We start from the raw sequence: 113,531 nt of genomic DNA on the forward strand, positions 1-113,531 counted from the left end.
TTTTTCTATTCTTTTGAGTGAGGTTGGATGGCTATGTATTTCCCCCTTAGGACTGCCTTTGCAGTATCCCAAAAGTGNCCCATAGGTTTTGGACCGTTGTGTATTCATTCTCGTTGGTCTCCATAAATTGTTTAATTTGTTTTTTGATTTCCTGGTTTATCGAGTCATTCTTGAGCAGGATGGTTCTTAGCCTCCAAGTGTTTGAGTTTCTTCCAGGTTTTTCCTTGTGGTTGAGTTCCAATTTCAGAGCGTTGTGGTCTGAGAATATGCAGGGGATAATTTCAATCTTTTGGTATTGGCTGAGACCTGTTTTGTGTCCCAGAGCATGATCTATTCTTGAGAATGTTCCATGGGCATTTGAATAGAATGAGTATTCTTTGGTTCTGGGGTGTAGTGTTCTATATATATCTATGAGGTCCAACTCGTCGAGTATGGCATTCAAAGCCTTTGTTCTTTTACTGAGTTTTTGCCAGGGTGTTCTGTCTATTTCTGATAGTGGGGTGTTGAGGTCCCCTACTATTACTGTGTTCTTATCTATATGTCTCTTTATTCTGGTGAAGAGTTGGCTTGTGTATCTTGCTGCTCCCCTGTTGGGGGTATATATATTTAAAATTGTCATATCCACTTGTTGGATACATCCTTTAAAAATAATACNTAGTGCCCTTCTGTATCTCTAACTATAGTCTCTAGTTTAAAATCCAATCTATCTGATATAAGAATTGCTACCCCAGCTTTCTTTTGAGGTCCATTTGAGTGAACNGGTGTTGAGGTCCCCTACTATTACTGTGTTCTTATCTATATGTCTCTTTATTTTGGTTAAGAGTTGGCTTGTGTATCTTGCTGCTCCCCTGTTGGGGGCATATATATTAATAATTGTCATATCCACTTGTTGAATACTTCCTTTAAGAATAATATAGTGCCCTTCTGTATCTCTCTCTATGGCCTCTAGTTTAAAATCCAGTCTATCTGATATGAGAATTGCTACTCCAGCTTTCTTTTGAGGTCCATTTGCGTGGAAGATGGTATTCCATCCCTTTACTTTCAGTCTGAATGTATCTTTGGGTTCAAAATGAGTCTCTTGCAGACAGCAAATGGAGGGGTCATTTCTTTTTATCCAATCTGCAACCCTGTGGCATTTTATGGGAGAGTTTAAGCCATTTAGATTGATAGAGATTATTGACAGATATGATTTTAATGATGCCATTTCTCTTTAAAGTCTTTGTATCGGTTGTGACTTGCTGCTCTGTATCACTCTTGGGGCCTTTTTACCTTTATAGAGCCCCCCTTAATATCTCCTGTAGGGCTGGTTTCGTGGTTACGAAATTGGTTAATGATTGGCGATTTTGGAACGTCTCTTTATTTCTCCATCAATTCTGAATGACAGCCTTGCTGGATAAAGGATCGTTGGCTGCATGTTTTTCTCTACGAGCTTTAAAAATGCCCCCCCAAGCCTTTCTCTCATTCCAGGTCTCTGTAGACAGGTCTGACGTAATCCTGATACCTTTGCCTTGGTACGTGAGAAATTTCTTTGCCCTGGCCGCTTTCAATACTGTATCCTTGGATCTAATATTTGCGAATTGCACTATGACATGCCGTGGCGTAGGTTTGTCCTGGTTGAGCTTGGATGGGGTCCTCTCTGCCTCTTGGACACGAATGCTTGTTTCCCTTGCTAGATTAGGGAAGTTTTCAGCTACAATTTGTTCAAATATCTCTTCTAGACCTCTGTTTTTCTCCACCCCCTCAGGGATGCCGATGATTCTGACATTGGAGTGTTTCATTGAGTCAGTGATCTCCCGTAACCTACATTCGTGGGCGTGGATTTTTTTAAGTCCAGATTCTATTTTTGCTTTTTCTCCTAACCCATCCTCCAATTCGCTAATGCGTTCTTCTGCCTCAGTGATCCTGGCTGTCAGAGCCTCTAGTTTTGACTTCATTTGGCTCATGGAATTTTTAATTTCTGTCAGATTCGCTCTCATTTCTGCCCTTAGGGATTCTATNGACAGAGATAGAGACAGCCAGCGAGAGAGGGAACACAAGCAGGGGGAGTGGGAGAGGAAGAAGCAGGCTCATAGCAGAGGAGCCTGATGTGGGGCTCGATCCCATAACACCGGGATCACGCCCTGAGCCAAAGGCAGATGCCTAACCGCTATGCCACCCAGGCGGCCCTCATAGAATTTTTAATTTCTGCCAGATTTGCTCTCATTTCTNAAGAGAGATTGCAGGGTTGTCCAGAGCCCAAGTGTTGACTGGGACCCAGGCCGTGCGCCCTTGTTTTATAGAGATCTTAGGGATGTGGGCTTCTTCCTTAAAGAGTTTATTTATTTATTTGAGAGAGAGAGAGACAGTCAGCAAGAAAGGGAACCCAAGCAGAGGAGTGGGAGAGGAAGAAGCAGGTTCCCGGTGGAGAAGCCCGATGAAGGACTCCTTACGGAGCGTTGTGATCACACCCTAATCCGAAGACAGGTGCTTGGTGACTGCGCCACTCAGGCGCTTAGGGATGTGGGCTTCTTGATTTTTCAGCCTGCCTTCTGGGGGAGGGGCCTGCCGCGCCGATACTCAGGCGACCCCGTTTGGGTAGAGTCTCTGTGTCCCCTGCGAGGGGGGATGGGGATGGGCACACCANGGCACCCTGTGAGCCGGTATTTCCGGGCTTTTGTTCTCTGGCGGCTTTCCCTGGCGGTTTGCTATGCCTCTTCTGAGAGAGCAGCAGCGGCTGAAATTCAGCCTCTGTCTCAGAACAGAGGGATCGCGGATCGTTCTCCACTGATGTTCTGGCCACTTTAACTCTGTTTCTGTTGGTGCTGCTCAACCCTGCAGCATCCCGGGCTGTGCGCCCCACACCCGGCGTCCCAGCCCTCACTTCCATGGCCGGCGCGTCTCTGTCCTTTGTGTTTCTAACACCGCCAGCCGCCCCCGCGCGCTCCCGGACCTCCCGGTCTCAGTCTGGTTCCAGTGAGCGCACCGGACCTCCGATTTTCAGTCTGATGGCGCGCACTCCCCACTTACGGTCCCAGTCTGTTCTGTTGCGGTGCTGGTCCGCGAGGCCGGCCGCTCCCTGTGCAGGTGGCTACCGCTTCCCGGCGCCCGAACGCGGTGGCTCCCTCCCCCTTCCGTCTATCTTCCGATATCTGTGCGCGGTTTCACGGCTCCCCGCTTCGTACCTCGATACTCAGCGCTGGAGATGTTCATTTGTAGAGATCCAGATGTATCTTCCTGCGTCTCAGGCTGATTCCGTGGATATTCCTGCTGGTCTGGTACCTATCCAGCTCAACTCAGGGGACCGGCTGAAAAAGGGGTCCCCTACTCCTCCGCCATCTCCCTATCCTATCTCTTCAGATTTTTCTATTCATGGTTCAGTTTTGGTAAGTTGTAAGTTTATAGGAATTTATCCATTTCTCTTAGGTTGTCCAGTTTGTTGGGGTATAATTGCTCATAATAATACTTGTGTGGAATCAGTTGTAATGTCTCGTCTTTCATTTATACTTTTATTTGAGTCCTCTTTTTTTTTTTTCCCTTGGTTAATCTAGCCAAAGGTTTTATCTTTTTCAAAAAACTCAGCTATTGGTTCCATTGATCTTTTCTACTGTCTTTTTAGTCTCTAGTTCATTTATTTCTGCTCTGATCTTTGTATTTCCTTCCTTCTGCTAGTTTTAGGCTTAGTTTTTCTTTTTGCAGTCCTTGAGATGTAAAGGTAGGTTTTGTATTTGAGCTCTTCCTTGTTTCTTAATGTAGGCATTTACTGCTATAAACTCCCTCTTAGAAGAGCATTTACTGCATCCCAGAAGTGTTGGTATGTTATGTTTCTCTTTTCGTTTGTCTCAAGATGTTTTTTTATTTCTCTTTCTTTGACCGATTTGTTGGTCAAGAACATGTTGTTTAATTACTATGTGTATTTTCCAGCTTTATTCTTACAATTGGTTTCTAGTTTTACACCATTACGGTTGACATGATTTCAGACTTCTTAAATTTCTTGACTTGTTTTGTGGCCTAACGTATGATGTGTCCTGGAGAATGTTCTGTGTATGCTTGAGAAGAATGTATATTCTGCTCCTGTTTGATGTGTGAAAATTAATAAAGGGAAATTTTACTTAGGATGGAGTTGGGAAGCCCTGTAGGGGGGAGTTCTCCCACACATGAATTTTCCATTGGAGCTTACTTCATTCCTATGCCAGAAAAAGTTCACTTTATTGCTCCAGCAGGAGGAAGGAAGAGTTTCTAGCTCAGCTACAGCCTACCCAATGAGAAACTGCAGCAGTTCAGCCAGTAAGTAACCATGACCACCCTAAATTCTTGTTTTTCTCCAATAGACTTTCATTCAAAGCAGCCCCTCCAACTTCCTCCTTTTTCTCTATAAAGTAATGTTCCTTTCTGTTGTGCACCCTTTGCCCTAGCTTGCATGTTCTGACTTGCCATTCCTCTGCTATTCCTGAATAAACTCATTTTGCCAGTAAAATAACTTGCTATTTTATTTTTAAAGTTCACATTACTTGGTGATCAGAAGTAGGATCTGGGGAGGAGGTTAAGATGGCGGAGGAGTAGGGGACCCCTTTTTCAGCCGGTCCCCTGAGTTGAGCTGGATAGGTACCAGACCAGCAGGAATATCCACGGAATCAGCCTGAGACGCAGGAAGATACATCTGGATCTCTACAAATGAACATCTCCAGCGCTGAGTATCGAGGTACGAAGCGGGGAGCCGTGAAACCGCGCACAGATATCGGAAGCTAAACAGAAGGGGGAGGGAGCCGCCGTGTCAGGGCGCCGGGAAGCGGTAGCCACCTACAAGGGGGAGCGGACAGACCGCGGACCCGCACACTTGAGACAGCAGGCTGAGAAGGGAGCTCCGGGAGCGCACGCGGGACGGCTGGCGGTTGGCGGGCCACCTGCACGGGGGAGCAGGCGGACTCGCGGACAGCACCCGTGAGACACCAGACTGAGACGGGGAGCTCCGGGAGCCCGCGCGGGGCGGCTGGCGGCGGGCGGGGTTGGAAACACAAAGGACAGAGACGTGCCGGCCCTGGAAGTGAGGGCTGGGACGCCGGGTGTGGGGCGCACAGCCCGGGATGCTGCAGGGTTGAGCAGCACCAACAGAAACAGAGTTAAAGTGGCCAGAACATCAGTGGAGAACGATCCGCGATCCCTCTGTTCTGAGACAGAGGCTGAATTTCAGCCGCTGCTGCTCTCTCAGAAGAGGCATAGCAAACCGCCAGGGAAAGCCGCCAGAGAACAAAAGCCCGGAAATACCGGCTCACAGGGTGCCCATCCCCATCCCCCCTCGCAAGGGACACAGAGACTCTACCCAAACAGGGTTTTCTGAGTACCTGCAGGCAGGCCCCTCCCCCAGAAGGCAGGCTGAAAAATCAAGAAGCCCACAACCCGGAGCGCCTGAGTGGCGCAGTCACCAAGCACCTGTCTTCGGATTAGGGTGTGATCACAACGCTCCGTAAGGAGTCCTTCATCGGGCTTCTCCACCGGGAACCTGCTTCTTCCTCTCCCACTCCTCTGCTTGGGTTCCCTTTCTTGCTGACTGTCTCTCTCTCTCTCAAATAAATAAATAAACTCTTTAAGGAAGAAGCCCACATCCCTAAGATCTCTATAAAACAAGGGCGCACGGCCTGGGTCCCAGTCAACACTTGGGCTCTGGACAACCCTGCAATCTCTCTTCATCAGAATGACGAGAAGGAGAAGTCCCCCCCAGCAAAGAAAAGATAATGAGTCTGTGGCCTCTGCCACAGAATTGGCCTCGGCCACAGAATTAATACATATGGATGTATCCCAATTATCAGAAATGGAATTCAGAGCAACAATGGTCAAGATGATGAGTAAACTTGAAAAAAGCATCAGAGAAAGCGTTGCTGAGAATATAGAATCCCTAAGGGCAGAAATGAGAGCGAATCTGACAGAAATTAAAAATTCTATGAGCCAAATGCAGTCAAAACTAGAGGCTCTGACGGCCAGGGTCACCGAGGCAGAGGAACGCGTTAGCGAATTGGAGGATGGGTTAGTAGAAGAAAAAACGAAAATAGAAGCTGGTCTTAAAAAAATCCACGCCCACGAATGTAGATTACGGGAGATTACTGACTCTATGAAACGATCCAATGTCAGAATCATCGGCATCCCTGAAGGGGTGGAGAAAAACAGAGGTCTAGAAGAGATATTTGAACAAATTGTAGCTGAAAACTTCCCTAATCTAGCAAGGGAAACAAGCATTCGTGTCCAAGAGGCAGAGAGGACCCCATCCAAGCTCAACCAGGACAAACCTACGCCACGGCATGTCATAGTGCAATTCGCAAATATTAGATCCAAGGATACAGTATTGAAAGCGGCCAGGGCAAAGAAATTTCTCACGTACCAAGGCAAAGGTATCAGGATTACGTCAGACCTGTCTACAGAGACCTGGAATGAGAGAAAGGCTTGGGGGGGCATTTTTAAAGCTCTTTCAGAGAAAAACATGCAGCCAAGGATCCTTTATCCAGCAAAGCTGTCATTCAGAATTGATGGAGAAATAAAGACGTTCCAAAATCGCCAATCATTAACCAATTTCGTAACCACGAAACCAGCCCTACAGGAGATATTAAGGGGGGCTCTATAAAGGTAAAAAGGCCCCAAGAGTGATACAGAGCAGCAAGTCACAACCGATACAAAGACTTTAAAGAGAAATGGCATCATTAAAATCATATCTGTCAATAATCTCTATCAATCTAAATGGCTTAAACTCTCCCATAAAACGCCACAGGGTTGCAGATTGGATAAAAAGACATGACCCATCCATTTGCTGTCTACAAGAGACTCATTTTGAACCCAAAGATGCATTCAGACTTAGAGTAAGGGGATGGAGTACCATCTTCCACGCAAATGGACCTCAAAAGAAAGCTGGAGTAGCAATTCTCATATCAGATAGACTGGATTTTAAACTAGAGGCCATAGAGAGAGATACAGAAGGGCACTATATTATTCTTAAAGGAAGTATTCAACAAGTGGATATGACAATTATTAATATATATGCCCCCAACAGGGGAGCAGCAAGATACACAAGCCAACTCTTAACCAAAATAAAGAGACATATAGATAAGAACACAGTAATAGTAGGGGACCTCAACACCCCACTATCAGAAATAGACAGAACACCCTGGCAAAAACTAAGCAAAGAATCAAAGGCTTTGAATGCCATACTCGACGAGTTGGACCTCATAGATATATATAGAACACTACACCCCAGAACCAAAGAATACTCATTCTATTCAAATGCCCATGGAACATTCTCAAGAATAGATCATGCTCTGGGACACAAAACAGGTCTCAGCCAATACCAAAAGATTGAAATTATCCCCTGCATATTCTCAGACCACAACGCTCTGAAATTGGAACTCAACCACAAGGAAAAACCTGGAAGAAACTCAAACACTTGGAGGCTAAGAACCATCCTGCTCAAGAATGACTCGATAAACCAGGAAATCAAAAAACAAATTAAACAATTTATGGAGACCAACGAGAATGAATACACAACGGTCCAAAACCTATGGGATACTGCAAAGGCAGTCCTAAGGGGGAAATACATAGCCATCCAAGCCTCACTCAAAAGAATAGAAAAATCTAAAATGCAGTTTCTATATTCTCACCTCAAGAAACTGGAACAGCAACAGAGGGACAGGCCTAACCCACTGACAAGGAAGGAGTTGACCAAGATTAGAGCAGAAATCAATGAATTAGAGACCAGAACCACAGTAGAGCAGATCAACAGGACTAGAAGCTGGTTCTTTGAGAGAATCCATAAAATTGATAGACCACTGGCAAAACTTGTCCAAAAACAAAGAGAAAGGACTGAGATTATTAAAATTATGACTGAAAAGGGAGAGGTCACGACCAGCACCATTGAAATTGCAAGGATTATTAGAAACTTTTATCAACAGCTATATGCCAAAAAACTAAACAATCTGGAAGAGATGGAGGCCTTCCTGGAAACCTATAAACTACCAAGACTGAAACAGGAAGAAATAGATTTCTTAAATAGGCCAATTAACTATGAAGAAATTGAGTCAGTGATAAACAACCTTCCAAATAATAAAACTCCAGGCCCAGACGGTTTTCCTGGGGAATTCTACCAAACATTCAAAGAAGAAATAATACCTATTCTCCTAAAGCTATTTCAAAAAATAGAAACAGAAGGAAAGCTACCAAACTCATTCTATGAGGCTAATATTACCTTGATCCCCAAACCAGGCAAAGACCCCCTCAAAAAGGAGAATTACAGACCGATTTCTCTAATGAATATGGATGCCAAAATCCTCAACAAGATCCTTGCTAATAGAATCCAACAGTACATTAAAAGGATTATCCATCATGACCAAGTGGGATTCATACCTGGGATGCAAGCATGGTTCAACACTCGCAAATCAATCAATGTGATACATCATATCAACAAGAAAAGACTCAAGAACCATATGATCCTCTCAATTGATGCAGAAAAAGCATTTGACAAAATACAGCATCCTTTCCTGATTAAAACCCTTCAGAGTGTAGGAATAGAGGGTACATTTCTCAATCTCATAAAAGCCATCTATGAAAAGCCTACTGCAAGCATTATTCTCAATGGGGAAAAGCTGGAAGCCTTTCCCTTAAGATCAGGAACACGACAAGGATGCCCACTCTCGCCACTATTATTCAACATAGTACTAGAAGTCCTTGCAACAGCAATCAGAAGACAAAAAGGGATCAAAGGTATCCAAATCGGCAAAGAAGAAGTCAAACTGTCTCTCTTTGCAGATGACATGATACTCTATATGGAAAACCCAAAGGAATCCACTCCCAAACTATTAGAAGTTATAGAACAATTCAGTAAGGTGGCAGGATACAAAATCAATGCCCAGAAATCAGTTGCATTTCTATACACGAATAACGAGACTGAAGAAAGAGAAATTAGGGAATCCATCCCATTTACAATAACACCAAAAACCATGCGTTACCTTGGAATTAACTTAACCAGAGACGTAAAGGACCTATATGCTAGAAACTATAGATCACTTTTGAAAGATATTGAGGAAGACATAAAAAGATGGAAAAATATTCCATGCTCATGGATTGGAAGAATTAACATAGTTAAAATGTCCATACTACCCAGAGCAATCTACACTTTCAATGCTATCCCGATCAAAATACCGAGGACATTTTTCAAAGAACTGGAACAAATAGTCCTTAAATTTGTATGGAACCAGAAAAGGCCCCGAATCTCCAAGGAACTGTTGAAAAGGAAAAACAAAGCTGGGGGCATCACAATGCCGGATTTCGAGCTGTACTACAAAGCTGTGATCACAAAGACAGCATGGTACTGGCACAAAAACAGACACATCGACCAATGGAACAGAATAGAGAACCCAGAAATGGACCCTCGGCTCTTTGGGCAACTAATCTTTGATAAAGCAGGAAAAAACATCCGGTGGAAAAAAGACAGTCTCTTCAATAAATGGTGCTGGGAAAATTGGACAGCTACATGCAAAAGAATGAAACTTGACCACTCTCTCACACCATACACAAAAATAAACTCCAAATGGATGAAAGACCTCAATGTGAGACAGGAATCCATCAAAATTCTAGAGGAGAACATAGGCAACAACTTCTATGACATCGGCCAGAGCAACCTTTTTCACGACACATCTCCAAAGGCAAGAGAAATAAAAGATAAAATGAACTTATGGGACTTTATCAGGATAAAGAGCTTCTGCACAGCCAAGGAAACAGTCAAAAAAACTAAGAGACAGCCCACGGAATGGGAGAATATATTTGCAAAGGACACCACAGATAAAGGACTGGTATCCAAGATCTACAAAGAACTTCTCAAACTCAATACACGAGAAACAAATAAACAAATCATAAAATGGGCAGAAGATATGAACAGACACTTTTCCAATGAAGACATACAAATGGCTAACAGACACATGAAAAAATGTTCAAAATCATTAGCCATCAGGGAAATTCAAATCAAAACCACACTGAGATACCACCTTACGCCAGTTAGAATGGCAAAGATAGACAAGGCAAGAAACAACAATTGTTGGAGAGGATGTGGAGAAAGGGGATCCCTCCTACATTGTTGGTGGGAATGCAAGTTGGTACAGCCACTCTGGAAAACAGTGTGGAGGTCCCTTAAAAAGTTAAAAATTGAACTACCCTATGACCCAGCCATTGCACTACTGGGTGTTTACCCCAAAGATACAGACGTAGTAAAGAGAAGGGCCATATGCACCCCAATGTTCATAGCTGCATTGTCCACAATAGCCAAATCATGGAAGGAGCCGAGATGCCCTTCAACAGATGACTGGATTAAGAAGCTGTGGTCCATATATACAATGGAATATTACTCAGCTATCAGAAAGAACGAATTCTCAACATTTGCTGCAACATGGACGGCACTGGAGGAGATAATGCTAAGTGAAATAAGTCAAGCAGAGAAAGACAATTATCATATGATTTCTCTCATCTATGGAACATAAGAACTAGGAGGATCGGTAGGGGAAGAAAGGGATAAAGAAAAGGGGGGTAATCAGAGGGGGGAATGAAACATGAGAGACTATGGACTGTGAGAGGCAAACTGAGGACTTCAGAGGGGAGGGGGTGGGGGAAGGGGATAGCCTGGTGATGGGTAGTAGGGAGGGCACGTATTGCATGGTGCACTGGGTGTTATACGCAACTAATGAAGCGTCAAACTTTACATCGGAATCTGGTGATGTACTGTATGGTGATTAACACAATATAATAAAATAAAATTAAAAAAAAAAAAAAGAAGTAGGATCTGAAGGAGATGAACCCCTGAGGAACTAACAACCCTCAGAACTGTGTGTGGTACCCACTTGAGCCGTTTGTGCTCTCCACTTCCCCGACTCGTCTCTTTTCTTTCAGTTGGGTAGATCTCCTCTCAGATTCTAGCTCCCTCCCTTGGTTGAGCTCTCTGACTTGATTCGGTATCTGTTTTGGTTTTTATGAAGGCACCACCCTACCTGGTGAGCACTCTTTGGTTTTTGTTTGTCCTGTTCGTTTGCTGCACCTTCTTGGTAAGTAACCTATCCTGTTCAAACGGGGGAAACACATGATTCCCAGTGTTTCTGAACAACTGTTAGAAAACAGGGTCCCTTGTAGTTAAGACACTTTAGGGAATCTAAAGGCAAGATGGGTTTGCCCTAGTCTTTGGACCAGGCTCTTGGCCTTTGTGGAAAATAGGCAGACTTTTGGATAATTTGGAATTGTAATGGCCATTCTGGGGAAACTCTGACTTACATAAATCCACCTTAAGCGGCACCCTTAAAAAGAGAGGTTCCCAACCCTCTCAGAGACAATGGAGTGCATTCTTTGGTATGCAGAAGCTTCTAAAAGACAAAATGATTTAAAAAACAGCTCTATAAAGGATCCTTAACAGCATGCAAATAACAATCTTCCATGAAAAAACAAAACAAAGGTTGGCCTTCTGAGTGGGTAACTTTAACTTAATCTGTCTTCCAGAAACATAGTTTGGATCCAGCTGTTCTTTGAGTTTTGTACTTGAGACATGGCTAAGGTTTTTTGTTATTTTAATTTATTTATTTGACAGAGCACAAGCAGGGGGAGCAGGAGAGGAAGAAGCAGACTCCCTGCTGAGCGGGGAGCCCAATGTGGGGCTTGATCCCGGGACCCTGGGATCATGACCTGAGCCAAAGGCAGAAGCCCAACCGACTGAGCTACCCAGGTGCCCCTGTTTTGTTTTGTTTTGTTGTTTAAACAGAAGCTCTTAAGAGCTCTGTGTTTGTCTGTTTACGTATGTCTACATTTTTCTACTTACAGATAGTATTGCCAAAGTTAATTTGTAAATAGCTCTATTTAATTGGCTTAAAGAAAAATAAGTGCATATATAAATTAAGTAAACTAACCCAGATGTTTTTTGGGTTCACGTGTTCCAGGATAATCAGTAAATAGAAGCTAGTTTATTAGTTTAATTAAGACAGATATGTCTTAGATTATCAATATTGACTATAATGCAAACATACAACTTTTATTCTACCTGGGTTTATTAGTCAGTAAAGTTAATGCTATCTCTACTGCAAAATCTGTCAGCAATAAAATTTGGTTAAGACGATGGCTGGCATTGTCTAATGTCTCATGAAGTTTTTGTGAGTGATCTAAACATAATTGGTGGGAATAGCATGACTAGATAAACGAAAATGGGGTAAGAGTTTTTAGGTGCAGTAATTATGTTTTTATGGCATGTGTGGTTAAAAATAGCTTCCCCAGATCTTTTTTGGTAACTCTAAACTTGAGAGTTTTGCTGAGTTAAATTAAATGATGGAATTTCATTGAATATCTGGATAATTTTTTAAACAAGGTAAAATACTAAAACATTACTGAACATACATTTATCCACTTTTGGCTTCTTATTACAGAGAAACTAAAGGTGTTTGGGTCTACTAGTGAACACACTTCATGCCATGCTGAGAAAATGTTCTATGATAAAAGCACATGGTTCTAGAAATGATAAAATGTATTTATAAATTTGCCAGTCCACAATTGCTTACATTTTAGTTTTTGCTGGGAATTAAGGATTCTAAGGGTTAAGAATTCTAAATACATGTAAAAATACAACTGCTAGAAACAATGCATGAAAGAAAACAGCTATAAATGAAAAGTGTGCAAAGAAAGTAGAATGTGTGTTTTTGGTATAAGAAGGTGTGAGAAACGGACGTGTATTTTGTCGAGCAAAATGAAAGTGATTTTATCCTAAAGGAAAGCTGGCTGTTTCGGAAAGGGAAAGAACAAAGGGCAAACTGAAGTGGACAAAAAAGTTGTAGGAGGTTTGTGGAAAAGGGATCTTGGGAAAGGTATTTTATATGCAATCAAGCTGGCTAAGATTAAAATGAATTCATTTAAAACTGAGTTTTAATAAATCAAAAGTATCATGGGGTGTCCCGGTGGCTCGGTCAGTTAAGCGTCCGACTCTTGGTTTTGGTTGGGTACTGATCTCTTGGCTCGTGAGATGGAGCCCCACGTTAGGCTCCATGCTCAGCAGGAGTCTGCTTGAATATTCTCTCCCTCTGCCCCTTGCCTTGCTCAGTCTTTCTCTCTCTCGGTCTCTAGCTCTCTCTCTCAAATAAATAAATACATCTTTAAAAGAAATTAAGTATCCTGGTACAAAATTAAAATTTGTGGTTTTTTGTCTCTGTTTAAAGGAAAAGGTTTCTTACATTATTGGTCTGCTTTTCTTTTTTAATTCAAGTTAGGTAACATATAGGATAGTATTGGTTTCAGGAATAGAATTTAGTGATTCATCTCTTACATATAACACCCAGGAATCGTCCCAACCAGTGCCCTCCTTAATGCCCATCACCCATTTAGCCCATCCCCCTACCCACCTCCCCTCTAGCAACCCTCAGTTTGTTCTCTACAGTTAAGAATCTCCTACAGTTTGCCTCCTTCTCTGTTTTTTATCTTCCTTTTCCTTCCCTTCCCCTATGTTCATCTGTTTTGTTTCTTAAATTCCACATATGATTGTATGGTATTTGTCTTTGACTGACTTATTTCACTTAGCATAACACACTCTAGTTCCATCCGTGCTGTTGCAAATGGCAAGATTTCATTCTTTTTGATGGCTAAGTAATATTCCATTGTATATACATACCACAGTTTATTTTTTAAGATAGAGGGGGGGCGGGCGAGGGACTCTTAAGCAGGTCCCATACCCAGCATGGAGCCCAACACAGGGCTCCATCTCTTGACCCTGAGATCATGACCTGAGCTGAAATCAAGAGTCGGACACTTAACCAACTGAGCCACCCTGGTGCCCCCATATACCACATCTTTTTTGTCCATTCATTGGTTGATGGACATCTGGGCCCTTTCCATAATTTGGCTATTGTTGATAGTGGTGTTATAAACATTGGGGTGCATGTGCCCTTCTGAATCAGCATTTTTGAATCCTTTGGATGAATACCTTGTAGTGCAGTTGCTGAGTCATAGGGTAGCTCTGTTTTTAACTTTTTGAGGACACTCCATACTGTTTTCTAGAGTGGCTGCACCAGTTTGCATTCCCACCAACAGCGCAAAAGTGTTCTGCATCCTCGCCATCATCTGTTTCCTGAGTTCTTAATTACAGCCATTCTGACAGGTGTGAGGTGCTATCTCATTGTGGTTTCGATTTGCATTTCCCTGATGCTGAGTGATGTTGAGCATCTTTTCATGTGTCTGTTGACCATCTGTGTGTCGTTTTTGGACAAATGTCTGTTCGTATCTTCTGTCCATTTTTTATTTGGATTATTTGTTTTTCGGGTGTTGAGTTGTATCAGTTCTTTGTATATTCTGCATACTAACATTTTTTTAAAGATTTTATTTATTTATTTGACAGAGACAGCCAGCGAGAGAGGGAACACAAGCAGGGGGAGTGGGAGAGGAAGAAGCAGGCTCATAGTGGAGAGCCTGACGTGGGGCGCGACCCCACAATGCAGGGATCACGCCCTGAGCCGAAGGCAGACGCCCAACCGCTGTGCCACCCAGGCGCCCCTCTGCATACTAACATTTTATCACATATGTCATTTGCAAATATCTTCTCCCATTCTGTCAGTTGCCTTTTAGTGTTGTTGATTGTTTCCTTCACCATGCAGCAGCTTTTTATCTTGGTGAGGTCCCAACAGTTCATTTTTGCTTTTGTTTCCCTTGCCTCCAGAGATGTGTCTAGTAAGAAGGTGCTACAGCTGAGGTCAAAGAGGTTGCTGCCTGTTTTCTCCTCTAGGATTTTGATGGTTTCCTGTCTCACATTTAGGACTTTCTGAATTTATTTTTGTGTGGTGTAAGAAAGTGGTCCAGTTTCATTCTTCTGCATGTAGCTATCCAATTTTCCCAACACCATTTGTTGAAGAGACTGTCTTTTTTCCACTGGATATTCTTTCCTTCTTTGTCGAAGATTAGTTGACCATGTAGTTCTGGGTCCATTTCTGGGTTCTCTATTCTGTTCCATGGAGCCATGTGTCTGCCTTTGTGCCAGTACCATACTGTCTTGATGATCACAGCTTTGCAATAGAGCTTGAAGTCTGGGATCATGATGCCTCCTGCTTTGTTTTGTTTTTTCAACATTAGTTGGCTATTCAGGGTCTATTCTGGTTCCATATAAATTTTAGGATTGTTTGTTATAGGTCTGTGAAAAACGCTGGTGTAATTTTGATCAGAATTGCTTTGAATGTGTAGATTGCTTTGGGTAGTATAGACATTTTAACAAAATTTGTTCTTCCAATCCATGAGCATGGAATGCTTTTCATCTGTTTGTATCACCTTCAATTTCTTTCATCAGTGGTCTATAGTTTTCAGTGTACAGATCTTTCACCTCTTTGGTTAGGTTTATTCCTAGGTATCTTATAGTTTTTGGTGCGATTGTACATGGGATCGCTTCCTTGATTTGTCTTTCTGCTGCTTCATTATTGGTGTACAGAAATGCAACAGATTTCTGCACATGGATTTTATATCCTGTGACTTTGCTGAATTCATATATGAGTACTAGCAATTTTTTGGTGGAGTCTTTGGGGTTTTCTACATAGAATGTGATGTCATCTGTGAAGAATAAAGGCTTGACTTCTTCCTTGACCATTTGGATGCCTTTTGTTTCTTTTTGTTGTCTGATTGCTGAGACTAGGACTTCTAGGGCTATGTTGAATAACAGTGGTACATTATTGGTCTGTTCTTAAAAAGAAATTGGAAACAAAGTTTCTTTACTTTAAATGTAATCTGCTTGGGAAACAAAGATTCTGTGTTTTATCTTTTTCTTTGTGGAAGTCACTTTTTATTTTTTATTATTTTTTTCATCATTTTTCCCCCAAATTTTTATTTAAATTCTAGTTAGTTAACATATAGTGTGATATTGGTTTCAGGAGTAGAATTCAGTGATTCATCACTTAATATATTCACACCCCGTACTCATCATCACAAGTGCCCCATTTAGTCCATCCCTCACCCTCTGTTTTATCTTGATCAGATCTTTGATTACTTAGAAAAGCTGAGTGTTGTCTCTTCAAAAAGAGTTACAGCTTTTGAACCTGTGTGATCTATATTTATACTTGGAATCTTTTTGTCAGTCTAGGTAAGTAGATAATTAAGTATTGTTTTATAATTTTCTGTAACCCTGTTACCCAAGTGTCCAAACCTTTTGATATATTTTTTTCAAACCTTTTGATATTCTTGACAAACTTCTCAAAATTAAAGTTTTAAATGAAATTTTTTTGGCCTCAAACTCAATTTCTAGTGGATCCCTGGAACATCTCAAAATATTCTCTCTTTATAAAAACAGAGATGTTACACTAATTTGATATGATAGGCTCATTTGATATGTTAAATTACATGGGAAGCATTGTCCAATTAGGAATACTAAGCCTTCCTTATTTTGTGTTTGTATAGGTGTGTGTTAATGTGTGTGTTCCAAAAATTACATGAAACTTTTAAAAATTCTGATATGTCCTGCTACAGTGTTATCAATCATAATTTTAAAATGTATGTCACAGATAAAGAAGATGTAGTGTGTATATATATAGACGAACACACAGTGGAATATTAGTCATCAAAAAATGAAATCTTGCCGTTTACAAGGACATGGGTGGAACTAGAAGGTATTATGCTAAGCAAAATAAGTCAATCAGAGAAAGACAATTATACGATTTCACTGATATGTGGAATTTAAGAAACAAAACAGAGGAGCATAGAGGAAGGGAGGGAAAAATAAAATAAGGCATGGTCAGAGAAGGGAGACAAACCATAAGAGACTCTTAACCATAGGAAACAAACTGAGGGCTGCTGGAGGGGAGAGGGTCAGGAAGATGGGGTAACAGGAGGATGGGCATTAAGAAGGACACTTGATGGAATGAGCACTGGGTGTTCTATACAACTGTGACGAATCACTGAACTCTACCTCTGAAACTAATACCCTGTATGTTAATTAATTGAATTTTTGAAAAATAGTAACTAATTTGTCAAATGCATTAGTAACTAGTTAAAATAAATAAAATGTATGTAACAGAATGAACCATATTGACTTGTCAGTTGTATCACTGGTCTTTTAGGTATGTGTATGTGAGTGAACTCTTACCAGATCTTTACTTGTGGCCATTTTTAAGTCTTTGGTCATTTACAGTTATTGTTTTACTCTGATGCTTTTATGACAAATGTTTCTACAGAAGTGTTTCATCTTCAAAGAGATTCATGAAGAAGGAATTTGACAGGTGCTCTAGAATACAGGTTTTCAATTACTTTAAGATCATAACATTGAACTGGGTAAGAATTTCTAAAACTCTACTGGAAAACTGCTTTAATGTTTTGTTTTCCAGATTTGAAGGACCCTCCCCCCTTTTCCCCTTCTCTTAAGCTGTCTGTAACTTAAAATAATTTGGTACCAATGATTGAAGCATTTATCTTTTTTTCCTTACCTGATCCCTCCAGAATTCTGAAACTCATATTAAATAGTCTTCTTTTCCGTGACAATATATTTGCATAAGTTCAGTGAGAATCTGTTCTTTTTGTATCAGGGTGTCCAGTACACCCAGCCCCCTGTGTCCTTTGATCCACAGTTGCCTCAGTTTTGCAAAAGCCCAATCAAGTCCGCAGGGAATAATCCCACTTCGGTAGGACAGGCTTGCACAGCGCACTGTTGGGAGATGAAAGCATCGTCATAATCTGCAGCCCAGAGATTTTGTCACTGGGAAAGACACCTCCAGAAAGACACTTCAGCCCCATGGAGAGGCCCTGTCAGGGACTGTTAACCACCGCTTGTGCTGCCAGCCATCAAGGAATATACTCTGGATCCAGGTATCACGACTAAGCAAGTCCCAGACCCTGACTGGACACACACTGTCTGGTGACCTGAAAGTAAAGATTCCGGAAGTTGAAACAGATGGAGCTAAAGGAGACTGCTTTCCCACAGTGACCAACCAGGCCTGTATGCCTTTTTCTTGCTGTTGCTGCTTATTTAATTTCTTCCTCTCTTGTTCAGGAGGACAACGTTCTGATCCATGTTTCCCAATCTGTTGCAAAAACGGGAAACCTGTCTGACTGTCGAATCCGTCCAGAAACAGATAGGTTCATTATGTCAGAGATCCCTTGGTCTTATGTGTCGCCAGTTGTCTTAGTCCCAAATACCACTGTTGATTACACCCGCAAGTCTGTGGGTGTTAGCTATCGGATTAGGCTATTTACAGCCAGGTGTTCTCACACCTTGTTTCAAACTTCCTCTAACCGTAACTGTACTAGTCCAGCCCAACACTTGCACCTTTGCCAATCGAATGACATTTGCACCCCCCACATTCTTTTCCCTATCTAAATACGATCCATTCCCCTGCAAGGGAGATGCGGATGGGCTAATTCCTCTTTGCAAGGCTTTCAGAAAAGACCCTTTCAGGATGGGATGGTACCTCACAGAACGTCGTGCCAATTCCTCTGATTCCTGCCTTGAAAAAGTCAATCGGGGGGCGCCTGGGTGGCTTAGTCGGTGAAGTGTCTGCCTTCAGCTCTGGTCATGATCCCAGGGTCCTGGAATCGAGCCCCACGTCAGGCTCCCTGCTCAGTGGGGAGTCTGCTTCTCCCTCTCCCTCTGCCTCTCCCCCCATGGCTCATGCTCTCTCTCTCTTTCTTTCTTTCTTTTTCTGTCTCGGAGAACTCTGTACCCCACCTGGTTTCATTTTTGTCTGTAGTGGATGGCATTTCCCATGGGCAGTGTTTAGATAGCTGGAGAGTTGGAGGTCAGCCCTTATTGGGACGTTTAACTGTCCCTGTCGACATCCATAATAAGTCAGAAGCCTCCCCCGTTAGCCCACCCCACTAAACCTCCATAGCCCCCTGAAACGGGACCTTCCAGGAGCCGTACATGGCTGCCACGGGTGGGCCTCTGTTGGGAGAGCTAACCTGCCCCACCACCAAAGCAGCAGCCCTCCAGCAATGATCCCTTGACTCGTTGGGTGATGTAGTTCTGGACACATAGCCCTGGATTCCCTACTTGATACACAAGGAGGTAATTGTGCAATCGCAGATACTCCCTGTTGCACATGGGGAGATGCTCTGGATCGGTAGAAATCCAATTATACAGAGTCAGGGAGCAAGCGCGGTGGTTGTAGCAAGTTTTACCTGATTCTCCATGGTCCTTTGATCTGTTCAGTTGGCTACCTTCAGGCCTAGGGTCCTAGTTCAGAGCCATAATATAATTTGGAATTGTCATGCTACTTTTTTTTTTTTAAGATTTCTATTAGAGAGCGAGTGCGAGCAGGGGGAGGGACAGAGGGAGAGGGAGAGAGAGAATCTCAAGAAGACTCTGTGCTGAACATGGACCCCAATGCTGGGCTTAATCTCATGACCCTGAGATCGTGAGCTGAGCTGAAGTCAAGAGTTGGACACTTAACTGACCGAGCCACCCAGGCGCCCCTGTCCTGCTACTTTTAATTCTACTCTGTTAAGTTTTGTACCTGTGGCCTGCCAAACCTTTGTAGAAATGATGTACCCAACAAGGTGACGCTGGCTCAGTGCCTTGAGCTGATCTCACGTGTACAACCTTGACAAGATACAGCTTGTGGATGGGAAATGCCCGGGAGTTCTCCCTCCTAACCTTCTTGTTACTCAAATGGGGTCTTAAATGGTTTGTAACTGCTCTGTATTTTCCCTCTGATGTGGGACATGATAACCGGGAAAAAACAGTTAATACAGAGAACTCAACTCTTGATCAGTTATGCTTTTGGAGAAAGATCTTGATCAAAAGGGGGAAATGTGGAAATAAGGGAAACTTGATTTAGAATGGAGTCCGAAAGCCCTGGAGGGGAAGCTGTCACACACACAAACTTTCTATCACAGCTTACTTCGTATTCCCAGGCAGGAAGAAGTTCACTTGGCTGCCTCAGCAGAAGGAAGGTTTTCTCCTTGCCCGGCAATTGCCACCCTGAACTCGGGCTTTCCTCCAAGAGACTGTTCAGAGCAGTCCCTCCTTTCTTCCTCCTTTTTCCTCTGTAAGGTTCCTCTCCTTTGTTCTCTAGACTCTGCCTATGGTTTGCTATAGCTTGCATGGCTCAAAGTGCAGTTCCTCTGCTATTCCTGAATAAACTCATTTTACTGGTAAAATAACTGGCTGTTTTATTTTTAAGGTGAACAGATGGAATGTTCTGTAAATGTCGATTCAGTCCATCTGGTCCAATGTGTTGTTGAAGTCCAGTGTTTCCTTATTGATTGATTTTCTGTCTGGATGATCTCAATTGTTGAAAAGGGGGTATTAAAATCCCCTGTTGTGATCATATTGCTAATTCTCCCTTGAGGTCTCTTAATACTTGCTTTATATGTTTGTGTGCTCTGATGTTGGGTGCATCGGTATTTACAAATGCTCTCTTTTGGATGAATTTACCCTTTTATTCTGTGATGAACTTCTTTTGTCTCTCGTATTTGGCTTAAAGTCTATTTTGTCTGATGTATATATAGCTACCCCTACTTTGTTTTGGCTACTTGCGTAGAATCTCTTTTTCTATCCCTTCACTTTCAGTCTGGCGTGTCCTTAAAGCTAAAGTGAGTGTTTTGTGAGCAGCATATTTATGGATCTTGGTTTTTTATCCATTCAGCCACTTTGTCTTTTGATTGGGGGAATTGAGTCCATTTATATTTAAAGTAATTATTGATAGGTACAAAATTACTATCACCATATTGTTGTTTTCTGGTTGTTTTGCGATTCCTTTGTTTCTTTCTCTTCCTTTGTATTTTGATGATTTTCAGTAGTGGTATGCTTGGGCTCTCGTTTTTGTTTTTTTTGTTTTTGTTTTTTAAGATTTTATTTATTGGACAGAGAGTACAAGCAGCAGGGGGAGCAGCAGGCAGAGGGAGAAGGAGAAGCAGGCTCCCCACTGAGCAGAGAACCGGACATGGGGCTCAATCCCAGGACCCTGGGATCATGACCGGAGCTAGAGGCAGACTTCTAATCAACTGAGCTGCCCAGGCTCCCGTGGGTTTCATCTTTTGTGTATCTACTACAGGTTTTTGCTTTGTGGTTACCATGGAGCTTACATATAAGGTATGTATAACAGTCTATTTTTTTAAAGATATATTTATTTATTTGAGAGAGAGTGGGCAAGCAGGGGGGCAGGCAGAGGGAGAGGGAGGGAATCTCAAGCAGACTCCCTGCTGACCGCGGAGCCCAGTGCAGGGTTCAATCCCACGACCCTGAGATCATGACCTGAGCCGAAATAAAGAGTCAGACGCTTAACTGACTGAGCCACCCATGTGCCCCTATAATAGTCTATTTTAGGCTCATAACAACTTATCTTTGAACATACACAAAAGCTCTGCATTTATATACTGCCTCCACATTTTTTGATACTCATTAGCAAATTATTATATATTTTTAGTGCTTTTGTCTTAGTCTTCACACTAGAGTTGTGATTTACCCAACACCGTTACAACATTATTCTGAATTTAACTGTATGTTTACCTTTATGAGTGAGCTTTATACTTTGATAGGTTTTCCTGTTGCTAATTAGTATTTTTTCAGCTTTAGGAACTCCCTTTAACAGGCTGGTCTAGTGGTGATGAACTCCTTTAGCTCTTGCTTGTCTGGTAAGCGCTATCTCTCCTTCAGTTCTGAAGAACAATTTGTGGGGATGGTATTCCTGGTTGGCAGTTTTTTCTTACCAGACTATACCACTCCCTCTGGCCCTTCGGGCCTGCAAAGGTTTTGCTGACAAATCTGTTGGTAGTCCTGTGGCGTTTTCTTTGTATGTTACAAGGTTTTCTTTTCTTTTCTCTTCTTTTTTTTAAGATTTTATTTATTTGAGGGAGACAGAGAGAGAGAGAGAGAGCACAAGCCAGGGGGAAAGGCAGAGGGAGAAGCAGACTCCCCGCTGAGCAAGGAGCCTGATGCAGGACTTGATCCCAGGACCCCGGGATCATGACCTGAGCCAAAGGCAGATGCTTCACCGACTGAGCCACCCAGACGCCCCTCTTTTCCTGCTTTAAGATTCTTTAACTTTGGACACTTCAATTATACTGTGTCTCTGTGTGCATTTCTTTAGATTGATACTTTTTGGAACTCTTCAGGCTTCCTGGCTCTGACAGGATGAATTCCACTGGCCTGTTTTCCAAGTTTGCTGATCCTTTCTTCTGTTTGATCTAGTCTGCCGTTGATCCCTCTACTGAATTTCTCAGTTGTTACTGTGTTCGTCAGCTGTATGATTTGATACTTATTTTCTCTTTGTTGGAATTTTCAGTTCATGTGTTGTTCTGACCTCCGTGAGCATCTGTATAACTGTTAATTTGAACTCTTAGGCAAGTCACCTATTTCTATTTCATTAAGGTCTTTTTCTGCAGTGTTACTCTTTTGTTTAGAACACGCCCCACCGTCTCTTATTTTGCTTCATTCTGTGTGTTGTTTTCTACCCCTTAAACAGCCACCTGTCCCAGGCAAGAGTGGTCTTGTGTAGGAAATGAACTTGCTCAGTTTGGCTGGCCCAAGCGCTTGGTTGCTTCTTAAATTTTTGTGATTGTCTAAGATAACTTTTTGTTCTTGGCGCTTCCTACTAGTTGAGTGTCAGGACTGCTTAGTGTTCCAGTGGGTAAGATCACGGCACATAGATGCAGTTTAATTAGAAGCCAGACTCTCAGCAGCTGGGAAACTATGTTAAGTTACGCCTCTTTTTGGGATAAACTGTGTGATGGGTGTTTTTCCCATCTTCCCTAGGCCGAGTTCCTCTGCACTTGGTCGAGGTATTTAGCCATGGCCAGGGAGGTGGGGGAGTTGGGGGTGTGTTTCTCCTGTGCCCATTAAAAACTGCCTTTTCTTTCTTTTCTTTTTTTTGCTGCGGTCCCCTGGAACTCCTGAAAGCAAGCAGCACTGGCTGTCAGTGCCTGGTGCTCGGGGGCTATGCTGGGTGGCAGCTACTACAGCTGAGACACGATGTGTAGACCCCCTTGGGAGACAGGGTGCTTTGGGGCAGGCTGGAGGGGCATGGACAGGGGAGGCACCCACTGGCTTCCCTGTTCTCTGGTGGCAAGAGCAGGCAGCCCCTAGAGGTGTGCTAAATGTAGAAGCTGGATTCCGAGACAACAGGTTTTAACATATGCAAACAGACCCTTTCTGGGGAAAGCTCAGGAGCTAGATAGTCCTCTAGGGCTGCTCACGCGCCATTTCTTTGTTAGTCTCCTGCGTCTGGTCTCATGGATACAAGCCCTGTTGGCTCTAAGAGTTAGGTGTTTTAGGGGCCCATCTCTCAGTCCTAAAAGTTGAGGTGCTAAACGTGGGGTCCAAACTGTTTTTCAAGGAGAACCTTGGAGTTGGCAGCTTCTAGCTGCCTGTGTGGCATCATGTTGGGCTTGGGGTTTATGGTGAGGGCTTGGCTCAGCTTTTCCTGCCCATTTCAGTGTAAGAGTAGCTCAGCTAGTTGGATTTTTTTCAGAAAAAAAATCATCTGGGTGTACTGGCACATTTGTCGTGTCCTGGGGAGGAGTTCGGGGCCTCCTGTGTCACCATTTTGGACCAGAAAGAACCCTCAGCGAACTTAACACTTTTTGATGTGACTCAGTTTATCCTCACTTTGTATTTTCAAAGATCTTGTCTAAGTAACTCATTGCAAACCCCATAGGTTGGGGTTTGATAGTTTCATTTTTCAGTCAACTTAAATTCTAAGCAGCATTCTTAATATTCCACATCAGGACAGATCCCATTTAAAGACATTTCTTATATACCTTTTCAGATGGCTACACCCTCTAGAAGGGATATGGATGNCCCCCCCCCCCGNCGCCCGCTTCCACGTGGACAAGACCTCCTGAATACATCTCTGTTCACATCTTCCCCAGGTGGGTCAAGTTCTAATAGCAAAACAAACAGTGAGGAAGGCTGGGGGGCAGGTTGGAAAAAGGATGTTCTTGGCCAAACCTGACTTAACTCTATTTGTATTTTTGTTTCCTCAAAACTTTCTGTAGTTTTATTCATCCTAATACTCATTTTTGAAATTTTGCACAAACATCTGAGAACAGATGTGCCCTGTACTGGCTAGAGAAAGAGGTCCTGCTTTAGGAGAAGAAACTACCAAAGGGAGGGTGTAAGTCTTCTAATAGTAGGACTATCCTAGCATTAAAAAGCCTTGAGAGGATTTTTTTTCAAGGTTTTTATTGTGGAATCTTGAGTTGTCGTTTTTAAATGGACTTAAATTGTGACTTTATTTTCATCTCTTTACCAATTAAAAAAAAGTCAGGTTTCACAAGGCAGAGTTAGAGAAACGGGAAATTGCTACTCTGCCCTCTAGAGGTTCCTGTGCTCTGTGGCCGGGTCACTGTCAATTATTACGAGACAGCATGTGATCTCATCGAGACAGGATTTCCACAGTTTATTACACAGCTTAAGAAACAACTGCACAAAATGCTGCAAAAACAGAAGGTATTAGGTAGTATGACAGCATACTCGTTGGGGTCCTGATTGTTCTCCTGCCGCACGTGAAGGGCGAGGATCCGAGGTGGCACCTCTTTTAGAAACGACCGTGTCTCAGTAAGTGACACAGCTGGTCCTTAGGAAGTTCCGATGACGAACATCCAAGTGCATAATCACGCTCACGGGTAAGGAAGCTGACTGACCGTGAAACCGAATCCTAAGTCACAGACTTGGCTCTGCTGCTGCTATAGAGAGTACCTGTTACGTCTAGAGCGCCTTTTCGTTTGGTTTTTGTTAAGATCTACATCTTTTCTACCTTGTTATTGTAAAGGAGCCAGTGGGACATGGGCCCTTAGGAAGGCTCAACATTGTTTTTACTTTCCCCGCTAATTAAGCTTTGTGTTAATCCCATATGTATAATTGCTTTCATTTGTGGACGCTAGTCAGAAAATTTCTATACTCACACAGCTGTAGGGATGGTGGTGGCACCCTCCTGTAAACACGATTTCCACACACCTGTGAGATCTCGGTAATGCGTACTAAAAATGACACCATACTGCAGACAGAGAAAGATAGTATTTATGTATGGTAAAAAGGCAAGTGAGTGAAGCTATACGTTTATTGCATTACTCTTAGTACATCCACAACTATGTCCACCTAAATAGATCTTTAAAATAAGCATACACAAGTATCGACTATTATCTACAAATATTTATTGTAACACTTGAATAGAACTACAGGAAGCCCTTGGCACTGATAGAAAATATTGATTCACTGTTAGGTTACAAAAATTTATACATAGCAAAATTTAATGCTCTTTACATAAAAAATATTAGACTACTTAAACAAAACTTTCAAAAATTCCTGGTAATAGCTACCAGAATTAGAAAAGTAAAATTAGGCTTGAGACACTGCCTGTTCTAGAACACTGGACTCTAACAGCACCTCCACTGCTGGAAAAAAGTATTTAAGTCTGTCATGCAAAAGGAAAACAAAACAAGCTATTCTGGAACAACTGTTCTACACAGAAGACAGCGTCTCCCAATTAAAAAAAAAAAAAAAAGTCAAGATCCAAATAGGCATTTTTAGGCATTAACAACAACAACAAAAAGAATTCAAATGAAATATTATACTTGTTCAATTTTAATAGCATTTTGATAAAGGTATGCTTCCTTTCATTTTAATACATTTCTGCACATGTATATGTTTTAAAATCCAGGAAACAGCCAAACCACAAGTTAATTCTTAACATGAATATACATAGTTAACCCTATATTATGCAGCCCCTTTTAAAAAGCACTGATGCACCCAACAGTTATATGTATCATTTCATAAAGAACAACACAAAGTTTACCATCACTAATACCCAATACCTACAGTCGCTTAATGTTCTGGAACACAATGAATTAGAAGGCAAGTTTCTTTTGAAAATGGCTTAAACTCAAGCAGGTGTTTTTTTTGTTTGTTTGTTTGTTTTTTGTTTTTTCTGCTGAACCTCGAACTTTTATTATTCCAGGAAAGATTTAAAAAATGAAATAAATACCAACCCTAATTTAAATTACTTAAGTAAGTATTCAAGTCTATAAAAGGAGGAGGAGGTCTGTGGTCTATTTGTAATTAGGTTTTAGATAGTTGGTATGAAACTGTAAACTTGCTATTCAGACCACATAAAAATGGTTTAGAATGGTGGTCATTTTAATAAGGTAACACTTCTTAGTTAAGAAAACCATTGGTGGAACCAAAGTCTATGAAGGATTTGGGGTCTCCTGTGTAAAATAAGTTCTTAGAAATTTAAAACAAATACTCATTAAGGCAGAGCTGACATTTATTTCCCAGGAAGAAGAATGACAACTGGGCCATTTTATTAAAGGAAATCTATTATAAAATTGATTTTGGAAAGCTTGTCAAGGAGCCAGAACCCAGCTTCTTCAGTGGCAGGCGTAGCAGAATTATAGTAGCTCCTTTTAGCATTACTGAAAAATAGATTTCTGATTGGATCCGGAGATTAATGTGGCCTGGACTTAAGGGTTAGGGAAGGCAGCTAATTTAAAAAAAGTCAATTGTTACGACTCACGTTATCTTTGAGCCCAAGTTATAATAAATGTCAGCTGTCAGAAATGGAACTCCCCCTTCCCCCCAATTCCATTTTATTCCCTATACAGGTAAAGTGACTGGAGGACAGATGGCGTATGTGAATTGATGGTCACGTTCCTTGATGTCGGCACAGCCTTGGTCCCTCTCAAGGAATAGGCCATATTCCCATCGCCTCTCCTGGTGGGATCACTCTACCGATAAAACTGAACATGCCACCAATTTCAGAAAGATCAACCGTCATTTTGTCAAAGTGTTGCCTTTTAAAATGGCTAACATGAAACCTCCAATATCTGCTCTAAAGAAAAGGATTGACCTGCTGGGAGGTGTTGCAACACCTCCCAGCAGCTGGAGATGACAGTGAAGTGTTTGGGTTGTTTGCTGGGGACACATCTGCACTGCAGAGCAGCCGTCTCATGAGTGGGCAGAGCTGTCACTTCGTCGGCCGTAACACTCTGGCAAACATTTATGTGTAAGAATTGAGTTGTTCTTTTGACCGAGACTGGATATCTTGCAGTTCCTGTTCTTCCTTTGCTTTGATATCCTGGTAAGCCTGCATTTTGCTTGCATCCTTTAAGTAAGCCCAGTTAGAAGACAGTATCATGAGGAAGTGGATCTGGAAAAGAAGGGTGAGCATGATGGCTAGTGAGCATGTCAGAAGGCAAAGCAAGCTGCTAGGCAGACTACACGGTCTTTGCTGTCAAAAGGGAGAGGGTTATTCTGTTATTATAGTCCTTCTGCTGTCAGAGCCATCAGATTCTGGAAGCAGCTCTACTAGTATGCTTAAGAGTAGAAGGCTGAAGAAGTTAGTATACAGACACAGTGAACTGAAAAAAATGGCCAAAGTTACTGTTAAGAAAAAGCAAACATGAAATAGGAGAAGGTGTTGTTTTTCTTTTTTTACCATCCTGGGAGTAATTTTAACAAGGGATGCAGACGTTCGGAAACACCTCGTGTGCTTAAAGTCAGTGCGGCACGCAAAGATCTTGCCTCTCTGTGGCTAAAAATCCATTCCCCAAAGGCCTACGAGCGCACGATACTTATTTTGAGTAACTCATAAACTACACAGTTAACACGGGAAGGTTAAGTGAATGTCAGGAGCAAACTGAAGACGTCTAAGCAAAGCCTGCAGTGTGTGAGCGTGTTAGTGCGGGTCACAGAGGTGCAAATCCTTCTTCTGTACAGTGGGGGTGGCCAACACTTCTTGCCCGCTCCTTTTCCTCATCTTTCCTGCAAAGTCTATGTCTCCGGTTCCTCATATTTCCTTTTCAACATATTTGAGACTTTCGGATCCAGGAACAATTTCTCTTCCCCTCAGAATCTGACCTGCGGTGTGAGACCTGGCTCTGAGGAATCGGGGACTCCGCACCAAAACGCAACAATGCAAGGTCACTGAGGATGCGGAGAGAACACACCCCCCACGTACAGATCCTGGTCTCACAGAAAATAACGGGGTGCCCTCTATTTTTCTTCACACTGTCCTCTAGCTGGTGGGCTAATTGGAGGGGCTTGTATTTGGTAGTGAGCCATGTAATCAGAAAAAAACTTCTAGTCAAATTTAAAATATGTTTGGCTTTTTTCCAGAGTCTAAGAAAACAAAAAATCCAGATGAAAACGCATCTGTCTGCCATCTCCTCTCCAGCACTGGTATTGGTTATCAAGCAAGTGACAATAACGGACAAGGCGGGTATTACAAAGTTTTAACACTTCATTTAGAGATACTGCTCAGAGTTCAAGAGAATTATTGTTTAACGGATGCTGACCCAGGTCAGTACGCAACTGAATCCTTTTGACAACGTGGAAGTAGCCAGATCGCATTTTGTAATGCACTCAGGGTAAGTCAGCTTATTAATCTACGATGCAAAATGAGCGGACTAGAGCTATTTACAAATTACTGTCACCAAACTGCAGCAACCTAGACTCGGCTTTAGTCTGGGGCGTCAGGGAGATTTCAGGCTGCGGAGGAGCGCTCCCTACAGCTCCTTGTTGGCCTTAAGCAATTTAGAATTTAGTGCAGCAATCTTCCCGACTCTTAAACTTCAAGACGGCATAGTTATAGGTAGTAGCCATCATGTAGATCAGCTGGGGGAAGAGAACAGAACACGACAGTAAGACACAGGCAGTCAGGGCTGGTGCCCGCTCAGGACCCACGCGGTGGCATCTTTCCCATCGCCCAGAAGGGTCTCCTACGTCGCACACAAACTTCCTCTCGCTTCACATACACACAGCTAGTTGGAGCCTCTGCCCTCAGGCCATTTATTAAGAAGAGTTGGAGGTGTTGAAAGAATAAGAGTGCTGGGGCAGCCTGAGCCTCGAAGCTTGAGGCCCTGTGTCCCCCGGTCTTCCCCAGCCTGCCTCCTCAGCAGCACTCAGTCCTCTGCCTGCCCGTCGCTCAGCACAGGTCGCTGCCGGGATGGAGCAGGCCCTCCTTTGCAGGGGCTAGAAAGGAAGGACTCCTTTCCCAGCACATGCCATTTCCTGCTGGGTCTACCAATCCTAGGTTTCTGGAAACCCCAAACCGAGCCCTCCCGACTTGCCGCTGTACGTGCGGGAGGCACACCTACAGGACCCTGGGGCTGTTTACGGTTGTTTCTCATTCACCCGTTCCCCTCCATCCACGCGTCACGGTCACGGTCATGGTCACTGGTGGACACGCAGAGTGAGGCCAAGCTGCGGTCTCCCAGCTGCGGTCGACCAAGGCATCACGCTGCTTGCTTGTCTCAGACTGTAACCAAGCAGCCTTGTTGCGGTCTAGTTTGTGCTGTGGTTTTTGCAGTTTTGTGATTTTGCTCTTTACATGTCCTAACCATAGTGCTGAATGAAAAGCTCTCGCCAGTCTGTGGAGAGCAAGAAGGCTCAGAGGGGCCACGGAGCCTCATTCAGGTACGAGCTGTTCGATGTTAATATAGCCGTGGTCTATACGAAATAAGATGTCTTTTAATAGAACCACATTTGACAAAAATGTTGTGACTAGGAGCTGGCAGGAAATGAACCCTGTGTTTCCCCTGAGAAACAGTGGCTCAGTGTTTGAGGAGACTTTACAGAACAAGGTCAACCGTACAGGTATGTACGTGGATACATACCTATTTCCAGTTGGAAATTAAGATTCTTGGCAAAGAAATGGGTAATGAGTCACATGAATATCTGTGACCAAAGAAGTCCTGCAAGTCAGGGCTAAATTGGCACCCCTGCGCCAGGGCAGGCCTGGGTAGCAGGCAGCCCGGCTTTTGCTACCCTCTCTCCTTCCAACAACATCCAGATTCCACTACCCATACTCTGGGCTCAGACAGGCAACAAGGACTGCCCGCACTCCAGCCCTGGGCCAAGTTTCCACCGGCGAAGTGGAACCAAGGCTGCGTCCCGGAGGTGTGTTGCTGGAAGGCCAATTGGGCATCAGAGCCTGGAGGGTGGGGAGCCGCGCTAGGCCGGGCCTGGGGCCGCTGTTACTCACCAGCGCAATCACGGTGGCGCCAGCTCCGGCACAGGCCACGATGAACAGGTGATAGGACATGTAGAACTAGGAGAGAACAGGGCACCAGGTGAGCACTGGAGGTGGAAGGACCGGGCCTCCACCTGTTCTTTCTCAAGAGCTGCTTCCTGCCAGGCTGTGTGCCAGTGCACACTCCCTGGCTGCCCAGTGCCATCACCTGATTGGGGGGGGGTTTCTAAGGCTTTCTGATCCCTGGGGTGTACCCTAGACCAATTACATCTCAGGAGCTGGGGGCTGGGCCTCCGCCGTGAGTATAATTCGATCACTGTGTGTGCCGCTACCGTTGGGAGCCCCTGCTTGGAACCGGGCCCTCCCTGATATGGATATCCACACCGGCTAACGATGGAGGCAGGGGACTGATTATTTCAGTAACTCACTGCTTTCCCAAAGCATGCTAGGATTCTCTTAAGCATGCAAGCTCCCACTGGTGCACTTATGACTGTTCGTAAAAGAACATTCTTAAACAAATGCCGAAAAAATATTCAAAGGTCTGATTTTAAACTATACTGCCAGTTATAAGTGAATGAGAAATAGTGACTAGTTGTAGAGAAATTGGGCTTCAAATTCAAGGGGATCTTTTCTATGAAAATTAATTTGTGTTTGTTCTGTGATAAATGTCCTACTTTGAAAAACTTTGTGAAGGTGGAAGAGAAGAATCTACATGTATTTTCAGGTGGATGAGATTAGGATCACTCTCAAATTACTGCCCAAAGAGAAAGCTCTGTGAGTCCTAAGGATCCTCACTGAACTGGCTTGGCCATGTGAAAGGGGCATTTTCTAGGTAAAAAATGGGCGAATTAGGGGTGAAGACAGACCATTCGATCTTAAAAAGTCTGCAAAGAAAAGCTTTCCTTACTAGCATTTATACCATCTCCTGCTCTTTCTACCTACGAGGGCCCTTTCCTCAGGCTGCTTGGCCAAGGGACGGAGTCCAGGCCCTGACAGAAGAAGGGTTTACCTCATTGGTGTTGCAGATGTTCTCGAGGGCAGAACCACAGATTTTCCCAGGGAAAGCATTCCAAGGAATGATACCTGTGAAATGAATCCCAACAGAATGTTAATTATTAGTTAGCCCCCCCCCCCCCGGCAGTGCCCCGTGCTCTCGCTCGTCCTCATCAACACTTGACAGCTCTGCCCTCTGTGGACCAGGCTGTTTAGAGTCAATAAGAAGTCCTCCTTGAACAGCAGGGCAAGAGCAAAGTCAACTAGTCCATAAGAACCTTAAAACCTGAATTGTTTTCCCTACTAGTTGTGTTTGCTTTAGTTGACCTCATATTTATAAAAACTGATTTTCAAACTGGTTAAACAGTTGTAGGACAAACCCCCTCATACAGCATTTCCTGGGTCCATGGACTTCCTACTAAAGTCCCGAAATTGGGAGTCTATACTCAAAGTTTATGTATTTTGGATTTTGTAGGTTTTTTATGTTCATTTTCATTGAGATTGTAAATCCAATTGGAAATTTTAAAAAGGGAAACACTGTGGAGCCCACCCCCCCCCACCCTGTGTCTCCCACTGGAACCCTGACTCCTCGCTGCCACGCCACGGCCCACCAGGTTGCTGTTCCCTGTGCCACCGTGTGGTAGGTGTGTTTTCAAATATTAAACCCAGCTCAAGTTATTCTTCTCCCAGGAGGTAGGGAAGGATTTCTTTAAAAAGTCCCTTATCCCTTCCATCCTTGCCCTGGGCCAAGAGATGCTTTAGGAGAATGGGAAATGACAAGGCCCCACACTGTCAGTGATTTCAAATATAGAAGACTTAAAAATAAGATCACTGATGGCCAGAAGTGTTTAGTGAAAATATTTAAGGAAATGATATACATCTAGACATTTACAGATACTTTAAAAATCATCTTTACGCTCTGTTTTCAAACCATCAAGACGACCAGAGTGGCTGAACCTTGGTCATTCTGAGAAGACAGTACTCCAACGGGCAGTTCTGGGCAAGTTTCTCATTATGTTGAAGCCGAGCCCCATGGGAAAAACAAGCAGCACAAATGAAACAATCCTCTCTCCTGAGAAATCTTGTCTTTAATTTTAATGAAAAGTTCTTTTTCCCCTCCTGCCTCGCTGTTTCTGCCAGGAACAGGATTCCCTAGCATCTTGGCGAGAAGCACTCATTAAACTCCTTACTTAGGAGGCTGCCTCTCAATTTAATTGACAGGAGGAGCAATGGCCCCTTCGGGGGCTTGTCAAAATGACCTAGCCTTAACTGCCTATGGCGAGTATCCCATTCATTAGAAAACAGGCTTGAACGGGTTTCCTAACAGCCGGCTTTTATAGAGTTCAGTCTGATGACTTTAAAATATGTCTGGATTTTGTTGTGTTTTCCAGGACAGATGAAGTTCAAGCAGTTGATCATTTTAAAAGACCGGATTTGAAGATTGGGACGTGGAAATTAATTGGACTACAGTGTATACACAATATTTTGGATAAAGAGTTGAATGGTACAAAACTGAAAGGAAGTTGAAAAAAAAAAAAAAGGTCTGTAATCTTTTGATGTCCAGAAGTCTGATTATAATGCACTACTTATTAATACAGTTCAAAAAGTTTCCTTTACTACATACTTGAAAATACAACAAAAATTTGCATTACAACTGAGAGCCTAAGTGATGCTTCCCTCCAGAACACAGAGCATATATTAAGAGTATGCGCTATTCTAACAGAAGAATGTATGACACCGATCACGATGATTAAAAAAGCCACCCGTGTAATCACTAAGGTCCAGACACCTGCACAAGAGATTAGAGGTTCGTTGGGGAAACGAAAGGAGACGGTACCGTATTGTCGGATATCCACGCAGATCTGCTCCACAGCGGCTGTGCCGTTGGTCTGGGGTGACTTGATGACCTCACAAGTTGACCAGATGTTGTAGAACATAAACACGGGCACGGCGGAGAAACCAAACACGCCCAGCCAGGCCACTCCCAGCACGTAGGTGAGGAACACGAACTGAGCCGAAAAGGAGGAGAAGAAAGAAGCATCATGGAGGGGGGCAGTGTGCATCACCTGGGGAGGAGATGCTGACATAGCTCTGGCTGGATACCGAACCTGCGGGTGCATTCCCAGCACCGCCTGGGCCACCGGAGCGACAGGCAGAGTGACAAGGTCTCCTGAGAGGAGAAGCGAGGGCTGGGCCAGGGCAGTCGTGCTCTCCAGAGCTAGACGATGGAGAATGCGACTGCCCAAAGCCACTTCAGGGACTTTGTGCGGGTCCCTCTCTCAATGAACAAGGCCACGAGCCGGTTCCCCAAGCAGTGATCTCCTTCGTCCAAGGTTGCAGAGCGAATTCGTCATGGCTGCCTACCTGCCGCTCTTTCCCATACTTACCGTGCGAGAGCGTCAGGCTGTTTTCACAGGCCCCTGAACTCTAAATTCCTAGCAGTTTCTCACAAATTGCCTTTATTTTATACAGCATGGGGGGAGTATGGTTACAAGTGCTCCAGGAAGCTCTTTCTCAAAAGGAACTTCCCTAGTTTCACAATCCTGTGAAATCACTAAAAGTATCAGGTAGTAGTGTAAAATGGCCCTGAACACATGCTGAAGGCACAGTGTCAGATAAAAATTCCCTCTTCCCTCTCGTTTCTTTCATCTAGAAGATTCACAGCAGCTCTACACGCACAGATGTTCATGCTGTTCCCTCACACGTCGCCATGGACAGTTTCAGGAAAAATACAATCCTATGACTTCGCTTTACTTCTAACCTGCCTTGACTATCAGTTTTCAGAGAATGTTGAAAGGCTGTTCCAAAAACATCACATCACGGTATTCATATTTTCAGAACGTGCACCCACAGAGCTTGTGGGCGATGCTTTGGAATTCTAATTTGGCTTTTATTTTTTTCAGGCGATGCCGGAGAATGTCTCCGTCTCACTTTCCATTCTCACTTAACATACTGCAAGAACGAGCTGGAGGATCTCAGGTCAGCCTTCGGGACAGGCTCACACAGGCCACCTCCTGCTGGTCCCCAGCGCCCACCCCCCCAAACTGCAGAAGTAAGTTGCTTTTGCTTTTATTCAAGGCCATTTAGACTTAACAGAAGCATTTGCATTTCTAAAGATACTCAAAGAAGTGGATTTCAGCTGTTTCACACTCCCTGTTGCCCCTGTGTTCGTGGATGGGCTACTCCAGACTAGGCTTCTTTTTCTGGCCCACCCTTCAAAAGAATCCTTTCTTTTTAATACCACCACAACTTGAAAGTTGCCTTCCAGCGGTCGGTCGTCAGGGCTCCACTGGGCAGGTCAGGACCCCGTGGAGAGCGCCCCCTGCAGACCATTCCTGTCCTGGCAGCGTTAGGCCTTCACATGCGCTTCCTGAGGGCCCTCCCCCGCAGCAGCTTTGCTCTTCAGGGTGGGCAGAGCTCATGGAGCTTTCTGTCGGGAGCATGTCTGCCCCAGCTGTCATCAGGCCTCCTGGTCACCTCCAACTTCCTAACATGCTCCAAGGCAGGTCTGTTCAATGATCCCCTTGAAGGTACAGTCATACCTCCGAGATACTGCAGTTTGGTTCCAGACCCTCACAATAGAGTGAGTCGAATTAATTTTGGGGTTTCCCAGTGCAAAGTTCTATTTATACTGCAGTCTGTTAGGTGTGCAATAGCATTAGGTCTGGAAAAGACAAGGTACCGACCTTAAAGAAAGTATACTTTATTGCTAAAAAATGCTAACCCTCATCTGAGCTTTGAGTGAGTCAGTCTTCTTGCTGGTGGAAGGCCTTTGATGTTGGCTGCTGGCTGATCAACAATGAAGTTTGTTGCATCGGATGACTCCTCTGTTCACTCAGGATTTCTCTGCAGCATGCCGTGCTGTTCCATAGCATTTTACCCACAGAACGGCTTTCAGAATTGGACTTACTCCGCTCCAGTGCTGCTGCTTTATCACTAAGCCCTTTTAGTCATCGGCTGCTAGCAAGATAGCCTGCCCTTTGAAACTTTGCAGCCAGACATTGACTTCTCCTCTCCAGCTATGAAAGTCCTAGGGGGCATCTTCTTCCAGTAGAAGGCTGTTTCACCTATGTGCAAAATCTGTTGTCTGCCATCGTCACCTGAGCCGGATCTTCTGGGTCACGTGCTGCAGGTTTTCCATCAGCCGTGCTGCTTCGCCTCGCTCTCTGATGTTACGGAGTCGGCTTCTTTCCTTAAACCCCATGAACCAACCTCTGTTAGCTTCAGACATTCCTTCTGCAGCTTCCTCACCGCCCTCAGCCTTTACGGAACTGAAGAGAGTTAGGGCCTTGCTCTGCCTTAGGCTTTGACTTAAAGGAATGTTCCAGCTGGTTTGCCCTTCTGTCCAGAGCACTACAACTGTCTCTTATCACTTGTGTGTTTACCGGACTAACACCTTTCATTTCCTTTAAGAACTTTCCTTTGCATTCATTCCTTGGCTGTCGGGCACAAGACGCCTAGCTTTTGGCCTCTCTGGCCTCTCGACCTACCTTCCTCACGAAGCTTGGTCATTTCTAGCTTTTGGTTGAAAGTGAGAGATGTGTGACTCTTCTTTCCCTTTGAACACTGAGAGGCCATTGTAGGGTTAGTAATTGGCCTGATTTCAATACTTTTGTGTCTCAGGGACTAGGGAGGCCCGAGGCAGAAAGACGGGGGAATGGCCAGTCCGTGGAGCAGAAGGAACAGAAGCAACACGTGTTAGTTAAGTGCCATCTCATACGTGCACAGTTTGGGGCACCCCAAAGCACTGCCACTAGCAGCTCAAAGATCACCACGACAAACAGAATACCGAGAAAGTTTGAAATAGTGTAAGAATTACCAAAACGTGACAGACGCGAAACGGGCAAATACTTCGGGAAGAATGGCGCTGACAGACCTGCCGGGCCCAGGGTCGCCGCAGCCCTTCCGTGTGCCGATAGCACACCAGCCGTGAAGTCCAGTAAAGCGAGGGAGGCCTGTATGAAGCCAACCGTGTTCAAGGTACCCAGGGTGGCTTTTCAACTTTTTTGGAAGAGCTTTTTTTCAATAAAATTGAACATGTAAAAGAGGTAAAAGTGAGCTGTGCTGGTTGGCGGGGGGGGGGGCGGCGGGATTCGAGCCGGACCTGTTGGGCCAGAAGCCCCTGTGCACACTCGCGCCGCGTCCACAAGAACCGCTCCGAGCACAGGCCCAGGTGCTCCCCCTCCCAGCCACCCAGCCCAAGCTCCTGGCACTCTCCACTGTCCCCCTATTTAACACCTGCTACGAGGTAAACTGAGGCACATTACAATTTTTCATGAACCGTGAAGGTGGATTTGGCACACATCCATTTCAGTGCGGCAGCACCAGTGTGAAAGTAGGTCGAGTGGCCCCGGCGCCACGAGCTCGGGGAGAGGTGTTGCTAGAGCGGACGCGGAAGCCAAGCTCAGACCCTATGGAACAGGCTGTAACTGCAGCCACTGTCTGGGGAAAGCCCGCGGGGCTGCTGAGGATCGCTTTTCTGGGATTCTAGCGCCTTGACGCTGGCTTCAGTTTCGGTTTGCTTGCACAGGCTGTGAAGGGATTCGGGCCACCTCAGTCCCTCGGCTGCCTAGTTTAGTGACTTCACGAAGGCTCCGTTCCCAAAATGTTCAACACCAGGCAGATGGCCCTGGGTCTGGGACGAACTGGACCCCTTGAGGGGGGAAGTGGCCTGAGGTCCCCCCACACACCTACTTGCGGCTGCTCTTTCCCCTAGGCTCCTTTTTTTTCCTCCTACAGTTGCTTCCTCCCCCAAAGGAATCACTCCCCCAAGTTGTAGTCACATCTTCTTTTTTTCTAAATTACAGCTTGATCGAGATAAAGCTTGCCCTATGAGTTCTAAACTCACTTACTCCCTTGTTCTGTGGATTTCACCTGAAAAAGCCAAATCGAAATGACAATCCAATAGGGGCTGTGGAATTGGAGGGGTTCCCATCACCCAAGAACTGAACGGTTTAACAAGGGAGTGGGGGGCCTCCCTGCCGTAGGTAGTTTTAGGAGCACAGTGTCTGTCCCGCCAGTGCCACTCAGGGGAGGACGTGCCCGGGGGCGTACTGTGTGCACTCTTACGTGCATGGACGGGGACGCACGCACGTTTTCCTTCCAGCATGTAAGCGCACATGAGGCACACAGGCCCTACAGGGGCCCTGCCGAGGCCAAAACCCGACCGCAGCATTCTGAAGTCCCACTCAGGGGAGCTCACACGGTGCCGCCCGGCCCCACACCGCTCTGTGCATGGATGCCTACCGGGGGGCGCCGTCTCCCCGGGCTGATGCCGACCAGGACTGCGACAGAGCAGTGCCCGGCCACGGTGCAAGACCTCGCTGATGTGAAAGAGTCCCAGGGCACAGAGAGGCCCCGGAGCAGAGAGGGCGGGGGGAGCAGGGTCCGGGGGGTGCATCCAGGCGCCTGGCCCCCCGCAGGAGCCGTGTCTGCACGGGCATCACGGCTGGCAGCCCTGGCGTCAGGAGGACTGTCACAGTTAGAGGCTGGTTGCAGTCGTGCCGTGGCCCAGCCCCTGATGGAGTACAGATGAGCAGCCTGGTAGCCTGCTGGAGGGCGGAGCCCGGGCAGAACCAGAGGGGCTGCCAGAGAAATTTCCCGAGCTCACCGGGTCAGAGATGCCAGCCCCAGAGTTGCCACTTGCCGTCACCTGGGGGTTCAGATGGCTGGGAGGTGGGCATTCATATCAAGAGTGACACGCAGATAGGACCCAAGGCTATATCAAGTTATTTGCACCCTTGGGGGGGGGGTCACGTCCTCGGCCCCTTCCTTGAAGCCCATGACAGTCCTTACATCTGTGGCTATTGCTCCTTAGTTCCCCCATGAAGGCTCGTTTTCTCGGGTCTTCCTGGTAGACGGTGCTGTGTGCCAGGGCTCTTCGTTCCACAAACCTCTGTGTCACCTTGTTCGTGCCCACCACGTGAACCGGGCTGTCATTTACAGCCTGGGTGTTCCCAGAAACCCCAGCCCAGGTTTCTCGGTGACGCGCTGCCTATCTCCCCCGACGGCCACCCGTGACGGGGTAACACTGAAAGCACACACAGCCGCCTCGACACACGGCCCAGCTGGAGACTGGCTGCTCATCCCGTCCTCTTGGGCTTATTAGCATTAGTCCCAAGGCCCAGCCCTAGCGGCCAGCTCGCCCCCACTCGGACCGTGGTCCCTGATCTCCACCCTGCTGCGGGCCTGGCTGCGATCTCCACTGTGCGCCACAGCCCTGCACCCGCACCCCTCGGGCTGCCCTTCCTTCACACCTGCCCTCCGTGCCACTCGGAGACCTCGCTCTCCTTCGGGTGGTGTGGGATGCTAGGACTCCCTGTTCATCGTTGGCGCTTAGACTCCTAGGTTGGCACTCAAGGCCTTTCCTGATCTGGTCTCTATCCCCCTCCCAAGCAGCGTCGCTTCCATCCTGCTTCGCTAGACCTTTCTGTTCCAGCTGGGGCACACCGCTGGCTCGCGGGACACCTCCCCTTTTTGGGGCCTCCGCCCTGGTTTTGCTGGTTCCTCTTCTACCCGAGGCTGCCACAAAGCCCTCTCCTAGCATGCATGCGGCATCGGTGCCTCTCCGCCCGGGCCCCACTGCGCTTGGCAGCCGTCTGCATTCTGTTCTCAGGCTTAGCCAAACATTCTGAAACTTAGCAGGAGCCAAGGACCAGACAGGGAAGCAGCGGGGACAGGGCACGTCAGCAGTTTCCTTCGGACCAAGGGTCCCGCCCAGGATGAGCAGCTGCCACAGACACATCCCCCCGGGACTAAGACAGTGCTGACCTTGAGCACCCTGCCGGGCGCTGTGTCCCAGGGCGCACGCCTGGTCACACACACAGTGCAAGCTGCGCGCCTTAAGCCAGACTGTACATCCTTCCCCCAGCGGGAGCAGAGAGCTCCGTCCGGGCCCAGCACGCCCGGAGCCCGCGGCCCTGCGCTGAGGGCGTCAAGTCCCCGCAAGAGAGGGCCCAGAGCCTCCACCGGCCCCCCGGGGCTGTCCTCCCCTCACTGCTGGTGCTGCACCCTCGACTCGCCGGCGGTCTTCTTCACACCCGACTACTCTGTCCAGTGCCAGACCCACGCCGCCAGCCGCTGGGGAGACATCAGCGATGTGACAGCGCCGTTCTGAACGCCAGTGCGATGCGCCCCACACCAGACTCCAGCCGCTCAACCCACCCCCGAGTCTCCTTCTGTGACGCGGCCCTCGGGAAGCCCGTCTTTTCAAGGTCAGCACGTGTCTGCCAAGGGCCAGACAGGGAAGAGCGCAGTCCCTGCAGGCCACGTGCCGCGCCTCAGCTCACGGTGGGGCTGCCTGCCCAGAAAGCTGTGGCCGCCCAGACGCGCCGTTCATTCCGTTCCGTGTATAACCTTCCCCAATAAGTTAGGGACATGAAACCGTTCTCGGCTCGTGGGCCACACGGAAACAGATGGCAGGCCAGGCTCGGCCCAACGGCTGGAGTCGGCTGTGAGCTTCTTGAGGACAAGAGCCTGCGTTTTCATCTTCGCACACCCCCAGTGACTAGCAAAATCCCCAGCCGGGTGCTTAGCAGAAAAAGCGCTTGGTACTTCCAGAAGGATGGCGACAATTTATCACAGTACATAGTCTTTAGGGCCACAATCCACATTCAAAGACAAGTACAAGGAGGTGCAGAGACAATACGGAAGTTACCTCCTTTCACAGAGACAACTTCCTATTTGAAAACCCTTCGGGGCCCTTATCGCCTGTATATTAAGGGAAATGCCTAGTACTCCAGCCAGATGTTTTAATTTATTATCAATAAAAAGCAGGAGGTTTTTTTCATACTCCCAGCTCTAACACTCTGTGACAACATTGGTGTCATGGACCCTCCATCCATGCTCGACGATCTCCTAGCTTTTACCGTGGCATCGGTTACATGTCAGACGCTCGGGTTCATACTCACCATCCCACTGATGCATCGGCCACAGGCAGTGGTTTTAAACTCGCCGTGCAGCTCCTTCACTGCGCTCGTGGTATAGAAGCCTTCTGCCAGCAGAATGATCCCATACAAGAAGAAGAAGGACGCGATCCCGTAGATGACATACTGCATCAGCTGTATTCTGTGCGGAGGAGGGCGAGATCCAGAAAAGTGACATTCACCATGTGGCGAAGACAAGACATTTTTGGCCTCTGGAGGGAGGGCGTGGGGCCGAGCCACGTCCCGTGACCCCTCCCAGGCCGCGGATGGCTGCGGTGGGCTCATGGGGCATTCCGGGCAGGCACCCCTGCCCGCCCTACAGCAACCTGGGCCTTTCTTCTGAGATCGAGACGGACCACGTTCTCGGGCCGGGGTGAAGTCTGCTCGGTCAGGGGCAGAGGCCCGCTTGTCATCTTTCCACACCCACCCGCGTCCGGTGCCGTGAGCAGCAGCCAGAGGCACGCAGAAGCGGAGTTCCCCGCCCAGGGCATGCGGTCGGGGCAGAGCCAGCATGGGAGCCCTGGCCGAAGTGGCCTCCCTCCCAAGCAGGCCTGGCGGTGACTGTTGCTCTGACGGAACCCCTCCGTAAGCACTCGGGGCTGCCTGACGGAGCTAAGTTCTGCACGGGAAGCATGGGCACGGGGATCTTGTTAAGCTGCCTGTTCGTGGAAGTCATCAAGACCCTAGCTAGCGAGATCGGGGAACCCTGCCCAGGTTCAGTCGTGGTAGCTATCTCTTGGCCTTCCTTGCACAGTCGGCACTCAGTGAGGCCCTCGTCGTGGCCGATCCGCCTTAGAACCTCCCCCATCCCTGCGCAGTTCTTGGGGTGCCATTGCGAACAGATAAAAGAAGAATAAAACCCCCAAGGACTTCCATCATCATTCCATTATTGTGCAAATAAAAATTCATTCAGGCCTTTATCAGTCTGGGAGAGAAGTTTCTTACCAGCACTAGAAACCTACATACTGTGAAACTCGGGGAGTCAGGGGAAGAGGGACAGCCCTGGAAGAAACGGAGGAAAGGGGACTGACTACTGGAAGGAAATGAATGCATTGCTGCTGAGCCTCTGCTGAGAATTCCAGAATGAGAAGGCAGAGATTCAGGGGTAAAGGCCTGAAATTTCCCCTTTTCTGCGTTGGAGGCCGCCCTGGGACTTGTTCTGCAGGAGTAAGAGTACTGCTCGTGCAGACTTAGAGTTGGGGCAAGTCCCACGCAGGGTCCCCGTCACTCCAGGACCGGGCCTTCCCTGTGAGGACCCTGGGGGGCATCTGCTGCCTGGGAGCTCTGCACACTCGCCCCGCTGTAATCATGGGAAGCGTCTGTCCGTCGCCTTGCCACAGCCCCCACGTGCACGGCTACTGCGTGTGGTGTCCTACTGGCGCACCTCGCCCTCCCCAGGGGAGACCGTGCCTTGGGCCCCAGACGCCCCCGGGGCCAAACACTCACTGCTTTCTCGGCCCTTTCCTTTCTCCTCTCTTGGGCTTTTTTCTACCTGCATCCAAGTAAGCTTGAACGAAAAGCAACCCTTTCCTGCCAGGAGAGCTCGCTCGTCTTTCTGCAAACATCACGGGATAGTCGCATTTCCAATACATTTCCGCAGGGCAGCGGGTACTTACACCTCACTCAGCAGGGCGTGGTCACTGGTGTTGGTGGAGAAGTGTTGCTCAAGAATCGCCACCGTGCCCGCCAGGGCCACATGCCCGCAGCCACAGAACAGGGCGACCCCGGAGAAGCAGAGGATGGTGGCCACCAGGGAGGCGTAGGGGACCCCTCCCAGACACTTGATGCAGCATTCAAAGCAGCCTGGACCCAAAGGAGAGAAAACGCAGCGGTTACGGGCAAGACGTCTCTGTCTGCGTCAACAGCACACCTTTGCAGAGAGGGCCGTCCCTTGCCATCTCCCCTCGCACGCTCTGTGGTTAACAGCTCAGCATGCCAAGGGCCAGTGGGGTGGCTGTCCTCGGCTCACATTCTGGGGGGAGGGCCCCGGGGCTCCAAGAGGGGAACGTAGCTGAATTTACTCGGGGTGAGTAGCAGCACAACCAGCAGACAAATAGTTAGGGAGTAAGTCACAATTCTAGGGCTTCCTCATGGGCCTGGGCTGGCGGGGGGCGGGGGAGCTGCTCGAGTGACAGTGAGGAGCGATCGTTTGACTAATGAAGTCAACAGAGAGGACAGCAGTGAAGCTGCGTTTCCACACGTAAATAGCGACCCCCCAACCTCAACCTTGGGGGGTGTCAAGTACCTCTATTTCTGTAGCAGCCAAGGGCTTTCTCCCAGCCTTTGACCTCCTGGGCAACCAGAAGAAGCAGACACAGTAATTACACTGTTGCTGGGTTCAGAAAAATAGCCACACGGTCACTTTGGAAAGGTGGTGGGTATTTTTGGTCCCTACAAGTACAAAGTCACCAACATCCACTCAAGTGGGTTCACTTGAGTTTCATTCAGGTCAACATCAAATCCCCTCATCTTTTTAATAAAAATGTCTCCCCAGCCCAGGCAACACCAGCAGTGCAAGATCCCTCCTCCTCCTCCCCCCACACTTCCACCTGCCTCCTTCCCTCGATATGTGTTCAGAGTAAGAATCCAGAACTGGTGGGTGACATTTAAGTACTTGAAGGAAAAGGAACAAAAGAAAAAAAAAAAGAAAACAGATAAAGACAAAATGAGCGTCCATGAAGTGAAATGAAGAAAGAGCCACAATTCACTGTTCATCTTAAGGAGATTTTTTTTTTTCATTTTTAAGATAAACTTTTACTGGAGAGGTCCATAAAGCTCTCCCCAAGGGACAGAACCAGGTGACATTTTCAGTTTGGAGCATTTGTGTTTCATCTAAAGCAGTGGTGGCCTCGGGGTAATGTCGGTACCTCTCCTGACCTCCCATCCCTATTTATATCATCCAGGCCTTTAAGTAAATGGCTTGTCAGGGAAATCGAACCTGAATGCATTATGACATTGAATGGCAATCGAGAGCAGCTCATTACTTCAAGGCAAGCACATTAAGCCAGCTGATTTTTCCCCCAAATGCTCTTTACAGTAGACAGGGGATGACTGCCCAGCGTAAAGCCCTGGAGATGGGCTTCGCCGTTTTGAGGAACCTCCCACGGAAAAGCAGCATCTGTCCAAACCCACAAGAGAGGACTATAAACTCTCATCACCGCATTTCTCTTCAGTTCGCTGGAAAATAAAAAAGGTCAGGGCTTCATAAGAAAGTGTGCTTTCTTTCATATCAAAAGGTGGCTGGCTGTCATCATGAAGACCAACCTCTGTGAAATGGATTTAGGAAACCACGTACGACGGGAACAGTTTACTTTCACTGCAAGTCGGTACCTTCAAGAGCTCTGGATACTTGAGATTGGGGAGCAAGGGTGATGGCGTTCCATCTTATTCTGTCATACAGAACACATTTCTGGGGAATGAGGAGAGGGGAGAAGCGGTCCACTGAAAGTCCAAGTCCCCTCCAGACTCCCAGAGCAACAGAAACCACAACCCTCAGCCTCGCGTCCCACCACGGAAAGAGCAGGTAGACCCGCGTACGTGGCGTTGTTTACCCCTCCCCGTTCTCGGCCTGTAGGACGGTGTGAAGAACAAGACGAATGCCTGCTTCCCTGGCTGACGAAGTCACAGCTGGTCCCCACTGGACAGATGTGTGGCCCTGGGACTGTGCTGTCCAACAGAGTAGCCAATAAAAAAGAAAAAATCGCTTCCTCAGCTGTACTAGCTGTATTTCACACGCTCAACAGCCACACGCGCTGGGGGCTACCGTACGGGACAGGAAACACGGAACATTCTGTTCTCACAGAACATGCTTCAGAAGATGCATTTTTGACTTGCCACCTCTTCTATTTTCCGAAAAGTGAGCTGCGTTCTTTGGAATTTTACTTCGGATTTCCCGAATCCGGTACTTTTAGAAGCCCTACGGGGTGCTAAGCACTGTGCTTGGCACGGGGGATGCAAATACAAAATAAGACGTCTTCTTTGCTGCCTAGGAGATCACTCGAAGCTGTGGGCAGACAAGTAACATCACTACTGTGGCACAGTGTGACGAGGGCCAAGCTCTAGACTGCTGGAGAGCCAGATGGAAGGGGAGAGCGGAGGACAGGAGGGAATACATTCCTATTCGAGAGGAGTCGGGAAAGGCCTGCAGAAAGACCTAGTATGCAGGCCACATACACAGCTGACATGCTGGCACGGACGCTTGAGCTGATCAAACATTCCCGACTTCGTTCCCGACTTCCTGCACACACGTTTTCGTAAAGCCCACATCCTTCCTCGTGGCGGCGCGCCGCGCCTGCCCTGCGACGACAGAGCCCAGCCTTCCAAACCCACAGCTGCCACTTCAAAACAGTCTTTCATCCAAAGGGTTAGAGCATTCTGCTTCTTTCAAAGGAAAGATCACAGCTGCTCCCGGGCTCAGAAAGACAAGTGGGGTCAGAAGAACGATGCCATTCAGTCCCAGATTTGCCACCAGAGGGAGGCTCCAGTTTCCCTCCGATCTCTCTCTCTCAAGGACTCCAGATAACCCCATGCTGAGGGTCGAGTTTTGTAACAGCAGGGAAAACCAGAGACTGGACAATCTGGGGGATCACGTCAATGAGTCATACTCTCAGCACACCCCGCTGCTCCTACGTTTGCAGCAAATGATTTTATCTGGGGCTGCAGGAACTGGTTCCCACATACAACAGAAATCACCACATTGGTCATTGTTGTCCCACACACACGCACGCATGCGCGCACACAAACTTTTTTTTAAAGATTGTANGCTGCAGGAACTGGTTCCCACATACAACAGAAATCACCACATTGGTCATTGTTGTCCCACACACACGCACGCGTGCGCACACACAAACTTTTTTTAAAGATTGTGTTTGTTTGACACAGAGAGAGTGCGTGCACAAGCAGGGGGAGCGGCAGGCAGAGGGAGAGGGAGAAGCAGGCTCCCGCTGAGCAGGGAGCCCGATGTGGGGCTCGATCCCAGGACCCCGGGATCATGACCTGAGCCGACGGCAGACGCTTCATCGACTGAGCCACCCAGGTGCCCCCGGAAGACAAAACTCTTATGGACCCTGCCAGCCAATGTGAGTAGAAGCTTCTGGAACACAGCACAGGAAGACTATGTAGGAAATAATATAGCTGGATGCAGAGGGTACTCTACCTTGGCTGGTCAGTGATCTGCAGGGCTACAGTTGTGTGGAGCCCACCTGACCTTCCGTGAATGGATCACCCCCACTGGACCTTCTATGTCAGTCTAGAAGGTCTAGCCAAGCGGGTAAGGTATCTTTAAACACTGGGCAGTTTGGGCCTATGCCACACACGTATCCCAGAGAAACCCAAACGGACCAGAATCAGTTTTCTAACCACAGATANAGAAGGTCTAGCCAAGCGGGTAAGGTATCTTTAAACACTGAGCAGTTTGGGCCTATGCCACACACGTATCCCAGAGAAACCCAAACGGACCAGTATCAGTTTTCTAACCACAGATGTCAATACTGTTAGTGTTCTCACATGAACAGCATTTCTCGTTGGAAATACAGGCAGGAAGGTATGCGGCAGACGTGGCGGTGGAGGCCATGACGGTGACGTGTGCTCAGGCCAGCCTCCCAGGCGTGCGACCTGTGCTCTCACGGGGCTGCGTGCTTGGCTGCCTGCTCTGTCACTGCTCTGTCACTGTCACTTGACATTCTCCATCATTGTGAGCAGGGGTGTCTGCACTTTCCTTTTGCACGGGGCCTGCAACTCCTGGAGGCGGTTTTGAGTATATGCATATGGGAGGAGGCAAGAGGGGTTCTTTTTACTTGATACGCCCACAGTGGCATTGTGTTTCATTTCACAGTGTTGGCAATACGGGTGAGAAAGGCAGACATCGCCTTGCCTGCCGCGTCATCCTGAGCGCAGTGACCCGGCTCTGTAAAGACACTAGCCGTGGCCCAGAAAGAAGGACTGCTCTCTTCACTCTNAGGCAAGAGGGGTTCTTTTTACTTGATACGCCCACAGTGGCATTGTGTTTCATTTCACAGTGTTGGCAATACAGGTGAGAAAGGCAGACATCGCCTTGCCTGCCGTGTCATCCTGAGTACAGTGCCCCGGCTCTGTAAAGACACTAGCCGTGGCCCAGAAAGAAGGACTGCTCTCTTCACTCTGGGAAGGGAGGAACAAACTCCCTCTCTCAGAACCCTCAGAGTCAAGGCCCAAAGTTCTCCTAAGCCAGGGGCTGGCAAACTACAGCCTGCGTGTTTGTAAATAAAGCTTTATTGGAACATGGTGGTACCTATTCGTTTATAAGTTGTGGCTACTTGCGCCCTGCAGTGGCATGTGGAGTAGCCAGGACAGAGAGAGCACAGGGCGTGTAAAGCTGGAAACGTTCACCATTCACAGGGAAGGGCTCCCGAACCATGCTGGGAAGCCGTGGCGCTCAAGAGTGTGGTCCCAGGCCCGGGAGCACCTCTGCACGTACTCAAGATGCCTCCCAGCCTGGCGCAACCGCATCAGAAAGCCTGGGACGGACCCAGTCATCTGTGTCGCACAAGCCTCGGTGGGGGGGGCCGTCTCGTGTGGGAGCACCACGACCAGAATCACACCAGCTCTTTACTGTGCCAGCTCCACCTGCTCCCTTTTATTAGCAGCCAAACTCCAGCACGATCAAAATCGAACTTCACAAAATGATTCCTGGCTTACGGCCAAGACGGAATAATAATAATGAAGAACCGTCCATGGCTTCTGAGTCAGTTATTAAAACGAACGCTCAACAGAACCAAAGACTCCACCTTTGATGACCCAAAATGCACTGCGCGGCAGCAGTGAGCACCGGTCCATGTGAAGGCCCTGCTTGGTGCTCACTCAGACGAGAAACTTCCCCACAACCCCGCTCCCATCATCATCTCCATTACTGGGGTGTCTTGAAGGCCTGGTCTCATTGAAGCTGTCGGTTAAGTGGAGTCACAGATATGGGTGTGGATGACAGCGTTGGGAGGGAGGGAGCAGCTGCCCATTCTTTTATTCCACTTCATTCCATTAGTGCATGTTCAGTGCTCACCCAGTGTCTCCGAGGTCCCAAGCACTGTGCTGGGTGCTGACGACTCCGTGGCGGGCTAAGGCACGATCCACGTTCTAATGGAGTTTAGTCTATGGTGGGGGCAGGAAGGGACATCAATCAAATGGTTTACTGCCAAAGTGCTAGCAGAGCAAACAATGGCGGTTTATGGAGGCTTGGGGTGGGGTGCAGGGATGGCTTCTGGAACTTACATATGAAGGATGGATTTGAATTCATTTGGTAAAGGGAGAGAAAGATGGGTGAGGGAGGGTTTTCCAGGAAGCGGGAAGAGCACGAACGCAAGTTCTGGGGTGGAAAGGAGCAGGGCGCTTTCCCAGGCATGAGAGAAGCCAGAACACAGAGCGGCGTGAGGGCAGGGCAAGGAAGGCACGAGGGGGTCTACTGGAGCTGGACCACTGAGGGCTTCGAGGCTGCATTAAGGATTCTGGACTTTATCCTCAGAACCAAGTGACCCCACGGAGCATTTTTATCCCCAGGGAACAGACTGGGGTCGTAAAAGGTCAGTCTGGCTGCTGTGACAGGAACAGAGTGGATGTGGAGGGGACTGGGAGCCCAGTGTAATAACTCAGGTGAAAGATGACAGGAGCACGCACCGGGCAAAGGCAGAGGGAGTAGAAGAGACGGATGGGTCTGAGAGAGGTCGAAGATGTCAAATTCGCACAGCTGGGTATGGGTCTGCTGGCGACGCTGGCGACGGATTGGTGAGTACCGAGGAAGACTCTTAAATGTCCGGCATGTGTAACTGGATGGGTGTTGGGATGACCCTTGAGCTAGGGTTGACCAGAAGAGAGCTAGGCTTGGAGAACAAAGACGATGAGTTCAGTTTTAGACATGTTGAGTCTGAGGAGATTGGATGTCATCTCAAGGGGAGCTTTCCGGTGGGCAATTGGCTTCCTAGGTCTGTAGCTGCTGTTGGACGGCAACGAGAACTTTCAGAGGTCAAGAAAAGATATGAGTGGACCATTGCTCAGTTGAAAGTGATTTAGACCCTTGGCTTCACAAAGCACGGCCCCTGGATGAGCAATAGCAACTCCATCCGGGAGCTGCGGAGAAACGCAGACTCCTGGGCTCCGCCCTGGATCCGCTGAATCGAAGTTGGCATTTTCACAAGCCCCTAGGTGATGTGCACGCAAGAGAGTTTGAGAAGCCCATTTCTAGTCAACAGTCCCATCTCCCATCTTCCCGGTCCTGGGCGGGGGTGGGGGGGTGCACCCTGACTCCATCTGAAGGGCCTGCTTTTGTGCTAAACCCGTGTTTGGGGTTTCTCCCTAAGAGGCAGCCCACTGGGCTTGGCCAGAACATTCTAGCCACTTGCCAATCAAATGCATGGCAAGTTCCAGGGTCTGCAGTGAAGAAAAACAAAATGTTCCGAGTTGTTCAGCTGTCTTGAAAGGAGTGCAACTGGAGTGCTTTCTCCGAGCCAAGCGAGTACCGCTCAGCTCAGAAGTCTGGCCGAGAGGCGCTGGCGGCACACCGGAGCAGGGCCTGAGAAAGCCCGCCTCACAGTCCCCTCCCCCACGCCGCGAAGGGTGCCTCGACCAAAGGACTGGATCTGGGACTGGGGCTGTCCCCAGTACGAAGAGTCACAGGCAAGGCTGATGTTTGCCAATGTGGAGGTGGTGCCAAGGGTCTGCTGAGCAGCCCATGGGTAAAAGTCGATGCTAAGGGCGATCAGTGCTTTTCTTGGACACTCCTATAAATCCACAGTCTAAGTTTTCCCAGGCGTCAAACCAGCCATGACGCGGGGTAACATGAAGCTGAAAAGGCTAAGAAAGCATTTTTTTGATGACTGGGATCTACTCACGTAAACAGAGGGGGGAAAATCAACGCTAGAGTTTCTAGTACATTTTACTAGTAATTGTCAGTACCGCTCACCAAACCCCAAAAGCCTCTGTGAGGTTAATAATATCTTAAGCCTTCATTTAGCCAGTCTCTGGCTAAAGAGATTTTTAGATTTTGATTCACACAAACTCCAGTGTGCATTAGCCTAAGACAGTTTAAATATAAACCACATAGTAGGGAGAAAAAATACGCATCAGTGCCTCTAACTCTCAATGGCCATTTTGTCTCCAGCATCTCTAGAACCTTTTGTGCAGAACAACAGAATAAAACACGTTTTGTCCTCAAGCTTGCGGATGGCCGTTGCCATGGCTGAGTTCATAACAGCCCAGTGATTTTTCCGAGTTGTCTGTGATCCGGGCTGCAGAAGAATGCTGGCTCAGGAGGAGTGGCGGCAGGAACAAGGGCTCGGATTCTTCCCCAGGGAAAGAGTGAGAGGGGAGAGAGGGAAAGGGAGACAGAGAGAGAGAGAGAGAAACACACACTCTCTGGCTCGCTCTCATACACACACACACACACACACACCCATGCCCTCTAAACAAGGCCTTCCTTGCTACTTTACTGATTTCCAGTGAGCCAAAAAGTTAAGAAAGTAAAAAGTAACCAAGGCTTGCAACTTCGAAATCACAGGCACCAGGAAAAGAAAAGCAGACAGAATCCTGCTCAAACAAAAGTGAACGTCAGCCCCAGCTGACCGAGGCCTCCCAGATTTGGAAGGACACTGAGCAGCGGTTCTCCCCAGGGGGTGACTGTGCCCCCCAGGGGACATTCAGCAGTGTCTGGAGATATTTTCGGTTGTTACATCGGGAGAGGGTGCTGCCAGCTCGCATGAGCAGAGGCCAGGGCCACCGCTCGACACCCTACAGCGCGCAGGACAGCCGCACAATTACCAGGAGTCCCAAGGCGGAGAAACCCAAGAGCATAAGCAAACACGGATACGTTGTTTACATCAGTGGTTTTCAAACAGGGCCGCTTCTGCCCTCCGGGGGCCTGATGGCAGCACGGGAAGACACTTTTAGTCATTACCACTGGGAGTAGGCTACTGACGTGTTGCAGGTAGAAGCCAGGGACCGCGCGGGACCCCTGCCTGCGAACCGCACCCCCCTCCCACGGAGCGCATGCACGCATCACACGAAGGCGGCCAGGGTGCAAAACGTCAAGAGTGCCGCCTGCGAGGACCCCCACCCTAGGGTGACAAGGGCAGTCCTGGTCTGTGTCAAATTCTACAATTAAAAACAAACCAACCAACCTTAAACTTCACTTTGTTTTAAAAACATTATAGCACAGGAAGATCTCAAATTCAAGATTCAAGCCCTGCCGCCCAGACTTCACCACAGACCCATTAAATCAGAATTTCTGGGGCTGGGACTCGGGAATGAGAGCTTTCGCCTTTTTTTTTTAAAGATTTTATTTATTTATTCGATAGAGATAGAGACAGCCAGAGAGAGAGGGAACACAAGCAGGGGGAGTGGGAGAGGAAGAAGCAGGCTCATAGTGGAGGAGCCTGATGTGGGGCTCGATCCCACAACGCAGGGATCACGCCCTGAGCCGAAGGCAGACGCTTTAACCGCTGTGCCACCCAGGCGCCCCCTCGGGAATGAGAGCTTTCGCCTTTTTGAAGGACAAAAGACAATGAGCGTCCAAGTTGGAGAGCAAGCGTGGCAGAGAAGGGGCAGCAAACTGTGGCCCAAGGGCCACGCTCCGCTCTTCCTGTGGCCTGTGAACTCACACGCTCTTTTTACATTTCTAAAGGAGTTTTTAATGTCAAAGAATAATATTCTTTCATATTTTCTCATTCTTTCACGATACGAGGCTATGAGATTCAACTCCCTGTGTCCATAAATAAAGTTTGATTGGAACACAGCCACGTTCACTAGTGTATGTACTGCGTGTGGCTATTTTCAAGCTGCAAAGGCAGAGCTGAGTAGTTGCCACCGATATTTGCCATCTGGCCCTTTACAGGAAAAGTTTGCAGAGCCCTGTTAAGCAGCAGTGCCTCTGGAACTTTACTGTGCCTAGAAATTCCCTAGGGATCTCATTAAAATGCAGATTCTGTTTAGGCAGGTCTGGGGAGAGGACGGGCTTCTGCATTTCTCACCCACCCCCAGGGCATTCTATTCTGCCCACCCCACAAGGGCAGAAAAGGGAAACTGAGGCGGGGGGGTGCAGAGACATGGCCTGGGCAGTCCTGGGAGACCAGAGACACTTTCAGGAGGTCTGCGAGGTTAAAACTCTTTTTTATAAATAGCACTAAGATAGTACTATTTTTTTTCAAAGATTCATTGCTTTTATTTTTTAGAGAGAGAGAAAGAGACAGTGGAAGGGAGGAGAGGGGCAGAGAGAGAGGGAGAGAGAGAATCCCAAGCAGACTCTGTGCTGAGCACAGAGCCTGACACGGGGATTGATCTCACAACCCTGAAATCGCGACCTGAGCTGAAATGAAAAGTCAGATGTGTAACCGACGGAGGCCCCCGGGTGCCCCTAAGATGTTACTGTGTTCACCGCGCTGACATTCGCATAGCACACCCGGCGACAGCAGTGCATTCTCCAGCACACCCTCACAGAAAAGAACACTAGAAAATAAAAGGTGGGAGGGCACCTGGGTGGCTCGGTCATTGAGCTTCCAGCTTGATTTCAGGTCACAATCTCAGAATTGTGAGTTCAAGCCCCACGTCAGTACCATGCTCAGTGGGGAGTCTGCTTGAGATTCTCTCTTCCTCTACCCCTCCCCCCACTCACACTCTCTAAATAAATCTTTAAAAAATTTTTAAAAATAGTTTTACTTAAAAAGGTCCTTGACACAGTAAAGGAAATTATTAATTTTCTCATATCTCAACCCCCCCGAGTATACACCTTTCGAATAGTGTGTGTGATAAAACTGGAGGCATAAAGCACACCCGCTGCACATCCAAGTGCGATGGCGGTCCTGACAGAAAGTTCTAGCGTGACTGAGTTGCGAGCTAAACTAGCACCTTTTTTTGTTTTAGAACATCATTTTTTTTTCTTGAATTAGTGACAGACAGACTATAGTTAGTAAGACTTGGGTGTCTGGCAGAAATATTCTCAGAAATGATCGAAGTGACCTAGAAAGCCATTGATGGTAGTGGTTACCCACTGATTCTGGAAAACTTGTACCTGCCACAGAAGAGAGTGCCAGCTTCCCAATACTTGAAAGACTTCTGGATGAAATTGGTGGCGATATTAACAAACGGGGCTTTTTGGGTATGGTTTAATGAAATGTGTCAGGATTTGGAAGATCTGCGCGACTCAGAGAACCAGTATTTTCCACATGACCAATATGTAAGGTTGCAAAATCGTTCTTGCATACGGAGCCAATCAGAGTGCAATTGAGAGTGACAGATGGGAATGGAACAGAGTCCAAAAAAGGTCACAGATATGGCTTCAGATTCCACATTACAAATAATCTTTAGGAAACCACCACCTGTTGAATTTGGGTGTATTATCAAGGAGGAGTTCCACAAATATATGGCAAGGCCATTAAACCATTCCTCCGTTCTCCAGCTACACATCTGCGAGAGGCCAAGTTTTCATCCCGCACGTCAACCACAACTAGTTACCCAAGATGCCTGTGGATGAATGGAGAGGCAGATAGGAGAACCCAGCTGTCTGACAGTAAGTCAGGTATCCAGGACATTTGCAAAAACCTAGCACAGTACTATTCTTCTCACTGAAGTTTTGTTTGCTTGCTTGTTTTGAAAAGTAGTTATCTTTCCTGAACACAATGTTAACATGTAATGGATTCCTTATTGTTATTTTAAATAAGTTCATTATTTAATAATAAATTTGTTCTAATTTCTAATACAGAAAATACTTACAGATATAACCCACTTCAGCAAAAGCTTTTTGGAGTCTTCAGTTATTTTTAAGAGTGTGAGGGGGACCTAATACCCAAAAGCCTGTGAACTGCTGGTACGAGGCATTAAAAAGGTATCATGAAGTCAATGGATGGGGGGCTTCCTGATAAAGCACTTAATGAGAAATCACTTGAATGACAGTCTGCTTCCCCCTTCTCTCTCGGCCTTCTTTAGAGTCACTGACCTTAACGTTCAATGGTATAACGCTAAGAATGCTGAAACTATTTTTAATGACACAAAGGGAATAGCTTTTCAACAGATCCTTTTAAATTCTTGTCCTAAAATCTATTAAATAAGAAATGTTCATATTTGTGGCATGTTGTGAAAATCTTAAAATAGATTAGCCTCTAACATTTGTAATATGGCATGAGCAGTACAAGATAATTATTACCAAAGTAATGCTATATTCACAAAATAAGAATAAACGAGTTCAAGAAACAGACACCTGTTGGTGTCCTCCTTTGCCCTTGGTGGGAAGTGGCTCTGCTTTTGCTGAAGATCACTGTGTGTGCCCTTTGCCTTGTCACGTGGGGGAGTGGCACGTCGGGGAGGCTGACGGAGAGTAGGGGAAGCTAGCTCTAAGTTCAGAAGACAGATTTTAGAAGCATGGGGAACTGCAGGGTATTCAGGAAACTTGAGAACTGTGCACTAGCAAGCTTTAGAGGCACTCAACTTCCTCGACCATCTGGCCGACGGCATCTGTGGGCTCCTGGTGAATCGCGGCTGGGAGGCGCCATGCCGGGGGGCCACCAGGGGCCCCACTTGGGAGTGGGCTGAGCGACATAAACACACAAGAAATCATTTAAGTACCAGAGAGAAGGGACTTGACTCAGGGACATGGGGAGTGAGGTAGGGACAGATCTCCCTACCCCGGCAGTTAGGACAGATGGACAAACGTGTACGGGAGGAGAGCAGGCCCAACAGGATGCGGGGCGTATGGGGAGAGTTCAGGAGGTGGCCGAGTCTATGGAGACACCAGGGCAGCGTCAGGGGAGAAGCCGGGAAGGCAGCTGGGGCCCTCCCCTGGCCCAACCCGAAAGCTTGTGTGCTTCCCTTGGCAGGCAGGGGGGCCAGAGGCTGGTTCATGAACAGGCGAGTGAACAGGGCCCTGAGGGGTGCTTGTAAGACATCCATCTGGCCCCGCTGTGTAGGCGGAACTGGAGTGGGTGCAAGCATAACAGGCCTTTCAGAGTTTTAGTCAAAGGGCACAGGGCGTGTTCCACAGAGGCAGGAAGGATGAAAATCAGACAAGAGTTAGAGCCATTAAGCAACTGTTAATAAGAAAACCGCAGGCCCAAAATGGCATCACTTAGGCCAAGTCCCCAGACCAGGGGCTTAACACCTACTCTATCTGCTATTTCGACCTCTCCCAGAAATGCAGTCATAACCAGTCAGTCAGGGTTTTTTCAATCAGCCAGCACCAAAGAGTCTGCCACAGGGGTTTTCTCCATCCCCTGAAGAAAGATGAGGTCGTCCGCATGATAAGACCTCTTGCTTTTCCCCCTAAGGGAAGAAGGGCCTTGCTTAGAACAATCCTTTCTTTCTGCTAAAACTTTCTTGCCCCACCCTCCTATGAAAACCTTCCATTCTGAACAAATATTCAGAGCCCTCTCTACTTGCTAAATGGGATGCCGACGGATTCATCAATCATCTAACAAAACCAATTGGATCTTTACGATTTACGCAGTTGGATTTTTATTATTTAACACAGTCAATGTCACACCACATTTTATAGGAATGGCTCGGTGAGAAACGGTGAAGGAATTTATGTGAACAAATCGTCAGAAGGGCCATTCCAGAAAATACAAACCAATCCAGGGAGACAGAAAGCACATCAGTGGTTGCTTGGAGAGGGCAGGTGAGAGGGAGGGCTTATGAAGGGACCCCGGGGCCCTTGTGGATTGATGGCCAGGTCACCTTCTGGCTTGTGCTGCTGGTTTCACAGGCACATTCCTATGTCAAACTTATCAAATAGGCCACTTTAAATATACGCACCTCAGGCATGTCAAGCATACCTTCAAAAAAAAAAAAAAAGACCCGTGTCTTAAGTTTGATGTTCACAAAAGACACCAGTAATTTTAAGAGGTTGTGAATCTCTCTGGGGAACAAAAGATTGGCAGCAAAAGGCAGGAGCCACCCCCCAGCTGGGTGGGGTGGGCTTGGGGGACATATCCTGTGGCTGCAGAACCCGGTACCAGGAAAGTGAAGGGGCAATTGTCATGAAGGGGAGAAGAGCACACTCTGGGGACGAAGGACGCGCTTCCACTCTGAAACGCATATGCGGCTTGTGGCAGGCGGCCCTGCGCCTTCTCACGTTCACACCCTTGTGGGATTCCCTCTCCCTGAGCGTGGCCTGGACCTAATGACCTGCTTCCTTGATGAGGTTTCCAAGGACCATGATTTCTGTCTTGCCGGCACTTTCTCTCTCATCCGCTCACTTGCTCTGAGCAAGCCAGCTGCCAAGTCCTGAGGGAGCTATGGGAAAGCACACGTGGCAAAGCATCAAGAGAAGTCTTGGGCCAACAGTCTGTATGGGACCGAGTCCTGCCAACAAGCGCAGGAGTGAGCTGGGAAGTGGATTCTTCCACGGTTGGGCCTTTCGATGAGACTGCAGCCTCAGCTGACACTTTCATGGCGGCCTCGTTGGAGACCCAGGGACCGCTAAGCCAAGCCCAGACTCCTGAGCTACAGGAACTGAGATAACGTATGTTGTTTTTAGCTGCTAAATTCAAGGTAATTTGGTGCGTGACAGTAGGTGATGAGTATGCAGCCACAGCTCTACAACAGGACCTTTTCACATTTTTGTTAATACAGAAAGATGCAATGACAAGGATAAGAACATCAAGAGGCGTTGGCGTCAAATTCAGCAGCACAGTCTGCTAGGGATGTGCTGATTTGGTTTGGGGCATACTGATGGCCAATATGTATACAAGTTGCCTTTGAATTTCAAGTTGACGTTGCTCTTCAGAAAGTTGTTTTGAACTGAAATGACACTCTGCCAAAGATGGCCTAACAAGGACCTATTTCCCTAACCACGGTTATGAGAGTGCATCTGAATTGTCTGGGGGAACTTATTAAAACATACCAAATTCCTGCGACCCATCCCAAGGTGGGTGGGGCCCAGGAATCTGAATGTTTAACCAGCTTCCTTGGTGATTCTGATTCAGGGCATCAGAGGCTCATACTTCAAAATATCCCTTAGAGAAATGACCCCCAAGATTAAGGAGTACACTTGTCCTGATGAGTACTGGGTGATTAAAATAAAAACTTAAAAAAAAAAATGACCCAGGGAGCCTGGATGGTGCATGCAGCTGGGCAGACGGCTCTTGGCTACGGCTCAGGTCGTGATCTCAGGGTCATGAGATCGAGCCCCGCTCAGCTCCGTGCTCAGCACTGAGTCTACTTAACACTCCCTCTCTCTCCCCTCTGCTCTTCTTCCCCACACATGCTCTCGCTCTTTCTCTCACTCTCAAATAAAGCTTTAAAAATAAATGACCCCCAATATTACACTTAATAAAATAGAAACGGTCTTTCCAGTTCACAGAACAGAAACCTTGCGGAAGTATACCAGATGGCACAGCTGATGAAAGGACACCCTGACAGCATTTCACAGGACTTGGCTTATCATGGTGACAGTGAGAGCACGACCTGAAACACACTGGAGGGGCTGAGCTTCCAGAAAGAGTCAAAGTACTCTCTGAAGAAGGACGGGGCTTTAGCCTAAAGCCTATGAACAGTGGGTCCCCTTGGGTAGCAAGGATTCTGGAGCCTGGAGCGAAGGGGAGGGATCTTGGATGATGATCTCAGGAAAGTGAGTGACTAGCAAAGTCTTTGGGTGTTGCCTTCCGTAAGTAGATTAAATTTTGGACGTGGGCTAAGAATGCGAATACTTCAAGTCAAGGGTTGGCAGGCTTTTCTTCCCCTGTAAAGGGCCGGATAGCAAATATTTCTGGCTTTGCAGGGAATGTGGTTGCAACCACTCAATTCTCTTGCTGTGGCAGGAAAGCAGCCACGGACGATCTGTACGTGAATGGGCGGGGCGGGTTTTTGATAAAATTTTATTTACAAAAAATGCGGTGGGTGGCATCACCAGCTTGGGCTAAGTCAAGTCCTCCCAGGAATGTCCATAACCTCCGTTTATTACCACTGGGCAAGAGCACATGAACGTCAACAGAGTTGTTTTAAGAGCATAGAAAGGCTCATTTTGATCCCATTACTTCCCCCAGCCTCACATTTTACCACTAGAATTATTCCTCAGGGGAAAGCACTGTCCACAGAAGTTTCCAGATAAAATGCAAGCCTCATCCCACCTAAATGACTCTCTGAGATGCAGAGATTTCTGTTTAGCACAAAAGCCATTTTATATAAGCTTCTGACAGACATGGAAACACGTGGGTGGGTGTGGCTTATCTGTGAGTGAACAGGAGGGATGCCCGAAAGGACGCAGCCCGGGGAGGTGGGCAGACTCGAGCCTCCTACCCCACAGTATCTCAGTCAGCTCTTAAGGGTGGCAGAGGGTCTCGAAGCACAATTCATTTTAATTAACTCCAACAGAAACACAGCACACAAGGGGTGCCATAAAGGAAGCGAAGACCAGATGTCACTATTTCTAAAAGATGAGAATCGCTGCTTTGGATAATCCAAGTTGTTGTCCCTAAAACTAGATGTTGTGTCTGATAGAAAGCTCCAGATCTTCAATACTGATCAATGTGCTTTTCATCTGTGCTTTCTCTGTTTGCCGACCCTGCGCTGAGACAATCAGCCATGAGACCAAAAGGCAAAGGGAGTTCTGGACATGGCAGCTACTGTTACATAATCAAGTGCTAATCACATACTCACAAGATAGCTGATAAAAAATGAACATTCATAAACAAGAAATTATATCTATTTGGCTGACATAACAATAGGCTTTGGTAAATGAGCGATAAAATTGTGAACTGCTGTCTACGGCACATGTTCCATGAAGACTGCAGGTGATTCAAAAATGAAATGATTGATCCATGGTGGAAAACCAACTGCAAAGAACTCTAAACCAGCCGCCGCCGCCGCCAAAAACCCTCAGACACGTTATTGCGCGAACCTGGGCTGTGACCCGCTTGCGCTGTGGCCACCGTGAACCCTGGTTGAAGCCGCACCACGTGCAGTTACGGCAGCCGTCGGCCGTGCGAGGGAAGAAGGCCTCTGCCACCAGACTCTCGAGAGCAGAGAGGCCGGGCCATCAGCGTCCACACAGCACGACCACGCCCCCGGCTACAGGTGACACCCAGCCACAGACGGGGCCTCAGCGACGTACACGAAAAGATGAGGGGCCCCCCAGCCGACCTGGAAATACAGTTCTAGCATGTGCAGGAAAGACCTCGAACTTAGTGGCCTTCCAAGCCTGGGTTAGGAAAGAGCAACCCTACAGAATAACCACCCAGCAGCACTTCCCGCCTCGCAGGGGCCAGAGGGGTACAGGCTGGAGGTGTGAGGGGGCTTGCCTTCCCGGGTCACACCAGGGCAACCACCCAGAACCCGGCCGGGGCCTGATCACAGCAGTGGACACACGGGCTTCCTGCTCGACTCGCACCTCAACCCACACACGCACGCCCGACACCATCCAGGGTGGTCCATGTGTGAGAGGGTGCGCTCTTTGGATTTCTGGAAGGATCTACGGCCATCTCAAACCAAGAATCAGAAAAATTTGGGTTTGGGAGATGGGCAGAGAGGGGACTAGTGATTGGCAGAGGGGATGATCTTGCCGCCGCTTGGCTATCAGACTGAACACTGAACCCTGGATGGACTGGTGCATAAAGGGTCATCCTTGGTCCATGTGCTTAGAGCCCAGATTAAGTAACAGCAACCAGCAAGTCACTGGATTATATTAAAGAACACGACAAGGGACATCCGAGAGTTTCTCCCAAGCCTGCACTAACGTCCTCCTCACCCTCTCTTTGCCACGAGGACACAAGGCTTTCCCGCTTCCCCTCCCCCACTCTCCTTCAGCAAGATTTTAAACACAGGAACGAGGGGAGGTTCAGGCGGACAGAGAGAGAATCCAAGGTCACTGTCCTTCAGACTAACCAGGACTCAGAGCCTCAGTGACTGGCGACTCTTGCAGAGGCCTCTCCACAGACAGACGGGGAAGAGTGAATCCCTGAAGCAATCCTCAGCCTTTTCCAAAGAAAAAGAGATTTCTAGATCTCTGGAGGATAAAAATCACTTCGTCAATTCCTTTCCAGTTCTCCCTTCTTACTCTTGGGCCTTCCTCTAAGTTAGTGCTTCTCAACTTTAACCTGCACTGGAACCATCTGGAAATCTTGTTGAAATGCAAACTGTGAGTCAGCAGATTTGGGTTGGGGCCTGAGACTCTGCATTTGTCACAAGCTTCCAGGTGAGGCCAAGTGGGCGGGTCCGCAGATCACGCTCCGAGCAGAGGATCTGGTGCCACACAACGGCCCTACGTTCAGCACCACATTCAGACGAAGGCAGCTGCGGCACGAATGCCACCATCTCGGGCCCGGCCCCCGGGCAGCACGGCGCGGGGTCGTCCACGTGGCCCCCAGCCTCGGATTCCCTGCAGGCCTCGACACGATGTGCACATAACCTGGCCAAAGTGGTTACAGAATGAAAAAGGAAGAAAAAAAAGAAACCGATGGCAAAGGTTTAACTCTCCGAGTCCTAAAACTGTAATTCTCCTGGGAAGTTACACCAAAAACGAGGGACATGAAAGGATGAAGGTGTGCAAAGCAGAGTGGAACCACCTTGACTTTTCCAGTGGGGAAGAAGCAAGTTGGGGGAGCAGGGGGAGGGGGTCACCGCGTTCACCGCCGCATAGGTGTGAGAGGCATTTTCCTTCGGCAAGGATCTGCTCGTCCTCTCTGGAAACCTCCACGCCCGTCCCCCCCGGAAAGAAACTGAGAACTCTGGGGGGAGAGGGGGGAACACACCAGAGCCATATGGAATTCTCTATTTTCTCCCCTCACACCATCTGCTTTGGGATCTAAGTACAGAATGGCAACTGCGTTGATTTAAGAGCCAGCAAAATCTCCAAGCAACTGGGAAGACGCTCACATGGCTGGGCTGGTCCCCTCGCGGGGGCCGTGCTGTGTAAGGGCCGTGCGGCTGGCTCGGCCACACACCGTCCCCAGCGCACGCGCCCCAGAGGCGTGTGTGTTCCGATGACTGTAGGCAATACACACGGAAAGGTCGAACTTTGTGCGCATAAAGGCCATTGCAGGATCTGGGAAGATGATTCTAGAAAGCAGGTCTAATGCTTTTGTTTTCTCCCCCTCAACAAGAACCCGAGTTCGGCCTGTCTCCCCCTACCGTCCCAGAATTCCACAAACTGAAAGCATGGGATTTGGGTTTTTTGTCTAGCTCGGCTGGGAACAACACCGGTTGCGACCTGAGCTTACTTGGTGCCCAAACCTGAGCTGAATGCACAAGAGGCTGTTCACGGGCTCCATTTCCCAGGCCTGGGCTCTCCACAGAGATGGAGGCGGCGGATTTGGGGGGCGCCCAGGCCTGGCGAGCGCTATTGGGAGGCACACGGGGTGTGTGTCCCACCTTACTTTTCAAAAACCCAAACTCTTCTGAATTCTGAAACAAATTAGGCCCCAAAAGTTTCGGTGGGGGGGCGGAATAAAGCCTCTATTTTTCTTCTCAGAAAAATTTTCTTCTCAGCTGTCACCGCTCCTTAGAAGGCCTGCGTTTCGGGGTCCAGCTGCGGAGTCAAGAGCAGTCCAGGAGAGACACTTCGGGTTATTCTCCATCTCCAGCCAGCCTGGTGTCCTCCAATACACTTTTTAAGACAAACATCATTCTCTTTTAGCAGTTTCTAGTAACTTGGAGGCCTTCCTGTCCTGGTACCAAATACCTCCCACCGCCCCCCCCCGTTCCCCCGTGAACTGCGCACATCTAATCGTGCGGGGGGGGGAGTTTTTATACAGTTTACCTATAACATTCACCTGTGTGAAGCGTACGGTTCGATGGCTCTGCGTGAATTTACAGAGTTATGTAACCACAATGTCACCACAGTGTCACTTTAAAACCTTCCCATTGCTCCACTGCCCACTCTCCCTGTCCTCCAGCCTCTGACACACAGGAATCCGTGTTCTGTCTCCGTGCGTTTGCTAATTCTGGAAATGTAATATAAATGGAATCAGACAATAGCTGATTCTTATGTCTGGCTTCTTTTACTCAGCATAATGTTTTTGGGTTTCACCCGTGCTGGAATATACACAACATCTCATTCCGCTTTATTGCTGAACAGCGTTCCGCTGTAGGGACAGACCACGCCTAACAGCAATTTCTCAATCAAGATTCCGGAACCATCTCCATTCCTTGAACAATCTATGAGAACAAATGTCTATGTCACTTCTTGCTCACTTTCTCTAACTGGCACTGCGTACACACACGCACGCACACACACACACACACACACGCGCAGCTGGTGCCTGATAGCCATATGCCAAAAGAAGAAATGCGGAATTCAGGATGTAGAAATCCGAAACTGGATTTCATGTTAATTAACCGGAAACCACAATCTGGGTTTTACGAGAAAAAGTTTTCTTAAATTAATGATAGGTGTTAGACTTTGTAACTCAATGCGTGTCCTACACTGTACCCCAGGGTTGCTCTTTCTCGAGTTGTAGATTCCACACGATCATTTCTGACTGATTCCTGAAAAAGCTGGCAATGCAACTATGTGGGAGGAGTATCACTAAGTAATCACGAGAAACCACAGCAATACTTGAAGCCTGTTGTGTTTATCTGACCCACCACCTTCCCCTTCTATCCACATTCTAAATAATGTGAAGTCATCTGAGTTTTAGCTAACCGAGCCGGGTCATAAGATATATGTAGACTTTGGGAATGGGGAGGGTGGGCGTTCTCCCCACTTCTGGGCCCCCACATCTCACTCCAATCTAGCACCTAGCAGTTCTGAGACCAGTGCTCCTTGTGAGCAAGGAAACTGGAAACCAGATCCAACGGACCTACCTGATGGGATCGAGTACACAGTTATCCGATCCTCATGTCATGGGCTTGGATTTTTCCTTCTCAAAGACAAAGATGTTCAGACAGAGCGCTGCAAAGCAGTGGGCTGGGAAGCCATTGGAGGACACTCCCGGTCCTCTTGGAGCCAAGGCACCTTGAGCGCCCCAGCCCCATTCTTGGTGCCGTGGAGGAGGACACACGTGACACCCACCACCACCCCGTTATTGGTTCAGACATTGGAAATTTCGCAGTTAACCCAAAGCTTTATGTCATTGCACACTGCTCCCTTTGAGAAGAAGAGGTGAGGGCAAGGAAAGGGGAAGGAGGGAGAAGAAAGAGGCCAAAGATGGGGTGGAATGGAGAGGAGGAGAGAAAAACAAAAGATGATTAAAAAAAAATCGTCAAGGGCCAATTCCACCCACGCCCCTGTGAACAAATTAATGCATCAAACAAAACATAAAATAGCACCACACTAAAAGAGCCATTACAAATAATAATATTAAAGATAACAGTTAACTTGCTATGAGAATTCAGCCCGAGGCTGTATTTACCTGGACTGCTCAAGGGGCTAGCCCTGTCCCCCAGGGTTGGCACGGGATGGTACTGGTGGTTCTTTGAGCCTGGGTACATCCAGTGGTACCTGCCAATTTCCATTTCAGCTCTGCTGCTCACTGCCAATTTCAGGTGGCAAAGAGTCAGTGTCTCTATCTCCAGCAACGATTCTACATCAGCATTTATTCTTTTACCACACAGTTACAGGAAACGAGGAGTTTACAAAACGCACGACTGAAATGCAACCTTTCCGTACCGGCTGATCACCGAGGCAGGAGGAATCGAGAACGCTGGCGTCTCCTCCGTTCTTGACGTCGGCAAAACTCATCCAAATCGCCTTTTCCTTCCTTATGGTCACCATGAAGTCCCCCCACCCCGCCCCTTAGAATGCTCACTTTGGGCAGACACTATTTACAGTGGAAATTTGGCTTCTCCCAAGACTGCTGTTCTTTCTGGTTATTTCCCTTTCAAACCAACAGAGCGCCGTAGTCACCGCAGCCACACAAGCAAGAGGGACTGCAGGCTCCCCCTCCATGATGGTACCCAGCTCCAGCCTTGAAAACCTGGCCAGCGACCCCCTGGCCTGCTGAATCTTGGATAAAACTCCTGTCCTCCCAATGACATCTGCAATATTCTCTGTCAGCTCATTTTAAGCTCAGTACTTCAGAGATTAGAATGTTCTGGATTAAGTCCTGTTCCAATTACCTCCTAGGGTTTTATAGAGAAAGGGCTCCTGGTCTTGGGCTCCAACCACTGCTTCCTCACACACATGGTAATGAGTGGCCTCCTGGGGACTCAGGTCCCTATCTGCTAATAGGACCCTCTTTCCCACATCTTAAGGGACTGGAGGGAATGATACGCATCCACCAATGTGCCTGACTCAGAGAACGCTCCTGGTAACAGTGCGGTCACAATCTTAAAATCCCTAAGAGCTCAAAAGGTCACCTGTGGCCAACTTATGTCTCCGAATCACACAAAACCTCACAAGGGGTTAGGCTCTGTGGGGGGGGGGGTCACAAATATTTAAGGATAAAAAGTGATTCTTGGGGCGCCTGGGTGGCTCAGATGGTTAAGCATCTGCCTTCGGCTCAGGTCATGATCTCCGGGTCCCGGGATCGAGCCCCTGGCTTAGCGGGGAGTCTGCTTCTCCCTCTCCCTCTCCCCCTGCTCTTTCTGTATCTCCCTGTCTCAAATGAATAAATAAAATCTTTGAAAAAAAAAAGTGGTTCTGACGTTGATGTGAGAGCAGTGATTCCATCAGATCAGGTTAGAATGCTCCACGTGGGCCCTGGGACCGCTGAGGGGGAGGCCTGAGCCAGCAGCCACGCTGCGGGGCCGTAGAGCGAACGCCTGACCCGGGGCGTGTGGAAGCTTACAAAGCCTTTAGGGACCCCCATCGGCACCGTGCACGGTCTCTGAAAACTCCTGAGCTTCTCTCCCACGGGCGAGCGGAGACTTTTCTAGGTGGTGTTTCAGAGAGAGCCTTTACGGCTTCGAGGGAAAGCAAAACCGTCTTGTGTAAGACATGTAAAGACGTTTAAAGATGTTTAAAAGGGGGCGGGGGGAAGATGCCAGGGCAAGATCAGACCCGCGCAAGGACGCTACTCGCTGCTGCTTTGTCGTCAGTAGTGAGAGCGCAGCTCGCGTTTCCGGAGCGCTCGCGACGTGCTAGTCGCCACGCAGAACACGCTGCACCTGTTACCTCAGTAATCCAAGGTCACGATGTCTGCCACGCCCATCCTACCAAATCCGCGCGATGAGCCTTCTGTCTTTCCAGATGGAGAGAGCAAGGGCAAGGAGATGCTGGGATCATGCAGCCAGGGGAGGAGGAGCCGGGGTACACGCCTGGGCCGTGTGACTGCGGAGGGCACGCCTCTGAACCCACCAGACCGTCCTGGCGCGCCCTGCACGCCTGCTACAAGTTTCTACCCTTTGCTGAGCCCGACAGGAGTTTTTCTGAGGTCAGTGTGGAGGTGAGCCGCGCTTCTGTACCGCCTCAAGAAAGATCTCAGGTCCCGAGCTCCTGCTGTTATTTCGGGGTTCTGGAAAGGACTTAACTCTCAACTTTCCCTGGATTTAGATTTTTGCTTCTCTCCTCAGGAGATGCACTCTCAGATGTGGGCTGTGCTATGGGTCTGAGAGCAAAGACACCCAGGGGGCTGGTGGAAAGAACCAGAAGCAGGTTAAGTGGCTGTGAGCCCACACCAACCTCAGGCAAGAGCACTGCAAGGAGCTCGAGCCCTTTTGGTCTAGAAAATTTTCATCGTCCTCTAAAACACATTTCTCTCTCCATGCCCAATGCACTGCAGGTGCCCAATAAATGTCTGCTAAGAATATGTGTTTGAAAGCACAGCAGCACCCTGGGACCCTGCGGACCAAGAAACCGACCTCCAGGTCCCCCACCACACTGACCTCACCCAAACCAGGCCATGCAACTCCCTGCATCTCTGCACAGGATACGTCCATTCTCTGTTCTCATCTCCTCATGCACGGGGACGTCTCCAGACAGTCAGGCAATCAGGCACAGGCTACCAGGCAAGGACAATAAAAAACCATGGACTGCCCAAAGCTTATGTGTTTTCTGACAAAAACATGGCGGCCATGCCAGACATGCTTAGTTCAGCGTAAAAATACTCCTATTCCAGCAGATGTGGAGATGGGGTCAGCAAGTGGATGGCTGTTTTCCAATACTTCCGGGAAGGCCTTTTTACAACAGTAAATCTTTAGACATGAAGGAAAAGAAAATCATGTCTATTCTCGATTTTGGAGCCAAATCTTGGAGGCATTAAATATAAAACTAATTCTAAAAATTTCAAAGAGCACAGTATACATTGTATTTAAAAGGACAGGGTCCCAACATTTAGGAGGGAGTCACCGGATTGCAAGGAGAAGCCTCAGCTTGAATGGTCTATTAAAACACTGTCGATGCTGGGCAACTGGCAAGAAATGAGAAAATGGACACACACAGCCAGGAAGGCCCTGGCTTAGGCTCTACGAGGGAAGACTGCAAACGTTCCCCTGAGACAGCGGAAGCCAGGGATGGGCAGGAGACCACCCTATATTCTGGAAGATGCACGAAAGTCTGTGACATCTGAGCTACTATGTAGAGCTGGGGCTGAGGGGAGCGGTGGTGGCTGATGGGGACGGTCACAACCGCGGGTGGTAGTCACCAAAGGTGGGTATGAAACAAACAATGGGGAATTGAGGAAAGGAAAACAAAACAATGCCTTGTACCTTTCCCCGCCTTCTCTCCCCCATTTACTTAGATAGTATGATGTATTTCTGTGACCAGGCTGAGTAACTAAGTAAATCACCAGAGCCAACTAAGTGACAAAGACTGAGCTTCCTTAGAAAGACCATACTCCCTAGGCAAGGTCTTTGGAAGCTCGATCTATCGTCCTTCATTTTTAGGTATTATTTAAGATATTAAAGGAAAGCTCTACCACCACCACGATCAATAGCAGAGGTCAGCAAACAGCCCCGTTTTTGTCAAAAACGTTTCATCAGCACTTGGCCCCATGTATCAGCTGATATACTATCCGTGGCTGTTTCGTGCTACAGCCGTAGATGTGAGTAGTTACAACAGAGACTGTGTGGCCTACAAAGCCTAAAGTATTTACTCTCTGGCCTTCATGGGTGAAGCGTGCTGACCTTGGCCACCGAACGTGGCTGGTTAAGGCTTGAGTACAGGAGGAAGTCAACACGACTGAGCAGATCAGCCTCCAAAAGAGAAAGTTTATTTTCTCTTTTTACACGTGTCCGGAAGAGACAGGTCCCTGGGCTGGATAAGGAGGAAAGTTCTCCCCTCTGGCACTGTCGTCCTGCTATTTAATCTGCCACCGAGTTGGCAAAACTAAGGCTCAAACCAAGATCCATAATGGTCCCTAAGACGAGTGAAGCGCCCCTGTACGCCCGTGACGTGTGCTGGGAGGCTAGAGGACGGGTGACGTTTCAAAGGAGAGTATTATTAAATGAACGAATGAATGAATAACCAGGTACATTTGTGCAGCTGAGACTGGAGCCTCCCTTTCTTACAAGTGAGTGTGTGTCGTCTTGTTCCTCGGTCCCACAGCCATCCCTATTCCTGGCCGGCCATCTCACAGGGCTGTACATTCGGTCCCAAGGAGAAAAAGGCAAGAGCGTGTCTCTGGAACAATCCAATTCATCACCGAGCCCCAGTGAGGGGAAATTTACTTTGTGGGGACACTCACTGGCTATTTCACACGTTCTCAGGTACATCGAGGCTCCCAAGTCATGTCATTAAGATGATTTACTCTAAATCAACTTGTAGCTTGAAGTCACAGAAAAACGCCATTTGTGATGTCACAATCTGACCTTGAGGTTTCCACCCAATTTCAAGGAAGGCAAATCTAAATTTCCAGAAATGGGTCAGAATTCTTTGTCTAATGAAATAGCAAGGCCGAGTCTTGAAAAATTTACTAACGGAAACAACATTATAAAAGCAGGAGATGTGCCAGATGGCTCACTGAGATCTTCTCCACCCTTAAATTTGCTAAAATAAAATAAAATAAAATAAGGTAAAAAGCAAGCTGTATCATACCTACCACATACGTCCAGCACCATCTGGCCCACCATGCGTTTCTCTACAGCCTATCCCCAGACACCCTCTCTTCAAATGTCCTCCCTGGCAGATTCTTAGAGGGAAAAACTGCATCTAAAACTTTCTCCATACCATACTCACGTAACCAAGTTAGAAATTGTCAATAAAAATCTCAAAATCAAATCATTTCTACATCACCGGGAAGAGCATAACATGTTAAATGTGTCCCTCAGGGGTTTAAGCTCACAGGCCACAAATTCTAGAAGAGTTTTCTTCCTAAAAAAATAAGATGGGGCCCAAAGTGCACACATTTAAATTAAAACAAACAAAACCAAACCTAAACACATAAGACATGACATGTGATCAAAAAAATTTAAATGAATGTGTTAATTTTTTACACAAGTCAACAATCTGAATTCATTTCTTATGTTGCTTATGTCCTAGAATTTATTTCCAATTACACATTGTTTCCAATTTACTACATTTTTCTTCCTATGTGGTTTGATGCCTGGAACTCTCCAAATTATTTCAGCAGTAATTCCAGGCACTTAACTAGCTCGACTATAATTGTTTCAGTAGATTCCAATTTCCTACATGTAATAAAAACAATTTGCATCACAGATTTTTTTTTCATACAATACAGCAATTGATTCAATTGTTTTTCTACCCCTTGACTGAGCACTCCCCGTACTTCCAGATGCACTGGTTTTCACAAATGAATTGCCATCAAGTAATACTCCACAGAAATAAATAGAAGCCTAGCTCTCCATCTCTTTATTAGTGAGGCCCATGGTCTAATTCCTTTGATTCAGTCTCATTCCTTCCTTCCATTTACTCCATTTCAGTGCGTCTGTCTACTCAATCCTTACAGTTTGATTCAATTTAATGCTTCCAATGTAAAAACCGTTATTTGTAATAACCTGGCATTTCTTACGTCATCTGAGAAGACCAGCTTGCTTTCCTTAAAAATTTCTGCATATCTGCTGAATATTTCTGGGGAATTCTGACCATCTAGTAGTGTTCTGTAGCAAAAGCCATGAGGCAGTTTCAAACACACATACATATATTTTTTAGGATTTGGATTATTTTTGTTTAAAATAGGAGCAAAGCCCTCCTGATTATAAGCAATAGCTCTGTTGTCCTGCTGAAGGAAGTGAGACCACCTAAAAAAGTTGAGGTCAATTTATAAAGCTAAGTTTAATTTCTATTCTTATAATAATCCAAATAATTCTGCAGGTATAGCCCCTAGCACCAACTACTAAAAACAAATGGGAAAGGAGGAACAGAGGGGGAAAAAATAGATGTGCATGAAAAACTCTGTGGGAAGTGACAAAATGTATAGGATTTAATTTCAGAAATTAAATCCTTTGCTGTGAAAAGGCTTAAAAGAAAAGCACACACATAAAAAAGATCCACCAGCTCAAGAATTATATAATGCCTACCCCAATTATGTGAAAATTTTAAATGTACATTTCAAGGAAATCAACATTTATCTTATACATTTCCAATGAAATTGGAAGGAATACTGGAGTGACAAGCAGGCAGAAACATTAGTGCCTGTCACTTCATGCCTGTGTGTGTGTGTGTGTGCGTGCGCGTGCATGACACGCGTGTGGGCCTAGAATGACAATGGACGAGCAAACTGGGAAATGACAATGATGATACTTGTGTGGGTTTTGACTTGGGTGAAGCTGCCATGTGAACTTGTTCGTCTAAATGAAGATTAGCAGATAAGCCATCCTCCAAATGGGCACTGGTGGCGGGTCCCATAGGGACCACAGCCCCGGTGGTGGCAGCCGACACACGCCCTGGCCATGCTTACTCACGCCTGAACTCTACATGTGACAATAGCTTGTGTTCACCTGGCATTTTTGAATTACCTCACAGCTGGTGTTTATCAATTTTGGCAAATTTTAAAGTTCCTCCAGAAATCACCTCTTGCTTCTCATTTTGTCTCTAAAACCAGCCTGTGGATTCGGTGTTAAATAGTCTTTGATTGATGTAAAATAATAGCCCATAAGACTAAACGAGGACGAGACACACAGTCGTGCAGCGAGGATTTGATATCGGTTTTATGCCCCTCGCTTGCTTTTGGAGAGGGAAAAAAAGAAAGGTATGTTTTTGCAGAGACCAAGATGGTTTTATGAATGCTTTATCAATGGTTAATTTGGTTTATTAATATGGCAAATACCACATTAATAAAAAAGTGAGCACTACGTGAAATCATCTATTTTGGGAAAACACTGCTGTGAACTGTGAGAGGCGCCCTCCCAACAGCGCTATTACATGATTACTCCCCTCAAACTTCATCTCTAATCACAGCGGAAATCAATCTATACTTTTATCTCCGTTTCTCAGCTTCATAAATACTCACCAGAGCTTCTCTTATTGCTATTCGTTCATTCATATAAATTAAAAATATATACATACAAGAAAAGGCAAGCTTTCTGTTTTGTTGTGGCGGGGGGAGGTAGGTTTCATGCAGGGATTGAATTCAACTGCCAATTTTAAAATTAAAATACTTAATGCCACCGAAACATACACTTCAAAATGGCTAAAATGGTAAATTTCATGTTATGCAGATTTTATCAGACTTTGAAATTTAATTAATTGAAGAAATGAAATTGCGCTGCTTATTAAAGTACTGCGTACAGAAGAAATTCCGCATAAAAACAAGCAGCTTGTAACCCAGCCTGCCGGTAGGCTCGAATACAGGAAATTGCCATGTCTGTAGGTGTAAAATGGTTGACAATTTCAGACAGTTCAACCAACATCTTCATAAGTAAAACAGAGTTGTGTTCCTGCCCTGGAAAATCACTATTGTTTAGTGACTGTCAGTCAATCCCAGGGCCGTGGGAAATAACCTTGGCATGAAGGCTGGTGACACTAGAGCCACTGCAGGTGTAGAGGATGTCCCTGTGCCTCTAGGACAGTCTGTAACTTCGGGCGAGGGAGACAGGTGAGCGACATCTCCCCACATGGTAATTTCACAGTGGCTGAACGGATTCTATGTGCTAGGGCACTTGGGATCAGTTTTTATCTAAGAAAAGACAGATGAATTTCGGCTTCTATTTTCTTTCATTTTCTTTCTGCAAAACATGCATTTCTCTAAAAAGGCCATTCCCTATGTCCACACTGTAATAAGACTCCCCTTTAGGGACAGGACCTTTACCAATTTTCCTCCTCCAAATCTCCAAGTCATAAACGGCAGGGGACCCTCCACCCCGCTCCATCAGCACCAGGAGACAGAGCTGACATCCCCACTCTGAAGCTCCCACTGTAAATGGTTATTACAAGTCACAGTCAGGCCCTGGTACATGGAAAGAACTATCAAATTCAATAAGAAAACTAGAAAACACCTCAAATCACTGCGACATTAGCGGAACCAAAGCAATACTTAGTTTGCGGCCCCTCCAGTTCCTCCCCAGCATTAGCAGAAAACAACGCATTCCATGCCCCTGGAGTATAACATGCAGAACAGGGGACCTAAGTTACGACTCATTATATTAATGAAAAAAAAAAAAAAGACCGTTTCCCCAATTTGGCTACCCAAGGTGACCAACTGCAGACATCCTGAGAAATCCCACATTCGGTAGGAAGATTTGGAACAGGAATGGGCTGAAGAAAGGCTGCTCTATTAATTTAACATCAGCCTACAGGCAAAAACCACCCTGAAAGCAAGACCCTGCCAGAGGGATTGTTTCAGAGCTATTTTACAAGAGACACAAAACCGGGCTACCCCTTTGAAAGCACCCCCAGTGAAAAGCTTGAAACAGGCTATTGTCAGAGCGCTGGGTACCTTTTCTCTCTTGGCTTTGTTCAGTATTTTCCTCGGCTGCAGTTTCCATGGCTGGCTTCATACCATCCACCAAAAATGCTTTTCCCCGCTCCCCCAACACACACTTTTCCCCTCCTCTTCCTTTTCCTTTGGACTCCCCTCCGTCTCTTATTTACACCGCGTGATTGAGAGGTTCTGTTCTTCACTACAGTAGATTACAGTCCCTTCCAAGATGCAAAAGGCTCGTCAGCGTCAGTTTCCCTCTGCCTACTGGTCCAAAAAGACAGCTGCCAAGGAGCCGGCGGCCACACGTCAGCGAGGATCCCAGTTAGAACACGGCCATCCTGCGCCCCGTCCCTCTGCGGCTCCCGGGGGACAGCCACGCCCCCGCCCGCCGCCCGGCCGCTTGCTCGCCCGCGCCGCGCGCTACCGGCCAAATGCACCCACTGAATGCTAATCAGCTCTCCCAGGGAAGAACAGACTTGTGACATCAGAGGACGGGATGTGGAGGAGAAGGGAGCGAGAGCCCCCTCCCACCACGTGACTCAGCTGGTCGGGATGTCTGTTCTCTCCGCAGAATGCTGGGTTTCCACCCCTGCAAACTCCTTCCTTCCCCGGGGGACTGCTTTATGGGGCTTCACGGTCTGACTGAAGTTCATTTACCCAACCCTGGCAGAAGAGAGTCAGAGGACCAGCCCGCGGTCTCTATTTTATTTGCTTTCTTTAGGATTTGTCTTTCACGCTAGCTGAAACCTATACATATAATTATATATTAGATATGCATCATAAGATATATATTAGGGAAGAAAAAATACCTAAGAGGGAAGAAAACCCACAACATGGATTTAACAAGCTGTATGCAGTTTGGCATCAGAATTATAACCCATACACTGTCTACAACTAACATATGTGACAGAAAGAGAAAGTTGAGCTCGAGCCCAATTCATAAAAAGGTATCTCTCCGTATTTAAAAGTAAGCATAACATGCTACAAGTATATCTAGCTGACATTTTGGTGACTTCTTGGAATGAAAATGAAAATAGAATGGTTTTTCTTACTGGGCATGATTGTATCTATATAGAGCTTTATTCATGAGCTCTCCCTAAAAGGCAAAAGGGTGTTTTCAAGAGCAGTCTACATGTTGGGCATAAAGGCTATTATTGTACCGAAAATGATGAACTGCCGCTTTCACAAGCCTTCTCGTACACCCAGATACTATGGGACCACAGGTCTCAGCCCATCCAAGCATAGAAAAGCTTTTTTCTTGGTCATGAGCCATACGTTTCCAAGCATCACTGGTTTCTGTACTATGATTTAAGCATTCGGTTGACCCACTTACTTTCACTGTCTCTATTAAAGGTATTTATAGAAACTCAAGTCAACTACAGGGATGAACACCAAAAACCACAGGGTGAAGGGTTCTCTGACCGATCACAGCCTGCCAGCTGGCTGGGTTGAGCACCCACCTTAGAAGCAAACATAAAGACAAGTTAGAGACCACCCTCTCCTTAAAAATCTCTTCCAAGCTTTGACGCTTTGTTGCTCAACACTTCCAAAAAAAAAAAAAAGTGCAAGATCCCGAATCAAAATCCTCTAACAACCTGATCTTTTAATGCCTTAGTTTGAGATAATCCCGCAAACCGTCTACATTCAATACCTCTGGCCCCTGGTAAGCTAGAAAAGATTTTGAAAACCCGTTTAGCCTGTTCCAACATTTTCTTCTGATTTTACTTCTCATTTTTCACTTGAGCCATCCTCCTCGAAGTCCACACCCACAATCAACTATTCCTTTAAATGATGGCCCAGCCAATTTTGTTGTCTCATGGCAGCCTCCAACTTTAGACGGTCAGAATGAGATTCATTTGTGATCTAACTACGTTCATGGGAAGACCGGATGATGTGCCCAAACGGGGTGGTCTTACGCATTTTTGCAAAGACTGCTTAAGTGCATTCAAGCCAAAAGATGGCAATTGTTACCTTGTGCCGGGCTTCCTCTCCCTCAGCAGTTTAAGGGAGAATGAAAACCAAAACAAAATTCAATTCGGCACCAAAGTGGACAATCATGACTAGCTGTGCTATTGGTTTTGTTTAAAAAGCGTCTAACAAAACCATTCAATTATACACATGGCAGAATAGAATACTTTTTCGGCTATTACTTAAGAATATTATTGTTAGATGTTGTTGAAGTGGGAAGGGGGAGCACGGAAGAAGGTCTACATTAAATATGGAAGACATTTTCAAATTGAGGAGAACTCTGAAGTCTGGGTCTGTATCACAGTCTTAGAAATCAAAGCTATTGGACAAATCACAAATTCTCCGGGTGATACCCTGATCGACGTTCACCTTGAAGAACTATATGCGAATGAACAGGGCACCATTTCTGCCTTGTTCACAACTTCACCATGTTCTTTTCGTTAGGCTGACAGCGCGGGACAATTCTAAAAGTTACCTTCACTAACAGCCTCAAAAATCTCACCGACGCTTATGAAAAACCATCTGAGTTGGACAAAGCATGATAGAAAAATTGTTACGAGCAGGAAGGAAGAGTATACATTTGTAACATTTCTGGGGCATGCGTCCATTTTTGGCCAGAACAATCAGCCATGTGCAATGAGTAGGATGGGAGATGGCTCGTAAAGCTGAAAAATATTCTTTGAGACCCCTGAGTTAAGTCAGTCTGACTGAAGGGAAGAATACTTCTGAAAGCCAAAACAGGAGTAACAAACACTGACACAAAAATGGATGTATTAGATCAAACATAGAAAACCGCTAACATTGACTAGGAAGAACAGTAACTTTACAGTCGGTTCGATATTTGCGAGGCTTCTGCAGAATTCGAGCCAGTTCCATGCGCATGCATGGAATCACCTTCCAAGTGCTGACATCTCCAAGAAGCACAAGACTTCACAAGAGAGTCACCCACAGACTGCAGGGCCCGAGAACCCTCCGAAACCAGCGTGATCCTACCGGCTGCAAGCACTCTAGTGTCACAACAAAGATGAGAGGAGGGAAGAGAATTTGGAAAAAGCTTCAAAGAGCTGGGCTGGCTACTGCAGTGTGGTTGGGAACTGCTGGGTAGGAGAGGATAGGGAAGGGTGGAGAAGGGAAGGCAAGAGTAGGAAAGGACCCGGCAGAGCAGGGTGGATAAGAACAGAGAAGCGTAGAGAAGGGAAAGGCAGGACAGGGAAAGGGGAGAGCGTCCCCAGAAACACCAGAGAGCACACAAACAGAAAAACGGTGCTGTCAGCGTGTTGGGGAGGTGATTTTTCCGACAGAGGGTCCAGAGCACAGGGGGTGTGTTGGGGGTGGAGAGTGGGGGAGGGAAATGAAGGCAGGTGGCCGGGGCTGTAGACCAGTATTCAGGTAGGTTGAACACCTTGCTGATCCTGGAGGCAGCCTGGTGCTGGGGGGGGGGTGGGGGGGGGGAACGGGGTGGGGGCACAAGAACGAATCTGATCTGTACTTTACAAGGGTCATCGTCTTTCATCATCTTGGTCGTGTGAATGACAGAGTGGCACAGGGTGAGGCCAGAGGCTGGCAAACAAGCCACCATGAGGGCCGAGCTTTGGCCCCGGGGGCGTGGGGGGGACGGACCCCTGTGACCGCGCGCTGGATACGTGCGGGACGGAAAGGAGGAGGATGCGAAGGGCAGTCTGGGGTTTCCGGGGTGGGTGGGGAGGGGACGTGGTCCTGGTCCCCGGCACACAGCAGGTCCTCCACGAGTACATTTTAAATGAGCAGTGAACAGATGACCGGGGAGAGACACAGACTAAAAACACACAGATTAGAGAATTTAAGGAACATGGCCTCTTAAATATAAAGGGAAAGGGAAACCGTGAAAGGGAGGGTCAAAGGCTAAGGAGGGAAAACGAGAAAAGCAGGGGAACGAGACTGAAATGGAAGGAGTAGAAGAGGGTCCATGAGGGCACAGACCGAGTGTCAGATGTCGTCAAATGCTGTAGAAAGAGCAAAGGGGATGAGGACCGCCGAGCAGAAAGTATTTACCACCAGTCACTGGAACTTCCAGAAGAAGCTGGGTCGAGTGATGGCACAGGAGGAGAAAGACACCTGGGGCTTCTCCACCGTCATTCCTCTCAGAATAGGACACTCCGGGGGCCCGGGGGACACTGTCATCTCACACCTGGGGCTCAGGCCTGCGCCTGCCCATCTTGGTCCAGTTTCCAAACTTGTCGAGAGAATTTTCATTTTTCTTCTCCGATCTATTCCATGACTATCTTCCCAGGTTTATTTTGTTACGAACAGCTGTGGCCGGCAGGTTCACGGCGTGTGCACACGTGTGCGGGTTCCGCACACCAGCAGCAGCTCTCCCACATCAGCGGGACGTCCTACAAGTCAACTCAGTTCTGACACTCTCTACCCAGGGGCCATCAGATCCCACAGGTTAAGGGCTCAGTCCCTTGAGACTGCCGCTCCCCACCCCCCCAGTCGCGCCCCCCACCCAAATTCAGATGCCAGTTCCAAATCTGGTTGTCGCCTGCGCTTCCCACTGACCAGCTATAGATCAGAGGCTCCAACGACCCCCTTCCTTCTTGGATTCAATTAGTTTGCTAGACCAGCTTCTAGAACTTAGAGGAATATTTTACGTACTAGATTATGGGTTTATTATAAACGATATGAAAGGGTACAAATCAAAAGCTAAATGAAGAGATGCACAGGACAAGGTATGGGAAAAGGCGTGAAGCTTCCAAGCTCCCTCCCAGCACGGGACTGTCCCCAAATCTCCATGTGCTCACTGACCCCTGTCCTTTTGGTGTTTTATGGAGGCTTCATTACAGAGGCATAAATGATTAAATCATTGGCCAGAGGTGGAGATGGGGGAGGGATGGGACTGGGACTGAAAGTTCCATCACTCTAATGGCAGAGTTGGCTCTACCAGTAGCCAGTCCTCAACGTTAGCTTCCAGAAGTCCGTCACCTCGTTAACATAAAAAAAGACACCTGTGTGGCTCTCCATTACCGGAAATTCCAAGGGCTTCAGGAGCTCTGTGCCAGAAGTCAAGACTGAATATATATTTCTTATAATAAATCACAATTTCACCGGCTCCTAGTAAATTTGCCTTACATATCTCATATGCCTGTGATCCATAATATTGATGGAAGTGTTGAACATGACAAGACCACGGTGAGAGACTCTCGTGTTGGCCACTATGGGCATCATCCTCGTCAGCCGACTGGTTCGTCCGTTTGTTCACTCGTTCATTCATTTGCTCATTCAACCAAGGTTCATTAAGCACCTACCACATGCCAGAAACTGAGTCCCTATTCTATGTTACGTGGCTGTGATTGTCCAGTCAACCGGGAATTCATCGAGAACGGGATGAACACATGAGAATGCACAATGATCTACTTACATATCCTCATCAAGGTCACCAGGCTATCAGTCAAGCCTGTCAAATGCCTACTCTTTCTGACGTGGAAAACAGGGGCAAAAGAAAAAATTAAATTTCCCCACTGCCTACAGCCCATTGACAAGTCCTTGAAACAGGCAGAGGGATGTTCCTCTGGGAGCGCAGCTGCCTTNAGTGACGTTCCTCTGGGAGCTCAGCTGCCTCGATTGTTGACACTTTGCTGAGGGCAAAGGCGATCTCAGCCTGAACCCCCAGGACCCTGTGAGTCTACGTTAACCTACAGAAATTCCTTTGGAAACTTCCTTGATCTCTACCCCCCAGGGTATGCGTTAGCAATCATCCTCCAAGGATACGGCCCACTGACACACATGTGAAGGGTCTCATGACCGAGTTTTTATACTAAACAGTAATAAATGACCTTTCCCTAACAATAGCTAGCCCTGTCAAGGTCCTGGAAACCTTGTTTCCAAAATGCCTTGGAGACTTATGCTATCCCTGACCCCCTCCCAACTTGAGAGTATGTAATCAGTCACCTGTCACAACCCCAGTGCAGCTCCTTCTGCCCACGGGTCCTGTCCCTGTGCTTTAATAAAACCTCCTTATTGCACCAAAAATGGTCAAGAATTCTCTCTGGACGGTTCTCTCCTGGACCCCAACATTCCTACATCACTTCTGCTTCCCTGAAATTAGATTATAGGTTTCTTCTGGCCTCAGAATGACTCCTCAGAGGGGAGTCATTTAATCACCAGGAGGGATGTTTCCATATTTATTCAAACTACTAATTCCTCCGAAATTTGCACATTTCAACCAATAGTTTTCCCCACAAAGTCCAGCCTCTTAGTGCCTGAGCCACTGCTTCCTAGTGGCCCTGCAGCTCCTTCTCCTTCCCACTTACCTCTCTTCCCATTCTTGTCACTGCTTTCTTTTCTTTTCTTTTTTTTGTAAGATTTGAGAGAGAGCAAGCGAGCACGGCGTAGGGGGCAGAGGGTGAGGGAGAGAGAGAATCTCAAGCAGACTCCCCACTGAGCATAGAGCCTGACGTGGGGCTCAACTCACGACCCTGAGGTCATGACCTGAGCCGAAACCAAGAGTCAGGCACTTAACCAACTGCACCCCCCAGGGGCCACACCGACAGTTTTCTTTACAGATCATCTCTCTTCTCCTGGTGGACGGATGCTCCCTCCTTTGTAATGAGCCAGCATGCCCCCCCCCCGATTCCCCGAGCCCCTTCTTCTCACTGCTGAGTAAGGAGCGAAGACTGCATTTGTGGAAGACATCAGTGCTGACCACCTCCAAACCAAGACAAGCAACTCACGGCCAATGAGTTTCTCCAAGACCTATTCTTTCCACACCGTGTCTGGGGCCTAGCAGGCCTCCACATGCCTCACATCGTTCACGTGCCCGGGCCTAAGCCTTCCTGTGCCCCCCAAAGGAAATCGATGCCCAGAGCAGCAACCCCAGAGCCACAGCGGCCTCGCCTCACATTCTAGTGCGTCTGAATGGATGAATTTTAAATAAACTGTGTTTTAAAAGAAATTTTTGTTAAGTGACTCCTATTTCACATGATTCCCCATGATAAAATTAAAGATGTGTTCTGGTAGCAAGCATCTGAGCCTTGGAGGGAAAAGAATTACAAATATCGCAAGAATTCTTAAATCTTACCTTTAAAGCAGAAAAGGTACTTTTAATATAAAGCAGCAATAATATTCAAAATATGAGTGCTTCTGTGCTGTGTTCAAAGTGTTGCATAAATTAAAAACTGCAAGAACTAGAAATACAGAGCCAGAAATGTGGAAGAGGATTGTTTAGAACTGGGTCTTTTCCATAATTGGACCTTCCTAAAGCTTTATTGATTTGGCAAAGCTTTTGCCTCCCTTTACCAGAATGACATTTCTAATTTTGCAGCCAGTGTGGGTTTGTAATGCCTTTTGATTTCTTAGGCTCTTTCCTGATTTTCTCAGTCCCGCCTCTATATTTGTTACACTTTCCTTTACAGGCAAGGACGCCACATACAGCTAAGAGCTGAGATGACAGATCAGCTTGGATGACGTGGATGAAAACCCTTACAAAGCTCCCGAAGCGTAGGCCGGCACCCTCGCTGTTTCTCTTCACCGGAGGAGGTGCCTCCCAGGCCGGCCACCGCCCCCCGGCTGGCGAGTACCCGTGGCGAGGAGCAAGCCTACCGGAGCCCCCGACAGCCCAACCCCTTCCCCGTCTCATCAGCTGTCTAACGACAGCAGTGTCCTCACAAAGCTGCAAGAGCCGCCCTCACGCTGATGGCTGAGTTTAGCAGAAGCCACTGGAGGGCCGAGGAACCTCTCTCTCTCTGTCCTGGCAAAAACTCCATTGAGCATCATTTTCGAAAGGCGAGCAAGGGAGGGGGTTCGGCAGGAGCGGCCTGAGGCTTCCCGTGGCAACAGCTGTGGCACGAGGGGCTGCAAGGGAGCAGGTGGGGGGGCAGCGGACGGGCAGGACGCGGGGGTGCGCTCCCCTCACGGCCGTGGACCGCGCGTTCGTCCCCAGGTCAAGGTCGGCACCGCTGCCTCTCGCCCATCTCTTCAACCAGGGCGGCCCAGCCCCGGTGCGAGGGCCAGCCGGGCGCCCTGGGCTCCCTGCACTAGGGGCCTGAAGCTCTGCCCTCGGGGGGCACGGTCACCCCGGCTGACAACCGCCGCCTCAGCTCGATCTTTGCTTCCCTGTGTTTCCTTTCCCGGGCCCTGGTGATCCGCGGCTGGCCGGTGGGCTCTGAAATCCGCACCCCAGGACCCCGTGTGCCTGCAGAGGCCGCTCCCACAGCCACACGTGTGCGGGGGCCAGGAGCTTTAGAATCTCCCCAGGTGATCCCACTACACAGCCACGGGACGCACGAAATGTGCGCCACAGGGAAGGGGGCCCGGCAGAGCCGCTTCAGGAGAATTCTACAGAAGGCAGTTGCATGGATGGCTAGGATGTGGTCAGGGTGGCTGCACTGGACTGGGGAACAGGTGGAGAGCATACGCCCAGGCGAGGCAGAGATAGAAACCGGGCAGGCGTCACGGCCGGGGAGAGGGGGTTCAGGGCAGATGCCGAGACTCAGCTTGGACCCCTCGAGGACAGGGACGGGAGGCTCTGTGCTCGCTTCCTAGGGCCGCCGTAACAAAGTACAGAAATTACTCCAGCTCTGGAGGCTGGAGGGCCAAAATCAAGGAGTCAGTGGGGCCATGCTCTCTCTGAGGGCTCCTGGGGAGCAGCCTTCCTGCCTCTTGTCGCTTCTGGTGGCTCCCCGCAATCCCTGCTTGCAGACTCAGCATTCGGGCCCCGGCCTTCGTCATCATGCGCCGTTCTCCATGTGTGCCTGCGTTTCCTCTCTGAGGCCGCCGGGCACGTTGGACTAGGGCCCACCCGGATGGAGCATGGCCTCATCTTAACAGGACCGCATCCACAAAGACCCTATTTCCAAATAAGGGCCTATTCACAGGTACCAGAAGTTAGGGCTTCAACATTTTTTTCTAGGGGACACAACTGGGAGATGGTCCAGAGCGGAGAGCCTATGGGGGACCTACCAATTCAGGGGGGGGGTGTCTAGTGGAAGTACTCTCAAAGGACGCAGAGATTGGAGCTGGTCCCCGGCGGGGCCCTGTCTCAGAGGAGGGGGGAAGGTTGAGAAGGGGGAGGTGGTCCACAATCAAGGGGGCAGACTCGGCAAAGGCCACCGACGTGGAAAATTCCGATGTTCTTACCAGCATCCACGGAAAGATTAGAACGGAAACCAGCTTCCAGAGGGTCTACTGAAGGACTGGGAAGCAGAGAGGAGAAGCAAGGGCGGCCGGCTTTCTAAGGAAATTGGGTAGTGACAGGAAAGCAAGAGAAAAGTGTAGGCGGATGAAGGGGGAACACAGGAAGAGAGTCCCCAAATGTTTCATGCTGGAAAGGCAGCGGCGGGGGAGAGATTTAAGGCGCCGGTGGAGGCAGATAGATGAGGACGCGAGATCCCCGTGGGAGGAGGACGGAACACTTCCCCTCTGAAGTGGGAGTGAGGAAGCGGGAAAGGGAGTGAAAAGAAAAAGACCGCCCAAGATGTAAGGAATTCCATCTCGGAAGAGGCGGCGGTGATGGTGACGGTGACGGGGAGCTTCGAAGGGACCAGGTGGAGCTGTGAAGAGTGCATTTGTTCCTGGATTCACCACGTCAGAGCCCAAAGAGGGAGGGCCCAACAGCCGCATTTTAAGGGTGACATAATGGCAGGGAAGACAGTCTGGCCGGTCTCAGGCAGCTTGCCCTGTGTCCAGATTGCTTGGGGACCTGAGCGGGGCTGAGTCTTTAGGGGATCAGGGGCCCCCAACACGATGGAACCACACCTAAAGCCTGAACAGCAACAAGAACCCGATGGGAGGGGGGGGTTTTGACGAATAAAGCAAAGTTTCCACTTCTTCCTGTGCACATGAGGCACACGTCCGGAGACAGACAGCTGACCTACTGAGGACGTGTTTCCTGACTCATTATCACTTCCCTGGGGAGCCCCGATTCCTCCCGCCACTGCTCCCAATTAACTCACCCGCCACACGTGCACCAGCCGCGCGTGCACCAGCCGCGCGGACAAGCCCCAGTGAGCTGTTCCACTGCGGCTACGCCATCCCAGGCACGTCTCCAGGACAGTTCCTGCTCGGCTTGCCAGCAACCACGGGGGCTGGAGTATTCTCTGACCCAGAGAGAGCTGGGGGCTCGACCTCAAAGCTGGGTGAAACCGGGGTGCTCTGCGGGGCATTTTCCTGGTATCATCCACCAAAACCCCAACCACACCACCTCCCCAGCTCCTCTTCCCTTCCTTCAGGAGGCCTCTTTGGGGAACCCCGCGCTTTCCTCTTCGTCGCCGCCTGCCCACCCCTGTCCCAGTTTGTCCAGCTAACCATGCTGGAAAGACACTGCCTTTCCCGGTCCCCCAACGCGGGTGGGAGACAAAGGCTCATGCCACCCCGGACCAACCCTACCCCTCACTGTTGTGCCCCCACGGAAGGCAGCGCCCAGAATCTTTGGCCTGTTTTGCTGCAGGAAGCGAGACATTTTCAAGTTCAGGGTGAACTCCCAAGACACGTGGGCTGTGAAAATTCTCACCACAGAGGATGGAAAGTTAGGGGATGGGCCTGGCAGGGTGGGGATAAAGATGATGTGACCCCTTCCAACTCTGAGAGGTCCAGGTGAGTGAAGGAGGCCTTATTCTGGTCTAGATGCAGGGCTCAAGATCCCCCGTCCCTGAAATGGAGGCAGTGTGCGGATTAAGGGGTTTCTGTCTGTTGGGCTGCTGGGTAAAGGCAGGCAGGCACACGCACCCCCACATACCTCTTGGGGAACTGGACCCCTCCAAACCCAGTCCTCAATAGCACCCACTTGCTACTGATCCGACCACAGGAAACACGAAGAGCCCTGGGGCTGCCTCTCTTTCCCTGCGGTGCCTGGTTCTTGCCCTTCCGCAGCTGCCATCAGGCCCTCGTACGAACCCGGCAGGGCCAGCTACGAGGCGCACAGCTCCCAGCCCGGCGCCCAGGCTCAGCATAGCCCCCGGAGGGACGGCTGCAGCGCCACGAGATGGGACCGCAGCCCAGGAGGTGCCGTGCGAGGCCAACACACGGGAACCGAGGGGCCCCTTGTACCAACACTGCGGCCCGAGCTTGGACCCAGCTTCTCTCATCTTGGCCTTCGCGACGGTGGTGAGCCATGGGCCTAACCGTCCCCCTCGTATGGATGGAGAAACCGACACCAAAGAGAGCCAGAGGGACCTGGCCAAGGTCACACGGCTGGTCAGTGGCAGAGCCGAACCTTGGCTCGGGCCATTGGAGGCCGAAGTCAACAAGCCTCCGGTGAAACGCAGGGCGGCGCTCCTCCCCACCGTCCGCAGCCTGGCCCACCGGCCCCCGCGGCCCAGCTCTAGCATCTCCCAGCCGCCCAAGGCCACGTGCCCTTCCTGAGCCTCGGCTTTGCCGCCCATTCAACAGGCTGCGGCTCGCGGAGTGAGCAAACTACCGCACAGAAAGCCTGCACACGACGCCTCGTACGGGGTGCTGTGGAAGTGCTCGTCTCTATCGTGTACGTCCGGACGCTCCCGCCACCACCACGCAGGTCCGAGGGGGAGGCAGAGAGAGCAAGGAAGAGCCGGTGACGTGACATCCTTCCAGATCTTTCCCTGTCCCCGAGGGGGGTCACTTCTGAGCCCTTGTCTGGCTTGACTGGATTTTTTAGGGCACTCCTGACTCCCACATCTCCCCCAGACCTCCCTGGGGAGGTTCAGCTGGGACGTAATGTCTGTGATTAAGCTGCAAATAAATAAACGGAGCTAAGAAGAATAAGGCAATGAGATTTAAAAAAGATGTGTCTCCAAGGGCACTCTTTAACAAATTGTCAAAATTGGTTTCTGGAATCTGGAGGATGTTGCTAACACCTGAATACTCAGAACCAAATTAGATTTGCCTCTGATTTTTATTAAAAAAAAAAAAAAGGCACAGAGAGCCCTGCCCTCAAGAAGGGCCTCAAGCTTGGTTTGTTGCTCTGAAGTCACGGTGTCAGAACTCCTAATAATACCATCTTTAAATCTGTATTTCGCAAGTGAAGCCGATCAGCCACTGGACCAGGTGCGTGAGCAGAGGAGCTCAAGCCCCTCGCCACCCTCCTTGCACGTGACATTCACTATGGCACGTGAGCAGAGAATTCCAGTACGCCCACCAGATGCAGAAAGTTCTGTGAGATTCCAAGGCAGTACAAGGGAAGCGTGCGGTGTTTACCACTGAGTAAGCGCTGCCTCTGTCACTTGGCATCACAAGGACTTGGGCTGCTCACACCCGAGCCTCTGCTTTCTCATTGGTCAGAGGCAGGACAAGATGCTTCGTGAAGCCTGTCCTGGCTCTGAGGTCCACTGGGCCTTACGTGACCAACCAGTTCAGCAGGATGGTTGTAAGAAGTGAAAGAAGATCACACAAGGAATCCTGCAGCATCACTGTCCCTGTCCACCTAAGTCACATCACTGCACAGGGCAAACGATCGTTCACGTGCTCGAACGGACATCTGGACACCCTGGCATGGATTCTACTGGGCTCCCGGCATTCTCTGGAGCAAGATGCCAACAATCGGTTCTTTGGAAGCATGGGGACAACTAAGTTGTTCTCAGCTCTGATGTTGCTGACCTTGAACCTCTCAAAGCGGTCACATTATGCTTTCTTCATATGCTAAGAGCACAAAGAAATGGAAACCGGGTAAAACCATTACACAAAGATATTTTATGATAAAATTTAGACCCTTATCACCCACTTAAGAACATATTTTAGAAACAAAATGGATAAAACTTAGTGCTATTCAGTAGACTAATACAAAAACTAAACTTGATACTTCTAATAGGTTTTCGCTTTTTCCCCCCAAACACAAATCTGGTAGTTTTAGTTTAAAATTGGTTAAGATCTTTTCATGGATCAGGGATCATAATTTTTCATACAACCAAAACAATCTACTTAGCACTTTTTAACCATGATAAAACAGGTTACTGGTAGGCTATTTGTCAGCCTTTGAACGGCTAGGGGGATTGAGGGGATCTGGGTGAGCACTTGGCTATCACCTTCCCCTCCTCTACTCTAGACGTGACCTTCCTGAGACTACCTACTCGGATGGACGATGAACAACCCAGACGAGCAGTCTCACCCGAAATGACTCTGATCAACACGCCGAAGTCTGAAAACCACTCACGTACGGCACAGTATGATTACCCGACACAGAACTTGACAACATCTTCGAGATCTGCCAGTGCGGAGCTTGACAGAGTCATTGAAATTTACTTTCTGGTATTAGAATGCCTGCTCTTGCGAGTTCAGGGAAACACCCTGGACCAGTAGACACGTCATTCAAGAGCCCCCAGCTGGAAGTCTACAGGAACTGCACGAAATCATGAGCCATTTCGTTGAGTCTACCGCCAATGAGAATCTACACTAAAAAAGACCCTCCACCCAAATTAAGAAATAAAAAAGTAAAAGAACAAAGACCTCCCAACCACACACTTTTTAAATACAGTCACATTTTTTCCAATGCAATATTTTATTAAATTGCCTCTTCTGTTCGTTTTCCGGGATGGAAATTAGAAGCAGGAGGAACGCGTGTGGGTCCTTCACTCCACTACCACAGTGGGCTCTCGAAATTGGAAACCACTGAGACAACTTGAAATTACCATCCCTGCCCGGTCAGATGGAAGCCATCCTCGTGTGTAGGAAGGGCCACCAATGGAGAGTCAATGTGAGCGTTAGTTTAATAGTTTCCAACTTCAGGAATGGACCCAGACACGAGGCCCAACAGCCGCTGGGTCTCCACAGCCGTACCTAGGACTCAAACTGTGTGCACCATCGCTAAATGGGAAAGTTTACGCTTTTGCCAAAAATGTAAAATCGTGCCTCTAGATCCCAACACCGTACAGCAGGGTCCCGAACGATCTCTGGGCCATGACTGCACACCTGCTGTAGATGAACGCATTGAAGCCAGACGGACGCTGAGAACGGACTCAGCAACTGCCCCACGATTTGAAGACAGAACAGAATTCTCTCTCATCACTGAAAAAACTCTAGAAGGGATTTTTCAACAGAGGACTTAGGAACACTTCTGACGGGAAAGGATTTCCGGAAGTCAGCATAGGTTCCTGAGGAACAGGTAACATCAAAATAGTCTGCTTTCTTTTTCTATTTAAATATTTCATCTGTGAACAACATATTTAAACAATGGTAAATCAGAAAAAACTGATTTTTCCCCACGGACACCTTATGAATCGGTTTTATTCAAACTCTTTCCCTGCATCTTCAACACTGTTTGTTCGGCCATCCAGAATCTTTGTCGTTGCCAAAGCACCATTTGGAGTCACCTACTGGTTTCCCAGAGCCCATGATCTTTGCTAACTTCCTTGCGGACACCCAGCGCTTCCAAACACTCCGCAGCTGCCGCTGAGACACGCACAGCAGCCACGTGCCCACACACGACACGCCTAGCTTTACACGGGTCAGGCAGTCACAGTTTCTCCTAAATTCTACCTTAATAATTTCTACATCAGTGGCATAATGCATTGCTAAAACAAATCTCTTTTTCTTTTAAAGATAAGGTTACCAGATGAGGTGAATGCCATCTTCCACACTGACCTCACAAGCCAATGGATAAAACCCTTCCCCTGTTTGGGGGAGTAAGACAGTGTGTAATGTCGGCAACATGCCACTGTACTTCAAAACGTGTTCATTCTAGGGCTGCCTGGGTGGCACAGTCGGTTAAGCAACCAACTCTTGGTTTCGACTCAGGTCCTGATCTCAGGGTTGTGGGTTCGAGCTCTGCATTGGGCTCCGTGCTAAGCACGGAGTCTGCTTGAGATTCTCTCTCCCTCTCCCCCTGCCTCTGCCCCTCCAGCTCGTGCTCTCTCTCAAATAAATAAATACATCTTAAAAAAAAAAAGTTCATTCTATGTTCTCAATCAATAAACAATGTGAGGTCAGTTAATCATACACTGCAGTGGAATCAGAATGGGCTAATGTGATTTCAAAGTGGCCGCTGAAGGATGGGTGGCAACAGCCATTCACCTTCAGATGAGGTCACTGGAGTCAATCTGTCTAGCTCTTCTTTCCTTTTCTAGTCTGTAATTGGGAAAGACAGGACTAACGCTTCAGGTCTCCTGACTCACAGCCAAAGATGCTCTTGTTTTCGCCTGATGCATGGTTATCGAAGTAAATATTCTGTTAGGATAAAGTCCAAATGCCCAATCTGCAATGCACACACTCAACAGAGATAATTCTTCCTAAAATATACATTACATCTTTGCAAAAACACATGCATGAATTTTACAAAATACCTTTTAAAAGTCAGATTGTATTGGGCCAAGACAGTGTAATGGAAAAGGCAACATAAATCTTTGGAAATCAATGCTTGTTAACATCAATTTATCTTTTTAATGAAAAGCCACTGATAAACCATGCCATTGGATTAAGCGAGCTAATGCATGCCACGGGCTTTGCACAAGAGCTGGGAACACTCAATAAAAAGTAGCTCTTATGATTAATAGGCAAGACCAGAGTGGGGTTGAAGATGCTTTTTACCACGAAGGCAATAAAGCTCCAGGATGGAGCTTGTCAACCAGCCCCAGCCACAGGATAATGGATGGATAACGGTCACCTGCTCCATCCGCTCTCAGGGGAGAACCGAGGATTATGGGAAATTCCCAGCTCCCAAACTGGGATCTCACTCATTCTTGCCGACTCGGGAGAGTAGATCAAAGTGCAAGGGAGTGACAGCAGTGTATGGTAAGAACAGATGCATACACTTATCCAAATAAAAAGGAAATCCATGCACACCTCTATGCTTTCTTATCAGCAACAAACTGGAACTTCTCACCAAGAACCGTAGCATGAGTGTGATACGTTCCACAGCGGAGAATGGCTGCCTTGGGGGAACATGAAATGCCTCTAAGCACTTAAAATGAGAAAGTTTTCAAAGACTCCAAGCTGCCGCTGCCGTTGTTGTACCACCGAAGAAGAAATGCTCCCCAATGTTTGCGATAACAGAGAAAAATAAGCAAAGTCTTGATTCAGGCCAATTCCTCAAGTCCCAAAAACTAAATATGAGTTTGTAGCCTTTTTTTAAAGTGCCTGTTTCTGAGGTTTGGCAGAGAAAGGATAAATTGAACATAGTACTGCGAAATTCATATGTATTTAGAAAATTTAACATTTCTTTTATTAAGATTTGAGAGCGCACACGCAGGGGGTGGGGGGTGGGGGAGGCACTCCCAAGCAGACTTCCTGCTGAGTGTGGAGCCCACGCGGGGCTCAATCCCACTGCCCTTGAGATCATGACCTGATCAGAAAACCAAGAGTTGGAAGCTTAATTGACAGAACCACCCAGGTGGCCCATGGACATTTTTATTTTTAATTGGCCACCCTGATAATTAGCTTGTTCAAAATGTCAAAAATCCTATTCGAGGGATTTGCTGTGTAACCTTTTTCTGCTGCTCAGAGAACAGCTTCATGGGTGAAAGCGACAGGTAACTGTCACATTCGCACCCAATAGCTGATCAGTCAACATGTTAATTATCTGGTGTATTTATTCCTTTTTAAAAAGTTATCTATTTTTCACTAATGACTGCTAATTTGGTAATATTCAGAAAGAAAGGTGATCTCAATTTCAAACTTGTTAACCCCATGCTTGTTTTAAACTATTATCGTGAACAAAAAACAGTCAGTTCATATAGTTGCTTTACTCCATCTCACTTGGACTGCCCTAACGGTTCTCAGTCTGAAACCTCTGCCTAAAATTTTACCTTCTGAACTTTTCCTGCCAGAACATTTGCATTTCTTTCTTTTTGTTTCTAACTCAGAAAAAATCCAGATACCTCGTTACTTCTCAATTAAAATTGTACTAAGGCTTACAGTCAGAAGTGCACAGAAGGTGACAAAAGCCAATTCTTTCCTTTTTAAAAACTTGTAATTTACTGCTAACAACACTGAAAAGTTCTAAACCTTTTAACTCTTCATAACTCATTGGTTTGCTTGACACACATTTCTCAAGCTCCAGCCATGCACCAGGGATTGTGCTGGGCACTGCAAAGCTAAGAAGAGAGGGGGGGTGGTTTGCCATTTGAGCAGCTAAGGGGATCTTGGGAGCAGAGGGACACAAACATTCACTTAGGATTAGCAAATATCAGCCCAGCCCTCGTGTGGGGGCACCGTCACGGCAGCTGCAATCACAGGGGCTCTCCCTCAGCAGAACAGACCGTCCGCAAGCACAGGCCCAGAGTCTGGCCCAGGGCAACTGTTATGGGTGTTGTTGACGGGCCAATAAGCGGGACCTGGTTCTCAGCCTCCCAGAATACACACAACCCACCATGGGAGGACGGGAGGAATTGGGGGGGGGCACGGGCCGGTGATGGAGCAAAGCTCAACTCACGGAAGAACGGCAGATAAATGCTGGGGGGCGGGGAAGGGGCGTGAGGGCCAAGAAAGCCTTCTGGAGGAAAGACTACCTGGATGGGTACTTACTTGAGGGATGTGGAGCAGCGGTTCTCACCCAATGATGCTTTTAGGGATTTCACCCTGTCTTCATGAGTCCTAGACCCCACTGTAGAAACTGGGAGTTCACCATTTTCCCCAAATCCACCTGGGAAGCAAGCTCCTCAATACCTCTAATTAGGTCTCAGATCTTCACCTGCAGAGCCCGGTAATATTCAGTCCACACAACTTAAAGTGATCGAGAAGATTAAATAAGAACGTAGCAAAGTGGAGGGAATAGCGCCTGGCTACCATAACTACAGGTTAGCGTAGATAAAAGCTAGTCACTTTCGTGTGCCTTTCTCAAAGCTATCATTATACAAGACTTTTTCCAAGTTGCCACCATTATCAGCAGCTGCCTGAACCATTAAGAACTCTGCAAGGGTTTTGCGCATCTCTGAGTTTCAAAACAGGGGGAAGAAGTCTCGCTTGCAGGAGTTTGCTTAATTCCCAGTTTCATTCAACTTTACATTTTTAAAAAAGATGTATTTCTTTATTTTAGAGAAAGAGAGAAAAAGCTCATGAGCCTGGGGTGGGGGGGGTGGGGGCAGAGGGGGAGGAAGAGGAAGAGGGAAAGAATCCCAAGCAGACTCCATGCTAAACGTGGAGCCGGACGTGGGGCCCGATCTCACAACCCATTAGATCATGACCTGAGCTGAAACGAAGAGTCGGATGCTTAACCGACTGAGCCACCCAGGCGCCCCTCAACTTTTGCATTTTTATAGTGAAACAAACGTATAAGTGGATGATCACTGCTAGATGTAAAAAAAATGCTCAACAAGGGGCACGTGGGTGGCTCATTCGGTTGAGCATCTGACTCTTAGTTTCCGCTCAGGTTGTGATCTCAGGGTTGTGGGATCGAGCCCCACATGGGGCTCTGCACTCAGCACAGTCTGCTTAAGACTCTCTCTGCCCCTCCCCTCTCTCTCTAAAATAAATAACACCTTTAAAAAATGCTCAACAATATTCTGTATTCACACACACACAAGATGCTACTCAGAATAAGGGGGCTCTTAAATGCTGATCTCATGCCACCTATCGAGGTTAAACAAATGAACAAACAAAACACGTGTTCGACCATTGCTTTGTGATGTGAGTTTGAATGAGACAAGTCTTGGGCTTGCCACCATTACCAACTGGTACTTAAGTCACTAAAACGAGGTGGCGGATCTGCTTCTTCACTCTGACTTCCTTGACCTACTGATTTTAATCAGAAAAATAGATTAATGGTAGCTGCTGAGTGGTTGTGATTTTAATGCTAAACTGTGCTTACCATACCAATGAACAAAACCCAGACCTTAACTTAAAGAAGCAACAAAGCCACAGAGTCCGTCATTTAAAACCTGCTTGCGTCCAGTACGTGAGCTAATTCTCTGTCGAGGTGAACGAATGAGCTCTAACTGCGGTTTCTACCCAATGAAGTTCCCTGGGTGTAAATAACATCCCCTTGTTACAGTGCAAAGATTAACCAGCTTTGCAGAATTTATGGTCAAGAGAAACCAAGATGCAATGTTTAACTTTTTTTTTAGAAAGCACATTAGCTACCACCGCAATAAAGACATCCTATAATTCTGCTTCACGCTGAAAGCATACCCCTATCAGTATCTACTAAGCACTCAGCACAAACCTAGAATTCAATTAACATTCATTTCCTAGCTTCAAACGGTGGTATAAAGCTCACTATCATGTGAAATTTCAATTTGGAAGCACTTTTGTTGGTCTTAACGGCTATTTGGCAACGCATGCATTATTCTTCAGTTATAAAATTCGCACATTTAAAGAACTGAGCTAAAACGTGCCCACAGGAATTGAAGCAATGCACCTCCCTGCATAAAAATCCCCCAGTCAGAGCAGGAAGGAAAACATATTTTTCCTATTGTTGGACGTGGGATTCCACATCCAATACTGTCATCTCATTGTACAGAAATCCTGGCTAACTCTGGCACATAAAAATCAAAGTTGAACACAGAAGAATCTAGCCACACATCCAAGGAGAGCGCCAAATGACTAAGCTGAAGGAAGACACGACAAACGTAACTGCGGACGGTGTTAAACCACCGTTGGGCTGGCTTGGGGAGCGCAGGCATACAGATAGCCCTTCAGTCGTGGCCTTGGCCTAATCAAGTTTTTGCCATTTCAAATCGCCGATTTCTTTTTCTCTTGGCTCTGCCCTGTCTAGGGGGTGGAAGGCCCCGAGTGCCTTCCGTCACTTCCCCACCCCTCCTCACTGAGTCCGAAGCACCCAGCCTTCCTGCAAGTGGGCGGCCTGAGTGCCCCAGAGATGGGGCTGTCTGGCAAAGAGAGGCAGTGCCCTGGGGGTGGGGGCCAGAGCAAACCCATGAGAACCCACTCAACCCCGGGCAGCCCGCAGCCCCGGGGGAGGGGGGACCGTCACTGGTGACCGGAGCTGCCCCCCTATTCATCCCCTTTGTCCCTGCACAATCCGGAGCCGAGCCTCCCCTGGTCAGCATTCATATCGCAGGGCTGACAGGCCAGAGAGAAGACTCAGGAGGGGAAACGGGCCTCAAATTAGCATATTTCTCCCCTCCACACAAAGGAGGCTTTTAAGCTTCTGTTTTTTAAAACCAGGGGAGAGAGAGAGGAGGAGGGGATAAAGCTGGGCTGCTCTTAGCAACAGTGTCTGAATGTAATGATTTGCCTCCCTCAAAGCGACTTGCGAGTTTTTCAATTTTCTTAAAGCAAGCCTCTCAAATGGCCTCAAAACTTAGTAGAAAATATTTATTGGGCCACTAGGTAATAAACATCCTCCCTCTTGTCATTAAATTGCAATTAAACTCTGATTAAAAAAATTAATTATAAACCCTAAACTCATCCTCCAATCCTGCTATGGAGTAGGGCCTCTCCCTTGCTCCTGGAGAAATGGTCAAAATCAACAAATGCAGTTATTATAATACTTATTCAGGGGAAAGGCTCCGAGGGGACGCCCTTGCCATGTTTATTGATACGTTTTTGATCTTCAGTAGTAAAAAGGTGGGTGGGGGGGAGGCTGAAAGCCACCAGGAATGCCCTGATTACCCTGGGACGGGAGCATGGGCTGCGAGCAATGACCTCACGGCACCTTGCCACACAGGCTGTGTCCCTGTGTTTGCCGAAGACGTCACCTTCGTCTTTGCTAAAGGAGAGCCCTAAAGCTGCACCAGGTTTGGGCTGGCAGAGCAGACAGGAACATCTGAAATGTCATAAAAACTGTATCCACCCGGCAAACCTCTAAGAGGCCAGCCAAAGAAATGATTTGTGTTTCATTCCACCAGATATTAATTCTCCAAAAGATGGGATCTCAATTCAAGGGGGAGAAATGAAGATCTCTCTGGCTCAGAACGAATGCTTTGAAAGGGCTCTGCCCCTTAACAATAACTCCAAGCCATCAGAGGGAATTAAAATGCTGCCCTACTCCACTCAAGCTTCGGTTGCTCCGTCATGGCTCGGGCGGATCTGGAAGGGCCCGGGGAAGGAAGGCTGGGGAGGCTGGGCGCCTTAGAGCTCTCCCAAAGGCCGAGAGGAGCCAGGTGCCCGCGGCTCGGGCTAAGCGTGGCTCTGGAAGGCGGCCCATGTGCTCCTGCCTTCTCCCTTCTGGAAGGGAGAAGGAGGCGGCTGAAAACGATGGTGGGGCCATCTGCTCTGCCTCCTGACCATGCCCCCGCAGAGCTGGCAGAGCCTCCTGCCTTTAATAGATGCCTAGACACTGCCCCCTCCCGCAGGCCCGCGTCCCCACGCGGGACCCAAAGTGCACCTGTGTGTATGGTCCAGTCTCCGGTCACTGATCCTGCCTCAGCCTCCCCATTTTCCCCAATGGACCCGCAAACCCTTGGCTCCCCGCTCCATCTCACTGTCTCCTCTACAGCACACACACGCCCCTTTTCTCTATTTACTGCTGTCTCGCTGACCCGCATCGCCCTTCAGGGTGGGCCTCCCCTAAACCCGGGCCTCCCCTAAACCCAGGGATGAGAGCTCAATTTAGAAACTGATGTTCATGAATCACTAGACTGTCCACCTGAAACTAATATAGTGCTATATGTTAACTAACTGGAACTAAAATAAAAGGTCAAAAAATCGAAAGGAAAAAAATACAGTATTTCTTAAAAGAAAAACAATAAAAACGGATGCTCAAAGCCATAGCTTAATTCTGTCCAATTTGATCTATAGATCCAATGCGATCAAGTCAAAATCCGGACAAGCTTCTCGGCAGCTCTCAACAAGCTAATTCTTAAGTTCTTCTAGAACGGTAAACGAGTTAGAAGAGCCAAAATCATTCTGAAAAAGAGCAAAGTCAGAGGACTCACATCACCCAATTCCGAGACTTACTATAAAGCTACATCAATCAAGGCAGTGTGGTTTTGACAAAAGGACAGACACACAGATCAGCGGAACAGAAGAGAGAGCCCAGAAATAGACCCACACAAATAAACTCACTTTTGAAGAAGGTAATTTTATGGGGAAAGAATATTCTTTTCAACAAATGCTGCTGGAACATTTGGACGTCCATATGCAAAATATGAAGTTAGACACATACGCCTCACACAAAAATTAACTCAAAGAGGTTCAGAGACCACGATGTTAACCTATAAAACTCCCAGAGGAAAATTCAGGGGGACATCTGCATGGTCTTGGGCTTGGTGACGGGTGTTTACATACAACACTGGAAGCAAGATCTACAAACAAGAAATTTGCCAATGTAGGGGCGCCTGGGTGGCACAGCGGTTAAGCGTCTGCCTTCGGCTCAGGGCGTGATCATGGCGTTATGGGATCGAGCCCCACATCAGGCTCCTCTGCTAGGAGCCTGCTTCTTCCTCTCCCACTCCCCCCTTATCGAAATGATAGCTTAGGGAGGCGTGTAATAATTGCTTTAAATGTTCTTCATGACGTCTGCCTCACCTAGTGAGTGAGTTTACGTGAAATGCCCCATTCTGGACGCTGCCACAGCATTCTGGAGTCCCGTGCTCCAGGACTCACAGCTGGCTGCGCCTCACCCCCCCACCCCGGCCCCCAGACTCCGAGCTGACCCTCCTCCTCAGGGACCCCTGTGGCCACAGGAGCAGGCCCCACTCTCTGAAGCCACGCGTGTCCTGTCGCTCAGCACGGGCGTTGTGCTAGCGGCTTGAGCATGACCTCCCCGGCTGCCTGAGGACTCTGTGAGGGCCGGCTCAGTGTCAGGGCTTCCTGGCGTCCCTGGTGCCCTCCCTCAGTGCCTGGTAAATGTTTCAGACTAAAACACTGACCAACAGTCAGACATTTGTCCGGCTCCTATTTCCACTCAAGCGCGGCCTAGAACTCTTGCCCACATCAGAAGGAATTCCTTCCCCTCAGTCTTCCACTGTTTTGGCAACACCCCTCTTCTCCTTCTGACCCATCCGTGACGATGTAAGATGCTCAGTTAAGGGTCCGGTCTCTCTCACAAAGCCACCACTTCTCAGAGAGCAAGATGGCTCCTCAGAACCCCGCCATACTAAATTGGAGGCAACGACTCCTTTTCAAAGCTCCTGTGGCTCATTCACGACATACACGCATGTACGTTTTGACACACCATCACACGTGTGTATGCATATACACACGTGAAGGGAAGGATGTTCTGATGGGGACGAGGAAAATGAATTCAGCTTAGAATACTTTGAATTTTGGGGCACGTGGGTGGCTCAGTCGTTAAGTGTCTACCTTCAGCTCAGGGCGTGATCCTGGCGTTCTGGCATCGAGCCCCACATCAGGCTCTTCCACTGGGAGCCTGCTTCTTCCTCTCCCACTCCCCCTGCCTGTGTTCCCTCTCTCACTGGCTGTCTGTCAAATAAATAAATAAAATCTTAAAAAAAAAAAAAAGAATACTTTGAGTTTTGATGGATGTAAAATTTTTAAGTGAAAGTATGTGGGCGACGGCGCCTGGGTGGCTGTCGGGAACAGGTCTGCCTTCGGCTCAGGTCATGACCCACGGGGTTCTGGGATCGAGTCCCGCATGGAGCTCCCTGCTCAGCAGGGGAGCCTGCGTCTCCCTCTGCCCCTCCTCCCTGCTCACGCGCTCTCTCACTCGCTCTCTCTCTCCTTCAAATAAAGAAAACCTAAAAAAGTGTGTGGCTGTGTATGTGCCTGCGTGTACATGCGTGTTGTGTGTGTCGTAATACATACATGTACATATTTGGGCGCACATGTATGTACACGCAGGCACAAACCCCTCACAGACATGCACACATGGATGTGTGCACGTGTATGTACACATAAACACGTGCATGCACAAACGCATCCATACACACACACATGCACGCACACGCGTGTGCACATATGCACATTCACACATAATCTTATTCATATATACATGTACTTTCTGCTAAGCGTTTCACATCCTTCTAAACTCAGAATGTGCTAAGTTGAGTTTGTCTTCTCCACCCCCACCTGATGCCTCCCTCATCCTTCCCAAAGCTCTCCCTTGCTGTCAGAAGCATCACCATCATCTGAACAACTTAACAGCTTTTAGGCATTCAGAATTCCAGCTCCTCCACTTACCAGCTAAGGCCCTTTAGGAAGGCATTTAACTCCCGCCTCTCTGACCATCCATGTCCACATCTGTACAATGGTCATAATAAATCTCCAAGTCAACGTGTCGTTTGGAAGTCATTCAAACTACAAAATCTCTCTATATACCATACACACTCTCTTTCTAAAACATAGAGCAGTTGGCTAGGACTCCAGCACATTGCATGAGTTCCTGGCTTGTGTGTGTCTCAGTAGTTCAAATCCATCCTTGCCCCTTTATCCGACCTCTCCTGGCCACAGGCTTGGATGGGGGCAAGGGCTATGCAGCTGGTTACCAATCCCTGCGATCTCCCCTATCTCAGATCCCAAACCAAAGCTTGTGTGTCCAAACTTCACACTCTCACTGAGCTGTTCACTCAATCTCCAATGGAAGCCCTGCCTACTCTATCGAGCTGGCGTTCAGAGACCCACGTGGGTCACCGTCCCCCAAGCAAGTCATCTGCGCTCACCTGCGGGGCTCCTCTTCCTCGCCCGCATGGAGCCTCTTGCCTCTAGTTCTTGCACCAGTTTCCTTCTTCCTCTTCCGTCTCTCCTTTCACTTGCCCTAATTCTATTATTTTCGTGGCATAACTCCAAGACTACAGCTTGTGGGAAATCCTCCCAAGGATTCGGTTCTCAGCCCATCTTAGGTCTATACCCCGCCAATTTACCGCAAGATGACGTCCTAGCTTTTCCCCCAAAGCGTCCAAAACGACTTTGACCTCTGACAGCCCAGGGACCCTACAGGGCACTTCTCCAGTGCTATACCAAAACACCTAGCTTAGGTTTAGAAAAATGAGCTCACGTTCAATGAGAACTCACTGATTTTTCAAACAGCAGCTACAAGAATATTTGCAGATGCTTCACTCCTGTGGCTTCTAAAATCGGAGTATAACTTTTCTATCTAAAAAACATAAAAATGGACTGCATGGTACCATCTCTTTGAAGAAACTGGTGAAGTAAAGAGCACTCCATGACCAGAGAGGGGAAATTTGGCAAGGTATATTACGGAGTGCAAACTTACATATTGACCGTATTACAGTGGTAGGGCTCAGTGTGTAGAAACACTAAGTGGTTTGAATTTTCCACCTACAGTTTGTGAAGCCCAGGGGCCCCGAATGACCTCGGTGTTGAACAGGAGGCACATCCATCTGCCAGCAGTAATTATTTTATTGACCTGATTAAAGAACAACTCTTTCCATGGTCAAAAAGATCTATCCAAACACATCAGCCTTAGGCACACAATGGCAGTAATTAGAAATGCATATTTCCCTAATTAAAATATGAGTCAATGGGCAGAACATAAAATACTGTATTAACATTTACTCAGCATATTTCTCTCACTGGTTATGATGTATGATTAAGCCAAAGACCATTTTTAAAAAGCTTTGAGCGATTATTGACACACCATATAATTCAGCCATTTCAAGTGTACAGTTCAATAGTGTCTAGGTTTTTTCCTTCCTTTCCACTTGTTCAGCTTCTATGATTTAAGCATCACCATAATCTAATTGCAAACATTTTGGTTGCCCCTAAAAGAAACTCTGATCCTATAAGCAGTCAATCCCCCTTCCTCCCTCCCCTACCCCATCTCCCGATGCTGGTTCTGCCCAACCACTAACCTGCTTTCTCTACTAAACTTGCCTGTTCTGGACACAGGCTATGTCGTCCTTTGTAAGTGGCTTCTTTCCCTTAGCACGATGTTTTCAGGGGTCAGCCATGTTGTAGCAAGTATTTTTAATTGATAAATAATATCGTATGGGACAATGTACCACATTTTGCTTATCCATTCCTCAGCATGTGGGCATGTGGGCTGTTCCCACTTTTTGGCTATTATGAATAATGCTATGAACATTCATGTACAAATTTGTGTGTGGACTTAAGATTTCCTTTCTCATGAGGGGTCTACACTCAAGGGTGGAATGGCTGGGTCGTGTGGTAACTCTGTATTTAACTACCTGAGGAACTGCCAGGCTCTTTTCCAAAGCAGCTGCACCATTTTACATTTCCACCTGCAGTGTGCGAGGGTTTCATGTTTTCCATATCCTGACCAATCCTTGCTATCCTGTCTTTCTGATTCTAGCCATCCTACCCCAGTGCGTGTGAAGTGGTAATCTCATTGCGGCTTTAATTTGCATTTCCCCAAAGACCAATGATGTTGAACATCTTTTCATGTGGTGTCTACTTGCATATCTTTTTAAAAAGAAATGACTATTAAATCCTTTACTATTTTTCTTTCAGGGTTGTCTTTTTATTATTGAGTTGTAAGACTTTGAAAAAAAATATATATATATATATTCCGGATACAAGTCTCTTAGATGTATGATTTTCAAATAACTTTTTCCAGTCTGCCAGGTGTTTTTTCACTTTCTTGATGGTGTCCTTTGCAGTACAAAGCTTTTCGTTTTGATAAGGTCCAATTTATCTATTTTTTTCTTTTGTTGCTTATACTTCCAGTGTTACATCTAAGAAACCACTGTCTAACCCAAAGTCATGAAGATTTACTTCCTTGTTCTCTTCCAACAGTTTTAGTTTTAGCTTTTACATTTAGATCTGTGATCCATTAGGAATTATTTTTTTGTGAATGGTGTGAGGTAGGGGTCCAACTTCATTTTTTTTTTTAAACACATGCGGATATCCATCTGTCCCTGTATCATTTGTTGAAAAGAGTATCCTTATTACCCCATTTTTAATTGTCTTGGTATCTGTCGGTCCATTAGGGCTGCTTTAACAAACTACCATAGACTGGTGGGGCTTAAACAACACACATTTATTTCTCATAGTTCTGGACAATGGGAAGTCCAACATCAAAACGCCAGCAGATTCCCTATCTGGTGAGTTCCATTTCTTGGTTCATAGATGGTCCTTCTCCCTGCATATTCATATAGCAGAAGGGGTAAGGAAGCTCTCTGGAACCTCTTTTGTAAGGGCACTAATATCATTCATAAGGGCTCTACCCTTATGACCGAATCCCCTTCCAAAGGCCCACCTCCAAATACTGTCACATTGGGAATTATGCTTCAACACATGAATGGTGGGCGGGGGGTGCGGCACAAACATTTATTCTAGAGCAGTACCCTTGTTGAAAAGCAACTGACCACAAATGTAAGGGTTATTTCTGGACTTTCAATTCTATTCTCTTGATCTATATGTCTATTCTTATGCCAGTACCAAAATGCCTCGATTACTACAACTTTGTAGTTTGGGGGTTATTAGGCTATTTGCCGGCTCCCAGATTCCATTTTGGTAGAATCCTATTTTAACTCAAACGTTGGTTATATTAGAACTAACTGGAAAAACCTAATTTCACATCTGACTGCCCATTAGATGGCAAAAACTTTTAGTGCCTTCATCTTCTGACTGTTAAAATGTGTTTTAATCACGTACATATCCTCTGAAAGTCAAGCATCCCATTGAACAATTCCCCACCTTAATATATTCAAAATTATTTGAACAAATAACATCAAAATTATTTTTTCAGCTGGATACAATAAGAAGATTGCCAAGCCTCAGACAGATAGACTCAGAGACCAAGGAACTGGAGAATGTCATTCTACAGGTCAGTGTTGGGATCTAGAAGGATCTTCAGACTGAAACAGGACAAAATATCTCACAGTGTGGTCCACAGCATTTTCCAGTTGTCTACTGCTACAAGTGGTTCCCCCTCGGAACCTACCCACATATTTCCTAGTGTCAGAGCTGTCTGGGGCTTGGAGTTCTTGAGCTGTTCTTTACCACTGACTATACTCTGACCAAAAGCAAGAAAACAGAAGAGACAACTCATTGTCTTTAATGGGAGTAAGACCAAGAAAGCTGGGAGAGATCTTGCCTCACTTGGGGATCTTCTAACATTTGCCAGAATAGGTTTCTTTTCTACAGCAGAAATTTAAGCACCCGAAAGGCTTCCAGCTCTTTCAGTATTTACTTAGGATAGACTGCCATTTTCCATCTCACAGAACTTCTGTTCGTTTGTATGAAATGGTCTTCTTTCCAAACTATTCCGACGACCATTCCCAAAACAAAAGGTTTCTTGTTACAAAGAAGATAGATTGTATCTGTTAGGAATGACAATTCCCTCTCCTCTAACATGTACTTTTGTGTTTCTGTTCAACCTGAAGTTCTATACTATAAATCCGTTTTTAGGGTTTGGTGTCAATCTTGAGCATTCTACCTCTTCGAAGTCCACAAGGACAGCCAGCAACTTTGGTTCTGTAAATTTTCAGCATCAGGTAAATTTCTCTAAATTTTCAGCACCAGGTTCTGTAAGGGGTACACAGCCACACAGAACCCCATGCAACCTCCAAATCAAGGACCCTCTTCTTGCCTTTCTCGGAAACTTCCCCCTCTCCGTGCAGGAAGTGGGGTCCTTCTGAGGATTCTCCCCAAGGCACGAAGGGGCACTGTGTCTCAACCGGTGGGTTCTTTGTTTGCATGGGGAGTCCTATTCCACAGGAGAGAATGCCAAAACCCCTGCTCTCCACCCTCCATTCCTTTCTCCCTTCCTCATTTCCTGTCTGTCCCTTCCTCTGCCATTTGGCTGCCTCCCTGCAATATCTAAACCTCTGGTTTTTCCACCTGAGCGCTGTTCCTTTTCCGTACTTGCATCTCCTCTATGGAATTCTGAATTTCCACACACCTATCTATCGCAGCTCCTAATCACCCCCAGAATTTCTAGACTCGCTTGTCTAGTTCTGCTCTGCATTCCTGGGCACTATTATCCATGTTTCCAAGCCCTTCTTGAACCAAAAAAAGACACTTTCAACACCCACTACTTACAAAAAAGCTGCCTTACACCCACTGTAGGCTCACATTTCTGTTTTCTTGTTCCATACAGTCAAGCATGAAGAAACTGACACTGATCAAATGGAGCAAATACGGACTTCTCTCTCCCCAACACTTTTTTTTTTGGTACGCTCACTTTTCTTCTTCTTTGACTAATCATCATTCCAAGAACTGACTGTACTTTTACGGCAACCACCAGTGCCGTAGTGGGCCGCCAACACACACAACCATTGCTCACTTTCTGTTCCCATCAGAAGCATGTACAGGAAGGGTGAGTGCCTTTTCTCAACTACTCCAACAAGACAACTACTAGTGGACAAGACAAGCAGATGGCTTGAATGGTCTGTCAATATGTCTATTTGTACTGAGATCTATCCCCCAGCGCTTGTCATAGTTTGATCTGTCATATACATCAACAAGGTCCCGTAAGTCCCAAATCCTCAAATCGGTAATAACGAAGATGAGACCTGATGAAACTATTTAAGATAAGCAAAAATATCATCTTGTGTGCCTGCAAACATCCTTATACACGAGTTGCTGCCAAAGTTCTGCATGCTGAACAGAAAAATTTGGCATAAAATCAGTGGAGAGAGTAATAAGGCAATTTTTGTAAAGGTCCAAACAATTTTTAATATAATTAAGTATTCCAAGACCAAATTTTAACATTTACCAATAAGTTACTCTCTCACAGTCTACTTTAAACACATAAGGATTCCCATTCTTCATGGATTTCAGAATATTATTTCTAAATGCAATCCCTAAACGTCCCATCTAAACTCTAATGCAACATTAATCTCACCTATATTTTTGCATAGTTTGAATACATGAACTATGATTCTGTTCGGCCTTCTCTTTGTCACTCTGGCCCTCACAATATCCATTTCTTTATGGAAAATGGAAGGGCTCGCTAATCCATTAGTCACTCAGCTCTAAGTGGATTAATGCTGGCGCACTAGAAAATTGCTCGGTAGCAGGCTGCTTTTTCAAGCAACCTTATGGACACTGTGATTTAAACAGTAACTGATTTTTTAAAATCCTGCTATTTCTTTAATTTTGTTTCAAGATATAAAAGGTGAAGTACAGAGAAAACACCTACATTTTCATTCCATAGTCAAAGCCTAGAACTACATGAGTCTTCGATGGCCATCACACAAAGATATTAGGGGAGCTACCCACCAAAAAAATAAACTAAGAACTTCAAACACTTTTCCTATTTATTCAGGCAACTGCCCCACATCACGAAGGTCCCTGGCCTGGCAACACCAAATGTGAGGAAGAGATAGTACTTCACACAAACTAGAAGGGTCACCATCGAAAGACAGTAACAAAAGTTGGTGAGGATATGGAGAAATTAGACCCCTCAGACACCTGCCGACGAGAACGTAAAACGGGGCCACCACTTTAGGAAACAATACGGAAGTGTCTCAAAAAGTTAAACAGAGTTACCACATGGCAACTCCACTCCGAGGTATATACCAAAGGAAATGAAAACATGGGTCCACACAAAAACTTCACCGTGAATGTTCAGAGCAGCCTTAACGTAATAGCCAAAAAGTACAAACAACTCAAGTGCCTGTCAAGTGGTAAACGGATAAACGAAATGTGGTCCGTCCACACGGTGGAATACTATCTGGCAATAAAAACAAAGTGCTGATACACGCTTCGACATGTATGAACCTCTGAACCATTGTGTTCAGTGCAAACAGCCAGACATCAAAGAATACACGGAAGTCCATTTATATAAAACGTTCATGGGGCGCCTGGGTGGCTCAGTCGGTGAAGCGTCTGCCTTCAGCGCAGGTCATGATCCTGGGCTCCTGGGATTGAGTCCCGCATCAGGCTCCTTGCTGAGCAGGGAGTCTGCTTCTCCTTCTCCCTGTGCCCCTCCCCCCTGCTTTTGTGCACACACGTGCTCTAATAAATAAATAAATAATTTAAAAAATAGAAAATGTTCAGGAAAGGCAAACAGTAGACAGAAAGTTGACTCGTGGTTCCCCAGGGAACGTGGGACTGGGGATGGGAACAGGGACGGATAAACACAAGGCACCTTAGTGGGTGACGGAAATGTTCCAAAATGGGATTGTGGTGCTGGTGCTGTACAAGTTGGCAAATATACTAAAAGTCATTTAATTGACTTTAAAACCGGTGAACTTTCTGGTATGTAAGTTATACCTCAACACAATGGTTTAAAAAAAAACAGACGTCATAGAAATCATCAGGAAGCAGGTACAGTCATTTGGGTAAGAGATGGGGATGGCCTAAGGCCAGGGAGGAATGAAATTAGAGAAAGGGGAACTCATTCAAGAGAACTTAAGAAGACAGAACTGTTGGGATTGCCACAAAGTCTTTCCTTACCCACTTTAGCCTCGTGTGAACTCTCATGGCACCAACACTCGGTCCCATTCATTTTGACACAATCACACCCTGCCTTCCATTATCAGTCGATCGCGTCGTGCGTACTGTCTTTGCCTGGAGGCCGGATGTGTCCGTGTGAGCACCGTAAACATGCACGAACACACGAATGGTGGAACAATGGAACATAATCAGCCCCAGGCTGAATATCATTGATTATTCTGGATTATATTAACAGTCATCATAATGTGAAGACAATAAAACTAGCAATTACCTTCACAGAAGAGCTTGCTAAAGTTGTCACCACAACAATAGAGTCAAAATCAATTTATCAGAGAATAACCACCGTGATTGAGAACAAAAAAGGGAAAAGAAAACAGAATCAGGGAGTCGGCCCAAAGCAACATTGGCAATATATGTATCTTGAGGGAAATTTAAAATAACAGGAATACTTCGAAGGACTGTTTGTGTTGCCGAGAGTCTGTCCCTTTACTAATGCGAGTCTTAAGCCCATGGAGAACAGGAGAGAGAACAGGGTCCGGCAGAGAAGAGTCTGGATCTTGGGTGAACCACTCATGTGAGCGTGGATGATGGATATATGCCTCACCTCTGTAACAGCTGGCTTCCTTGAAACAAATGAGAACACTAGAGAAAACCTCTCTCACGAAGTCCATGGAAGACATCAGTGAAATTATGTGCAGCCGTTAGGACAGGCAATGAATACAAGTATTATCGCTTTTCTTGGGGGGGGCGACATATTGCGGGGGTGACATCCAGTGGCCATCCAGGGTGACAGACCTTCCTGGACCCACGGCCCAGTTTGTCCGGAGAAGGCCCCGGCGCTGGCGACCACTGCCGCAACTTATTCGGAGCCTCGAGTGGCCACGTTTTGGCACTATGCCAAGGTGGAGCCGGTGCCTCTGACTCAGAGCTTGCAAAAAAAAGAGTCAGGAGGCCTCAAACTGGTAGCTTCCAACAGCTCACAGTGACGGAAGCCCCGATGAATGGTTTGGTGGCCCCTGAGGGGTGGGGTTAGGTCGGCGAGATCAGAGGCAGCCGTGCCCTCCCTGGCTAGGAGGTCTGAAGACTGATCTTTGACATCGGTTTATATTTGGTTTCTTATTTGAGTGTTCTTGGGGCATGTGTGATTAGTATACATAAGGTATCGCCTCAAAAAGTCTGACTGCTTTTCTTGCAATTATTCTTTAAAACATGAGCAGTGATCCATTTTACAAATGAATTAAAGCTTTGTCGTACTCACTTCTTGGACAGACTTAAAGGTTTACTTGAGGAGAGTTCTACCTGGTAATTAATTTCTGTCCCATGTCGCTAAAGTACAGCGAACAGAATAGAGACTTTGAGTCTGAGCCAGGTTCTCGTTTCAGCTCTGCCACTTACTGGCTGCACGACCTTGGGCAGTAACTTAAGCCCTCTCAGCCTCCATCTCGTCACCTGTAAAGTGAGGACGATGATAGCCCCGTAAGGTCGATGGGAGGTTAAACAGATCTAGGACACCCGGGGCAACTCACACGCTGCCTGCGACAGCAGGTCCCGGAGGACCAGTAGCTACCGTCATTATTAGTCACATAAAATCGCCGTCATTAAAACACAGGCTTTGCTTATGGCTCTACACCACAGTTTGGCTAACCACCAGATGTCTCAAAAAATAATGTGCTTTGTTCTAGAAGGAGGAGTGGAGTCTTCTCAGACATGCAACTGACATGGAGGGTAAATTATCCCATCCCAGACTTCAGTTCCCCCAGAGAAGCATAGGTTCCGCAATTTTTTGATGGCATGAAGCTTCAAAGACAGGGTGCCACTGCCAGGGGTGGACTACTCCTTGTCTTAGAGGCATACGTAGTTTTAGAAAAGAGATCACTTGTGGGGCGCCTGGGTGGCTCAGTCGTTAAGCGTCTGCCTTCGACTCAGGGCGTGATCCCGGCGTTCTGGGATCGGGCCCCACATCAGGCTCCTCCGCTATGAGCCTGCTTCTTCCTCTCTCACTCCCCCTGCTTGTCCCTCTCTCTCACTGGCTGTCTCTGTGTCAAATAAATAAACAAAATCTTTAAGAAAAAAAAAAAAGAAAAGAGATCACTTGTTACTTTGTTTCTTCAAATTTCTTGTGCGGTGCCTGGGTGGCTCAGTCGATGAAGCTTCTGCCTTCGGTTCAGGTCATGATCCTAGGGTCCTGGGATCAAGCCCCACGTTGGGCTCCCTGCTCAGTGGAGAGCCTGTTTCTCTCTCTCTCTCTCTCTCTGCCTGCCGCTCCCCCTGCTTGTGCTTGTTCTCTCCTCCTCTCTCTCCCTCTCTGTCAAATAAATAAATAAAAACCTTTAAAATACTTAAAACCAATTTCTTGTGGCAGTGTCAGCAACTGACTAATGCACCTTTGTAGAGACGAACTCCTCTCTCCCTTCCTCCCTAACTCTAAGTAGTCACATACCCAACACAGCACGTACCAAACTCCATGGAGATGTGTTCGAAGTTTACCAAAAACGACCTCTTTGAAAAATGATTGCCATTGGCTTTACCTATTACAAACGAACAACCAAGTCAAATAAAGACCCATCCTGATGTCTTTAGGGCAACAACTTCCATCAAGAGATGGAAACCACTTTTTTAAAGTTATTGTGAACCTAATCTATGATACGTTCAATGAGAGTAAGAGAATTCCCTTTATCCAGCCTCTGTATTTTGGTGTACAGAAAGAATATCTAGTTTTTTGGACAGATAACCAAGCACATTGAAAATTCCTCTGCGTACTATATTCATTAATAAAATACAGAAAGACTAGCAGCACTCTAAATATTTCACACGTGGGCCTAAAGATAACAGAAAGATGGTTCTTAGGAACCTTAGTTTGAGTTCCTCCAGGGACTGAGCCTGAAATAGAGCTTGCCTGCAAGTTGTTCATTTGGGAGTTGATCCCAGGAAATGTGGGTAGGGGAAGTGAGAGAAGGGAAGAGAAGGTAGGTAATAAAGATCCGTTAACAAGCAAGTTATCGCTACGGGTGACTGGCTCTTAGTCCCACCACAGAACTCTGAGAGATGGTAGAGAAGATGTGCTTCAGAGTTCTCCCACCATGCGGCAGGGGAGCTGGGGTATTTATACACTAACTCCCACCACCAATCACTGGTTGGGGGCTACTCCTGGAGGGCGTTCATATTCTTGACACTGCTGACCTGCCAACAGAGGAGCAAGGCAGAATCTGGTGGCCAAACCCTCGGGCAAAGAAATGCGGGTGCTGGCACTTGGAAGTCAGACCACTGTTCACTGAGGTGGGAAGGGGAGGGGAGGGGGCACGACCGCATGGCATCTGCCATAGATACGTTACTTAGACTAGTAAAAAGAAATCCCACAACAACATACACCAAGATAAGGGGTAGAATGCCAATCCCTGCTCAAAAGTGAGCTATGCTGTGGAAAAGGACTCTGGTAAGAATCCACAGAGTAGTGATCAGATTTTTTACCTGGCCATCTAGTGCTTTTCACATACATACAGTATTTTCTTATTTGCTTTTTATCAAGTATATTATGATCTAAGCCATAACTAAACAGCACCATGGGTGCAGGGTCATCAAACCTGTTCTGTCGAGGGCCACAGAGTACATATTCTAGGATTTGTCAGCCATATGGTCTCCGTCCCACCTACACAGCCACAGACAATATGGAAGAGGACGGGCCTGGCTGTATGCCAAAATGTTATTTACAAAAACAAGTGGCTAGCTTACAGGTCATAGTTTGTGTAAGGAAAGGGAAAAGCGAGCTCAAAGATTTTACATTTTGGGGGGCGCCTAGGTGGCTCAGTGGGTTAAGTGTCCAACTCTTGCTTTCAGCTCAGGTCATGATCTCAGGGTTGTGAGATCGAGCCCCGCATCAGGCTCCATGCTGGGCATGGAGCCTGCTTAAGATTCTCTCTCCCTCTCCCCTTTCGTCCCCCCCGCCACTCTCTAAAAAAAACAAAACACAATTTTTCTTATTTTCGCTTATAATAGCATGACTTTGATATCCGTCATCTGATACGGCTCTTCTCAGCCCTTTTCATTTTAAATTAATTTCTAAAAATTTAATAGGTAATACAAGGACATGATTAGAAAATCAAAACAATATAAGGACCTGTCCTTTGAAAATTCTCACTTCTCTGGCTTCTACTCTGTTTTACTTGCCCCCCTAAAGGTCACCACTTTTAATAAAGTACCCTTCCCACCTCTCCTATGCAAAAAAAAAAAAAAAAAAACAACCAACCCTACTGCATTTACCGTTCTGCTTATTTTATTTAATAGACACAGGAAATCTTTCTATATAGCAATGCACAACTTCTTCACCCATTTTTTTCTTCCCGCTGCATAGGAATCGCTAGCATGAATGTACGCTCTGTTGCTGCCCGTGGACACCGAGCTGGCCCCCACGGGCAGACACGGCTTTCTCGTCTCTGGAGACTGACAGCCTGGCCGCAACGAGGGCTGTTCACGTCCGCGTGGCCACCGGCAGCACACAAGAGTATCCGTTCACCTTGCTTTCGTTGCAAAAAAGCAGAAAGAACCCTACCTGAAACAGTCACTTAGGTATCTGGGTGTGGAGAGAGAGGCTAGACGGGCCGCCGGACTCCGCACACAGCTGCGTTCACGGCTAAGATCTATGACAGCAACACAGACAGACCTCGAGGGCAAGACACACGTGCAGCCTGCAGGAACCCACGTGCGGCTGCCCCGTGCTCCCTCCCTCCCTCCCTCCCAAGAAGGGTCACTCAGAGCGCACTGTGCTGTCGGAGACAGAAACACAACCCGTACGAGAGCTTTCTGCCCTGGGAAGCCATCCAAAAGGCTCTGGCTGGTCACGTAGGCGCCCTCTGCCTCCACAGATCCGCAGCCCAGCCTCCAGGAAGGAAAGCAGGTGCTCCGAACCAACCACACCCTTCGGACAGTCGAGGGCGGCCCCTCCTCCTCCCACCACCGGCCTTATCAGCAAGGGAAAGTTCCAGATCCGTGTAGAGAGCAGGCCTCGTTAGGGAGGGCAGCCTCAGGCCTGCCCCGATGAGCGCCTGCAGCGTCTCACAGGACAGGATTCGGTCTGCTAAGCTAAGGAGACGACACAGTCCGGGCCGGAAGCGGCACTACTAGTTACTGCAAGCTGCTGCTTCGGGGAAAAATGACCCCATTCTTTCATTCTATAGAACTACAAAGAGCCAAAGAGGCGTTGAGGGCTGGGGCTGGCTTCGTAGATTTCCCTGCAAGAAGGGCTGTACTAGGCTCAGGGAGAAAGCCGACTATCCAACAGATGGCTTGTGGTTTACAACTGAGATTTAAATATCACGTTCCGGGGCGCCTGGCTGGCGTGCACCTCTCGATCCCAGGATTACAAGTTCAAGTCCCTACGTTGGGTGGAGAGATCATTTACTAAAGTCTTTAAAACTTTATTTAAATAAATAAATAATAAATTTCCTTTGGGGAAAGTGCACATTTGCTCATGCAAACTACCTGTGTACCTTTAAAATAAACTGGAACACTGGATTCATCGGAGCTTAATAGTAGGAAGGCTTGTGAGAGCGTCCCACCGTCAAGTTACTTTTTAACTGAAATATACAGAAACACGTAAACAAGTGCACACCACGCTTCATTTTCACAAAATGGATATACCCGTGTAATCAGATCCCAGATTTTTAAAAAATATGTCCCAAGCACCCAGGACCCCTTCTCCTTGTGCCCCACCTCCCCCACACTAGCCATTACTCCGACTTTTACCACCACTGTTATGCTTACTCAGTTTTGACTTTTATATAAACAGATCACGTGGCATATTCTCTTTTGTGCCTGGTTTCTTTCGGTCAACAGCTTGCTTGTGAGACTTGCCTACGTTGCTGTGTGTGGCAGTGGTTGATTTACTCTCGCCGCTGCATAGAAATCCGCTGTACGAATACACCGCAGTTTCTTTATTCAGTCTACTGTTGAAGTAAACTTGGACTGCTGCCACTTTGGGACTATATGAAGAGTTTGCATGTTCATTTTCAAAAGGCAAGTAAAAATTTTCTTAATTGACGAACAACAGACGTAGACCTGAGAACACAAATCCGAAACCCACGAGGGGATGAATTTTACACACACGGGCACACCCCTGTGGAACCAAACCCAAAAGCAAGACACAGAATGCTTCTGTCACCCCAGAAGGCTTCCGGAAACTGCCTCAGTTTTCTATCACTTCAACGAGAAAAGCGACGGCCCATCTTTAAACCCACAGCACATCCTCCATCCGCTTGGGACCTCGCACAGGTCACGCTCGGCAGGTGTCATCACCTGGGAATGAGAAAGTGGGGCTGGCTGGGTCCCAGGGCCCCCTGCGGGAGCCCGAGTGCACACGTCGAAACCACGGCCTTCCCTTCCAGTCCTTCGCTCCCAAACACAAATTCTTTCTGCTATTTCACCCTGGAGTTGGCTCAGTAAAGATGAGGAGCAGTTAACCACCGTTTCCCACTTATGAACTCTCGAGTTTCTCATGTGTCATTATTAAATCATTCCTCAGCCTTCTTTTCCTCCAGTTGAATAATTGCACGTCGTTTATGCTTCCCACATTGGCTATGCTCCAAGTCTTTGTGGCTCACCCCAGAACATTCTCTAATGCTCTACATGCCTGTAGAAACTGAGGAGTCCCAACAGGATACAGTATTTTCTGAAGCTGACCGAAGGCGGCTGAGGAGAGAGAAGCCCAGGCGATGAGCGCCGCCTCCAGAGCCTTCCTGCTCAGAGTGGGAGCGGCCAGCAGTGGCACCTTGCGTCCCCTGGCCTCCGGGGACAACTGCAGATGTTCACGCTCCTCCCTAGAGCCCCCGAATCCGAGTCCACATTCACACAAGACACCCAGGAGACCCTACGTACACTGAACCGGGGAAAGCAAAGATGACATTTACAGTGAGCCCTGAGAAGAGATGGTTTCAACCGCTGCTGTTAACAAATGACCACAGACTAAATAATGGCTTAAAATGATACACATGGACTCTCTGACCGTTCTGGGGGTTCAAAATCCAGAATCATTTCTATGGGCTAAGGTCAAGGTGTCAGAAGGGCTGCTTCCTTCCGGAGGCTCTAGGAGGGAATTTCTGGGCCTTTCTTGGCTGTCCCAGCCCTGTGGGCTTCCATCCCTGCACACGTCCTTTGGACTCTTGTGTCTCCTCTTACAAGGGCCACTGTGATTACACCAGGTTCACCTGGAGAAGCTCCCCATCTCGAGCTCCTCTCTTTGGTCGGCCAAGTCTCTTCGGCCATGTAAGGTAACACACTGCCAGGCTCCAGGGATGATGGCCTGGACACGGGCAGGGGGCGGGGGCAGACAAGGGACGACACTATTCAGCCAAACACAGATGAGAAGGACCAGAAATAGGAGGCCATAAGGCAATAATGATTAGCCAACACCACTTCTCAATCAGCGCTGTTACAGGCAGAAGACTGTGATGCTAGGAAATCCAACGAAGTATAGACCATTTCTATACGGCGTAACACCTGGCACCGTAATGGGCAGCAATAAGGGACGCGTGGTTTTAAGCCCACAGAGTCTGAGCTTTCCTCCCTTCTTAGAATCCTAGCATTTCAGACTGGGGAGAAATCTTGACGTCGAAGGGCTTCAATCTGCAGATCACACAAAGGAACTGAGGTGCCGGCAGACTAGTGCCCTCCGACAGAAACAAGGACGTGAGCCCATGTTTCACACAACCCAGTGCTGCTGCTCCTTAATATTTAAGGCAGCTTGGGTTTGTTTTATTGAACAGAATGCAATTGATCTTTTGATAGCTGCATGTTATCAAAAAACTGGAATTGATTACATTCGCTCGTTATTTCAGCGAGCATAGCAGCAGGTGCTAGGATACACCAGGAAACAAAATTCCCGGCTCGTCTGGAGTTCACCCTATTAGGTAAACAAACAAGCCAGCGAGACTGGCATCGCAAGCATGCGGTATGAGCCACGCAGTGATCAGGCCTGGTTCGTGATCTCATTCACACCACCGCCGGGGCTGCCTGCCCAGACTGCCAGCAGGCACAGAGAATGGAGGACCCAGGTTGGCACCGCAGGCGCTGATAATTTGGGTGTCGCATAGATCTCAGAGAAGTGGCTGAGGCAAGAGGGAGCCCCGTTTATGGAAGGTCTGAAGACACCCCATTTTGCCTAAGACGCACTAACTCCATCCGCACTTGCGGGAAGACATGCCGCTGTTCCACCTGTGGAAACGACCCAACATGATCCCGCTTCTCTTTCAGCATTAAACATCTTTGCCCCTTTGCCTTCCGTAAGAGGACTGTTCTTTTTCTTTTGGCTCTCTTGACACCTCCCGAGGCACCCCTAGATCATTGTGTTTGGTCCCCTCTCACAAGCTCATGCCTATTTCCAATTATTATCCGTGGGCTGCTGGTAAACGGCTAACACCTGGCTCTCCATGGGCCCCAGACCTACAGCGTTCGTCCTTTTCGATGTCGTAAATGCTCTCATCACGGCCAATTTTTTTAAAAGATTTTATTTATTTATTTGAGAAAGAGAGAAAGCAGAATGTTGGGGGGCAGGCAGAGGGATAAGCAGGCTCCCTGCTGAGCAAGGAGCCAGACGCAGGGCTCGATCCCAGGACCCCGGGATCATGACCTGGGCCGAAGGCAGACGCTTCACCCAGGCACCCCTACCGCCGCCAAACTTTAGCTACGGATGTGATGTCCCCAAAGTCAGGGTTGGAAAGAGACACTCACTCATCAGCAGGGAAGAACCAGTACGTAGCACGCCAGCAGACCCGTGCACAGTCAGGAGCCCTCTGCAACCATACCTGCGACGATGACAAGCCTCAGGGTCCCCCCGCCATTGGAGTCTTCCCACCAGGCTCCGGGTGGCTGGTGTCAAGCCTACACTGGGACCCCTATGCTGCTGCTCTCGTGATTTCCAGGCTAATCCAGCCAGCCCTTCCCACGTCTTCTCTGTCAGGGCCCTTCCCTGGCTACTCCTACCCCCACTGAATTCTCTCCCTTCTTTTTGATCCATCCACTATCAGCTGCACCACACACCTGGCCTTCTATTTGCTCCTGGGATTACTGGACGGCTTAACGTACGTGAACGGTCTGCAACGTCCCGACGACTTCTGTAAGAATGAAGAGACTAGCAGCGTAGGTCCCTTTGCCATCATCCTTTGGGTCTTTCACAGCAGACAGCATACAGGGAACGCTCAGCAGCGTCTGCTTAATTTCTCCTTGGAAGTAATCTACGTAGTCCCAAGAACTGGATCTGTATAAAAACCCTGTTCTAAAATACAAAAAACCCTAGAATCCTACAGCCTTGCAATTTGCAACAAGGGTGCTTTCTTAGCTTTGAGTATAATTTATATACATTAAACTCTGCCTATTTTTTAAGATTTTATTTATTTTGAGAAAGAGAGAGACAAAGCAGGAGCACAGGGAGGGGCAGAGAGAGAGGGAGAAACAGACTCCCTGCCGAGCAGGGAGCCCGATGTGGGACTCGATCCCAGCACCCCAAGATCATGATCTGAGCCAAAGGCAGATGCCTGACTGAGCTCCCCAGGCGCCCTAAACTTCTATTTTTAAGTGTACAGTGTGATGAAATTATCAACTATATGCAATTGTGTGACCACCGCAATAGAGACCCAGAACAGTTCCCCTACTTGGCAACGCATCTTAGTAACTTTCTGCAGTTGATCTCCTGCTCGGACCACGGCAACCACTTACCTACCTTCTGTGGCTAGAGCTTGGCTTTTTCAGACTATCATATAAATGAAATGATACAGTATATTTGCATTTACCCTTTTCCTCTTGGCATAATGTTTCCAATTCTTCCACGTTCTTGTGTGTATCCCTAGGTCTTCCTTTCCACTGCTGAGTAGCATTCCACAGCATGGAGAGACCCTAGTTTTTAAAATCTGTTTTCAAATCAGTTGAAAGACGTTAGAGCTGTTTCCAGTTTGGGGCTCACTGTGAATAATGCTGCTGTGAACATCTGCTTGTAAGTCTTTGTGTACACGGATTTTATTTTTATTGCTAATCTTTTTTTACATCTTTGAGTTTTTCTATGTATCTGACACAGTTATGAATGTATTATACCTACCATCTCCTTTAATGTTAATATCAACCCCCAGCAATGCGTGCTTTAAGTTCATCGTTTAAAAAAAAAAAGTAAAGTTGCCCATGTTTACACAGCTAGGAAGTGAAGGAGTCCGGTTGGAGCCCCACTACCCCATGTGGTTGTCCCAGAGGTTAGAGAAGTTCATACATATGAAGTGCTTGGAACTACGCTCTCTCCCCTACACACGCCTACCACCCACAGAGTATTCAGCTCCGTTTGAAAGAAAGGCCGGACAGGGGTGCCTGGGTGGCTTAGTCGGTGAAGCGTCTGCCTTCAGCTCAGGTCATGACCCCAGGGTCCTGGGATCGAGCCCCGCATCGAGCCCCGCATCGGGCTCCCTGCTCAGTGGGGAGCCTGCTTCTCCCTCTGCCTCTGCCTGCCGCTCCCCTGCTTGTGCTCTCCCTCTCTGTCTCTCTCTCTCCCTGTCAAATAAATAAAATCTGGAAAGAAGAAAAGAAAAGAAAAAAGAAAAGAAAAGAAAAAAGAAAAGAAAAGGCCGGACAGCTACTGAAGTCACATTCATCCCTCTTCCTGGCTCACCCCTCTTCTCTCGCCCAGACTTCACGCCAGGCTCAGGTTGAAAAAGAAATCCGTGTTTCATCACCTCGGCAACTGATACCACGTCACAGCAACAACTGAAACATCGCTCCATGCTAACACACGTGCTAAGACAAATACTTTGGTGAGCTGAAAGAAGAACTCTATTCGTTGCCCACGTGGTTTTCACACAGGAAGGAACTTTAGAAGGCAAGAGAATCCTCATCAGGTTGTTTTTCCATCAGCCTTTTTCCTCCCTCTAGTTATTTCCGTCTTAAGGACTTTAAGAATAGAGCACCAAAATGTCACATATACCTTGTTGGGAAGAGTAAAGTATGACTGCCATTTAAAATATACAGGAAATCTTACAACAGTCTGGTACAATGAGAGATTTAGTAAAAAAAGATGGCTCCCCCACGTGGAGCCCAACCCAGGCAAAACCCTCACTACGATTCCAGAAGATGCTTTTTAAATAAAAAAGATAGTCACATAAGATAAGCTCTGGTGAAAACCCTGTAGCGAGCTGTCTCAGTAGCTTTGCTCCTGACGTGGTAATTACCTACTGTTACCCTTTTGATGCTTTCAAGCAGACATTTTGGCAACTCTAAGATTTTCCCCATGTGAATGAGACCATTAACACAGTCAAACCCTGAACATATTTCTATCTGCTTTTAAAGAAGGGATTTCTTCCGTCTTGTTAAAAATAATCCAGGTAAGAATTTGACTGTCGATCATTTTCCTCTAATACAATTTTGGCACTCACACTGGCTTTCTGGCAACGTCAAGGACAGATTTTGGTACCGAAAAGGTTAATAATGAACACTCCGCTTTCAAATGGACTCTCAGCACTCAATATTGTACTTAATCAAATAAGAAAAATCCATTTTAGGCTCTTGGTCTTCTAATTAATTTGTTAATTGAAAAAGTAACCTAGACAGATTCAATTAACAAAAGTAATATATGTAGATGGAAACAAAACAGAAATAAAAAAGATACAGTAAAAGTAAGTCCCTCATAATGGGCTTCATGGAACCTATGAAACCCCTACAGAACTGCAGGAAAAATCTACACAAATTTACGTTGCCACTTTTCAAGGTAGGCAGGTGTTGTGTGTGTGTGTGTGTGTGTGTGTGAGAGAGAGAGAGAGAGAGAGAGACAGACAGACAGACAGACAGACACAGAGTGGCAGTCATGGATTAAGTTCTCAAGTCAACAGATACGGCAATAATGTCACCAAGTTAAAACCACAGAGTCTATCAAGTGGATCTTGGTCCTTGGAAGCTCAAAACCAAAAGGAAACATTTGTTTGCCTTCAGCTGTGGCCTCCCCTTCCAGGGGGCAGAGTAGTCAAGGTCCAAGTGGAAATAGGGGAGAGACGGGGGCGGGGGCGAGGCGGGGGGAGCTTGCTGGG

General features: G+C 47.3%; 1 protein-coding gene across 4 annotated transcripts; it reads right to left on the bottom strand.

Moving 5' to 3' along the window:
* Positions 1-24,968: 24,968 nt before the first annotated feature.
* Positions 24,969-71,032, bottom strand: GPM6B (glycoprotein M6B). 4 transcript variants are annotated; one of them, XM_019808137.2, is made up of 8 exons: positions 70,471-71,030; positions 62,110-62,229; positions 41,431-41,617; positions 39,800-39,956; positions 32,728-32,899; positions 30,907-30,980; positions 29,910-29,975; positions 24,969-27,074 (listed from the first exon to the last, which is right to left on the bottom strand). In XM_019808137.2, exons 1-8 carry the CDS (start codon positions 70,529-70,531, stop codon positions 26,925-26,927), a joined length of 987 nt encoding a protein of 328 aa, XP_019663696.1. In that variant the 5' UTR covers positions 70,532-71,030; the 3' UTR covers positions 24,969-26,924. The 4 variants fall into 4 exon arrangements, with proteins under 4 accessions (XP_019663696.1, XP_019663698.1, XP_019663697.1 ...); XM_019808138.2 differs by having other exon boundaries at positions 26,932-28,540; positions 70,471-71,032; XM_019808139.2 differs by lacking the exon at positions 62,110-62,229 and having other exon boundaries at positions 70,471-71,005.
* Positions 71,033-113,531: the final 42,499 nt, after the last annotated feature.

Source organism: Ailuropoda melanoleuca, chromosome X (genome assembly GCF_002007445.2).
Source record: "Ailuropoda melanoleuca isolate Jingjing chromosome X, ASM200744v2, whole genome shotgun sequence".
Lineage (NCBI taxonomy): Eukaryota > Metazoa > Chordata > Mammalia > Carnivora > Ursidae > Ailuropoda > Ailuropoda melanoleuca.

Coding starts and splice junctions, on each gene's coding strand:
- GPM6B (XM_019808137.2), bottom strand. CDS start 70,531: ATGAAGCCAGCCATGGAAACTGCAGCCGAGGAAAATACTGAACAAAGC. Junction 39,957..41,430: donor CACGCCCTGCTGAGTGAGGT/GTAAGTACCCGC, acceptor TCCTCCGCACAG/AATACAGCTGATGCAGTATG. Junction 27,075..29,909: donor GCGCCACCGTGATTGCGCTG/GTGAGTAACAGC, acceptor CTTCTTTTCCAG/ATCCACTTCCTCATGATACT.